This window comes from Rhyacophila brunnea, unplaced genomic scaffold (genome assembly GCF_057557595.1).
Source record: "Rhyacophila brunnea isolate RB1 unplaced genomic scaffold, BYU_Rbru_1.0 scaffold_8, whole genome shotgun sequence".
Lineage (NCBI taxonomy): Eukaryota > Metazoa > Arthropoda > Insecta > Trichoptera > Rhyacophilidae > Rhyacophila > Rhyacophila brunnea.
This window is the reverse complement of record NW_028233350.1, coordinates 6,315,080-6,458,866: the sequence shown is the minus strand read 5'-3', so window position 1 is coordinate 6,458,866 and position 143,787 is coordinate 6,315,080. Positions and strand designations below refer to the sequence as shown.

General features: G+C 35.1%; 7 protein-coding genes across 8 annotated transcripts in view; 4 read left to right on the top strand and 3 right to left on the bottom strand.

Annotated features, from left to right (window-relative positions):
- The first annotated feature begins 28,907 nt into the window (after window positions 1-28,907).
- Window positions 28,908-61,628, top strand: LOC147063865 (uncharacterized). Of its 2 annotated transcripts, XM_085959152.1 has the most exons (9): window positions 28,908-29,247; window positions 30,428-33,998; window positions 35,071-35,243; window positions 43,329-43,428; window positions 43,879-44,036; window positions 44,126-44,263; window positions 50,782-51,028; window positions 58,928-59,379; window positions 59,963-61,628. In XM_085959152.1, exons 2-9 carry the CDS (start codon window positions 30,620-30,622, stop codon window positions 60,053-60,055), a joined length of 4,740 nt encoding a protein of 1,579 aa, XP_085815278.1. In that variant the 5' UTR covers window positions 28,908-29,247; window positions 30,428-30,619; the 3' UTR covers window positions 60,056-61,628. The 2 variants fall into 2 exon arrangements, with proteins under 2 accessions (XP_085815278.1, XP_085815279.1); XM_085959153.1 differs by lacking the exons at window positions 35,071-35,243; window positions 43,329-43,428.
- Window positions 61,629-72,479: 10,851 nt separating this feature from the next.
- On the bottom strand, window positions 72,480-79,141 carry LOC147063864 (uncharacterized). Its single transcript, XM_085958949.1, has 4 exons — window positions 78,930-79,141; window positions 78,311-78,490; window positions 74,686-74,852; window positions 72,480-74,383 (listed from the first exon to the last, which is right to left on the bottom strand). The coding sequence occupies exons 1-4, from the start codon at window positions 79,050-79,052 to the stop codon at window positions 73,030-73,032; spliced, it is 1,824 nt and encodes a 607-aa protein (XP_085815075.1). The 5' UTR covers window positions 79,053-79,141; the 3' UTR covers window positions 72,480-73,029.
- A 314-nt stretch (window positions 79,142-79,455) lies between these two features.
- Window positions 79,456-96,608, top strand: eIF2Bepsilon (eukaryotic translation initiation factor 2B subunit epsilon). The gene is made up of 10 exons (XM_085958840.1): window positions 79,456-79,839; window positions 81,419-81,543; window positions 82,040-82,231; window positions 83,535-83,718; window positions 87,024-87,268; window positions 87,398-87,520; window positions 89,682-89,983; window positions 90,838-91,056; window positions 95,118-95,398; window positions 95,798-96,608. Exons 1-10 carry the CDS (start codon window positions 79,714-79,716, stop codon window positions 96,008-96,010), a joined length of 2,010 nt encoding a protein of 669 aa, XP_085814966.1. The 5' UTR covers window positions 79,456-79,713; the 3' UTR covers window positions 96,011-96,608.
- A 2,429-nt stretch (window positions 96,609-99,037) lies between these two features.
- Window positions 99,038-109,317, bottom strand: LOC147063862 (TBC1 domain family member 19). The gene is made up of 11 exons (XM_085958903.1): window positions 109,216-109,317; window positions 109,001-109,138; window positions 108,012-108,183; window positions 106,686-106,773; window positions 104,177-104,237; window positions 102,838-103,071; window positions 102,577-102,714; window positions 102,060-102,222; window positions 101,337-101,446; window positions 99,913-100,004; window positions 99,038-99,293 (listed from the first exon to the last, which is right to left on the bottom strand). The coding sequence occupies exons 1-11, from the start codon at window positions 109,315-109,317 to the stop codon at window positions 99,038-99,040; spliced, it is 1,554 nt and encodes a 517-aa protein (XP_085815029.1).
- A 617-nt stretch (window positions 109,318-109,934) lies between these two features.
- Window positions 109,935-118,730, top strand: LOC147063861 (protein SPT2 homolog). Its single transcript, XM_085958728.1, has 7 exons — window positions 109,935-110,107; window positions 110,970-111,507; window positions 111,880-112,155; window positions 112,581-113,633; window positions 113,867-113,993; window positions 114,129-114,214; window positions 117,350-118,730. Exons 1-7 carry the CDS (start codon window positions 110,048-110,050, stop codon window positions 117,436-117,438), a joined length of 2,229 nt encoding a protein of 742 aa, XP_085814854.1. The 5' UTR covers window positions 109,935-110,047; the 3' UTR covers window positions 117,439-118,730.
- A 2,830-nt stretch (window positions 118,731-121,560) lies between these two features.
- LOC147063860 (RING finger protein 141-like) lies at window positions 121,561-125,576 on the bottom strand. The gene is made up of 3 exons (XM_085958729.1): window positions 125,363-125,576; window positions 122,879-123,316; window positions 121,561-121,877 (listed from the first exon to the last, which is right to left on the bottom strand). The coding sequence occupies exons 1-3, from the start codon at window positions 125,491-125,493 to the stop codon at window positions 121,712-121,714; spliced, it is 735 nt and encodes a 244-aa protein (XP_085814855.1). The 5' UTR covers window positions 125,494-125,576; the 3' UTR covers window positions 121,561-121,711.
- Window positions 125,577-142,752: 17,176 nt separating this feature from the next.
- The window catches only part of ZnT77C (Zinc transporter 77C), a 42,509-nt gene continuing 41,474 nt past the window's right edge, over window positions 142,753-143,787 (top strand). Inside the window, exon 1 of the mRNA XM_085958739.1 lies at window positions 142,753-142,874. The gene's annotated coding sequence lies outside the window, so the exon portion shown is untranslated. The remainder of the gene's footprint in view (window positions 142,875-143,787) is intronic.

Below are 143,787 nucleotides of genomic sequence, written 5' to 3'. Positions count from 1 at the left end.
GCCAAATGCTGTAACCCTCTCTAAACGTAAGCCACAGGGTACGTACAGAGTGAACCACTCAATTTGCAATAAAATCGTATATATAAAATAATAAATAAATATTATATAAAATAATAAGTAAATCCAATGCCTACAGTTTTTTTCACTTCCTGAACAATTTGATATTTGAGGGTTACGACAATTGGCCTGTACAGTGACGATGTGTTGAAATGACGTATTCAATAAGTTTTTGAAAAATAAATATCTCTGGTCTGAATGTTTCATAAACTTTGAATTAAATTCACATTTCACACAGCATTCATACAGTTTTTTTCACACTTCGACTAGTTGACAAGATTGAGAGGGAGTGTAAGTAATACCTCGTTTACACGTTCATGGATTTACTGCTGACAGTACGCATTATCACGGCCATACCAAGAATATGCACATTTTATCGTACAAGATTGCATGCACGGATCAAAAAAGTTCAGAAGCTTCTGAATTTTCACGCGACAGTTGGAACCTGCCGAAAAAAACCAACTAAACCGTGCAAAACATTTTTGACATTTACCAATTTTCACAACCTGTCAAATAGCGCTGTATTGTCTATGAATACGAGGGCTTAGTGTCAAACAACACTATCTAAAAAAGTGCAACTTTACAGGAGAGCCAAAAATCGTTATTTTAGATTCTTGTAACCCAACAAGGGAAATGTTTATTTAATACCTAATGTTAATATTTTATAATTTATTGTGTATTGTACATTTATCTTGCTTATGATGATTTAAAATTTATAGGGATATTTTTAAAAATATATGAAAACAAGGGAAACTTATGTAGTTAGCGTTAAATTTTACTGACGATTTAATAAGAAATTAGAAAAGATTGACATAACGTTGTTTGACTATCATGTAGCCGTAAATGAAAAATAACGTTATCTCAAAAAAAAACACTTTTTTATAGATAACGTTGTCTGACTTTAAGCACTCGAATAGCACCATACTATGACAGCATCGCGTCTCGCTTACTCTTGAAGAGATCAGCGAGACAGTCAGCACTTTTATGTGTAAACAGTTATTATCACATTTAAAATACACACTTGCTGCAAGTAAATCCATGCACATGTACAGGTACTATAATGCTACTAAGAATATCTATTGACAGATTTACGTACACACCCAACGAGAAGAACATTTGAAAGAAAAATATATGTTTATATATAAAATTTTTATTTTTCATTTCAAGGCTTTCTTATTACATATCATAGCACTAAAAAGCTGAAACACATCACTCTACTAAAAAAAACTCTTTAATTTCTCCATTTACTTATTCATGTTTAGACTGATATTTCTAGATATTATTAAGTTGACAGTATCTACGAGAAAATGAATATACGTGGGGTTACTGCCCAAAGTTGGTATGTTGATAATTTAGGCATTTGAGTTAACACGGATTATGTGTCTATTTTTAAATATATATGCTAGAAAAAAAAATCAAGGTCATCTGATATATAGAACATGCACATAAAGCACAAAGTAATTAGCATTATGTCTAATATTACAGGGCATGTCATTTCATTCGAGACTCACCAAATTTTGGCAGTAACCTCATGGAATTATGTTAAATCATTCCTGTATTGCATTAGACATTCCCTTTGTTTGGTGCAAAATATATTTAAAAAAAAATTAGTTCTGGCATAAGATATACTAGTAGAAAATTATGTACCATTATAATATTATATTATTCTAAATTTATTCTAGAAAATGGCCTACAAAAGATGCGATCCTGATTACATTTTGAAACAGATCCACATTTGATAAGGGGATTATTACCTATTCAATCAGCATGTAATATTGCAACCCATTTTTGTATTTACAACCCAGTTTAAATTTAATTTTTCTATGTAATTTATGAAATAATTTTTATAATACTCATAGGTTTAAAAGTGTCAAGTGTCTGGAACATTGTTTTAATAATAAAATACCTGCGTGTATGATTTTCATGACGAGTTTACAGTGCTATTAGAACTATAATAGGTTTAAAAAAAAAACTGATTTGCTTTGGGACAAAAGTTTACCAACAATTGTACAATTTGTTTGCAAGCGTACGTACGTGTGTCTGTACTAGACTTTAGGATCTGTAATCCTGATTAAGATAACCGATTGTTTGTCAATAATTTTAATATGTAGTATCCAAACTGACCACAGAGAGTACTATTGCAAAAGTCCTTCATCTTCAAATCTGTTACCTTACTAGAGAGACAGTTGAAATATTGTTGTTTATATTGTTTATGATTGCTATCGTTGACCGTGTTTACTAGGGATGTGGATTCGTTAAAAAATAATCTGACTGATTCAATTCAGTGACGTCTCTAGACAAAATGCCGCCCCTAGGCAGCGCCAAAATCCCGCTCCATTTTTTATACAGTATTTTTTATCATCGATATTATGTATTCATAACTTACATACAAAATTTAATTTATAAACATTTTTTCCCCAAAAGTGGGATTTTTTCGGCGTTGGTAATACAGTGGCTTCATACACATTGCGAACCTGACAAAAAAATTAGTCTTGTTAAATGTTTTATATTAATTAATACATTTTGTTTCCAACCAGTGCGCTGATTTATTTAATGGAATTTATTTATCGTTATTACCAAGTTTAGGTAGCTATTTCTATATATATGACATGATTCTCCTCGATTTGCCGCCCTTCGAGTAACTGTCGCCACCAAGCGACGCTCAATCTGCCTACCCCCATGGGACGTCACTGATTTAATCTAATTACATCTCTGACTGAAAATAGTGCTTTCAAAATACCTACACATACATTAAGTACCGATTAATTAAAGAAATACATATGTATGTATACATATTCATAGACATGTTGAAAGTTGATTGACTTCAACTCCACAACTTTAGTGTTTATATCGGCTCATCTCCCACTATTTCCTGTTGTCTGTGCGAATTATCAAAACTTTTTTTCATTGTGGTATAGGTTTAGTAATCGCTCATTAAAAATGTTATTGTAGTGAATTACTTTGTTGTCATAATTTTCGACACGTGAAGTTACGTGTTCTATGAAATTTGATTAACTGCCCCATCACTTTTGAAAATCTATAAACATCAAGCCTGAGAAAAAAAATTTCATGTAACAGAATCTCATTCATTGTTTTACTTTCATAATTTTCTCATTGACAATTGACACATCAAACAAACAAAAAATCATTTCATTATTTTTAGTAAAATTTGGTTACAATTAATTTTTATTGTTCAATGCTTCTTTGGTGTATGTCTAAAAATATATATTTTTGACACTATTCTGTAGCACAAAATAAAATAATATGTCATCACTTTTTTTATTTCTTATAATAGTAAAAAGTAAGAAAGTAGTTTCAAATTAGAAAGATAAAGTTGTAATTATAATAGAATCATAATACATGTATTAATTATTTATATATGCATGCATGTAGACATAATATTTAATACTATATTACAGTCTTTTGAAAAATGGTAGTTTTGACTTTAAACCGATTGACTATAATATTCAATTGTGTTGATGAGACTACAAAATTCATATACCTTTTATGAAACCAAAGATATGTTAGCTAATAATGATAAGTTAGTTGTATTGACGATTGATTGTGAAGATTTATATCAGGGGTAGTCGACCTTTTTATACCTACCGCCCACTTTTGTATCTCTGTTAGTAGTAAAATTTTCGAAAAGCCCACCGGTTCCAAAGTAATGGTGATTTATAAAGTAGGGAAGTAACTTTACTTTATAAAATTTATAAAGCAGGGTTACAGCAAGTTAAAGCAAAAAATAATAATTACTTACCAAATGCTTTATGTCAGACTTTCGCTAAGTTTGACAGTATAAATCTTTTTCGGAAAGCTTACTGTAGTTAAATCTATCTTTTTATTTATACTTTGCATACATAGAAGCATGAAATCTGATGAAAATACATTTAAATTATTTATATTTTATTCATGAGATACGCTGAGGCTGATGCTGCGAAACTAAATACTGGATATCTGGCTCAATTTTTGTGAGGAACAAACGAAGGTCTCCTCTTTCGGAAATATTCACTCGGTTTCTTTCTTTGGTCATAATATGATTAACAGCATTAAAGCCTGATTCTACAAGATATGAGGTAGGGAAAGGTATCAAGAAACTGAATACATATCATTTTCCACATATTTGGATATAAGACATTTTTTTTATTTTGCCATAGGTTTTCATATCCACCACTATCGAATTTATGTTTAATTTCTTCGTCATATCTAATTTCTTACATAATAAAAATGTTTTTAAAGCCCCTACCGCCCACCATGAAAGCTGGAACTCCCACTAGTGGGCGGTCGGGACCAGGTTGACTACCACTGATTTATATTATTTTGCCCACGGAAACTTGCCAATTTTGGAATATAGCAAAGTTACCATTTTTTTCTGTTACCAATAAATTACTAATTGGTCTTGACAGTAAAATCCCTATTTTGTTACCCTATCGGACCAGATATTCATGATTATACATAGGATTTTATATGATATTAAGATACATTATATGGAAAACACCTATAGATATTTAGTTGAAAATGATATTGTCTTGTATAAACGTTAAAAATTTACACTGATTTGTAAATTTGTTTATTTTTTTAGATAGTTTTTTACATTGCTCTCTAATGTGGATTTGAATGATATTTGTTTATAAGTGAAAATTGTGTGATTGACAGTGACACTGTTGGATATTTTTGCCAAATGTATGTTTAAGCTAATCTTACTTTTATCGGTTGTTATCGACGGTATCTTGTGGTATTGTCATTTCTCAAAAGCAGCTTGTATGTATCTAATTTTATTCAACCCGACGAATAATATTATGGGATTTAATGATCGCCGCTATTCCAAAGAATATAGACGATTTATGAAACAAGAACTGATTACAAATTTCTTTATCCTGTTGGCTTATTTTTCTTTTTTATGTGCAGCTACAGTACAACTACAGTTACATCAAATGAATATGTGTATTAATTAAGGCTCTAAGTACCAAAAAGTAGTATTGCCTGTAGTTACAAAATACCGAGTGATTGCAGTAAAATTTCATGAAGCAGACCTTTTGAAAATTGTGGTTTTACAGTGTGAAGCAATCACGGCAGCTTCTATAATTTTAGGTATTAAGAACTTGCAAGTGTCAACACACCATCGTCAGTCATTTTATATTGAATGAGGTTGACCACTGTAGTGCTATTTACACCATTATAAATAAAACAGGCCAACGGACTTACAACGTCGACAGGTTTAAATATTTTGCTGTATTTTTTTGACTTGCTTGAGGCACTTAGACCATAGTTGAAGTTATTGGCGTTAGTATATAGAACACTTTTCTATAAAAATGTCAGTTTTTTTGTTTTTGGTACTTTAGCGCCTTAATTAAAACACGTATTCAAATTATTACAGCAATTACAATTAATATTCAAAACACAGTAAGGGACTTTAGGAAAAAATGTTGAAGAAAGCCAAAAATCATGTTTTTATGAATCCCATTGCTATTATAAAAATAAATAATATAATAGATAAATGTATTATTTAGAATTTCAAATTTCCTGTCGATATATCACATAAAAAAACATTTGCGCTGTTTTGTTACCTTTACTAATTATCAATATGGTATCCAATATACAGTAGGCGCTCGGTAATCCGGCACCCATATTTTTTCACCTATGCCAGATTGTCGGAAATGCCGGATTATTGGATTTCTATAGGAAATAATAAATAATCTGTCAAGGTCGGGCACTGAACTGCCGAGCGAACGGCTCTCCACTCTGTAATCCGGCAGTTTAATGTGAAACCTGCCAGATTGTAGAGCAGGAGACCTGAGTTGCAAAATGCTGGACTATTGGACGTGCCGGATTGGTGAACGCCGGATTACCGAGCGTACACTGTACAAGAATTAATGGATTCCCAAATTGAAATTACAGTATGTACACAAATTCGAAACCTTAACATTATTAAAATTTTAGTGATGTCAAATGAATAATGCATTTATTGGGGAGTAATATTGTTTAATTCAAGCATGAATTTCTAAGAATTGGATAATGTGGAGAATTTAAAAAGCAACAAATATGCCATATTTAATATTTTAGATAATTAATATACTATAAATCCCGTCAGTTTAAGTTGTCTGCTGAGTGAGGGCGCCACATGCTAATATTTTACATATCACTCAATAGTTGTTATATGTACTTTATACTGTGATGGGCTTAGTTCTAAATTCAAACACCTGCCGATTTATTATGGGATATCTACACATCATTTATTGAGCTTGCGAAAACAATATGCTTATAAATATGCTCAACTTATGTTTATCAGTAGTATACGGAATGAAACAAAGTTTACTTCAAATCAATGTGTGGCATAATCCAACAAAAATACCTTAATCTAATATAAAAGACTGCCACATTCCAAAATTATAAGTAACTTGGTTTTGAAATTGTTTTTGTTGGATACCGTGTAATGAATTTGTAAATCAGCAGTAACGTCTCAAAAATCAAGCAATTTTAAATTATTTTAAAAAATACAGGCAGATTGTGTATTTAAAAATACAATGAAACGAATTTTGGAAAAAATGTCCCTCGCTATGTTTTAAATTTGGACAGCCGTATAGCACCACTTCCTTTCACTCGCACCCCTTCGACTATGTCTTGTTTCATGCCAAAACTGTTAAACTTCACGGTATTGTGGTATGTTTATAGTCATTGAATATGGTTCTAGTTGCATGAGTTTTCACACTGACAATGACATTGTGAAAACCTTATCAATACTATATTATTTTAACAACAGATGGTATTAGCAATTTATAAAAATAAACCAGACAAACTGTTTCTATACATCCTCTATATTTCTATGGTTTTATTATATTTATGGTTCTGTGATATGATATTATGTTTGTTGACAAAATTAACAATTTAATAATACAGATCCTTCTTGAATCCTTCAAAAGTGGTAATTTTTTTTATGAAACTATTTTCCAAATTCAGAACTTTTATGGTTAGTGAGAAATATTATGTGCACTGCAATTATTAGTTTAGATGTATATTATGAAGATATTGGTACTGATAATATTGTATGTTGCGATGGAAATCTTTGTTTTAGCCGGCTTGCACGTTTAAACTAGCCTCGTCTGCGACACAGCCATAAATCAAACCTTGCAGGAATGTCGCAATAATATTGCATAGCCGGCCGTGCATATATATGAGTCTGGCGATAGTGACGTTTGTAACCTGTCAAAACGTCAAAGCCGTCAAAGAATGAAATGCGAAACAAAAATGCCATCAGACGCCGAAAAAGCTATTTTTATGTATTGAATGCAGAAATCTTCTGAATTATATTTCTTGGACGAAGTAAATAATGGTGCGCCTGTCTGTCATTTGTAGGAAATACGGGGTCTGGTGACGTTTGGATTAAAATGGCCGTCTCGTAGAGACCGAAAAGTTTAACGTGAGGCTTCGCGGCGGCGCTCGTATTGTTTTCGATTTCAAAGTATTGTGAGAGTATTGCAAGGATTGGAAGATATTATTTCCCACTTCCTTAAATAGGTATATATTTTTGCAAATTTCAAATATAATTTTTCCCAATAACTTTGGATAAATTTTATATGGCAACATTAATATTTCAAGTGTGTTTTGTACCTGTCATGGCGGCAACTCTTTTGATAATGTTGTTGAAGGCCCGAATGAGCTTATTTTGTCGTTTTTCTTCTTTACAGTAGGATGACTTATAATCTTCCTGCTGTCACTTTTCAAAACTTTTGCCATTATTAACTCGTCTAAATGACTTATACCGCGCACTTATAAGAAACGTCAAATGCTTTCAAGGTGAGGGGAATGAACACTCAAATGCGAGGAGGGGATTCTAGTTCTTCAAGCCACCGCACATCAACTTAAATTTTTTTGCACTCTAGCGGTTTGCGCAAGCACAACTACAACACTGACAGTGACTGACGGCAAGACAAGTGACTTGTCGCGTGCGATTTATTACCAGCGACACCAGATGTTTTTTTCAAACTAAAATGTTGCATTCCACAAATGTGCGACGCTCTATTTGGTAACGTGTGTTTTGTGAATAACATTTACGTCACATCGACGTATTCGACATGTCGCAGACGAGGCGAGTTTAGATGTGCGAGCCGGCTTAATCGATGATTATTCAGATTGGAACTTTTTACACATTCCGATATATGTGTTGCTTACATGACAAAGTAATAACTTTCCCATTTTCAGACTGTTCTAACTTACATGGATAAATGTACGCATCATATTTTAGTAGGATTATTGATGAATGAAATGGTGCATACATTTGTCTATATAAATAGTAAATAAGTGAAGTACACTGTTTCAAAAAACTCTCCTTCAAAATATTTCAAATGTGAGTTAGAATAGTTCTGCATTCAGCTGACCTGTTTGCCTACATTATTTATTAGCTTATGATGTCAGATAACAATTACTATCATTTCATGATTCCTGTTTTTTTATTACTAGATGCCACAGAATTTTGTATAATTATTATAGATAAGTAAGTCTATTACATAATTATTATATTGTGTAATACGGGAATCTTTAAATAAAATTATAATCGGTTATTCAATTTCCCATGTCCATTAAGCAGTGAAATGTAGGTATTATTGTGATGAACCCTTGTTGTTGTAATATTATATTATATATATATATATATATATACATACATAATATATGTAGCTAAACTTTTCAGTATAATGTATGCAAGTCTAAAATGTGTATTAATGGTCAATTGATGTCATTAATAAAACAGTGAAAAAAAAATATTTTTTTAAATTTTTAAACCATCATTAAAAAAGTTTTTATTATTCCACAAATGAAAAGGTAATAACTAGAGCGCGTGGCAATCTTACGAATTGGTAAGATGGGTAAGTCTTTTTCAGGGATCTCAGAAATAATGGGAACTGAAATATCCAACAGGTGTGGAGAAGCAGGCAACCGATCTCGAGTGTGGAAGATTACGGGACAAACTTAAACACATGTCAAGAATACATCATACGTCGAATACTGACAACTGCTCTCGGTTTATGCACTGACGATCATGCCCCCCACAAAGGGGGGGGGGGCTAACAGGGCTCTAGCCTGGGGGCCCGGCGTGGTGATTCGGCCAGATAAGTGAGCTAATCACACATCACAATAATTGTGCTCTACTAGTACAGTAAGTCCTTGACTTACGTGATTAATTAATAACTAACTAATAATTAATAATGAAAAGTTGGCTGCGGCGCTATTTTCCTCCAAGAATATTGACATTTTAAAATATGTGATTGTGCCATGAAATTTTTGATTGTGTGTCATTATTTAACAATTCTATAATTCAAGTGGGTGTATTAAATACATAATAAAAAAATCGCTATAACTACACTGATTACCCACCCTTAATTTTACCTGGAACATCATTTGGAAAATTATAGTGTAGAGCGTCATGCTGCCTTTAACATTAGCGATAGGTAGTAATACCGACAGAACTGTCTGCCTTCAGCAAACGGCCCATCTAGGGTACGAAAAGAACGGATCATCACCCTCCAGTATATTAGTCAGCTGGTCTTAAATAAGTAAGTAACCCTCCTCCTAGCTACCATTCAAGTATAATGAAAATATTTACTAAGTAATTATAATAATATTAAATAAGTAGTATTAATTGTCAGTCAACTTTAAAGGGTTAGAGACATGGCGTGATATATACAGGTCGTATTGGATGAGAGACCTCGTACGATGTGTCGGACAGCCTGTCAGCTCTCCAAGGTCGAAATCGACAGGAAGCAAACAGGAGAAATAAAATCAAAAAAAATAGTGGTAGGAGAAATTCATTTCGAGTGAGATGACGTCTAAGGACGCGAGCAAATGTTTAAGTTGGGATTGAAGATAATGTTATAAGATAAAGCTATTATATTTAAATTAAGTTATTGTAATATGTGACTGTAAGAGACTTAGTGAATAATATAACAGTTAACTTACGCTGAGTTATTTATTGTGAACCCTTCCCTACTCCCGGCCGAGTTAAGAAGTAACAAAAAAGAAGTATTAAAAATGTGGTGAAATGTACGGAGGTAGCAGTAGGGAGGGAGATAGGGAGACCCACTAAAGATTGTGGCCTGGGGGCCCGCTTCAGGATGTAGGGGCCATGCTGAAAATCATTTAATATTGGTGCGTTGAAGGTTGCAACACACCATTGCACGTCTATAATGCGTGGTTCATTTTCATAGGACACTCAGACATTCTGAACCCTGCGTCAAAATGTACTGTATTGGGATATAGCCTATCGGAATTCTATTTATTCATCTGCTCTGTGGTCTTGTTCCATACCTCGCTATCACGAGGCGGCAATTTATCAGTGAAGCTTTTTTTTCTCGTGTGTACAAACCAAAAATATTATTCAACAATATTATGGTTTAACACTTTCGCAGACATGTCATCTATAAACGTCGTATTTTGTGAGATGTGATATGATAGGACGTCCATTGACGTCCTGTACTGGAATGGAATACGATATGACGTTTATAGAAGTCGTATTTTGGATTAAAACAATATGTTCCCTGCTACTTGTGTCACGGTGCAAACATATTTCTATTAGATAGTGTCGTTTCTTAAGACTTAACCCATTTCTATATATCTAAATCGAAAATTATTAAAAATAAAAATTGTAATGTGTCATATTACTAACATGTGTCCGCGAATGTGTTAATGGCATAATTTTGGATATTTTATGGATGAACGAATTGTTTGGGCCAATTACGGCAGCGCAATCCAGCCGAATTCCTAAACTACATTCCACGTTCAAGGATACCGTTTAGGCATAGTATAAAATAATTCAGTTACATCAAAACCATTAAAGCAGTCAAACATGCAACCGACGAAGAATTTACTTCCAAACTATCGGTTGCCAGAGCCTCGTAATGCACCATAAGTGCATAGCAACAAACTAAGGAGTGACTCAACATAAACAGTTTCGCGTGAGAGTGATAATATAAGTGCGATTGGGTAATGACCAAGACCACAGAGCCAGCATCACAAAAGATCAGTGCCTAGCATCCTGATATCACCCCCCCTCTGCATCCGAATCACCCCGTCTAATACAGTCCACAAAAAGCGCAGCCATGAATATTTTTGACTATTATCTACTATGGCTTGGATTAGGCAGGTTTACTTGGATTGTAAAAATAATTGGCAAACACTATCTACACATTGTAGTCTTATGAGATCCCCGGGGTTCCAGCGGCTAGCTCAGGTGTCCATCGAACCCCGGATTCACAAAAAAAAAGTACGATATATTTGAGGGTGGAATTAAATAAAACCACGTCTGTCTCGTGTAACTTGGTATTCCTTATATTTTACACTTTCTTTACATGTTTAGGTTTTTACAATTAGTTACGCAGGTCCGTATATGTCGGAAAGGGGACGCTTACTTCTTTATTTATTTTTTTAAACTTCGCGTACCCACGCCATTAGTAAAAGGGACTAGTGATTGGCCAAATCTTGATCGCATGATCTTTGATTCGGCGAATCACGAGCCTGACCCTGGCGCCGGCGCGCGAGGATTTCACGCACAATGCGCGGCAAAATTTATTATATTTGAATACTTATATTTAGTCTTAAAATTATCGCTTTCATCCATCATCATTTATACTTTTTAAATTAAATTAAATTTATCTTAATTACACCTCCGCCCAATATGTGATTTTCACACACCGGACGAAGGCCCTTACTTATAAATAAAAAATACTTACGTGGTTGAGCAAGGAATCAGATTAGATGTTTTATGAAGCCTTTTCTAGAGGTCAGGGTTACGTTTCGACTTGAGCTACTAAATGATTATTTTACACCGGGAGAAGCCCGCCTGTAACAGGGGTGTATCAATTCGCCCCATCTGGATTAAAGTCGAAAGGTACGCCCTGATCTCATCGGCCACCCATCCAATTCCTTGTTCATCCGTTAAGTACATGGCATGATAACAGTTTATAAAAAAATTCAACTACAATCTAACTATTCTAACAAAAAAAAAAAAAACTCTACACAACTAACTTTACGTATTGTTTCTATATTTATTTTAATTACTATTTTCCTGCTCAAAGCAATGCTCCTGAATAAGTCAGAGTTTGATTTATTTTCCTTTCTTATTATCATTTGTCATAATTTATTATTATTTTATTTTTCTCCTGTAATGTCATGCGTTTATTTTGTTTTCGTAATGTTTTTGTTATTCTTCTCGTTCTTTTATACTAGTCAGCGGAGGGGTCGTGGAGCTATAGTCTTCGACTCTTGGGCTGTCCAGTTTTTTTGTATTCCGAGAGGCTACATTTGTAGACGTTTGGCCCTCGTTCGGAATTATAGTTTCGTGTTACGTTTTTCTTCTTCTGGTGCAATAGGAGCGTACCTCGTTTGGCGTCGTCTGCCTTTGCAACCAGGGCGTGGTAGTGGCGTTACTATTGAGCCAGGCTCGTTCCGAGCAGCGGATATCTTTCTGTGGAAAGTTTTCCACTGATCTGCTGGTCTCTGGAGTATCACCTCATAGATGGACAGGTACTGTGTCTCCATCTGTTCCTATTACTGCGGGCAAGGCATCGTATAGCGGTACAACGGCCAGGCTCGTTGACGGCGGCACGGCTTTCTCACAGGTACTAGGATGGATTTTCACAATAAGTATCCTTTTCCCTTTCTTTTTTTATAGATGGTTACACTTCGGAGGTACCTCTTGTTGTTTCACGATATCTTTCAGGCGTCACGTCCCTAGTCTCTCCATGAACCTGCGCGAGAAAGGAGAGTGCGCACTCTCCACACCATCAAGCTTTGGTATCATGAATTTTCGGCTATGCTGCCTTTGGATGCGCTTACTTCGAGAGGTGGCTCCCTTTGTGCTTCCAAATAGTCTTCATCTGTATTTATTCTTTTTCTTTCTTTAGTAATTTATTCGTTCATTAGACTTCCTGTACTTTAAATTTATTCGAATTTACTTTATTAATTACTCCTACCCCATACATTAAATAGCTACTAATTTTATATAAAATCTTCCCATTGTACTTATGGTACTTACTATCACATTTAATATTTTACCCTAATACCCATAATTATTTTGCAACATTGTATTGACTGTATAAATCACATTGATATTAAAAATTGAAATATTCCACCCTCTCATTATATTTATTTCTGAATCAGTACACTTAAAACTGTGTAATTAACTTTATTTTTAGTGAAACCCATTTTATTTTAAAAAAATTGTTGTTTCGTTTTACGCGCCCGACATCCTATTCCAAAGGCGCGCCGCGCCGATTTGCGGTGCCTCTCACGTTTTATTATTATTATTATTATTTTTTTTTTTCATTATTGAAACCCCGTTGAGAAACTTACGGCTTATTGACTCATTTTTTTTTTTATCACAAGCATACAATCTCTACTTTCATCCTCTTATACCTAATTTTAACGTATTATTAAAATTTCACTTATCAACTATAATATACACTTCGTCGAGTGATGCCGTATTATTCCCGTTCCGTTTTCGCTGTGTTAAATTTACGATTGGTAATTTGTAAAGAAATAATAGTGACGGTCGTATACTATTTTCTTCGTTTCTCTTTGGATTCAAATTATTAACACGGCGTAACTTTGAAACAGGTTTCGCGCTACTGTAGAATATCCTCTTTCCCGTTTATAAAATTGTTTGCGATTTTCAATGTTAATGTTTTCGAATTCATTCATATTTACTTTATTTGAACGGAAAGAATTGGCGTCACTTTGCGAAGCGTTATTTTTAAAACTAGAATGTACATTTTTCTTACTAATGAACTTAAGTTTACAAGGCTCAGAAAGTGGGTCCTTAATTAACTTTGTATCCGTAATTAGAAGAATTTCCGGATGTTTTATTCGTATAATCTACACATTTCACTTCCAACAGGAACTCGGCGTTCACCCTTGACTCGAGGGTTGGCGACTGGTCCTGCTTCATCTCCTCGTGGTCGAGCCTGCGCCCGCACAGCTTCGATTCCTCTCAGCTTGCGCGCCTTTTCAGTCCTCTTGTGAGGCTCCCTGGCCTCGCGTTTCCTTTTTCTAACCTCACCGAACATCCCGTGGTCGACTAGGGTACACGACATGTTAGTGATACCCTAGGAAAATTGGCATTTTGCTCGCCGTTTTTCGTCGCGAGTGGGCCGTGGCCTCTACGAGCCCTCCTCGCTGGATACCGTCGATGATGTGTCTGGTCTCCATAGGTGGGATTTGTGCAGCCATTCGTCGTACTGGAGACGCGCTGGTGCTACGGTCTCCAGCAAGACGCTAGGCGCGGTCAGCTCCGTATGTGGACTGTCTTCGAACACCAGAGGGCTCTCCCGGTTTGATGTTGGAGACAGCACTTCTTCTTCGATAAGGGTTACGTCGGAGTCCGCTTTTTAGTTAACTATTTCATGGTTGTTCCGGCTCCTGGATCATAAACTTTTATTTAGCGTTCGCGGGCGTAAATTTTATTTCGCGGGTTCGGAAGAATCCATGCGATTCTTCGAGCTTCACGTTGCCAAGGCGCCATTGAGATCCCCGGGGTTCCAGCGGCTAGCTCAGGTGTCCATCGAACCCCGGATTCACAAAAAAAAAGTACGATTTATTTGAGGGTGGAATTAAATAAAACCACGTCTGTCTCGTGTAACTTGGTATTCCTTATATTTTACACTTTCTTTACATGTTTAGGTTTTTACAATTAGTTACGCAGGTCCGTATATGTCGGAAAGGGGACGCTTACTTCTTTATTTATTTTTTTAAACTTCGCGTACCCACGCCATTAGTAAAAGGGACTAGTGATTGGCCAAATCTTGATCGCATGATCTTTGATTCGGCGAATCACGAGCCTGACCCTGGCGCCGGCGCGCGAGGATTTCACGCACAATGCGCGGCAAAATTTATTATATTTGAATACTTATATTTAGTCTTAAAATTATCGCTTTCATCCATCATCATTTATACTTTTTAAATTAAATTAAATTTATCTTAATTACACCTCCGCCCAATATGTGATTTTCACACACCGGACGAAGGCCCTTACTTATAAATAAAAAATACTTACGTGGTTGAGCAAGGAATCAGATTAGATGTTTTATGAAGCCGTTTCTAGAGGTCAGGGTTACGTTTCGACTTGAGCTACTAAATGATTATTTTACACCGGGAGAAGCCCGCCTGTAACAGGAGTGTATCACTTAGTTCAATGAAAACACATACTAACTATTATAGTTTGGTCTAGGCAAGGTTTAATTAAATTTAAAAAATTAACCAGCACCATCTGCAAATTGTATTCTTAGTTCACTGAAAACAAATAAGTATTACTGACAAAGTTTAGTGTGCACTATTTATGTCAGATCTTAACAGCCTACTTCCACCCCTCGCCACTGCTGGCCACATATAGTATGACCAAAAATAGATAAATAATATGGAAACGTAAGAGTAATTTAAAAAAAATTAAATTTGGTTTTGCCCTTCACTTTTGGACATGTTCTCATCCATTTGTTCCAAGTTTTCTTTCGTTAAGGGCCGGAGTGCTGTGTGAAGGTCGAAAATGAAGAAATTTGGGTATCTGTGCGAGCTTAGCCTAAATAAATTGTAGACTTTATAGGAAAAACGTATATGGCATAATGCAAACATTAAAATTAAACTATATCTATTATAAAAGATGATTTGATAATAGAGTGTGATTTTACATATCTGAAAATATCCAATTGCCGATAGAGTGCTGATGGAAAAACTTTAGATTAGTGAGCCATAACTGTGACTGCTCCAGATACAGTAACTAGTATGGACGCCAAATAATTAGTTCGCAAGCCTAATAAATAATTATTTTGCATTTAGAGTTGGTTACAGTTACAGCTCACTAATGAATACCTGGCTTTATATATCAAGGCAAATACGCATTGCAAGATGAGAAAAGACGGTATATCATAATAACATGTAAGCTATAAAATTGACATGCTTTCGAAATCGAGATTGCTCGCAGAATCAAATTGGCATGGAGTGCATTTGGGGCGCCTGAATTGTAACTTCAAAAATGACCTCAGCATAAAGTGTTCAACCAATGTGCGCTACTGACTCATGTATACAAGTGTAACATGACCTCTTAATGTAAGAGATATCCAAAAATTACGAGTAGCACAACGTGCCATGGAATGGTGCATATTGGGCATAACGCGGAAAGATCACGAAATAAGCCAATGGATAAGGAAATAGACAAAAGTACGCGATGTGATAGAGGTCGCTATGAAGATGAAATGGCAATGGGCTGAACATGTCGCTCGGCGAGTGGACAATCGCTGGACAAATGCTGTCATACAGTGGTACCCCATGAGCACTAAACGTCCATATGGACGCTCAAAAACCAGCTGGATGGATGAACTCATAAAATTCAGTGGATGTACATGGTAGCGAAGAACTAAGGACTGAGAAGAGTGGAGGGAGCTAGAGGAGGCCTTCATGCAGCAGTGGATTGCCGCCGGCTGATGGTGATATTTTTTTTACAAGCTTGTAAGAATCTGATAGAATAATACTCCTTATGTTTATTATATTTTAGGCCACAGTAGGTAAATTAGTAGAGTCACCGTCTATGAAGTCGTAGGTCACAGGTTTAATCCCTCGGCCGGGCAAAAAACTGTGTTTGATCCAGTGCTAGCATCCAACCCCCCAATAGGCCCTTGCACTGTATCCATACACATTGAAAAAACAGCATGCATGACCGGCCCTAAGCTTGAAGCCGAATAATATGGTTTATAGATAAGTAACCATTTTCAAAAAATTTTAAACCAGGACATTGAAAACTCATCATTGAAGATGAACTTTCCTCGTTTTGGCACCATGGGTGTCCAAAAATAATCAATTATTACAAACTTCACGCTTTATTATTGTAACAAAATAAAAGAGTGAACCGGTACGCGCGAGAATAGGGACTAGCACAGGGTGTCTTCATTATCCGAGAGTAATTGGTACCGAAGTGAGTTTGCTTATAACGGAGACCAAAATTACTTAGTAAATGGGGAAAACGGGTTTAATTGGGACACGTTTAGAAAAATGAAACAAATATTTTGTTACGTAGGTTTATTTTTCATTAAAATTAGAATATGTTATAAACCTATGTTTTTGGTAAAACTTAATAAGTGTCGAGAGTTGATTGCTTTTTTTGACATTATTTTTGCATTCAAATTAACTTATAGCAAGATACCACATGCTTAACTTTTCTCTTGACCTTCACAGAACGATCACATATGGGGTCGTTTTTCTCGATGTATATATTGATGACTTGAATCCTGGTGCAGTCATTTCTTTTTTCAAAATGTAGATTTTTGATGGCATTCGCTTCCATCGCAAAGCGGTTTCGTTAACATTAAAGATTTGTTTAGGACTGTATCCACCTTCTTCAACAATGTTTTTAAATTCCACGGGAAATGTTTCAGCAACACTCTTGTATCTGCGCTAGCCGCTTCACCTTGGATTTTTAAATTTTTAAACCCTATATCTATTCTGAAATCGGTGAAACCATCATTTGGAAGCAGCAAAATCTTTGATATTTACATCTTCTATTTTGTCATGAATATCTTCATATAAGCTTAATGCTTTTTCCTGGGTGAATAAAAAACTCACAAGCATGTGTTGTTGATAAAAATCTTCTATCCGTAATTTAGCTTCAGAATGCTGTATCATCATGTTTGCCGTTTTTGCAATATCCAAATCGTTTCTCAATATGGTATGAATGGTAGTTTCAGGCATGTTAAGTGCAATGTGAATGGGAGAACAGAGAGGAGGAGGGATGTGCAGGCACATGAGCAAGACAAAAATAGCGTACGAGTGAAAGATTGAAAGTAACAGTTGACGACTGTATGCTATTGTGCTTGTGTTTTTATATTTTTTCTGCATTTCTCTGCAAATTCGTAACTGCAGGGAATCGGATAATGAGGACCCCCTGTATTACAAACGAGTGGCGTCACACCTGCCACCTCACAAGGCAGGCGCAGCGGGTCGACCAGTTAAGTAAGAACAACACACACCACAAATTTGCTCTATTGGTAAAACAGTTGCCTGCGGCGCTATATTCATTAATCATTAACATTAAAAAATATGTGGCTGTGCAATGCAATTTGATGCGATATGATGATTGATATAATTATTACAAATGATAATATTCACGCGTAGAATTGTATTTTATAGTTACTTTAAGTGTGTTTCCTGATTTACAAAATGGCTATTTATTTAATATGGCGAAGGGTTGCATGATATGATACCTGGTGAGATATCCCGAGTTCTGGGTTAGCTCAGGGTATGTGTCGAACTCAGCGCTTGGCCGTAGTCATGGGGCGTGTACGACGCGGAATAGGTGCGGGGACGGGCACGGGTAGAGTGTCCGTAGTAGCCCGCGCGCGTCCGGTCGTGTTCAGCGTCAAATCAGAGATAGGAAACCATAAACACAGAAAAGTTTTTGCTGGAAAACTTCTATTTGAAATGGCAAAACTTTGCAGCAAGATATGGGGACAATGAAATCAATATGGAAAGCACTTTAACAGAAGAATTTTATAACTTTTACAAGAAACTGCGGGAACAACCAGACAAATTTTTCAAATAAGAGTAACATGAGCAAATATTCGATTAAGTATATTCTAATTGATTTAAGGTTTTTACTATTCTTTTTGAGTCATTTTTTTCGATCTGAGTATCGCCTTTCGGCATCTTCAAACACCACCAATGGTGAATACACACTGTCATCTAATACAGTTAATTCCTGTCTATTTGGTAAATTTATATTTATTAATTTAAATTTTAATTCCATCAAGTACCCTTGGTCGATAATATATTTTGATTATATATTGGATAATATATAAGGAAACTAAGTTTAAAAATGACTTTTCGGTTCATATGGTGTGAATGTAGGTGTAGAGTATACGCTTCATAACTTTGCACCCCGGCTCTAGGATGGAAATGACGTAAGTACCTACTTAATATATTTTATTTTTATTAAGTTTATATTTTTTTAATTAAGGAAAACAAACATTTACATAGATTACAAATATGTATAAATTAGACTAGAAAAAAGATATTGTAACCAGCAAAGTTTCCATATAAATTTTAATATAGTTAAGCCTAATAATATATAAAGCAAGAAGAACATAAAATACAGAGAAATTAGCTGATAAAGAAATAAATGAGAAAGAATATTGAATAATTATATACAAAAAAAACATGTTTTAAGTACCTTTATAAATATAAGTAAGGTAAGTATACAATATTATAAGTATGTGTGTTAAGAATTATTGAAATTTAAACATATTATTTTTACATATAATATTATTTATATAGTAAAAAGTGCAAAATTATAAAACGTATACCTATTTTACATCACTTCGCACTATCTATGCTTTGCGAAGATAATACCACAAATGCACTTGACGCGCGCGGTAAGCTCAAAATGGTTTGAGACACCCGCTGCTCGCTCGTTTCCCGCATTGGCGCCCGTTCATTCAATGCGGACATCTCTATGCGCGCAGTATGGGAAGAGCCCGCCGCTTGTACGACCTTGTCTGCGCCAAGCTACACGCGCCAAAACAACACGCGCGAACACCCGTCCCCGCGCATTGTCTACGGACATGTCGAGACGTGTTCATACGTTTGAGTTGCCCGCACCGCCGCCGCCCCGCGCCCGCCAATCCACCACGTCCGAGCACTCAGGATTCACAAAAAATTAGATCAAATAAATAGTCTTTGTCTTTTTTTTTTGTAAGCACGTGGCTTTATATTTTCAATGATTTTCTTTTTTACACACTTATATTCTAATAATTAACACATTAAATTTATTTTTGGCGCGGGAGTACGCGAATTCGACTCTGCGTCCGTTCGCGACTTGTGTTTCTTCCGACTGCCTCCTTAAAAATTTAAAAATTCTCACGTGATAATTTAGCGAGTAGGTTTAGTTACTACAAAAGAACTTTCATGCTAACTCTCTTCCACGCTTACATCTCTTACATCCATGGGCGGCTGGCTCCTAGGGTCAAATAGTCAATGACCTCCCAAAAATAAATATCTTACAATCTATATACATTATACAATGTCAATTATCTCCTATATATTATTATCCTACGCCTTTTTCCGTTTTGGCGAGCGATCGTAACGTGACGCACGCTAATTTGTATGTACGTGTATCTAACCACCATACACACACACGTATCTCAACTCTCACAAGCGTTTCTCGGTCAATTTCATGAACGCCAAGATTCATATTTCTTAATAATATTTCTTTCTCTCTCATTTCCCATATGCGAGACGGAAAGAAAGCACAAAACACGCCTTTTTTTCATATTGTTTTATCGCTTGCATACACTAAATTTTGGTCATTGCCGAAAACGAGACAGCTATACTATTTTCAATATGTAAAATGAAACAGAATGATATAAATTTTTCCTGAAATGTTTCAAGAGTTTTGTTCTGTGGTTTCAAGGTCTCATTTGTGCGGCAAACCTTTTTATTCTTATTTGTTGTCGCTTATTATTTCAAACTGACCATTGTTCTCTGAAAGTTTCATATTATTATGTTATTAATTTGTAGTTCAGTTTAAATCCAACCTTTGAGTAAAACCCATCGACTGCATTTTCTGTATTAAGCCATTGTGTACAAGTTACCGATTAAAATGTAATCTGCTATAATAATCATAAAGTTACCTTCTAATGAGATCAGTGGAAATATAAAAAGTGTTTATATATAAATGATCCCGCCATTCCATAACACTAGGTATTATAACGGAGTTTTTATTAAATGTGTTTGATTGTTTTAATCTTATGTTCTTAAATAGTATCAAGTACAACAGTTATTAGGTGTATAAATAGACACACAAAGTTTATTTTTTGACCTAATTTACAAAAAATTATAACGTGTTGGGTGCAATTTCGGTTAACGATGAGTTGACAACGTGAAAAATGGAATTTTTTTAAGGGTAAGTAACCTACATATAAAAATTTATAGTACTTCTTCTATAATGTATAAAAAGCTATTTTGCAATACGTCTTTTAAGTATACAACGAAAAGGCAAATTAAAATAATATATTCAAAATTGACCTACCCCGTTGCCAGGCTTAAGGCCGCTATTGCTTACATCCATCTCTTTTAAACTCATAAAACAAAATCTTACATAGATTTACAAACTATTCCTATTACTAAATTAATTACAATTTTAATACTATGAATCCTTAATATAATACTTTAAACTATTAGTTTGAAATTTTATATATAGGTACATATTAGTATTCTAAATCTAACATATTCTTTTTTTTTTTCCAGATAGCCAAGTGATACGTCATAAGTCTTTCATATTCTGTTAATTGACTATGTGACCAAGCTGCACGTTTAGGCCTATAAAACTTTATTCCGGCTCCTCATTGAAGACGGGAAGTCCAGGAGTATGTCACTGGCTACCACAAAAGGATGTCGTGATCAGTGGCTTCATAATATGACGATGATTGCTGATTACTCAATAAATCAACTGGATTTATTTAAAAATCGCTAAGAATATACGAAACCATTTGACGAACACTACTCTCGAAAATCACAATGCCCTTAACTTTGCGATAGGTAGGGGGGCCCGCTTCAGGATGTGGGGCCATGCCCTACCTGTCGCGGTATCGACCACCGTGTCCGGAGGCAGTCTGCACTGCAAAGTTGATATGAGCCGATGTGTAAAATACTGTATAATTTTCTAATTATCCTGGCGTCCAGTCGTCCCATTCCCGAAAAAATAGTACTGTACTGGTAAATTCAGTGTGTATGGTCACATTGTTTATAATATAATGTTCTACGAAAACAGAGAATATTAGATAAAAAGATAGTTAATCAGATAAAAACGAAAACATAAGAAATATTTAGTTACTATCAAGCAAATGCATTTTTTTTGTTAAATGTTAACAAACATGCTATGTACTTTTTTTAAATTTGCTTATATAGATAGGTACGTCATGTAGAATAAATTTGTGTGAGAAGTTGCGAAAATAGGTACAGTGAAACCCCGATTCTACAGTTTTCAAAAAAAACAATAAATGCGGGATATACGAGGGTGAGTCAATAAGTCCTTAGAAAAGCCGACAGGTGGCGCGACTAGTACTGTAAGCGGTTTGTTTTCATGCAGCGGCACTACCGATTCAGTATGCTGCGAAGTTTCAATCAGATTGGTCGGGTTGTTGTGTGTTTCTCGTACATTTAAAAAAAAATTTGCTTGTTTACAAAAATGGAGAAAATTGAGTTTAGAGCTGTTATTAAACATTTTAATATAAAAGGGTTAACAGCAAAGGAAATAAAAAATGAGTTGGATTTAGTTCACGGCATATCTGCTCCTTCACTTGCAACTATTTATAACTGGTTAAATGAATTTAAACGTGGTCGTACATCAACAAAGGATGAACCACGCTCAGGACGTCCTGTAGAGGTGACTACACCAGAAATGATCAATAAAATCCACGATATGGTGTTAAGTGACCGAAGATTAAAGTTGAGTGAGATAATTGAGGTTACAGGGATCTCAAAAGGTAGCGTCATTTCTATTTTACATGACAAATTGGGCATGAAAAAAATTTCTGCAAGATGGGTGCCGCGTTTGCTCACAGTCGACAATAAACGCAATAGGGTGGTGGCCTCTAAAGCCCTGTTGTCGCTCATGCAACGCAATCCGGATGAATTTTTTCGTCGCTTTGTGACTGTAGATGAAACATGGATACACCACTATACTCCCGAGACGAAAGAACAGTCAAAGCAGTGGATTGCGAAAGGCGAACCATGTCCAAAGAAGGCGAAAACCGTAAAATCAGCTGGTAAGGTTATGGCTACTGTATTTTGGGATGCACGTGGAATTATTTTCGTTGACTATTTGGAAAAAGGAAAAACAATAACAGGGGATTATTATGCATCTTTATTGGACCAGCTAAAAAACAAAATTGAAGAAAAACGGCCTCATTTAAACAGGAAAAAAATCCTCTTTCATCAGGACAATGCCCGTGTTCACACATGTTTACGATCAATGGCTAAAATTGAAGAATTGAAGTTCGAATTGGTCGACCACCCACCGTATTCGCCAGATTTAGCCCCCAGTGACTTTTTCCTTTTCCCAAACTTAAAAAAATGGCTAAGTGGACAACGTTTTTTTTTCAAATGAAGAAGTCATCGATCGGACAAATGCTTATTTTGAGGACCTTCCGAAAACTTATTTTTCTGACGGCTTAAAAAAATTGAGAAACGTCTAACCAAGTGTATTGAGCTCCAAGGTGATTATGTTGAGAAATAAAAAAAAATACAAAAATAAAAACTGTTTTAATGCTTTTTTCTAAGGAATTATTGACCCACCCTCATATAATTTATTTTTTAAAAAAAACTCGTTTTTCTCATGGATTTTTTTCGATGTCTTGAATTATTTTCAGTTTCGCAGGTAGAGTTCTAGTTTTCTTCATGGGGGGCATTTTACTTGCGGCTTATAAAAATTCGTGATAAGACATGCGAGGCAAGCCTGAGCGCCGACCGACCCGTGCAAAGACTGAAAGGTCTGTATGTATCATAAGCAATTCTACAAAAGCGAAATGAAAAATATTCGACAAAAACGGTCAATCGGGATAATATTTGTGACGGGACCATAATATTTAGACGATAGATTGAGGATAATGATAAATCAGATAACGGTTAGTGCGGGACTATTTAACATTGTTCTTATGAGAACGGTAGATCGGGGTTTCACTGTATTACTTATTATCTTAATTTACATGACTTAGTCTTAGTTAAGAAAATAAAAAATAATCCTGCCACTTCCCAATTACTCTCGCCATACTCGTTGGGAATCACCGATTTAAGCTATTGACCTGTCCATGAGTCATGCGAATTTTTACTTATAACTACGCTTTCTGAGACTCTATAAATTCTGCCAAGCAAAGGCAACCAGTTTTGTAATTATTTTTTTTTTATAATAATGATGATGATTTATAGCTGACAATTTTATTTGGCAAGATTTGAAACACCTCAGATAGCATAATTATTACTAGGTAGGTAATAATTCGCATAACGCATAGATGGATTGATATCTTACAACAGCAAGTGCGAGACCCCTAGATAAAAATTGCGAATTATAAATGGTTGCTTAAGGGCGGACATGCTCAGCGTAGGTCAAAATTGAGCTTTTATTGTATTTTCAAAGCATGATCCTGGACATTCCTTAAACCTTGTAGATAATCTATTTATATAATTTTGAAGCCTTATTATCCTTTATATTTATTTTAAACATTTGATGACTGCATAAAGTATTTTTATTACATAAAATAGTATTCTTTTAAACCTCTCGCTCTAATGTTTTAGAATATAGTCATATTTCAGTACATGAATGTGCAGTGGTGTTAAGATTTTTTACATTTATTAATTTTTAAATGCATTTATAAAACCATTCGTATAATTTGTGTCGACATTATTATAGTGAAATATTTACGATAAAAAATTATATTGATAATCTCTGTGATCCCACATTTGACAAGAATTAGGCATTTTATTATTCAAAAAATGGGCAAGATTAACACATTTGAAGATAATTCTAAAGATACTGATTATAAGCTATGTCTTTCACCATTCAAATGTGATAAACATTCTACAAATAATGTTTGCTTTATAATAATTATTAACCTAAGAATAAGGTAGTATTTTTTTGAAATACGCCATTTCTTTTGGCATTTCCCAGTAGTTAAGCTACAACATATGGCCGTAGCCATAAATTGACAAACTAAAACTGAAGTAGGGAGTAAGATCATGTTAACGCGCGTGTTTGAACATGTACCGTTTAAAAAAAAAAAAATCGGTTAGGTACATGTTCAAACACGCGCGTTAACATGATCTTACTCCCTACTTCAGTTTTAGTTTGTTAATGTATGGCTACGGCCGTATGTTGTAGTTTAACCACTGGGGAATGCCAAAAGAAATGGCGTATTTCAAAAAAACACTACCTTATTCTTAGGTCAATAATTATTATAAAGCAATCATTATTCGTGGGATGTTTATTACACTTGAATGGTCAAAGACATAGCTTATAATTAATTAGTATCTTTAGAATTATCTTCAAATGTGTTAATCTTGCCCATTTTTTGAATAATAAATACCTAATTCTTGTCAAATTTGGGCTCACAGAGATTATCAATATAATTTTTTATCGTAAATATTTCACTATAATAATGTCGACATAAATTATACGAATGGTTTTATAAATGCATTTAAAAATTAATAAATGTAAAAAATCTGAACACCACTGCACATTCATGTACTGAAATATGACTATATTCTAAAACATTAGAGCGAGAGGTTTAAAAGAATACTATTTTATGTAATAAAAATACTTTATGCAGTCATCAAATGTTTAAAATAAATATAAAGGATAATATGGCTTCAAAATTGTATAAATAGATTATCTACAACGTTTAAGGAATGTCCAGGATCATGATTTGAAAATGCAATAAAAGCTCCATTTTGACCTACGCTGAGCATGTCCCCCCTTAAGAGTTTGAATAGTTTACTTGAAAAAGATAGATAGGTAGGCAGGTACTGATTTTAAAATACTACGAAATTTTTATGTTACTTATAACAATTTTATTTTACTGGACAATTTGATAATATCACAATACTACTCAAACTAATCAATAACCTATTAAATCTGATGTAGCAAGAAAAAATAATACATTATTGATTATAAGGACAACTTGAAAATAATATACCAATTTGAAATTATTTATTATTTTTAATTTAAATTTTATAAAATTTATAACCCCTGTCTGCAAACTTTTGAGATCCGCCTCTAATTTTTACAAACTGAGGAAATAACTAACATTTCACAAGAGGTGAGCACACGACTACACAATGTTTTAAGTAGTGTAAACATGAATATGAACAGTTGATAGAATTTCGGGTAATTTTATTAAATAAAATAAATCAACAATATTCTTAACATGGGCGTATCTCTTTTGAGACTTTTTTTTACCTATGTATCGTGTACCTATTGAAATCCACTTGTATATCAAAATTTTGCCTGTGCTCCGAGATACTTTGAATTTTGAAATGGCCAATTTGTTTTGTATGAAACCCTTGCGTCGATACGTCAATCCACACTTTGTATAATTAGTAGTTTACATAATGATTTTTTTTGAGGACATAGGTATACCCTCACTTTAAAAAAAAAAATACGTAGGTAGGTATTAAATTTTTAATTTGATTTTGAAATAAAAAATATTGTTAAAGTACACTCCCCTATATTAAAATACAGAGTGTAGTAGATGCTATAAACATAATTATTTATATTGACGGATTGATGCACATATTGATCGTGTTTCGGCAATAGTTGCAGTGAAAAGGCTGACATTCCAATGTTCATTGTTGAGGTAGTCAACAATGCGCATGTGTGATTTGGGCACTTGAACATCGCTTGACAATAAATTGTGCGCGTATTTTGTCCTATTCACACAGCAGCTATCTAAAATAACTACCTACACATATGCTGTGTGAGTATTGCATGTACCCGCGGTGGAGTTGTGGTAGAGGGTTCACCTTTCACAAGTTTTGGGTCGCGGGTTCAAATTCCGCGTCTTGTAAATTCACTTGCAATTTAAATACATATTCGTGTTTGATCCAGAGTTAATAATTAATGGGTTGGATCATTAGCTAACCACCGTTATAAGTAAAAAAAACATTGAGATAACATTAACTTTATAGAGATGCATATACGTACCCCACTTAAGGAATAGGAATTTACCATGTGTCGTAATAGGTATAGGTACATTCATGTCGCCCACATCCTGAAACGGGCCCCCAGGCTAGAATATTTGGCGGATCCCCTACCTATCGTTAAGGTTAAAGGCAATGTGACGCAAAATAAGAATTTTCCAAATGGTATTCGAGGTACAGTAATTATTATGGGTATTAATTAAGTGTAATTGTAGTGATTTTTTGTATTTTTGAAAATATCTACTTACTTGAATTATGGAGTTGTCGAGTATCGACATACAATAATCAAAAATTGTTTCGATAACCATATATTTCAAAATGTTAATATTTTTAAGTAGACTTTTTGGTACTGTTCGGTTAAAGCGGATACAGCGGAAAACGCATTTTGAAAATAGCCGATAAACTGGATTATTTGTTAGGTTAACCTAACCAAACCTAACCTAACCCAACCTAAACTAACCCAAACTAACAAATAATCCAGTTTATCGGCTATTTTCAAAATGCGTTTTCCGCTGTATCCGCTTTCACCGAACAGTACCGACTTTTTTTACTATTAGAGCAAATTTTTAATGTGAGTTTATCTCACTTATCTGATCGACCCGCCACGCTGTGCCTCTCCTAAACCCAGGCTCCTAGGCAAGAGCCCTGTAAGCCCATCCTTGTGGGGGCCATGGGTACATTTCGAAATTCGATGTCAAGTTGCAATCGGAAAACATCAAGGAGCCAATGTCTTATGCGGACTACACAGTACACTAGTATATAGGTACACAGATATTGAAGACGTCATTAAAATCATTATTTTATTCTATACTAGTTCAACCTCTTTATATTTATATCATTTATGGCACTAAAACACTTGGTGTGTTTTGGCCTCTTTCAAAAATAGTCCACTATGCTAAAGGAGTCATACTTAATTAAAACTTCTTTAGCATAGTGGACTATGTGCGTGGGCGCGATACCCGAGAGATGCAGGTTCGATCCTGTGGGGTGTCTTACTTTTTTCAAAAAGATTTTTTCTATTGGTTATAATATACTTTCTCAGATGTAAGTGTCTTCAAAATTATGTATATTCATTAATTAGAATGTAAAATTCTTAAATCTTGAATAAATCGTTAAATCGAAAAATATTCGTTGAATAAAAAAAAAGTTATTAATTAATAATATTCTAATCGATCGAATAGACATATTAAGCAAATTGTCGTTAAATTAATCTAAAAACATTGACTATCTTTACAAAAATATATTGAATTTCGATTTTTGAAAATAAATATATAGGTATCTGCATTTAAGTATGCATAACATAACTATTTCTGTTTAACTTTAAAACTATCAGTTGGTAGGTACAAAGCCATGGTGAGATACCTATCAATTTTTGTAATATCTATGTAAGTAATTTTGATTTTAACATAAACATTTTATAAATTTGTGTAGTAATCGCATTCAGACGGTGTTATTTATTTTGGATTACCTTAACGTCAGAGTTATGTTGCCGATTGTATCGGCGTTCACCTCTTGTGAGAAACGCAATATTTTTAAGGGATAAAAATCTAATACCAATTTAATATCCGGCAATATTATTATCGTAGAATAACAATTTAGAGTTTTTATTTTTTACGAATGCAATATAGTATTGTTGTTAACGAAAGAGTGTTATATATTTGAAAGAAAATATTGCTAGAAATTATTTTCATAATAAATTATAGCCGGGGATGTGGAAGGACTTCGAAATAATTGCTTGACAGGTTTTGATTATCGACCGACCAAGATTGAAAAGAACTGGCCAAACCATGTTCATGTACCCCGAGCGTCCCCGAAGTCTCGCGGAACTATCCGAATCAATCCGAATTATGATCCGAATGCACGCAGCAACTCGACTATGGGAGGGGTGATGGTAATTTATTATGGCTTTTATTCAAATTTAGCGAACATTTGGACTGTAAATAGTATTGGAAAATATTCTACGATCAATTTTCTAATTATAAATGCAGGTTTTATTGCAAATAATGCATACGGAACAGGAAAAACAAACGAATTACGTGAGACAATGACACCGTAAAAATAAAGCTTGGCGTTAGTGGTTCCCCGCGAATCGATAGATGGCGCTCGCTCTATTGTTGTACGGTCAACGGTGTGCCTTCGCAACTCGCAACTAACAAAAATGGCGTGCGGTGATGTGAAAGGCGAGACGTTGTTTTAAATTTCTCTGTAAATAACATAAATTGTACGTTTTCAATTCTTATACGCGCGTTAAGTAATGACAAAAGTTTTACGTGAACTTATTACGCTATAGCCGAGTGTGAAGTGCCTGAATTTTTAGTTACCCGACTTGTTTTCGTCGAGCCGTTCCGAAGCGAGGGCAGCCTAGTTTATCGAGCCGAGGCCATATTTACGATGTTATCTGGCATATGAGCGTCATCCTGCCGGAGTTACCGACGTCGCAGATTCAATGTACAGACTGACAAATATATTTATGTAGGTATTCTTTCACTTCGACTGCGATTAACCGCGTATTCATTTTTTAACCCTGCGTTTGTTTGGAGCGGGTCAAGTGCCAAGACTGCCGAAGTGGACGCCAGTCGCAGAGAGCCAGGCGGGGATTAGCATTTTTGATGAAAAAAAAAACTTTTATTTCATTACTTCGTGTAACAATGGAGCGAAAACTTTCGTACATCTAATTTGGCCGATAATTATCGGCGGGTCTATCCGTGAGGTGTCGGTCGATGCATTAATCTGTCACGAAACTTGTTTAGGTATCCTTTTATTTTTCAAGTTTTTTTTTCATTTATACCTGGACCCGATGGGTCTATTAATTTTACCGAAAAGAATCTACGCGCGCCAGGATGAATGTACGCATTTTGTTTCCGGCGATTAAATCATTCGTATATTCATAATATCGCCTAGATTCCTAGATTAATCTATCGGCGGATCGCTTATCCTTATTGCGAAAATAATTCAAGTTTACGGAATCGTAGGCAAGGTTACCAAAAAACAATTTTTACACATGTGCAATGAAAAATAAACATGAATCACGGCTCTTCAGGGAAGGGATATCTATTTTATGTTCCCATTCATATTTTTATAATGATGTACCCGCGCTATGGGATGTTGATTTTCATATACCTACCTATGTCCTATAGTAATTTTCATCTCTATATTGTACGAAGTGCGTACGCGCTAGTATGTGTGAAAATACGTGTATGAAATTAATGTATTCCCCCGTATGTGTATGTGTGCGCATTATATTGTATGCGATGTATACAAATTGTGTATGTGTGTAATCGCGTATTCATGATGAATACAATTCACATTTCGGATCTCGGTAGGTATGTCCTTTAGCTCGCTGTCCATTCTCATTTATTTTCATCAAACCTGTGAACCGATTTCAAGGAAAATTTTACATAAACTTTATATTAATTATGGATATTAATTATCCAGAATATATACGTTTCCGTCGAATGTTAATAATTGATAAACGTCACCCGGAACATCACTGTTTGTTGTTAATAATGTGAACGCACCTTTATGATTGACGTAATTATAGTATGTAGTGGTGCGCCGTGTGGCTTGGTACACGTGCTCTCCTAATCTGTAATCTGTCACAACTGGACGAATGTCACTTTCCGATAAGTAACGTGAGTTTTCTTTTTTGCAGAACCGAATCGAGAGGGCCGGGATTCGGATGCCGTCTTCAATAGCGAAGAGTAACGACAGGTGAAGCGCAGAATATGAGATCGACGCCCGTCATCAAATAGAACGGTGCGACACGCGTCAATTCGATTATGGGATCGCCTAGAATCTAATCCCAGGAATCCGAGTCGAACTCCTCGAAGCGAACCGGGCGGGAATGGATCCGGCGGCGCCCTGGTCGGCGTACGCCTCGTACAACCGGCTGGCGGGCGTCCAGGCGGGAGCCGCCGGCGGTGACTTCCACCACCACCTGGCGGGAGGGGGGACGGGGCTCGCGGGGCACAACCCCGCGGGGAGCGTGCCCACCACCGCCGGGCAGCTGCTGCTCCAGGCCGCGCACACGTCGGCGTCGCTGTCGGGCCAGCTGGGCTCCTCGGCCGCCTCGCCCTTCAACCCCGGCCCCTTCCTGTCGCCGCCGCCCGTGGGGTACGACGCCGTCTTCTCGCCGCTCTTCCATCACGCCAATCCGAAGCCCGCGCATTACAGCTCGGCCATCAACGCGCAGCACCGCCAGGCCATAGCGCAGGTGCAAGCCGCCGCCTCCAAGCAGGCCGCTGAGTCAGAACTGAGCAGCCTCCGCGAGAGCTATCACTCTCACCAGCAGACTCTGCAGGCTGCCGCGCAGAACTCCGCCTTCTTCGACCAGGCCCCTGCGCCCGCGGGCGGCGCTTCGGGCCTAGCCTGGCAGGGGAACAGCCAGCTGCCCAGCCCCTTTGGAATCCTGCCGCACGAGAGCGTGGTGCCGTCGTCGCCCGGGCCCGCCGCCGCCAAGTCCTCGTCGACGGCCGTCTACGACAACTTCAACGCGCACTTTGCCGCCGCCCAGACTCTCAACAACCACCTCAGCTCGCAGCTGGTCGCCAACGCCGGTAAGGCCGCGCGGTCCGCCTCGCCGCAGGTGGCGCCGCCCGTCAAGCCCGTGGCCTCGCAGGCCTCCGCACCCGCGCCCGCCTTCTTCCAGACTCCCGCGACCTTCGGCGGACCCTCCGAAAACGTCTCCAGCTATAGCAACGCCAAATCGGGACAGATATCCACCCAGCAGGACTACGCCGGCGGAAGTAAGTCATTCTCGAGTACGGGAAACGGTTCATCATTGCACCTCGACCAGCGGTCCTGCATCGTATCTGCTCCCTCCTCAGTCCCCGACAAAGACTACCGTTCTCCCTCTGCCCCCCGGAGGCCCCCGGCCACCACTTATGCTCCTCGGGTCCCCGACAAGGGACGTCCTGCTGATTTCGCTCCTCCCCCGTCCAAGGTCGCGCCCGCAGCTCATGTTCAGACCAAGGCTCAGTCCAAGGTCTACCCCGAGCCGGGGCCAGCACCTCCCGAGCAGAGGCGGGCTGCTGACCCTTCTCGTGACAGCGCGCACTCGCAGTCTTCCCCCATTAGCTATTCTATCATGGACGCCCCCGGCAGGCTCCACTACTCAGGTAGTAACAGCTCGTCCAAGGCATCTCCCGGGGGTGCTCCCGCCGCTCAGTACTCTGTCAGTCAGCAGCAGAACTCTTCTTACAGGCATTATCAGCCCGGTAACGGTGTTGAGGCCGATTACATCTCTAGAAGCAAAGGTGTCACGAACGGTGATGCAGGCTACTCGAGTGGCGGCTCTCAGAACGGCCCCGACTGCGGTGTGGTTGTCCCACGCCGCCCGAGCCCCCTCCAGGCCCACTCCCAGGCCTCGCCCCTTGGTCATGCGCCCAGCCCCGCCTATCCCATGTACAACAGCCCCATGAACTCTATAGCGTCTCCCCAGCAACAGCACTCTGAGGTGCCACCCAATCAGGCGTCCTACAAGCCGGCTAACCCCCCGGCGCCACGGTCCCCCCTGGATGCCACCGCGTCAGGCCCATCCTCCCAGACGGGTCAGGTGGCATACCCCTCTGTCATAACGCGGGCCCTGGGCGCCGATAAGGCATACGGTGAAAGCGGGTTTGACCGCCCACAAAGCCAGGGCCGGAGCCGTCCACAGTCCCAAAACTGTTGGGATGGTGACAGGCAGCGTACCCAAGCGGCTGGGAAGTATTCTGCCTCTACCGACGACGGTTATGGTGGTGGTCCTGACGGTGATAATTCTCCGCAGTCGCACGTCACCCCACAGCGAGCGCCCTCCCTCGCTGTTCCCGACAAACAAGGTTATTTTGACTCCGGTCAGGTGGTCTCTCGTGACCTGTCCAGTTGCCGAGGCGATCCCATGAGTATTGTCAAAAATCTGCAATCCCTGCAGCAGCAGAGCTGCCAGATGCAGCCCGATTCGCAAAAGCTTTCAGTTAGAGAGCCTGTTCCTGCCATTTCCGTCCCTGCCTCTGCCAAGAACGCTGTTCGCAGAAAGAGCAGTGACAGGCAAGCCACGGGCCACTCGGCCAATCTCAACGATCTGGCCGGGGCGGCCATGGCAGAATATTTCACGACCAGGATACCACCCCCCGCTCATAGTTCTGCAGCCGGCCAGCAGCAGCAGAACGGGACATACTTCGACTTTGAGAGGTGGAACCTGCCACCGCCTCCTCCCAAAATGTTCCCCGGTGGGCCAGCTTTCGGCTCACAGCCCGCTTTGACAGGAAATTTCGCCAACCAGCACCAGGGGCTGATGGCGGCCCACCCCCATTCGCATGCCGCCCTTTCCTACTTCCCCCCTTTCCACTTGGCCCCCCACCCGGCCGACTTCCAGTCCTCTGTCGAGCTGACCCCGTTGACCTCGTACGGCGATTCGACTCCCGGCGACTCCTCGTCGTCCTTTTCCGCTCCGGAGTCGCGCGATGGTGAACAGCCCAAGGTAGTCGTGCCCAATATAGAAGAAGAACTTGGTTTCCTTGCAGAGCAACGGGCAAACTCCGCCGCACAGCCCCCACCTGCAGCGCCCCCGCAACAGTCTCCGGCCGCGCGTGACGTCTCCAAGATGCCTGACAAAAAGACCGCTGCCGCTCCGGGCGCCGGTTCCGGCTTCATGGCCTCATACCTCAAGTTTCTGCAGGGGGAGCGTGATACCTCCCCGCCCCCGGCCACACGAGGCGGGCGCAAGGCCACCTGGTCACGGTCCGGTGCCGCCGGCGCCAAGCCCTTCAACGCTCCCAACGACCATGGCAAAGGTGATCGCAACTCGCCTGCGCACAACTCTAATGGGGCTACGGGGCTCCCGCCCGGTGCCCCAGGAGTGCCGAGCCCTGCGGGCGTTGTCGACTCGCCGGGGGCCGCGGGGGCCATGATATCCCCCGCGGCCCCCAAGCCCGTCGACCCCCACGACGACCCGAGGTTTTTCCCGGGCGCCAAAGACCGCAAGCGAAAGTCTGACGGGAGCGAGGAGGGCTACGACGGCGCGGACGACGAGGCCAGGCGACTCGGTAAGCCCGTGCTCAACGTGCCTTCAGCGCCCCTCAACGAGAAGGGCAAGAAGGGGCGGGGAGGCGCCAAACCACAGGGGGGAGCGGGGCCGCCCACAGCTGCTCCACCCAAAAAGGCCCGGGGCGGTGCTCAGCTTCCCCCTCCGCCTGCACAGGCGCAACCCCAGCAGCAGTACTATTACCAGCAGCCGGACGAAGGTGCGTTCCACTTCTTAGACTTACACTTTAGAAACCGGCCGCGGTGGTGAAGCGCCAGAGCCCCGCAGCCGCTCGTATGACGGGAGCGAGCCAGTAGGCCGCACGTCTCTTTTCCCACGGTTTCCGTAACGGTCGCGAATCTCTCGACTCTCGTCATACCGGCTCGCGAAGGGGTCAAGGGGTGCTACCGATGACTAATTGCAGTATTCTGAGCCAACGCCGCTCCTTCCGTCGGCCCGCTGGCCCGCGTGGCGGCGGGTCTCCTCTCGGTTAGTGCGTAGGTGCAAATCCAAACTGTTGATATTATTAATCATTATTTTACTGTGTAGCTTTCGAATATATTTTTTTTATTTTAAATCGCATAATGAAACTATCATAAGATACATATTTTTCCGTCGTCGTCCCGAGGAGGCTTCGTCTCGAACGCGAGCGTTACGATTTTACGATTAAACGGATCGATGAATATTTTGGAAATACTGTTATTCTGTTCACGCACGATCCTCGATATTTATGTAAATACTTTTGTAATATAGATGAAATCAGGAAATAAACTCAAAGTATATTACCATAACTGTGTCAGCTGCTTTACTGAAGCCGTGTCCCCGGTAGCACCCCTCACTTCGCCCCGCGTAGGAATATCGATGTGTACATCGGCACGATTCGCCCGCGCGCCGCCTCTCGTTTTCGTCGCTGACCCGTGTCACCTGCGTTTTACTCTCCAAACGGATCGCGTCGAAAGGGCGGGTCGACGCCCGTGGCCAGTTGTGCGGTGTACACATTCAGGGCGGCCACGTGCCGCTCTGGAAATTCCTCTCCTGTCCGCTTCCCCGCCGTCCCGAGAGCCCTCTTTATTTATTTTTTTTACACTTTTACACGCCTCTTCTGTTCGATTTCAAAACACACCCCTCCTCTCGGAGAGAGATGGCCCGCGGCGAGGACGCGGCCGCGGGCCCATGAAAAATATTTTTCCAAAAACACTATGAATTATCAGTAGCGTTACTTTGAATATCGATGTTGGACCGGAGTACAGAGTAGTTTTGAGTCGGTAGTGTGATGTTGTTGCCTTGTAAAGCCTTCGACTCGTCGATGCTGCCTCAGAGGCGAGAGCAGTCCGTTCGGCGCGCCAAACAGACCTTCTACGAGGCCCTGCAGCCGGCTCACCGAGCCGTCCACCCGAATGATCAGGAGGAGCCGCAGGACTTTGTCGATTCTGACTCGGACCCCGCCTGGACACCCCAGGACAAGGTAATAAATACCAACACCCGAAGGAAATGGTTTACTTTTATCGGTCAGTCGGCCGAGCCATTTGTTTTCTCAGAATACATCAATCATAAATGAAACAATGTAATGGAGCACAATGCGCAATGCGCCTCAGCCTTTTTGACATGGATACTTGCCTTATAAGCGCTGCTCTCCTATGGGACAAGGTTATCGTTATTTTTACTATAATCAGTCATCACACCATATTGAGGATACATTTTAATTTTCAACAGAAAGTTATCAGCCCAAATACCTGGCATATAATTATGAATCATGACGCGTATCATAATCTAGTCTCAAGTGGATGCGGCAATTGTTGATTGTGGAATGATAGGATTATTAAATGCAATACTGATGATGCACGGGAGACAATTCAATCTTATACTGCACATACTTTTCTTTCATGCGTCACAAGGCGGTAACTGCAGCAAAATTATAGACGTTATAAAATAAAAAATATATGGTGTAAGATATCTAAAACAAAAATTTTACCACACAATAGCAGGTCAAATTTGGGTTATTTCCACCATCATGAGACAAAATTCTAACATGATCCGAATGTTTGGGGTACAAATTGAATGGCTAACAACCGATCATCTTAGGAGAGTCTGCTTTACATACCTTCAAACTGGGTTCATACGCTTAATCTTGGAGTGAAAATGGTGTTTTAACAAATGGACTCAAAATACTGACTTGCAGTAAATTACAAATAATTATGGGTTTGAATGAATGAGGTTTACTATTCTTCAATCATAAAAAACTACAGGAAAAATATTACATTTTTTTACGATCCAATAATGCCTCAAAATAGACCACCGTTATTATTGTCTTGTTCCTAACTAATGAATTAATGATTCCACGGGAATCCTAAAAACCTTTGCTATCTTCAGTGCACTTCCAGCAGTCCTTTTCTATTGTTTTAACTGCTAGTTAGCTTTTGCTGTCAGCTGCCATGAATCAATACAAAAGTCTCATCGGGTTGGGATAAAATATCACCAAACAATGCGCTGAAATGTCCACTTCTTTAATCAACAATAATTGTAGCACCCATCTTGCTCATAACCTTTTCATAAAGAATATTATATTGTGCACTCGTTCAATTTCCGGCTATCTCACGTAGATGCACTCGATGGTTTTCCATTACATTACAATACCACAATTTTTTTCAAAGATTTTGAACGTTTGAACTTCGCATCTCATTGAAATTCTGACAGAAGTCGTTTGAAGATTAGATTTGCAGTGATGTCACTTTAAGAATTATGGTGCCCTCTCATAGGAATTTCAAACTACCCTACTGTGTATATCTTTATATTTATTTAACAATTTCCGATCCTGCGGGTTGGTCTGCACAGAGTAAAAGTTTTGTATTAACAGATATACGAGACACTTGCTCAACCGATTAGGTCCATACTCCGACCTCAAACACACTGAAAAAACAATATGTTTAGTTGCCAGATTCAGCCATAGTGTGCGTCTAGTATATAATAATATAGCAATCTTTCAACTGGTTTTTTTTTTACCAGCAATCGATTTAAATTAGTTAAAATAATTTAGTCTTAACGAAACAGAAATTGTGAAACTATAAGCAATAAGATTCTTGAAGTGCAAGGTGGGACAATGAAGTAACGAGAAAATCTCTATAAATACTGGCGATTTTTCAGTATCCAACACATGTGTCAAACGTTCATTCACACCACTAACTCAGTCCCCGTTTTGTATCCTAAGTATATTCATTGGCCAATCACAAGGCCAATTATATTCAGGCCGTGACACTGAATTGCGAATGATGAACGACGGTATTGCTAGTTATTGATTATCTTCGAATGCAATACGGTGACCTTTCGTTCAATATGTAACAGTCATTGTTTTCTACAGACAGTTTACCATATTGCATTCAAAGTATGAACAATAACTAGTGCTGCAGTCAAAGTTTATGGTTTCGCATTACGGCCTGATTATATTGGCTTCGGGCCAATCAGCATATTATGGCAGTAGCGAAGGGCGGAGGTAGGCTAAGTTCCGCCATTAATAGTGCATTAAACTTTGTTAAGTCTTAAACTAAATAATTATGTGCACACTTTTTTTATTTGTACTTATTTGTTTTCGTTGGATTAAGAATACATAACACACATATTGTTGATTCATTTTTAAAATTCATTAAATCATTGGACGCTAAAGACGCACCTAGCGCGTAACGATAAGGTGGCTATTTGATATAATTAGCATGCTATGTAAATGTGGTAATTAAAAAGTAATTATCTAGTCAGTAGATAAAATCTAGTTAATAGATAAAGAAATATTCTATCTACAAAATATCTAAAGTTATGTGTGATTTAATTGCATACTTTTGGATATTTTATAGATAGATGAGTATTTTTTACTATTATGGCTTGGTTTTCGCAGGGTTTAATTGAATTTTAAAAACTAACTAACACCATCTGTAAATTGTAGTCTTATTTCAATGACAAAGCTTAGTGTGCAATATTTATGGGGAATATTAATAGTCTACCTCCACCCTTTGCCACTGTATTATGGTGAACCATAATAGAACCTCCACTTTATTTCGGCGTGTTAATATGGCACGATCTTTGGCAATGGATTGTCTGATGATGGAATTAAAGCAACTTTTAACACCGGCTGACACCATGGCTACGAGTTAAAAACTAGTTTTTAGAATAATTTTTATCGAAACGGTAAGTATATAGAAGAACCCTAGTAGGATATAAATATTCACTGCAATCCTTTTAGACAGCAATTTATTTAGGTTTGGATTATCACTATTTATTGACTATAATTTGTTTTGATTAACTAATTCTAGTAATCTAGTTCTATTCTAATAAAAAACCTTGCATCAGTTGAAAAAGTAATTCTGAGTTTAAATGTGTTCGAAGTGGAAGATTTTTCACAGCTGTTACAGTTCCACAGTAATTTCATACCTAAAAATTAAAACAATAATATGCTTGCAAATTGTGTTATGTGTGGTCGTAAAAAGATACTCTGACCCTCTGAAATCATGTTTGGTAATAAATTGTAATCATGAATTTCTTATATGAAATGACTTATTAATTTCATAATACTATAACATCATATTTCATCATGTAGTGCGAACGGTAAAGATACGAATTCAGATATTTGGTGTGAAGCTCAAAACGATTGTATTTTCTTCTACATAAAAAATTCAATCAGTCACAATGATTTAAGGTGTTAAAATAATGCGGGGGACAGTTATAACGCGATAATATTAATGTTCAAAACACATGAATGGTATCGTCTTACTATATATTTTTTTTTATATTGTCATGCGGCTTGCGTTGCCGTAAGTAAATTAACAAATATGGTGTTGGAGATGGCATATGGCCGTCACTGGCCATGAAGAAAGATTGTGAAAAGAAAGATAATTGTAAAAAACTTTATTATAGAATACCAATATTGCAAAAGATTATAAGCATAATTTATTTTGGCAGATCTTGTTACATATTGTATAATTGAACATCAGTTTCATCCACCTTCGCAATATTTATATAATATTTCACAAGCATGGATCCATATGGAAGAATGTGATACAGTCGTCCCTCATTAATTTTCTTTCTCCTCGTCGCATTAGCGTCCTCGAACACCTTATCAGAGACCATTCATTTCTTAAATTTCAATTCACGATTTACCGTTTAATTCCGGTCAAATATGCACTTCATTTTTGAGCTCACAGCTTCAGTAGTCACAGCCTGCAATCGGCTCAATGTAAGTCACGCATATTATTGATTGGGATTGTAGGTCAAACCTCTTTAAAGCTGACATTTTCCATTTATTATTAATTGACATCGAATGTCAAGGGATGCCTCTGTATATCTGATTGATTTTCATTTACTGTCGAACAATAACTTGTCTACGTGTTAAAACTATGAACTAACAATCCCCTCCGGTGCAGATAATCACACTTCCGTTTTCAAATAAGGAACGCCCCCAAATTTATCATTTCAATTTACGCTTCAGTGGTGTATTTGGATTTGTCAATTTACGTAATTTGAAGCTTTTTATAATAAAAATATGTCTAGGAGTGATGTTAGAATTATTTTTAGTAAACTTTTGATTTATTGTGAAGAAAAAGAGTATTATCTAGAAGGAGAGTCAATACATTATTTAAACACGCCTCTACCACGCATTGCTGACATGATGTATGCACATACAGTGACTTCCTGTTATCGCCAATTTCTTGTTGTCGGACAATAATCATTTGAATGCAATGTCTAACGGCTGCCGTCAAATAGTGTTCAAATAAAGCGAGTATAAAAAACACATGATTACCGCTTCTATTTCGAAGCAAACTTTAATTATTACTTATTACTTTAATTTTATTACTATTTATTAGAAATATAGTCTGTCTCTTTCATATGTCTCAAAAATTTTTTGCACTTCAAGTTTCTACATAATACATACAAACAATTATCACTTAAAAATATCTTTTTACTTATACTGTAAGACTGATTATTGCAAATCGATTAAGGAGTAGGTATGCAGTAGTTTTATGGGGCATTAATGAATATATTGACATCTTATGATGGTATCAGGTCTTCAGCAGATCGGCCTCGTGAGAATGTGATAGGGAAAGGCGGTAAGTATCTAAAACTTAAACGGTCAAAAAGTATGTTACATTGGTTCATTGTTGATTGAGTATTCAGTTTTCAAATTTAAGCACAAGAAGTCTTTTTAACTTATATTATTTTTGCAGTTTAGTGGTTTAATTTGATGTAGATTTTGTTGTGGTGAATGGTATAGCAGTGCATAGATAATTTTGTAGATTTTGAAGAATGACTGTTTTCTATACAATGCATCCTTTCATAGAAGCATCTTTTTTATTTTATCTGATGATTTTTTTTTATGTTGTCAATATCGAAGAGCTGCATTGTAATTATTTTGAATTGTAAATTCACTAGTTTAATATAATTTTTAGTATGATTGGAAGTATCCAGTGCTTCTGGAATAATAAATGAAACTAAAAACATTAATTTTATAACACAATTTTACTATGAATGCAATATTATACTTGTGTGTGATTGAAACGTTTTTAATAAAATATTCAGTTGTTAACCGTTAATTTCCGGGAAGAAAGAATATTCTTATCCTTCTAGGTGGGCGCGCTTGCTTACGAGCGACAAGAGTTCAGAAGAGATTGTAATACAGGGCACACGATCCACCGTATTTTATAGTTACTTATATTCCATGTGTGCCCGCTCTTGATCCAGCTAGTAAAAACTAGATTAATTTCATATGAATTTAGCTTTGTCGTTTCTGGGGTAGTTTCTTGTCACTCAATGTGATTGCAACTCTGTACGCTTATCGTAAAATTGAGGGACATCAATTAAATATTGAAAATGAATATTGTTTCTTCTTTCCGGCGTACGAAGGTATCTATAATGACTGCTTTACGATAGCGCCTATTAACACTAGTATGTTATTGCATTTAAAAAATATTTCCTGTATTTGCTTCATAATAATTTCAATAATTCAATGACAACTTTTTAATGCGGTCACGATATTGTGTCAGTGGCGAAGGGTGCAGGTAGGCTGTTAAGATTCGCCATAAATATTGCACATTAAACTTTGTCAGTCTTTGAAAACACTACTGCCACATTGCACGCTACGTGCTTAGTTATAAATTCAGTTGACATTTGGGAGCGCTCAAGTCAACAACGATGTCACTCTCAAAACTAACCAGAAAGCTACTTCTCACAGAGAATTTAAGTTTAAAATTTCGAAAGTCTCAAATTCAAATTTGTTGGTTGCATAATGTCAATTCATCTAGAAGTACTCTTGGAGAGTTTCAACTTCTCTACAAAGAATTTTAGAAATACGATGAAAAGTTTTTTAGTTATTTGAGGATGAACCAGGAAACATTTGACTTATTGTTGGGCATTTTTGTATAATTTGTTGGATGGGTTCCACAAAGGCTCTCTTTTATAAACCGCTCCTATTAAAACTTCCTCCATCTTGCAAAATCACTAGTTGACACAATAAAATTAAGCAACACGTCTGTTTGCTGGGAGACTCACAAGGTGACTATTAATCACGTAGCGAGGAACGAAGCGTGCAGTGTGGCCATTGCGATAGTATAGTGTACGTCCGTTCGCTAGGATATGTCACGTAGCTCGTAGCGTAGCACTAAGCACCGAGCGAGGCACCTACCTGTGTGGCCTTAGCCTGATGGCTTGGTTTTGCAGGACTTAATTAAATTTAAAAAACTAACCATTACCGTCTGTAAATTGTACTCTTATTTCAATGAAAACAAATACGTATGACTGACAATGTTTAGTGTGCACTATTAATGGCGGATCTTAACAGTCTACCTCCATCGTTTGCCACTGTGATATGTCCTATATGTCTTTCAAATTACTTATTTATGTATTACATTTTATTCTATTTTCTTTCATGCTTGCTTTGCATGTAGTAGATAGATTATCTTCGTACCTAGATGTTATTTTTATTATCTGTAAGGTCTGAGTTAACATTATAAATGTCCAAACTTTAAATACTGCATTTTTAAGACAACCGCTTATCGGTACCATAGTTTATTTTGGCTCGACGAGCATTTATAAGGATAATTCACAGATATATTGGCGAGTAGTGTTTGTTTTAAGATCTATTTTGTTTTGTAAACCAAATGGAATGCTTCTGTTTCCGTAGATTTTCTGTAATCTCTGAACATAGTCATAGTCCTTCGCTAATTGTGGTTTGTAGAAAATGTGGAGAAATCTTGAAAATCATGTTCGATCCTAATAAGATTATATGGGCCTCCGCAGAGTGGAGGTTGTATTGATAGATTTTTGTTTTGACGTGAAATGGATGTTGGCCACTCGCTCAGTCTATTAAGTCCATATACGCTGCGTCCAAAAACAACATGTGAATTTTTTGTCAGACACGGGATTTGAACCGGGGACCTGCGACAGTATAAGCCGGCACGTTACCGCTCAGTACAAAATGCAAAAAAAAAATATTTTCACAGAATCAGTTTATTAGGCAGAAATTTATTAATGATTTTATTTCTGTGACACATTAATTTCATTCATTCATTTGAAAGATTATTTTAATTCATAAATTTGAACTAATTTTTGAAGCCATATTTTGGAAGATTAAACATATTTACAATCACTTATTTAACTCTTTCTGACTTCATCAATCAGTGCCGACTTAATTATGGATATGGATATGACAGGGCTGTGATGCTCCATCTGCATTCGAGAATAACATCTCTTACTTCAAATCAAACTGTGACTCTGGGGTAGACTATAATATAAATTTAAAAAGATGCCCAATTATAAATTTATTTTCTATTTCTAAAACCTATGTGGTTGGAAGAAATGTTTGTCAATTTGTGATCGTAAATCACTTCTCTGACTCCACAGCCTGCGGAGAAGGTTCTCCGACAAGTGCATAAACTTTGGACCCGATGGTTTGGGTAAATTGAGAAAGACGATTATTTTAGTCAAGTCGAAAAACTAAATTGTCCCATTTGAACATACATAATTTATTTGAAAACACCTGAGATATATTACACACACAACGGGACTGGAACCTGCTGTGTGTTCGATAAAGAATGTTATACTCTCGAATATCGTGAAGTATTTATTGAGGTTTTGTATAATTTGAAATGAAATATTAAAATATATCACTTAAATAATAACTGAATGGCAAATAATATCAATAAGAGAATTTAATTTTTTGTCTAGGCTGAAAAGGTTGCATACCTTTTTGAAATGTAAGAGGAAGCATATCGAACCGATGAATAGCGAAGGATTATTTTTATTTCAACTCGTTGGTCGCTTAATGAGTATCTATATAGAGATAATTATTTCTGTAATGTCGTGCATGCGAGTAGTTCAGTCCGAGTCCTTTGCAGTGCTCATTTTGTCCATGAAGGATTAGCGGAAGTCTTCCAGGTGCGCAATCTCGTCGGAGGGGTCAGGACGTCACGTTACCTTCGAACGCGACGATTAACGCAGACCTCTAACAGATAGTAAAAATTCACCTAGGATTGCCGTTGGGTCTGCCCCGATATCTATTGAAGTATTAATTTAGGAGAAGGAGGAGTCCGGCGGCGGCAGGAGCAGGAAGTTGAAAGGCGTGCGGGTGCGGCCGGCGCCAGCCCGCAGCCGGACCGCTAGCAACATCCTCTCCGGTACGCCCTTCTTCACACACTTCTCACTCGCTTCCTCGCATCATCCATGATAATCGTGTGATTGGAAAAATATTCAATGTCAACTCATGCCCATTCGACAGTTTGTACTCGTAATATTTTGCCCGGAAGTGACTATCGTTTTACGATATCGATCTTCATTTTGTGTCCCCCCTTTTCAATCTCCGTCGCCCATCTCCTTTCCGCCCTCATAATGTGACGTATCTCATAGTTTACCTCAAAGATTCCTCATTTTTCAATGATAAGCACATTATAATATTTATTCACAAATATTAATTGAAACAGTACATTTGTGCTGTATTTAAAATTTGCCTAATTGTATTTCGCATAGCCGCGGTGAGCGATCATTCGTCTCGCGCTGTCGGCGCGTCGGGTTTCTCATTCGTATTAACTGTGTGTTTTTTTTTACCGATCCGTGATTATGTAAAATAGCTGCCGCTCACGGCGCCGGAATAGATTACGCGGATTACTCATCGGAGGAGGAGACGAATGCCGCCAAAAAGATGGGCCTCCAGAGGACGCTCCAGCACTCGCTGCCCCTCTCACAGCAGACGCTCCCCGCCCGCCCCGCCGAGGAGATGCCCTATCAGGTGCCGTATCCCTCTCGTTGAGTCGTCGTCTGTTCAAGTATCTTTGTCTTGCTCCCTCGCTTTGCTCATCTCGCTCTATATCATTTCAGTCAGGAGAGTTCGTGGCCATCAAATCGGAACTGACGGAAGCTTGGCCCGCCATTTGGAGGGTGGACGGAAAAGCGCTCTTGCAAAAATATGAACCTTTTGATCAGAACGGAAAAGTGTTATATCGAAATATATCCACGGTGAGTGTGTTCATTATCTCTTTGGACAATTTTGTTATGTTTATCGAGAAGCTCAGGCGGCCTTTTATTCTAATTGTGTGGCTTTTCAACCGCTTAAAAAATTGCCGGCGGTCGTCATAGAGCAACCAAATTTGGAGGACATGTTGATTCTGCCTGTTAATGCAATCTATTAGAATTTAAATGTTGCTTCGTTTGGCATTAGCTGTTCAAAACTGTTTTTTTCATTTTCATAAAGCTGTGTTATTTTCCGATTCACTTGTAGTCCAGTCAATCTGTACTTTATGGTTGCAAAAGGTCGGATAGAAGATTAGTTTTTTTTATTTGTATATATGGTAATGAGTGACAAGAAAACGAATTTTGCCAATTCAAATGACTTCGGCACAACTTTTGGCGGGCAAAAAACCGCAAAATTTTGGGTGTTTTTTTGGTTTTTCGCTTATATCTCAAAAACGGTTGGTCGTAGAAAAATATTGTTTTACACAGAATTAAAGCTTATTAAATTTCCTAAAAATATTTATATAACACGTTTTTTTTTATCTTTAACCGTTTATGAGATATTTGCTGTTGAAAACACGCGTTTTAGTAAAAATCAAACTTTAATGAGAAGAATTACTAATCTAAACTTAAGATCTTACAAATAAAGTATATTCATAGTTTTAGTAATGATTGCAAAACAAATGTTAATATGTACAGAATAATAATATTCACCAAACATCTTAATTTTTTAACCATTTCTGCCGCTTTGGTGAGGTGGAGTAGGCAAAGGTTGTACGTCGTCAAAGTCTTGCAATGCAGCTCCCACGTCAGGATCATTATCCTACAAAATTATATATATTCCATTAATTTGAAAAGAATGGAGAGATATTATATATATATATATATATATATATTAATTTCATATCATCCATTACCTGTTCATTACTGGGAAGTTCTGCGTGAGTATAAAAGTCATCTTCTTCAGCGTCCTCTTCCTCCAATCCAGAAATATCTGCTACATTTTCACAATTTACTCCACTGTAGTTCTTGCAAATTGACGAACAGTTCATCCCTGATTTTCGACAGGTACATGCTTTACTGCACCCCTTCTTGCATGCACAAGAAAGTACTTTCAGTATTTTTTCAGGCGCTGGATCTTTAATGATCTCCACGGGTATTAGGCCATTGCTGGTTCGCTGCCACCGCCAATCTTCTGGTTTTTTAACATTGCCAAGCCAAGTTTGTATTTGGTAGTAGGATCTCAGCGAATGGTGTCGCGCTGCGTCTCGAGTTGGTGGTAGTCTTGATAGATTAAATTTAATTTGTTTGGCCGATTTCATGAATAGCCGATAACGCAGTGTCCAGTGTTTCCTCAGGTCTACAGGCATCACTGTACAACCTCATAAGTACCTGTTCTCCTGCTACAGCTATTTCATCAGTGATGGCGTCTGGATTGTTGAATACTGTGACCACTTCCTTCAACTGAATATTCTTCTCCAAAATACCACACAATTTAATCTTTCCATGGCCAAATAGAGAGGATGTTGTATCACACCCACTGAACGCGTGTGTGAAAAGAATGGTACGTTCGTCATATTTAAACGATTTTGACGAGAACAACACATCTGGTTTACTTCCCTTTCCAGGTTTTCGAAAGAATAAGTTGTCCAAGAATTGTCCTCTTGCCGACATCAGTACAAGAAGATCAATATCTTCACCTATTATTACTACGCTTTTAAATTCATTTGCTTTTGAAATGGCAGTAGTTACAATTAAAACATCGTCATCCTCTTCTGCCTGGTTCACTTTTATGCCAACCCGTGAGAAATGTGTTTTAAGTAGTGTTATCAAGCGATTTTTATTACTTCCGTTGCTCAAAAAAAGTTCCTGGTCCACCTGATTGACAGTGTTTCATTGAAATATAATTTCAGGGCATGGTTTTAAATTTATACGGCGTAATCTTTCTATAAACTTTGTCCCACTGGTTGCAGCATTGGATGGATATCCGTCAAATACAATTTCAATTTGTAACTTATAATGTTTTGTCAAATAATCCGAATACATCTTCGCAATGTCATCAAAGCATGAATTTCGGGGCCAAACTACTTTATGAAGGAGATGTCCTCCGTCAACCACAATAAACTGATTGTTAATGTTGGTGCTGTGAGTCTCAATACTGGTGAGAGTAGAAAATAGAATGTGGCCCTTTCTACCACTCCCACTAACCCTCCCCCCACCCCCACGCACCATCTGGAACATTGCGCCCACTGACAATAAAGTCTAGTTTGTAAACCCAAACTAATCTACTAACTAAACTAACCCCAAATATTTTTTTTAATAGGTAACTAATCTTTTATTATTATATAATTAGGTACCCTAATAATTTCAATTCTTAATAATTTTAATATTACTGACCATATTTTGAATCAAAAAGATATTCTTAAACCAATGAAAGGTAATTTTAGGATAATTTTAAATAACAATAACAAAATATTTAATATCAATAGCATATTAACTGAAAAAACCCAGCGAAATTAATGGACTTTATCTAACTAGTCACTCCATTACCTGTGGCCCAAATTCCATGAATGTAATAAACCCACCATTACCTACCCAACCTATTTATTAAATGTAAAAATAAAATAATAATATTGAAATATAAGGTAATAAACTTTGTTTTTCGTCTCCTGAACATTTCACATATTGTCGCTTTGGACAATATAATCCTAGAGCGACGATATACTGTTTTCAACAGCAAGTATCTCATAAACGGTCAGAGATAGAAAAAAACGTTGTATATAAACATTTTAGGAAATCTAATAAGCTGTAATTTTGTATATAACAATATTTTTGCTACGACCAACCGTTTTTGAGATATAACCAAAAAAACACCCAAAATTTTGCGGTTTTTTGCCCGCCAAAAGTTGTGCCGAAGTCATCCGAATTGGCAAAACTCGTTTTCTTGTCACTCATTACCATATATACAAATAGAAAAAAAAATCTTCTACCCGACCTTTTGCAACCATAACGTATTTTTCAGTCTAATTTGACTGGACTATTGATTTAGAATACTAAATTTCAGTTTCTTCTTTTCTCTTATGAAATGTCGATATCTACCAAAAAAGCATTTTTTGCTAAAACACTTGGAGTTGAAAATGTCCCTCTGAGGCGGACGAAACCGGTCCTAATCTATTGATTAAAAGTGGAATAAGTACTAAATCCATCCCCCTTGATATAAAATTAAAGAAAAAATAAATCTTTACAGTCGCATAAACAGATGAATGTCAGTTGTCTTTATATACTCCGTGCTGCTGGCCGTTAGCGAAGGTTAGAGATGCAAGTGTATTATTTAGGAAGACTTGGAATTTTTATTACCTCTAAACAGTTTGAATTATGATGATCTCAATAGTGATATTAATTATAGTTGCTAATAAGTGATATGACTTTGTCCCACGTAAAGTGAGACATGTGGTAGTTGTCTCGTTAATGTTTGAAAGTCAGCGTAAAGTCGGACAACTACAATTCTGCCATTATAAAGAATGTCATAATTCGTAAATAAACTATGAATAGTAGTTATAATACTCACCGAATTTCAGGTGTCTAGTAGAGGTGGGAAAACTGGTCGATTTTGGACTTGGTATCGAAACTTGTTCCAAAATACGTACTAGTATTTGAAATATCGGCTTTAATAGAATCGTTAAAAATACATCGGCTTTTCGAAAAGTCCCATTTTCGAGACAGGTACAGCTGTGGCGCTAGTCACTCCTGTTTCAGTAGAAAATACTGAATCATTAAAAGCACTGGTTTCATTTATTTGTAAAGTATTTTCATGTACAGGTGGAGCTACATTTTGCCTGCGCTTGCACTGTAAATGTTTCTTCAAATTTGACATTGACTTATATGAAATTTTTATTTTACAAATATTACATATGGCATAATTTGTATCTATTTCTTTGAAATGATTCCACACGAAACTTGACCTTTTAGTAGCCATTTTTACACATTGTTTATTATGTATAATATAATTATTATCCATTTATACAATCACGCATAAAATTTGAATTCAGTTTATATTTATAAGTTCCAATTATAACACTAAAAAATCAAGAAACTCGATGTGACAAAACCAGATAAATGCGTAGTCAGTTGCGTTATCAGAACTCGAATACTAGTACCTATTCGGGTACTTGAGACTGACGTCAACTCGATGTAAGTCTCATACTCAACTGAAACTAAAACTAATAACTAAAACTAACTCCATAGTATTACTATAAAACGAACATGTTACCATTTCTGTCCTTCACTATACCAACTTTACAACTGGGGAGAAAGGGAGAGAAATGACAGTTGAGTATATCACGGCTAGACATACGTGTATTATGTTATCTCGCTCGCGCGCATTTAATGTCAATAGCATTGAAAGTCTACCAACAGTACCAACTAGCGAGTCGTGGCGATGATATCATCGAATGCGTTCAAACTCAAACTTCTAATACGTTTCAAGTTTATTGGGCCACACGTACTGAGTAAGTAGTACATGCCAAGACTTGAGTACGCAAACTGGTGACAGTATTTCTAACTCACCTCTAGTGTCTAGTAATAAAAATATAGAAGTTCTAAGATTTTTTAAATATATCAAAACATTATTTTTTGACCTTTGTAAATAATTTTGTGAATTATTCCTGTAACATGTTGAAAGTCTCGGGGTCAATAATTATTATCTGCCAGGTAAAACATAATTATATATAGATATACAGTCGAACTTGATTATTACGATCATGGAAATAGCGAGATCTCGGATGTAATGAGGAAACATTCGTTGACATTTTAGTTTATGATTTTCTCCATACATTTATTCATTTTTATAACGAGCTACTTCTCGGGTATACCGAGCAAAACTGTTAATGTGTCGATCGTTTAAAAACAACATTTTCGACCCTAAGCAATAAAATCCGAACGGGAAGTTAACTAGACCGATGACGCCGGGATTGGATTACATTTATGACACCAGTTAAGAGTCTAAGTACCTAATTGGTGTTTTCGCCGACAACATTGAAAAAATATCCACGCATAATATGTTTGAAATTGCATGTAAAAATTCAAGCTATGTGAAATCGGTAGGAGATATCTTCCAGCCACGGCTAAGTCTAATGGTACGTTTACATCTGACACTTATACCGTTATACTTATTTTATGTGTCTGACATAAAATTTCACTTACTGTTTACACCTGCATGGATCTGACATAAAATTCTGGTATACTTCTCGTTGAAATAAAGTCTCGACACTTTATTCAATGGCAACATTGGAATAAATATATGCGGTGTTTACATATGATATTGTAATTTATTCGGACACTTATTTTGTATACTTCTCAAAAACGTTATGTCAGTTGTCAATATGGGAATGTTAAAAAAGAAAGCAGCGAGTGTTATTATTTTAAGTCTTTTGGCAACAAAAAGGAGGAAAAAATGGTCTAGATGGGTGCGGGAATGGATTCAGCGACGAGAAGAACTAGGTGCCTTCCGTTTAATGTCAGAGTTTAAAATCGAAGATCCAACTCAATTTGTGAACTTTAGTTTGCAAGATTGGACCTTTTGCCAAAAAACAAGACACACAATTTAGAAATGCCATAAGTGTAGAAGAACGATTAACAGTAACATTGCTATATCTAGCACTTGATCGTCATTGCATATTCAATATAATATTATCGTACCTAATACGAGTGCAGGTGTGGGCCAAAATGAATTAGGTAATACCATTTGAAGCGCATTTTTCTTCACAGAGTGCATCAGAATTAATCGTATGTGCCGAGAACAAGCGATATTTTATTTTCGAACAAAATCCATAGAACACGGCACATCCGATTTATTTCTCATTGTCTATGATTTTTGACAGATCGCTACAGTACATTTATTAACGTAAACGTTGGGCATACATGCATGGTGTACCTATGATAATTGATTGTCCATTGTTTTAGAAATATACATATGCAATTCACTAGGTACTTGTCAAACTACGAATAATGTGTCAGGTACTTGACATAAAAGTAGACGGTGGTCCAACTTCGGTGATATATCGCTCCAAGTTCGAACTTGTCGAATACGCGGTGTTTACATTTGCGTATATAAGTAGATTGAATAAGTGGCAGGTGAGAGTCGACACACGCAAAATAAGTGGCAGATACAAATATACTTACTGTTTACACTTAAGTGAATATGGTGTCATACATAAATATGACGATATTAGTGTCAAATGTAAACGTACCATAAGACTTCATTACAATAAACAACTTTTGTAGTTTATGAATGCATGCTTTTTTCGGGGATTTTTAGGATGGTTTTCAGATTTTTTATGTTCTGTGCTTAAATAGAACGTGGCGTGAAAAATGTTATATAATGATATAATGAGTAATGCTTATAACGAGCAAATTCAGTCGGTCCCATCTTCCTCGTAATAACCAAGTTCGACTATATTATATAATATGTTGTGTTCATTATTAAAATTCTATTAGAGCGAGCACTAATATTATGACACTTTTAGTATGCGGCATGGAATCCAGAGAATAAGAAATTATACAGCCAAGTGACGGTGCGGGTGAGGGCGCAGACTCACTTGGAGACCATAGTGGAGCTGATGAGGAACGAGGTCCTCATGGATGACAACGAGTTCATGGAAAAACGCATGCAGGACACCATCCTCTACCAGGACAACTTCGAGGTCTATATTCAGACCCTCATATCTCACGCGCTCGATCCCAACTTCCTTACGGAGATATTTCAAGAACAAGGCGAGTGCTTCTTCAAATTTATACTTTTTGCAAAGATTCAGCGGCTTCAATATATCATTTTTCATCAAGAGCAGTTTCCCATGGAGGATTCATGTATCTGATACCGGTGTGACAGATAACGAGTTTACATTGAAAGCGTCTTTCACACGGCAATACGCACGATACAGAGTCGTGATACATAATCCGAGTATTGCACATTGGCTACCGGGCTGTATCCAGTATCTGGGCGGCTGACCAAACACTGCAGGGAATAACGCTATTCACACTGGAGATACGATAGAGAGAACGTCCAGTATAATTTTATGAATAGTGGGACAAGATTGTACCTGCAGTTAATTTATAAAATAAATTTTTAAAGTACATAGTATAAAAATAAAACTGATTCTTTTGATAAATTAATATCTCAATGTCAACGAATGTCTTGCTTCACAGGTCATGCCCTTCATAATGTTATTGTACTGTGCACATGTTCATTAGTTCTTCAAATATTGTATGCGGTGTTTGAAAATAATTGGTACAACTTATCGCGCTTTTACTTAACGGCCCACATGCTCAGTGTAGGTCAAAATGGAGATTTTATGCTATTTTCAGAACATAACCCTGGACATTCCTTAAACGTTGTAAATAATCTATTTATATAATTTTGAAGCCTTATTATCCTTTATATTAATTTTAAACAGTTGATGACTGCACAAAGTATTTTTATTACATAAAATAGTATTCTTTTAAACCTCTCGCTCTAATGTTTTAGAATATAGTCATATTTCAGTATATCCATGTGCAGTGGTGTTAAGATTTTTTATATTTATTATAAATGCTTTTAAAAATTAATAAACATAAAAAATCTTAACACCACTGCACATGGATGTACTGATATATGACTATATTCTGAAACATTAGATCGAGAGGTTTAAAAGAATACTATTTTATGTAATAAAAATACGGCTCAATTTACCGAGAGTACACCGCAGAGAAACGTCAGATTTTTTTAGTCAATACTTGAAAGCATCTAAGCGACACTTTTTGAGCATAGACAATCATGGAAAAATTGATATTATATGGCTAAATCGCTATTATAAGCGTAAGTACAAATATAAAAATCTTTTACAATGAATAAAATTCAAACATTTTCAATTACCTAATAAAATTCGCCGTTTTCAAAAATCAGTATAGCATATTAGAGTTCGCCAATGCATTTCATAAAATTTAAATAATTATAAAGTAACCTTTGACACAAAGACACTCGTGCTTACCCCTTCATATAAAAACGCTCTAAATAGGTAGGTAGGTATGCGAAAATAAGGAACATATTTCTAAATAACGTTATAGATAACAATATTTTTTATATAAAATTTTGCTGTGTTAACTAAACCATATTGTTATTATTTCAGATAATTCAGACTCAAATTTAATCAATAAAATAAGAAATACGAGTGACAATGGTTTGAATGGCTTTTATTTACTTTTTGATTAGTGATTGTTTTTATAAGATAATAATATATATCCATAGTCAGTATTCCGTATTAATTATATTCATTTAATTAAATGTATAATAAATAAAACAGGCTCCAGTTTATGAGCCCCATGAAAACATTTCGCTTCCACAAACAAATGGCCCGGTCAAATAGCCTCGATAAAATGGCTCACACTTATTGAAATTAAACGTCACTGGTTTTCATTAAAATGCCACTTTTCCTACTTAAAACTTGCCTTTCGGCATAATATACCTATCATAAAAAAATATTCATGAAGCGTGTTATCTTTCATATTATTAAATATACCAAACTAACCTCGTAATTTTTTTTTAATCTTAATTTTCTCGGTTATGCGTTCGACCTAGGGGTAGACTACAACTTCATATATTATAACTACTATCTTATTACTTGTCTTGAAGGTCGACGAAAAAACTTTGGAATATGTAAATAAGTGTCTTATGAAACGTATCTGCATTGCAACCGCGTTTATCGTCGGCTTTCGTGGATGACATTAATTATTACTGTTTCAAAATTAGCCATTTACAAGGTTGACAAAGACGTAGCTTAATTTAAAAAGAAAAAAAAGCCAAAATATAACCAACGCTCGAAAGAAATAGGAACTTGTATATTTCATTACGCTTCGTAATGTAAGGCATAACCGAGAAAATTAAGATTTAAAAAAATTACAGGGTTAGTTTGGTATATTTAATATGAAAGATAACACGCTTCATGAATATTTATGATAGGTATATTATGCCGAAACGTAAATCTTAAGTAGGAAAAGTGGCATTTAAATGAAAATCAGTGACATTTAATTTCAATAAGTGTGAGCCGTTTTATCGAGGTTTTATTGGCCGGGCCATTTGTTTGTGGAAGCGAAATGTTTTCGTGGGACTCATAAACTGGAGCCTGTTTTATTTATTATACGTTTAATTAAATGAATACGGATACGGAATACTGACTATGGATATATATTACAATCTTATAAGAACAATCACTAATCAAAGAGTAAATAAAAGCCATCCTATCCATTTTCACTCGTATTTCTTATTTTATTGATCAAATTTGAGTCGGAATTATCTGAAATTATAACAATGTCGTTTAGTTAACACGGCTCAATTTTATATATAAAATAACGTTATTTTGAAAAATGTTCCTTATTTTCGCATAACTATTTAGAGCGTTTTTATACGAAGGTTTAAGGCTCGCACAAACCAACGCGAATATTCACCAAGTACCCCGTCAAAATATCCCGAAAAAAGCACCCGCCATCGGTACGGAAGGTCCGGTCAAAAGAGTCTCAAAAAAAGCCAACGCCGCTGTAATGCTCCCTACTTACCTGTTGTTAATGAACAAACGTAACATTTATTCACGCAGCAGATCTAAAGATACAATGAAAGCCATCAATTTGTCATATATTCGGCTATTTTTTGAGACTCTTTTGACCGGACCTTCCATATCGATGCGGGTGCTTTTTTCGGGATATTTTGACGGGGTAAATGCGAATGGATGGCAGTGTCGGAGACAAATTGTATCAATGATAATCTCCTATATATTATTATCCTACAGCTTTCCCGGGTTTTGGCGAGCGATTGTATGGCTTATTTGTCATGTCCGATGGGTTCAAAAAAATAATCCGTTCTCGAATCGTTTAAAATCATAATTTCACAGTTGACACCCGCTGGATTAATTTCCAGTCGATTTCGGTGATTTTTGTTTACTTCCCAATACATTTTCGAGCGACATGCGACTTTATTGATCGGGCACTCGATTGGGAAAAAATTCACTTACTTGCAACACTGATTTAATATCATCCCCAATTTTAAATTAAAATACGTTTTTGACAAACTATTCTTAATCGAATCGACAGATACACATATTTTATTTTATTTATTAATGTTCCCGAGAGATTTCATTCGCAAATTTATTCATAAGGTCGTCTCAAAAATTATACCCCTATAACCTAAAAATATCCGTATCGACCAATTATTGTAATTGTAATCATTATTTACGTTAATTACTTAATAATCATTATATTTTTAATGTCTCTATAAACGAGTATGACAAACAATCGTCATTTTTAACACTGTTCTTTAAATCAAAAGGAAATGATATTTCATATTATTAGGTAGGATATAGGTAGATGTCATAATAATAATAATCTATATACACTTTTATCATTCTTGACTTCTCACGATTCCACTGACACTTTGTTAACTTTCGTCACTTAAAAATGTATCCTGTTATAATAACTGAACACATTAAAATCGTTTATTCGTAATAACATTTATACAAATTTCCATTAAAACTGTTCATTTTATAATCCGGTTATCCGCGCGCATTTTCAGCATTTTCAGTATTATGCGATCAACACAGTGTTGCCAAGTCAAAATTTAAAATTTCAGTAGATTTTGACAAAAAATTCAGTAGATTACATAAAATATCAGTAGATTTTGAAAAATGTGTTTATTAGATATGATTTAAAACTAATAAGAATAACAATAACTAATAATATTAATTTATTGTAAACAATGATGATATTAATGGGTAAAATGGCGCTCTTGGGTAGAGTTACAATGCTTTTTATGTCAATTTAGAAGTGTATAACATCAAAAAAGGTCATGCGTAAATCATTTCAAGTTTATTATTAAAAGAATCATCAGTTAATTTACAATTATGGAGAAACACAAATATCAGTAGATTTCTTGAATTTCGAAAAAAAATCAAAAATTCAGTATATTGGCAAAAAATATCAGTTGATCTACTGAAATTTCAGTAGACATGGCAACACTGGATCAACCATAGAATAATATTTCAAAATTTGATAACGTAACATTTTTTTTATGGCTGTTAAATGATAATTTTTTAAACCAATGAAACTTATATACATTCAATTAGCTCATATAACCCAAAAATATTTAAAAGGTATTCAACAATAATTGGTGTTATACATATTATTTAAATCATTATCAACCAGGATCAATCCACTGCTGGATAAAGGCCTCCCTACCCTGATTTTACTCCTTTCTGTCATTTGGATTACTGTATTTATCAAAATCGGTGATATTATATTTATCTACATATTCATATCGTTATCATCATCATCAACCAAGATCATTCCACTGCTGGATGAAGGGTTCCTTAGCCTGATTCTATTCCTTTCTGTCATTTGAATTGCTGTATTTATCAAAATCGGTGATATTATATTTATCTACATATTCATATCGTTATCATCATCAACTAGGATCAATCCACTGCTGGATGAAGGATTCCGCAACCTGATTCTACTTCTAGCGGTTAAACGAATTTGTGATATTATACCTATTTCTATCATCCTTATCAACATTGACCTGAACCAATCCACTGCTGGATAAAGGCCTCCCTAGCCTGGTTCTATTTCTTTCTGTCATTTGAATTGCTATATTTATCAGTGATATTATTATCTACCTATCTATATATAATGCCATTATTATCACGAGCCTCAATAAGTCCACTGCTGGATGAAGGCCTCTCTACGTTGATTGTATTCTTGACAGTATTGAAATTCTATATTTATTAAAAATGCTAATGTTATTTATTTACATATTTATATTGTCATCATAATGATTATCATCTTCAACCAGGGGGTGAAGGGTTCCGCAACCTGATTCTACTACTAGCGGTTAAACGATTTCTATATTTATCAAAATTGTTGATATTATATTTACCTATTCATAATATCGTCATTATCATCATCAACCAAGATCAATCCACTGCTGGATGAAGGTTATCTCAACCTAATTCTACTCTACTTGGTCATATAAATTGCATTATTTTTTAAATTTGTGATTTTATATACCTACCCATTTATATCGTCATCGACCTGTATCAATCCACTGCTGGATGAAGGCCTCTTTAAGCTAATTCCACATCTTTAGGTCTTATAAATTCCTATTCTTATCAGAATTGTTCTATTCCTCTCATATATAATATGTATTGCTTCATTATTTATCAACAGTTGTCTCGATATGAATGTCCCGCACCGGGAAACTATATTGTTTAAGGTTAATTTTTAATTAAAATTTTGATTTTTTAAATATTATTCTATGGCTGTAGGCATTTATTTTTTATAGACAATGAAACAAAATAATGTTTAAATTTATTTTTTACACTACTAATCTTCTTCTATTATCTCAATGGGACCCGAAGGAGATTAATATCACATTATATTGGATCGCTATTTATGATAATCACATAATATATTGCTTTATATTCGAATGATTGAGGCGTATAATTATTTATCATATTTAACTGCACATACCTACACATATAAAAATTAAAATGTCAGTGGTAGCAATCGGCGATTCTGCTAGGCATAGCAGCCTAAGGCGGTGTTAGACGATATTGTGAAGGCCAGACTACTGAATAGACTACGCATATGAGTCCAAATTTATATTGGCAGTGACGATTTGCAAATCGTAAAAATGACAAATCAGCGAAATGTCAAACTGTCTGACGTGAATAAAAAACCCATCCCGAAGGGAAAACTATGGCGCCATCTATGCATATTTCACAATTATATTAAAATCCAACACCGCCAAGCCGTCTGCAAAACCTAGCGCGACAGACTGGCGACCGCCAGCTGGCTCAGCTAGTATAAAATTATTGATATATTATTTGAATGCTCGATACCGAAACGTCAAACAATCGCAGCGCTCCATATTGAACTTTGTAAGATAATAACTTAATTCCCTTCCGAAATCTGTGCGTCGCATGCTCTTTCCCGTAAGTCAATACGAGCTTGATTGGCGAACATTCGCTGTGAATAATTCGCTTTGGTGTGTGGATCGCATTAAGCACGAATGTCTTAGGTTACTTTATAATTATTTAAATTTTACGAAATGCATTGGCGAACTCTATTATGCTATACTGATGTTTGAAAACGGCGAATTTTATTAATTTAAAATGTTTGAATTTTATACATTGTAAATGATTTTTATATTTGTACTTGTCTACGCTTATAATAGCGTTTTTGCCATATAATAGCGGTTTTTTCCATGATTGTCTATGCTCAAAAAATCTCGCTTAGATGCTTTCAAGTATTGACATAAGAAATCTGACGTTTATCCAGGGTGAGCGGTCGTAATATAGAGCCAAAAATACTTTATGCAGTCGTCAAATGTTTAAAATAAATATAAAGGATAATAAGGCTTCAAAATTATATAAATAGATTATCTACAACGTTTAAGGAATGTCCAGGATCACGCTTTGAAAATAGCATAAAATGTCCATTTTGACCTACGCGGCGCACGTCCCCCCTTAAGATGACGTGTATTTCCTACTGATGGGTTTAGAAAAACTATCAAGTTTTATGGACGGTACCAAAATATCCGACCCAAGTATCCCACGACAATTGAGCGGTTACCGGGTTGGAATATAGTGTCGCAGGGCTCAGGTTCGAATCCCGCATCTGGCAAATTCATATGTTGTTTTTCAATGTAGAGAATAGGTTGAGCGAGTGGCTAACACCTATTTCTTGTAAAAGCAAAAGTCACCGAGACACGATCACCCGCCTCTGCCTAACTCAGATAGTGCCGGATTGGTGAGATTCTACTGTAGTTGTATAGCATTGTCTTATTTAATGTAGTTAAATATGGTATGATGTTAGGTCAGTATCTCTCAACCTTTTTTAGTCGATAGTCCCCTCCCACACCTCATAGTTGCTCTAAGGAAAGAAATGAAAAAATGAACAGTAAACATTGCATTGATAGAATTACTGTAGATTCCATGAACTCCTTTGTATAAAATGTAATTATTTTCATCGCAACATATCAAATTTGAATGTTTTGACCTGACTATTACTCCTTTAGCACTAAATAGACATCAAGAAGATATATTATCTTGGCTTCTGAATGTCTTTTTTTTTTTTTGTGATTTTACTGAGGCTTTGACTGCGACTCGCTGTCATATCGCCTCTTCCCTTCTAGAAAGGGATCCGCCGATCAGGTCCTCGCTCCTATTCTGTTAAAGAACTTCCAAGCTCTTCCGTCTTACCCACCGCCAGGGCACCTATCAATTTCAATTCGTCGACATTCTCATAGATATCCGCAATTCGTTTATGAATCAATTCATTTATGAATAAGACATGTCATTTACAGAATATTGAAAACAGTTATATAGAATTAATAATCACATAATATTCGACATTGAAGTCAATTTGGTTGGATTCCTTTAATCCTCAGCTCCTCAATAATTGTCGATCTGCAAATCAATCATATCGTTTCACCTGGCAACTTTTCATTCCACGATATTCAGGGCTCTCAAAATTTTTAGATATCTTATATAATATCAGATACCTATGGGGAGAGTTAGTCTTAGAGACAGTAAGGAAGGTCTTTCTGTTGTTAAGGTGTGGCTTTTAATTTGGGACTGTTCCATTTTGCAGACGAGTACTTCCTGTCGAACGTGAAGACGGTGGACGATATAACAGAGGAGAGGCGGCGGCGGGTGGCGTCGGGGGCAGGCTGGAGCCGGGGGCTGGAGGCAGCGCTGGCGGCGTGGCCCTGCCTAGGTGTAGCAGAGTTAGCATCAGGCGTGCCCTGCTCCGCGTGCCGTGTGCAGCGCGCCAGCCACCGCATCCAGGCGTACGGGCAACCGTACAATGCGGCCACGCTCGAACCCTGCCAGCCCGATCCGCGTGTTGCCTACGATAAAGAGGTGGCGGCATGCCGCTCGTGCGCGCATCGTGTCGAGCTTTTCAACCGCATCTCGCACCAGAAGTACTTGATGTTCCTCGAGTGCAACAAGCGGGTGGCCGACAAGAGGGTTCAGGACCCCCTCAAGGACACCACTCTCATCCTCAACGAGCTTCTTGCCGATGAACCTTGGCTCTCGCAGGTAATTCCCTTTCAGTTATTCTCTTTGAGCTGTCGTCCAGAAAAGAGTGCGCGGGTGTTCTAATCTCATATGGCCAAATGCATAGTTGTGCTGAGTCTTCTGTAACGCTTAACCGTATGCTATGGTTACTTAGCGAGATAGCGACTTAGTTGAAGAAATTAAATCAACAGACTTGCTTATTATTATTACTGGAAAATCTTAGTCGTTGTCTACGTAATATTGACATTTCTGTGATTTGGCTATATTATGTAGTACTGAAAGAAATAACAGACAGAAAAGTATGAGAGGACACTCAAGTTACCTAGTAAAAATCTCATCAACATAGGCAATCGGCGTAATATGGCAAAACTATTTTTTCCTAAAACGATGAGAAGAGAGTCTGGAATGGAATGAATGTATTTTCAATCAATTTTCCTGCTGGAGCTGATATTTTTCAAAGAAAGGCTCGAAAACTCGGCGGGAGTCTCATCATAGTTTACTTACTATCTTATAGATTCCGAAGTGAAGGTAAGACCTAGATGTGACATAGATCAGTACGATAGATAAAACTTTTTTCGCTGACTTTCTTTTTCTTCCGTTCCAGCTATTCAGGGACATCCGTCAGTCATGGGCGGAGGCGGAATCGATGGAGAGGAAATCTCGGCAAGCTCTCTCCATGCCCAGACAGCACATGTAACTGGACACGCGTCCGCCTCGCGCTCAGAGTGCTTTCTAAAACGTTGCAAAAATTAACAATCGTACTCGACGGTGGAAACATAAAACAGCGTGAAGTGACATTTTCGACTGATGATAAATGCGGTACGTTCTTCAGTGTGTGTTGTTTCCGGCGGAAAATTGGAAAATTTGTTCGGGTGGGCCTTAAACGATTCGATGCTCAGGGCCGATTGACAATTATCGTGGTAAAGCCCACTCTGAGTGACAATGGACAGCTGAATAAAGCAGTATTAGAAAATATGATCTATCTGTATCTCTCCGAACAGATATGACATTATTTTTATTTTCAAAAAGACGTTTATTTTTAATTCTCTGACGGGTTGTCGACCTCGCCGTGGACTGAAATTTTTGTGTACGATTATTCAAAAATTTAAACTGTTAATGTGCGATTCAGTTAATACAAATGAAAACATAGCGAAGATAACAATATTTTGAGATGTCACAATGTTTATCTTTCGCTCGTGAGACGTCATTTATTCGATTTCCACCGTAATTTCAGTAATCTCACTCTGTTGACGTATTTTGATGTGATAAATATTTGCCAACTGAATCGGTTAATTACTTTTTCTTTGCTGTTTGCTGACATGGGAGAATAAATTTATTTCATTTCATTTCATTCGGTAACTGGAGTTTTTTTTTTGTGTTTCAGATAATATTAATAGTGGCAGAGTTAAATATTAATGAAATCGATATCTAAGTACATAATACTTTTAATGACAACGTTTTGATGATTAATTTTGTCATTGTAATTACATAATAAATGCATATTACAATAGTTTCTATTTATAATATGTGCATTCTTATTCACACTAGATGCCTTGTTTTGAACGGAATGTTCATACTTTTTCAATAAGTACAAAAATGTAGTAACAAGCATTTTTTTGTAAAAAATCCAATCGCAAGTGAAAAAAGTAATAAAACCCTCCCCCCGGATGTGTTCTCCACGTTATAATGTTGTCCACCTCAAATATTATAATATGTGTATAAATATGAAATAACACAATTTTAAACAATATGTTGCATTTTGATTTTATTACAATAATGTGAAACTGTTCAATAATGTTGAATAATGTGAAATTCATTCTTTCGTTCTAAAGTCTAAACGTCATTTAAATTATTTTAAATCAATGCATAATAATTTTATATACCTACTTTATTATACTGACAGCTGAGATGCGCATGCATAAATCATACATAATCACGTCACGGTCATAATTAAGTACGTGAAGTACGCCTGAACTGTCCAATGAGATTAATTTATTTTTCTATGTGCACCGCAAAGGATGGTGATGTTTTTTTATGGAAGCAGTATAAATCGTTGTGTTGTTTGCAGATCGAAATCAATAACGAGATCACCAACGTTGATAATTCATTCTAAATCACCACTTAATTAAGACCGTGAAATAAGTATTATATTAGCCTCAATCAAGTGCCCACGTCTTTTTATAAGCATATTTTTTCAACCAAATTTCCATAGTTATAAAAACATTGTAATAGGATATGTTTAATTACAAAAATATATGTATCTATCTTAATTGACAGACATTTTTTTTTTATTTTGAACTATGTACATTTATTATTATATCGTTTCCATAAATAATTTTTCATGAGTCTCACGGATAAAAATTAAATACAATTTTTTATATTTAATTGACAGTCGGTTTACAGAATAAATGATTGCCGATTTGCAGTCAATTTATGGAAAATTTAAATAAAATCTATTTTAGAGACTCAAATTTATATAATTTATAATTGAGCTAATTGTGCTTGAATCAATACAATTAAGTGAAAAGGTGAAGAATCAGGAAAGGACGGACGATTTGTCCCTAAATTTAATATTATTTTAAAGCTGCAGCGAGAGTGCCATTGAATAGATACAATAAATAATATTCTGTATACATATAAGCAAAATTATTTTCTACGTAGGATAACGTAACTAAATTCAACCAACAAAAAACAATACAGCAAATCTTAATAAAATTTGCTTCGCCTTAATTGAATTTATTTTATATGGGGAATTTTCGTTTTCGTAAGTATTTAAGTTAAACCACACCAAAGACGCAAGCGGCGACACTTGACATTTCTGTGACTCGACCCGCTCGAATACCATTTTCGATTGTGTCGATTCAATCAATTGGGAAATTGACATTATAGACCCCGCTGAATGATATTAACTGTACAAAGTGAAATGTGAAAGTATTATTACTTTTTTTCACAATTAATACTTGAAGAAAAGACATGGTAATATAAAAAACAAACACTTCAATAATATTATGTATACAGTAAAACCTCGTTAGTAAGAACACTGATAATTCGAAATTCGCTGTAATTCGAAATTTTCGCGAAGAAAAGTCCCTTGAACATTATTTTCATATAAAACCATACCTTTAATTCGATCTTCATAATTCAAAATGATTTCAGAGTCCTGGCATATAAAAATATTCAATAAATTGTAATAAAGTACAATATTTCATGAGCCAGTCTTTGAAAATTGTGACAGACTTTTCTTAAAACATCAAAAATATTTTATTTACTTATTTTATGAAGGTAATAAAAATAATCCTGACATTTTATGACCGATTGACACACACAGCGCTGTCATCAGAGGCATAACTGCACTCCACTCAAAGCAAAAACAATGACTCACATGTCTCAGGGTTGTAGAGTAGCTACTTACTTAGTAACTTCAATTAAAGGATTAATGACGCATGGTATTTGCATAGATTTCAATTTGAAAGAATTGTATCGGAAATTTGGTAGGCACATCTACGATCGGAAACAAAATTAATAAAAATCAAAAAAAAAAAAATTTCCAAATTTTAATATTTACATTTCATATTTCGTAATTCGATTTTTTTTTATTTTCGGTCCCATGGGATTCGTATTAATGAGGTTTTACTGTATATTATATTTTTTGTATAAATTCACAATATTATAATAAATATTGATATCAAACACACACAAAACTCAACAAAGACTAACCAATACATCAAAGGAGACCAATCCCAAGGATATTAAAAAAAAATATATATATAAGTAATTTATTTGGTTTTTATATTACTTACATGTTGTTGGGTTTTGGTTTATTCAAATCGATGGGTTCAAATGACCACATATATGTCAGATATCTTATGTTTATATAACATACCTGTAGTGTGTATATTTTATCGTGGACGTTAAATTAATTGGTCGGTATAATGCACAGGTACACAATTAATTAGTGAGCACCTACATCACTATAATAGGTCTACTGCTATTAAATATATCATCATAAAACGTTTGGTGTTCAAATTTAGAACTAAGCTTATCACAGTATAAATAATATTGAATGATATGTCAAATGTTAGCATATGGTGCCCTCACTCAGCGGACAACTTATACTGGTGGATCTATACATGCTAACATTTTGATACAGCAATGAGCTTCGTTGCAAATTCAAACACCGGATGTTGGTATATCTGTAGTAAGATGTTTAATAAAATTTATCATGCTCATTCTGATTAATTCTATTCTCTTAAATTGTACAATTATAATTCCAAGCCGTCATTAGAGTTTTTACTGTGTTTTCACTATTTCCCTGGAAATAATTAAAAATTCTAATGCCGTTGCAGGTCCCAATTGCCAAGAATTAGCGATGGCATAATGAAGTGTCACTTGTGACTTTGGTGTGAGGATAATTTAACTTTTTCAATAACGAACTCGAGACACATTCTCCATCGTAAATTGTTAAATAAATTGATACATGTTATAAATTTATAATATAGTTTCTTAAACTATTTACAATTAATTGATGTATTAATTTATTACGACTATGTATTTGAAGGACATCAAATTGTAATCATCTGCCATAAAATTAAAAAAAAAAGGACATAATATTTCAATGTAATATTACATAGTCATCATTATAAAAATGTTAGTTTTATGAAAGCGAATTTGTTTTTATGTATCGGTTAAACGTAAAAAAACATTCCAAAGTATTATTTTATCGTATGCGTACCAGTCAAAGTGAAAATATTGATAATAGTTCAGAGATTAGCAACTCACGGCATTGCATGTATCCGGCTCAAATTTTTGACAATCAAGATTGCGCCTGAAAAATAGTTAAACCTCGTCTTAACCAACATATATCTGTCCGTTAACAAATAGACGTTGTATAAAAACATTTGTATCCCGCTGCGGATAGAAAACATGTACTAACAAACATGCAAGTGTGGCCATTTTTTACTGTCATCAGAAGTAATGACGCATGTTCTTGTAGGATGTTTTCTGATTAAATGGTGATAATTTGTACAATATGGACTGTTTAAACTACATTTAATTTAATAGCAATGTTTGAGGGTGTAGAGATGTGTATAGTTTCAAACAAATATCAGCATTTGTGTACAGAAAAAAATTACAAATTATTGTTTGCGTGCATATTATGTATGTCGATCCAGACTAGGCATTACGATCATGCTCTCTTGTGGTGAGGGTTGTTTTTGGTAATCTTCTCATTTGTTATCATTAATTAAGTTAAGGGGTTAACCACAAAAGTAATGGATGTAACTAAAATAAAATATCGCATTTTGATGTTTTTTATTTATTGTGAAAATGCACAGCTATTATATAAAAAGTTTTTTGTTTTAAAGAAATCTATTTAACTCAACTGCCATGCGACTTTTGCCTCAATGACAATATATTCAATGATGTGAAAGAGTTTAGCAATGAAGATACACAAATTTAGATTCATTCTACTTATAGTCGGATGAAAAGAAGTATGTTTGCTGGCCGAATTTATAAGTAAAATAAACATTTTCCATTAAGCCACAAAATATATTGCCTAGCCTTTGCGTTATGCAAAATTTTGGCATGGCGCAATGTGGATAATTTGTATTTTTGGAATATATACAATTAATAATTATTTAATATACGGTGCCAAGTATTTTTAAAGGAAGACAGAAGTTATTAATGGAATTAATTCACCACATAATCTTAAATTACTACAATTATGACAAATATTCAATGCGGTTTACGTTAAATCATTTGAGGGACTGTTACGTAATTATATTGAAATGAAAATTATTCTAATCCCATGAGAGTACGACACGTTGATGGTGGTTGTGTTCGAATTCAGAAATGTCTTTTAGAGGATTTTATTGAGTTATAATAATGTCCGATCCTAATAGGATCATATGGGCCTCCACAAAGTGAAGGTTTGTATTAACAGATTTTTGTTTATACGAGAAATGGATGTCAGCCACTTGCTCAACCTATTTAGGTCCTTACTCCAAACACAAATTGAAAAAAAATATGTATATTTGCTAGACCCAGGATTCGAACCTTGAACCCACGACATTATTAGCCGATGTGTAACAGTTCCAGCTGTTTGTTTTCTTGGATGACATATAAAAAGCAAATTATAAAACTGCATCTATAAGTATTTGTCGTCACAATACTGATTATTTGATAATGGGTTAATTTTTCAGGCGCAATCTTTCAAAAATTTACTTACCTTAACGATTTCATCATGAATCATGTCTCGGGTGCATGAATACCATATGTATAATATCTATAAAAGACGTTCCACAAGAATATTATTGTCTCGATAATTGAAAACCCAATTTGGTGTGGAAATGTTTACCAATATATCGTTGATCTATCTTGTAAAACTCTCAAAAGCCATTTTGGTCGAAAATTAGATTTTTATTTAATGCGCCATAATTATTGAATATTTATCTACTTCTGTAAAAAAATCAATCCACAAAAACCTCATAATGTTTGTCCAGGAATCATTGATTATTTGTAAATGAAAATTAGACTGTTTTTACTGTCTCATGAAAAAGGTTATTTTGAATTTACGAGGTTTACAAGATACTAGACAATATGATACACACAACATTATTTAGTTAATAAAACTATGTATTTTTAACACAATATTATTTCATTAAGTCTAGATTTTTATTGCAGCTGATTTCATTATAATAAATAATTACTATGTTTTGGATATTATTTTTAACAGCTGATCGATTTATATCGTACTATGTATATTTTAGAAAAAAATACAAGACCACTATAAATAAATAATAGCTGTACTATTCAAGCTTCAGGAACTGTTAATTGAATTGTTCTAACTCAATTTTTGTTAAAAACTCCAAATTGATTTTGACACATTGAGTATGTAGTTTTAGTATGTATTTTGTTGTTATCATTTAGGTACCTATCCATGTTTATTGTTTATATCTTTCTGTCCATAAGATTTTTAATTTGTTATCGGTCCGTATATGTAACTGAAACAAAATAACACTATGCGCCAACAACTTACAATGTGTTGGTGCGGTTGATAGTGAAGTAAGCATGTTTGGCTAATATTAGAACAAATTTAATAACGACAGGCACTGTTATCTGAAATTTACTTAGCAAACAAATAAATTAATTTTCATTTCATGTTTTAATTTTGTATGAATATTACTGATTTTGGAATTAATAAAAACAATTTGGAAGGCATATTGTATTTTCAGTTACTTTAGTTCCCCGCTAAGTGTGATATTTTTCACCCGTAACCCTGTTTTTTTGTGTTGAAAATTGACTTGGGACAGTTCAATTTGCAGTTATTGATTTTAAAATCAAAGCTACTATTTTTAGATAGTGAAACTTTCTAGAACCTTGTTGGCTCATCTCGGTTGAATCAATGACTGTTGTTATAGTGGTACCACGGTGAATAAGGTGTGCTGACATTATTTCTTCCCATGTGCAAGAAGTAGGCGGGGCGAATTTATTTGGTCGCATCGATCTGTCCCCGGCACCTCTTTTTTGTTAGCCCACTTGAACTGAGGAAGCTTACATGCAATGTTATACATTTACAAAATAATATTGTTTTACAATATCTTGAAAAACTTGCAAATTTCATTTTGGTAAAAAATTTGAATAAGTATTTTAACAATCAACCCACAAAAATCCAAGAATGGTTGTCATTTTGTAGTGTTTTTCATTTATTTTTATTTAAAACGAAAATTATACAAGCTTTACGATATACTGATTTTTTTTTTTAGATTTGTTGTTTATAAGATGGAATGATGATATGTATATATTTAATTATTAATCAGAGTTATGTAGAGGCTTCTTAAATCATTTTTCATCGAATTCAACAGGAATAATCAACAAATGAAAACAATAATTAGTGTGTGACATGAAATCAAGATTAATATTACAAAACTGAGCACAAAAAGTTGAAGATGGCAGATCATTGACTAAATATTAGTCAGTGCGGTGCATGGTATTTTGTTTATTAATATTATCATATTATTTTGTCTTCAAGCTGAACAAGAATGGGATGTTTGTGTAAAAATGTATAAAACCTCATCCGTAGGACTACAGATGTGTAGATTGTTCATGTTCTATTTTGTTTTGTATATCTATCTTGTTAGAAAGATCTTTTTTCTCTCATGTTAAAAAAGATTTGTAAATTGAAAATTGTTTGTTTCGTGTAAGTAAAATTCGGAGCGGTCGAGCTTTTCATCCCGGCAAAAATGACAAGGCATAATTATTAATGTGAACATTTTCAGAGTGTACATTGAAAGTTAATAGCGAATATTTAGATAATTTCCCTTAAATTTTATATGAATTTAGAATATATATTTTGTAAACATTAATGTCACTCGCTTTTATAAGATTATTTTTCTTAAAATGTATGTATCCACATATCGAGCTGAATAAATTAGATAATAGACCAATGATTTTTTTATTCACCCTATGTCCCTTTACATAATGAAGCATCTATTCCAGAAACTCATCCACATATGATCAAAATCCACCAAAAAATATGTACATAATCTAATTTCATACGACATGGAACGATCCAACAACTTTCATAACCCGCCAAAATCATATGAATTTTTTTAGAAACACTTCCGCATTTACGTGCGCTAGAGTCATGCCTCAAATTTAATATTGCTGATGTATAAAGAAAGACTGATGATTTAGTGCTGTATAATAAAAGAAAAAATATGATATTGGCTTTGCCCAGTCGATATTATAAAAATAGCAATTTACTTCTTTTGGGAAAAATAATAGCATTTCATGTATAGAAATGGGGGCCCCTCGCAAGATTTTTACATAGTAGTACAACATTTCTAAATAAGCATCTTGATTGGAGTAATGCTGTGCGATTCTCAACATTTTTTAATTTGAGGAAGTTTGTATAGTAGTTGTTTAATAACCAACAAGCTAAAAATTAAAAATGCTTCACAGGTACACCCGGTCCTCTTTTTGCACGGTTTAAAAAAGTAGCGATTATTTTTATTTACACTGATTTTTTCACTTTAACACAGTTTAAAAAAACTGAAAAGAATAAAAATAAGTATGCAAGTATTGTACATATTTATCCAAAAATCGTGTTGAAATGGACCGCACGTCACTGGTGTATACATGTTGACACCGAATGCCGCCCAGACATACATGGTGCCACTAGTCAGTCACTTCGGGTTGATACGAGAGACACGGTGCGTGCTTCGGCGTTAGCGTCATTAAATATTTCCAGCGATGAGTGATTTTTCACCAGCGAAAAACAGCAGTAAACGGGCACATTTATTATCAACACCGAATGAATATATTTCTCTATGCTAAATTTAATTTAAATCGAAAACTATGTATTTTTATGTATAAATAATAAATTCGATTTATTTTTGAGTTCAAGAATTTCGTATTTTGATTTGATTAAGTAATAGAACCCATCTACCATTTTTGTATGGGCACCTTATAGTTTTTTACACGGTTTTGTTTTGCACGGTAGTCTTTGGAACGTATCCCCCATTTAAAAAGAGGATCGGGTGTATATATGAATTATAAGAATAGGTTTTAGCTTGTACTTATTTCACATATCTTACGGAACCCTTAGCATGAACTAACTTTGGTTGACAATCATCGCTTTGGTTATAATAGTTATATACCTAGTTAACAAAAAAGTAAAATGAAATCATTGTTTTATGAAACCATTATGTAGGAGTGGTAGATGAAAGACGATCGTGGTTATTTGTGATGATGGAGAAGTGAGAGTTTATTTATGGTTACATACAAGGGTGTAATCGGTACAATATAACAGAGGTAGGTGTTATTTTCCGAGGCACTAAGTTCTCTAGCAAGATACAAGTTTATCAAGTGAATATTACGGAGAGACTGACTTGTTTCCTCCCGACAGCCTTTTATTGAACCTGTCACGATGGAAAATGCTTACCTCAGTATCTCAGCCATTTGGTGAGAAAATATAATAAACGTTTAATGAATATCACTTAGGTAAACAAAGTGCTTACTAAGTAGTAATTCGATTGTGTGAAAAATGTATGCAATGAAATTACATATACTAAACAATAATTAATTTAACTAATTATTAATTAATAAACATTACTTTGAACACGATTCATATGTCATGTATTCTACCGACACTGCTCGGATCTCACAGAACCATTGATAGCCACACATATATCTGATTGAAGTAGAGATGAATCGTTTTAATAATAATTTTTATGGCCTACCGCTATATAGGCTGAAACGGGAGATGTTTACTCTCTTTTTATTCCATTTGGCGACAACTTGAGTATGACCAGATGATTATATTAATTATGACGGCACTCATTAAATCCTTTAGAGCAGCGATACTCAACCTGCGGCCCTTTAAGCTTTTATGTGCGGCCCGAGACACATTTACTATCAGGAATTTCGTATATCTTGAGATTCGTTTCGACTTATCTGGTATAAGAGTGTTGCTATTGCACACTATTAATTTAAAAAACATACATAATTTTTAAAATCTCAAAAATGTTTTGTTAAAAATGGGGGATTTATGATTTTTTTCGTCACACCAGTAGTGATGCGGCCCGCGTTACTTTAAAAATATATGTATTTGGCCCGAAGAAAAAAAAGGTTGAGTATCATTGCTTTAGAGGTACTGCTGTTCCACAATACTTCTTATACGGTATTCGGTACTAGGAGCACTATGCAGAACCGTCCGTCTTAACTAAGACGGTCTTTATTAAAACGCCATGCAGAATCACTAATTTAGCTTGTCTTAGTTATGACCGTGTTGTCTATGGTTAACCGCATCTTAACTAGGTTTGTTAGCTTTTTCTATTGAAAATAATACCATATTTAAAATTTCTCTTATCCTCGGTTTAAGTGAATTGTTCAACGATGATAAAAATATGACAACTGTACTTTAGAAATGCAATTAATATTTAATTACAATAGTTTTAGGTTTCCGTTATCAGTGATTATAGGTGATTTCGCAGGCCCCGTGTTTTTTCATTCAATCTTTCACTACACGTCAAACTGTTTACAATCTAGATATTACAGGTTATGCCATGATGAAAGATGCATTAGAAATAATATCATATATTAATTTTTGGTTTTAATCATTATATATTATAGAATGATTAAAACCATTTTGGTGTGATTGGATTTGTTTGAATAATAAGTTATTTTATAATTATGAGGGTTGTCCAGGAATTGAAGACCTTTATTCATATTCGGCGACGCGGATGTTATTTTTCTAAACATGGCAGCACTGGCGTGTAGCACAGACTTCCCTCTCCAGAACGAGTATTGAGACGGTTCGGTAGTTGCTTCAGTGTGACCTTTGTGTCCGTTTGAGATGGACACTCCGCTGTCGAACCCCACTGCCAGGAGAGAGTCCACCCTATCGAAATCCATCGTCGTCTCACATCCAAATGTAATTGTGATGAACCAGCGGAATGTCAGGAAGTGGTGTACTGAGTTTACGAGTGTTCATGATGAGGGGAGAGGAAGGAGGTCTTAAATTCGTGATGTTTTGTTTTAGAAAATCTATGATAATGTTCGTAGAGATAAAGATCGTTGTCAGACAGTCCGTGAGCTCACAGTAAGTGTATGTAGTAAACATTGATATACTACTACATGAGCAGTTCCCATACAAGTGTCATTTTAAAAGTGTACCACAAAAGATATTATGAATATCGTCTTATAATATTTCCTTGTAGGTATAATGCGTTAAGACCGATAACATGGATTCCCGAATTTCACCCGTATTGCCCTGGCTGTAAAACTAAATTTGCGTTCTTGGAATAGTGAACCTAAGGGTGCTGCAACGCAAAGCAGACAGAGCAAGTCGTCATGCGCTGACTATTAGTTAGAGTAAGATGCAAGCTAGATCGGGCTTACCCAGTAAGTTTTAACAAAGGCCGACTCGCTGAAAATCGGGCGTCGTTTTAAGAAGCATATGATTCATCCAGTAGTATATCAATGGTAGTAAATGACAACATTGAGTCTTACTTACTCTTGAAGAATGAGATTGGAGAGACAGTCAGCACTTTTACTTGTAAACAGTTATTGTCACGATAGTTTAAAATATACACTATTGCTGCAAATAAATCCATGCACGTGTACAGGTGCTATTAAGTTTAGCATGTAAATGTGGTTCTGCATTGCGCTACAAGTATCAATACTTTTTTTTCAGTAGTGGAACCCCGATCTACCGTTCTCGCATAAATCGTTTTCCCGCACGGATTGTTCATTTTTGAAAGTCCCGCCAAATACCCATAAGAACAATGTTAAATAATCCTGCATTAAGCGTTCTCAGATTTATCATTTTCCTCGATCTATCGTCTAAAAATTATGGTCCCGTCACAAATATTATCCCGATTGACCGTTTTTCATTTCGCTTTCGTATAACTGTTTATGATTACAGTCTATAACAGACCTTGCAGTCGCATCGCTTTGTTTGCACAGGTCAGTCGACGTTCAGGCTTGCCTCGCATCTCGTATCACAAAGTTTTATAAGTCACAACTAAAATGTCCCCAATGAAGAAAACTAGAACACTAGCCGAGAAACTGAAAATAATTCAAGACGTCGAAAAGACCCAGTAGAAAAACTAGTTTTTTTTTTATATATCCCGCATTTATCGTTCTTTTTCTAGGGTCTCTTGAAAATCGTAGAATCGGGGTTTCACTGTATATCATTTGGTACGGAATTATTACGATCATTCCGTTTGACAGTGAATCGGATACTAATCATATTATTTACTACTGTTTATCTATGCACTATCAATAAAAACTATAAAATTAACATATGGAAAATGTACAATTATAATATATTACAGTAGAACCTCGTTAATAAGAACACAGATAATTAAATTACTTATTTTAAAGTAATAAAAATCATCCTGACATTTTATGACCCATTAACACACAGGGAACCGGAAATTTAATAGGCACATCTATGATCGTAAACGACATTGATGAAAATCAATTTTTTTTTTAATTGTAATATTTTTCCCCCATACATTTCATAATTCGTAATTAGAATTTTTTTTCGATTTTCAGTCCCGTGGAATTCGTATTAACGAGGTTTTACTGTATGTATGTCTATAAATAAAATAATGTTTCAATTTCATATATTTTTATTTTTAAATTTACACAGCTTCCTGCTCGAAATACTTATTCATCAGTCTAATTTGTAATTATTATACATTGGAAAAATTAAACCGGATGAACGAAAACCTTAAATGCGATGGGTTATTTATTTTTATATTAAAGCAGTACAAAACACTTAAAGTATATCTATTACGAGTCGGTCGATTTTGCTTTTATTGAACAATGTCTCCGGTGAAACGGACGACGAACGGAACACAGGAAGGACGCTCGGAAACAATAACAAAATAAATCTCATATCACTTTTGATTTTCTAAAAATCACCGATTTCTCCGCATCATGACATAGAGGTATCGCATTATCAGATATATTAGGTAGCTAAAATATACAATTAGCATTTAAAATTAGAATTATTTTATATAATAATAATATATAGGGTCGCTCCGCGAGCGTTCCAACTCGACGTCAACGGTCACAATGAGATTGAGGGCAGGCGTCGACTTGCAAAACACAGGGAGACGATAAATGTTTCTAAAACTGGCACGGTCACCGCGGGGAGAGTCAGTCGGCGTACTGCCGGCCCTCGTTTCCGGCTTCGTGGGAATTTCCATCGGCCCGACGAGGATAATGCGAGCGGGGCGGACCCCGGGGAGCGGCCGGTCTAGGAGCCCCGCGTGGTCTCTGCCCGCCGCCTCTGGCACCCGTCCCGCGACCCCGGGATCCTCCGCTCTGGTATCCTCCAGCGGGCGACCCCTCGAATCGGCCGCCATCCGCATGACCCTCATCGCCGCCGTCCCCGTTCTGATAGCCGTCACTCCGGCCGTACGCGCCGTTGCCCCGCCCGTTTTGGTTCTGGAATCCTCCGCGGCCACGATAGTTCCCGGTGGGTGCCCCGCGCCCTCCTCGGCCGCGAGGTCGGAACCGGCCGCGGTCTGTCCGGTTGTCATTATCTGACCCATCTCTGCCCCCTCGGCCATCGGACGGATTCCAGTCATCTATCTCCAATCGCTCAGCGCTGCTGTCTCCCCGTCGTGCGGGTGGGGACGAGCGCGGATCGCCATCGGAGGGTCGCGTTCCCGAGTTACGTTTGCGGCTGGCACCGTGCCGAAAGGAGGGTGAGGGCAGACGGGGGCGCTGGGGTCCACGAGACTGGGACTGGGCATCGGGCGGAGAGCGGCCTAAGGGCAGGGAGCGACGGGCAGGGGGCATTGGAATCGGAGGGGGCGGGTCGGCCACAGGGAAACCGGCAGGGTGGGGGGCCGCCGGTGGGCACGGGGAGGGCTGTTGGGGCACCGGGACTGTGTGCGGTTCGGGGTCAAACGGTCGAGGGGGGGCGGAAAAGCTCTGGTTAGTGAAGGTTTGCGAGGGAATAGGGGCGGGGGAGAGGCGTCCGGGGGACGGTGGCCCAGCAATCTCGGGGCAGTCTATTTCAGACTCCTGGAGAAAAATAAAGCTCTGGGGCCCGAACACCTCAGGTACAGCCTGGCGATGGCCGTACTGCCGGGAAAAGTAGGCTTGCTCGACCTGTTGAAGGGTGACAGGGGCAGGATGGGGGGGCAGTGCTGGGAAGGAAGGGGCGGGGACTGCGCGGGGGGCGGGCGGTGGGGGCGCGGGTCGCTCGAGCGCGGATAGGACCGGGGCGGGCACCTCGGCTTCCTCTACCGGTTCCTCCTCCTCTTCCTCTTCAGGAGCCTCTGGCACTGGTTCCTCGGGTTGGGGCGTTTCTCGCGACCTGTCAAAGTATCCACAGCTGTGTACGGCGCCCACCACAGTCTTGAGGCGGGCGTAGGTGGTACCCGTCACCTCCTTGTCGACACCGTCTACGATGGCCACCAGGTGTCTAGCGGCGCTGGACGACTGCAGCATGAAGGTTTCTCCGTCCTCCGGATCATGTTTAGGAGTGACCTCTGGATAGCTGAAATTCATAATTATTAAAGTACTTAAATATACTGTGAATGAACATTGAAACGAAGACATGTGAACGCCTACTGAACTTATACAGGCACTATAATGCCGTTTCCTCATGACGGTCGGCGTGGATCGTTGGATTTGCGCGTCGGCTGGTTTAATTAAGCTTTTAATGTACGTCCTACTAAAATATGTAGAAACGTTCAGATTTTCATTTGAATTTTGGTCGCTGTTGAAGACTACCTACCAGTGAATTCACAGAAAATAGACCAAGTATACATCTCAAGTAAGTAAGCATGAAGAACTCACATGTCGTCGAGGGCTTGCAAGTCAGCGGCGGTGAGTTGGGTGGCGCCGCAGCTCCCCGTCAAGAAGTCGGATCGGGCACACGGTTCGCTCAGCTGTTCCAGGCAGTCCAGCACCAGCAGAACTTCCTGCACCAGCTCCACATCCTGCGTCTTGCGTAGAGCACTCTCCTAAACACCGCAACCAATAGATCATTATATCACCATCACAATAACTGTCTGCGATAGTACTTCTATGCGCAAAAAATAGAAGGATCTAATCACACTATGTATCGCACCTGTTGCATTCCTTGGTCTCCTGCCCAAACTATCAAATTTTACATCAGTATTGTTTGCTAGCAAATATTAAAATTTTGTAGATCAATGATGCGCATGTGGTGCTCTATGGCCCCTCGAGGTATTTTTCAGTAGCACTCTTCCTGATCTGTGCCGGAAGGTTTTGTATGGCGGCAAGTGAGAGGCCGCGAACTGGTTTATATAGAATTATATTATGGTGCATGTCGCTGACTATCACGTGACGTCACAGTAAGCTGCCGCTACGGGAAAAAATTGTGTAATTTTGTTTTTATTGGTGTTTAAAATGTTATCAGGCTGATGCTCCCATCCTGTAGCACATTTTGAACCTTTAAACTAACATTGTCAGTTGGCAAAATATGCTAAAATCACCAGAACAACAATGAGGTCACCTCACGTTGAACTGCACTGCATCGACACCTGCATAGCTCAATGAACGTTTTTATCATCTTCTACATGCTTACACTTTTCTACTGTCATGTCAAAATTACGTGTTTTTGTTTTTAGCAGTTGGCACTATGTATTTTCTATAAGAACATTGTCTATTATCTATGGTCTGCAGGTTGGGTTCTGTTCAAAATATTATCTATGGATGTCATGTTGCAAGTAATTTTAAAGTACGCACACATAGAAACTGTTAAAATTAATTGAAATTAGCATGAATAATTAATAATTCAAATTAATAATATGTACATTATAGTTAGCACTCCTCATCAGTGTCATTCTTCAGTGAATTTATAGAGATGGTGATCGTTCAAAATATTCTGAAAAATGATGAAACCATAGAATAAATTTGTCACCGCGACATGCACCTCAATTTGATTCACGCTTCAGACTTTTATCATGGTGACAGTTTCGTCGCTGTGTCAAAATACAATGCAGTATAAGGAGGTGCGCGCACGAAGCGACGTGACAGTTGGGTGACTTTTTAGTTCCTCCAGCCGGCGACTTTAGAGTGACGAAACCGTCACCGTGTCTGTACTTCTATATGGGAGCCCGCGCACGGGCGACAAATTGTCGCTCAGCGACGCGTCCGCAGCTCAGTTCAACACACTACGCTGCGAAGGGAGGACATACAAATAGCAACAGTATAGCTGATGAATCGGAGACCAATGCATAATATGATTTGATAATATCCCAACTCCTCCTTTTCCAGTTCCTAGTACCGTAAAATGCTACAACTTTGCCTTTTTAACGTAACATTACCTAAAACAGTCAAATATACTTAGAAAATACCATAATTAATATTAGCAGTAGGTACCTACCTATTAGCTTATTGATTTTTGTTTTAAAATATATTTGTCTGAATCTTTTAGTTATGTCTTGCTCTTCATTTTGAAATACAATTTATTTGTTGGTTGTGTAACTGGCATTTTATTGAAATAGGTGTTTTTAATAATATTATGCAGTAGGCGGTTCTAGTGGTACAGTGTGTAAGGCGCTGGCCTTCTACCCGAAAATTTGGGCTCGAACCCGGTGAGGACACAGTATTTATGTGTTTTTATCAAAGCCTGGGTGTTTGTGATTGTTCAAAATTACTAACAACCACCTTGTACAAAAAGCAAAGACATGGTTATTGATAATTTAAAAAATAAATATTATGCAGTACCTATTTGCTAACAGGATTTTTGTGTTGTATAATAATTTCTTCTAGTTTTTTTTTACCTTGGTTTTGCACTTTATTCCGACATATAAATAATAGTATTATTTGTTTTTTTTTGTAGGTGACTGGTATGTTATTGAATTGTCCATTTGATTCATATTTAAAGCATTAACTTTGTGGTTAAACTTTTTTTTACTTACTTTGTTAAGTACCGTTTATTTATTACAAAGTGAAAATTTGTCATCTATGTACGAACTCAGTGGGTATAGGTAAATCATTCTACAGTGGCACCATAGGGGATTCGCGCGTGCATTGAATTGCTTGCGACAATGCCTGTTTCAATGCTAGCAAACAATACCACTACAACTGCAAGCCGCATTTGCCGTACCCATGGTGCCACTGTAAAACGATTTACCTATACCTACCTACTGTTACAGTTGTTTTTTTATTGCTATTATTATAATTCGCCTTTAAAATACATAAATGAAAAAAAATGATGGTAGGTTTCACCGTTCTTTTATGTTTTGTTTAATAAAAAGACAGGATAGCTTCGGAGGTCCTCGTATAAAGTGTAAAACTTTCCCTTGAGTAGCCTCTCATTACTAATGGGATATACCCAATAACGTCTCTTTCGTGCATTTTTTCTATGTCTGATAATAAGCACAAATCACTGCTGCGTCTTCGAAATCCATTGCTAGAATGAAAGCGTGACGGGTCACAGTTTAGTCACCCGTGCGCGCGCTCGATTGGAAGACAGTGACAGCGACTAAACTGTCACCGTGACAAAAGACACCTGTGCTTAGTCTTTCAATAATTTAAGAACAATCGAAAGAGTATCTTCAAACTTAAACCTATTAGGAGCTACGAATTTTATATCAAAATCAAAGTGACAGGTTTTACTGTTCATAAATTATTATGGTTGATAAAAACAAAAATGTTGTAGGTACTTGAGGCATATTATACAATTAAATAATAGTCTATGGGACTTTGAATGAAGAAATTGAATTGCTACTTGAATTATATTCCTTATGTACTCTATAATCACAGATTACTAGGGGTTTCACATATTATTAAAATATTCCCCTTCAAACAAACATTTTCGGTACAAGTTAACCTGACCAAACCTAAACTAACAAATAATTCAGTATATCGGGTATTTTCAAAATGTGTTTGCGGGTGTATTGCACATAACCGACTTGTACCACATTTTTAAGAGCATACTTCAGTGAAACGGCAAATAATTTTCAACAATTTCGGACTCGTTGCCAATCGGAGAGCGACAGTCGAGCTGTGAACACGTCAATTTGTTTTGTGATGGCGTCGGAGGAATATATTCTTAAATTGTGTAAAGATGACTAAAAAACATTACCCATTTTTTTGAAAAAGAAAACATGACAATGAATATATTATTATTATTACTATTATAACAATAAACATAACATTACATGGACGCATGTTGAATTTTTATGACAAATTATGTTTTGTTCTGCACGCGTCATTTGCACAACCTGCGCGTCGCGTAGTCACGATCTTTTTAGACCATGCCTCAGCTGAGGTATAGCCTTAACCATGTAAAGATAGTATACACTCGAGCAAATAGATTTCAGAGCACAACTGTGAAGTTGGTTTTAGGTTTCAAAAGACAACTAAGTACAAGTATTGTATTTTTACCAAACATCTTTGATAAATGATTGATTCTAATAATTTCAAACAATTGCTAAGAACGACTTACCTTTCGTGCTTGCTTCTTTGCTTCGTTTTCTGAGAGAATGGCTATTCCCATGACTTGCTTGCACAGATCCCAGACAAACTCTATCATTTGGGAAATCTCCTCAGATTTTGCCAGACCCACCACTTTTTGTTCTTCAGTCGACTCCTTCCCTGATTTTACATCTCTACTCGTAAGTTTATTCTAAAAGAAAGAATGTAATCACAATAAATAAAAAAAAATTAAGATACCTGCCATTCGAAATTCAGGTGAGTAACTTGACAAGTCAGCTGCCGATAGTGATACAATCGACAGCCAGATACCAAGAAATCCAGTGAGTTAGACTACACACGACTCTTCGGGACAAACACAACTTATTTATTGAATGACATTTGCGTGGGCTTATCGTATAGCTTGTATACTGCAAAGCACATGTCAAAGATGGCGGCGACTATGACGAATGACAGATGAGAATAATGTAATAAAATGTAATACATAATAAGGAGATGTCACCGATATATCATTAGGCTCACATAATGGATTGTAACAATCGTGACCTTGCGAAAAAGGCGGCGGTGGTTTTCGAACGTCGAATAGGTTCAATGACTGCGCATCGGTTAAAACAAGTCGCAGTATTACTCACTTTTTGTTTCTCCAAGCCAGCAATTTTCATTTGCAAAATTTCTACTACACGACGAACGGGTGAGTTGTCAACGACCTGCTGAGAAGCATGCTTTTCTATATCACCGTTCGCGGCAGAAGGCATTTTTGACTACCGAAATGTTAATTAGGTGATTAACGCCAAGAATCTCCGATACTTCTCACCCGTCAGAAGGTAGAAGACGCTTGTTTGAAGTTTCTGAAACGACTTGGGTTGCAATTACATAAAAATAACAGCCTCGTTATTGTCTATGATCTCGAAATTTATAATAGTTATTGAAACTAAATATTGTACTACCTACAGACCCCCTGTACCACCTATACCTAGAGGTATTAAATAAAACGTTTGAACCTCTATAAAAAAATTAGGCGACAAAGTCACTTGGACTTGTTCATTGCTCATAGGATTAATTATTTATTGTTTTGGTAGGCGTTTAATAAGCTAGGAAAATCATAGACAAACTAAATAAATTATTATTAATGAACTATTTTTTGTCTAGGCAAACTTTAAATAAATTATTTCTAAAATCCTTCGCTGTCAGTTTGGCACATAGATAATATTTGGCACATATTGGTCTTTTAGATCTGATTAGATTCATTAGATTCTTTGAATAAAAATATCATAACGAGTCAGTTGAAATTATTGATGAACTTATTCAAATGCGGCTTAGATTTATCAGTGCCAACAAACTTTATTAAATTGCAACATAACCTGTAAAAACAACAGTACCTAGTACTATATTTTTATTCTGTGTATAAATAACAAAATGATTAAAATGAAGGGTAACTCTTCTCTAATTGAAAACATGGAAAAGGATGATATTGTTCAGGCCGTTGTGATTGCAGATAATTTTAATGACAACTTTGCACCTGTCATTTCAAAGTCACCATTGGTAAGTAATAAATAGATGACTTAGAAAATAGAAAACCAATTTAGTAGACCTGCTGAAACTTCCTTCTATAGATATGGAGCATAAATGTATGAAATTGAAGCAAAAAAAAGACAACTATAAAATTAGCTACAGGTGACTTCTCATTGCAGAGAATTTCATGCTACTGCTGACATTTATTTATCAATTTGCAAGGCATATAAAAAGACAATCCGTCATGATGAGTAGATAAGCAGCCAGTATTAATACACTTGCCAATATTATTTAGTTAGAAAAACGTGGAAAACCGTTAATAACTGCACAAACAAATGAAGATAAGAATTGCTGCCATATTAGTTGAAAAAGAAAATCGAAATGGCAACTGAGCGAGGTTGATATTTGTGGAGTTCATCAACTTAACCATGCTTCACCCAATTGCTAAATAATTTCATATATCATAACTGAAATAACGTATAAATTGCAGTACACTCTCAGTAATCTGTCACCCCAAAAACCAGACAAGTGTCCAATTAGTGAAAACGGCGGATTATAGTGCATACATACAAAATAATATGGTAAAAATTAAAACAGGTACTTATTTCGTAAAAATTGTTTTTATTGAGAAATTTGTACTAGCAACTATGTAATGGTTAAGTATTTATTAAATTATACATATTAAATAAGCTAAGTTTATTCCTACATGTATTAAACCATGGGCGGTCAACCAATATTGTACATTTTAGCAATGTCAGTAAATGAAGCAATGCTACCTATCCTTTGTAAAATTTCCAATTTTTGTTTTAAAGTTAATGTGTCATCTTTACGCTTTCATGAAGACTCCATTTTGTTAACTTATTCAAACAATGAACTGAAAGAAAACGATAATATTATTGACTCGGGTTAAATTTAATGGTTAACGGAACTGGGCTAGACGGCGGACAGCTCATAAAAGTCGTAAGTCATAATATTGGCACGCGGCGGACTACTGAATTTGACATACACATACCGGCGGATTATAGAGCTTGATTTTGTGCTTTCAACTAGTAAAAATAACGGCGGATTATTTTTCGGATAAACGAGCGGCAGATTACTGAGAGTGTACTGTATTTGGATTTATCGAATTAAAAATTTTGATGCTTTTTATTTAAAATGCTCGACTGAACTTTTTCTCCATTGAAAGTACACAAGCGTTACTGGCAAATTAAAAATCATAATTTATAAAATGTTTCATAAAAATAAGTACTTAACCAGAATCAGTCGATTTCGGACACCACCAAAAGCAGAGCCCTCAAAAATGGCTTAAATCGACGATTCAGTGAATGTAATAAAATAAACTTTATTATTCTTATTAGAACGTCGACATCTCTGCATTTCGTTATTAAGATTTAAAATAAAGTATCATTTTCGCTACTAAGCGACACACATGAGCCTCCACAAGGTGGAGATTAAATTTATATTTTATGAGGAATGGTTTTTAGGCAACACTGGATCAAAGACTTATTGAAAAGACAACATTTTTTTGCCAGCCGCGGAATCAACCTTGTGACTTCAGAGACACATAATTTATAAGTATTCCATTCTAATTAAATTTGTATATTTTCAGGCCCTTTTGCCATTGGTTGGTGTTCCTTTGATTAATTACACTTTGGAATCCTTAGCGCAATCTGGTGTTCATGAAACATTTCTGTTTTGTTGTGCGAATGTTGATGCAATAAGGACGCATCTCCAGTAAGTATTCTTGACTACCTACCGAGTACTCTAAGTAAATAGAAGAAATTATTTGGATGTTAAGTTATAAACTGTATGAAAAATCTACTGAAAGTATTATTTATTTTGATTTTTAGAAGTGTGTGTGTGTCACAAGCACATGCGACGGAAGTGTAACTTTTTGTTTTGCTTTCCATCCTCTGATATACCTCGTGGTTATGAGCATACCTTAATTTGGTGGCCAATGTAATCTAATGCATAAGGCACTAGGTTCTCACACCAAGAGTTCCGGGTTCGTTTCCCGGTGAGGTCACAATTATGCGATTTTTTGCAAGCCTGGGTGTTTCTGTAGTTGATACTAATGTGGATTGTATTAATTTTCCACCTTGACCATACCCATTTACGCTGAAATTAGCCAGTGTTCCAAATTATGTACAATAACGAATGCTACATTCTTAAATCTTGTATATTATTCATTGGATAAAATAATTTAAATATTCGCCTGCTTTAATTTTAGAACATGTATCGAAGAAAAGGCATCATGGAGTGTTAGCATGGTTCTGCATATTGTGGTATCGGAGAGCTGTCGATCTCTGGGCGATGCCCTCAGAGATTTGGATGCCAAGGGACACATCCGTGGATATTTTATCTTAACCGGCGTTGACACAATTTCCAATGTTCAACTAATTCCACTGATGGAGAAGCATAAGTAAGTATAACTTTTTTATTTATAGAAAAGGTAAATAACTATTTAGTATCAAACAGGAATGGTTAGCCATTCGCTCAGTCCATTAGGTCAGTGCTCCGCAACCGGTGTGCCGTGAGACGATGCTAGGTGTGCCGCGGTGCAATAGCCAGATTTGCGTACATGGCTGGTAATATATTTGAGCACGTGCATGAACTTAATATAACAATGCAAGGTCAGAATGAAAATATATTGACGTGCTCTGATAAATTAGCAAGATTTAAAAATAAACTCGAACTTTGGCAGAAGGAGTTAAGACAAGGATCTCTACAAATGTTCCAAAGGAACTACTTACCAGACACCATTGAAAACAAGCAAACAATTTTGGATCCGTCCGAAAAACATTTAACTTTTCTACAAAAGAAATTTCATCAGTACTTTCATACAATCAATGCGACTGGATACGAAACCCTTTTGCGACCGATGCCGAAAGTTCTATAGTAGCGCTTTTCCTATAAATTCGAGAGGAATTTGTTGAATCGATAAATGACGGGACGCTAAAACTGAACTTCGCCGATGTTCCATTGGTTATTTTCTGGATTTCGGTTAATAAAAAATATCCTCGGATTTCCGACAAAACTATCGCAGTTCAGCTCCCATTTTCGAGTCAAAATAAGTCGCCTGCAGCGCTTTTTTACTGCGCTAGTATTAATATTTTAAAACATCTTATTGTAGGATATAATTTATTATTATTGTGTCAATACTCGAAAAGTAATTATTCCTAACCCGACAACTAACCATAATTTTATTAATATTATATAAACATACGAAAAATTGCAAAACGTAAAATCAATACCATTAATTTTACCTCGAACACTATTTAAAAAATGCTATTTTAGAGTATCACGCTGTCTTTAACCTTAGCTATAGATAGGGGGGCCCGTCAAAGACCTTGGCCTGGGCTCCCCCTTCAGGATGTGGGGTCCATATTTTGGTGTATAAATTGTTTTACGTGTGGTGTGCCGCGGAATTTTGGGAAGACCTTTGGTGTGCCATGGGTGGGAAAAGGTTGCGGAGCACTGCATTAGGTCTTTGCTCTGAATTAAACATACATTTGAAAAAACAAAATGTGAATTTGAAAGACACCAGATTCAAACCCACGGCTCTATCAATACTCTTTAACACAGGCAGAAATTGTGTTTCACATATTTTTTCATAGTTATATCGCAAATTCCGATACATAGTTAGTTATATACTGACATCTGTTGGTCAATATCTTTATGACTATGTAAGTCACTAACGTTTTATCTTTTCAACCCATCAATAGGGAAATCTGTAAGAAGGATAAGGAAGCCGTGATGAGTCTCATATATAAAGGAGCAGCTCCCGGGCATAGAGCTCAAACTGCCGGTGAAACTGTCCTGCTGGCAGCTAATGCAAAGACAAATAGGGTTCTTTTGCACAAGAAACTACCGCCTTCCGGAAATCCTCAGAAGACTTCCTTCCCTTTAGTGAGTTATTATTTATTTGCCTCTATATCTCTATAGACCATTATTACTTTAATTAATTTATTAATAGTGATTGTTTGAGATATTATTCAATTATAAATCCAAGCAAATGACTATATTATTTAAAACCCTCAATAATTGTTTTTTGTACATTAAGGCTATTTGTTGAGGTATGGTCTAAAAAGATCGTGACTATGCGACAGGTGGATTGTGCAAATGACGTGTGCCGAATAAAACATAATTTGTCATAAAATTTCAACATGCATCCATTTAATGTTATGTTTATTGTTATATTAGTAATAATAATAATATATTCATTGACATGTTTTCTTTTTCGAGTACATGTGTAATGTTTTTTAGTCATCTTTACACGATGTAAGAATATATTCCTCCAATGCCATCACAAAACAAATTGACGTGCTCACACCTCGACTACCGCTCTCCGATTGGCGACGAGTGCAAAATTTCATCCCACCTATTGTTGAAAATTATTTGCTATTTCACTTATGTATGCTCTTAACCCAATGCTTACGGGCCGCACAGAATTGTGTTTTTGCTAATCGCTTTTCAAATGCAAATTAACACGTTAATTACAAAATTAATTAAAAGGGCCCGTAAGCATTGGGTTAATATTAGTAACTTTGATAATAATTATTGAAGTACTGAGGATTAAATGAGTACAAGTTAGGATCTGATTTCACTTCACATATAAGTATGTACCTATTTTTGCATGAAACCTAATTCAAAGTTGCAACAGCAAAGATTAAAGCATTTATTCCCAAAATTCTAATGGAATTAAGTTTTTTACTATACCATTTGAGTCATTTCTTGCGACTCTTGTTTTGCCTTTCGGCATCTTCAGGCACTATGTGGACTCACCGAAAGGAAATACACACTGACAACAAAAACCACTGTTCCCAGTATTGATGATTTTTTACCTCTTGAGTATAGTATTTCTATTGATTATAATTACTAATGATCTATCATTAGGTTTTGATGATTTATACTCTTATCGAGTGTATTATTAGTGATAAGGTAGGGGTTTTTTTTTTACAAACACTTCAACTATTCATAATTTGTTTGTTATATTTTTTATTATGATCCTTAATACGTAGGTGATAAAGTTTTTACCAAACTTTATTGTATTAATTTATTATATAAGTTAGAATTAACCCTTTTACTCCCACGGGGCCGATATTTCGGCCCACCATACCTATGCGAAAACTCCATCTGGGCCGATCCATCGGCCGAAAGTTTGGAACCAAATTTACGATTTATTCCAAATTTTTTCCCGTCATATTTCGTTCATGTAGACGAAGCATTATATTCACTGTGTGTTGGGTGGTGACTAACATTTATTTTAGTGTCGGCATTGTTTATAATTATGCCATACCCTAATAACTCACAAGTCATAATTGCTCTGCTGTCGAACTTTAGACCAAAGAGGGTCATAAAAATAATAAAACATTATTTTTATGACACATTTTAAATTCTGATATTTCTTTTAGTTGTTTTATGATTCATATATCACATTACAAAATGAAATTTGTAATATTTGAACTAACAATGGATGCCACTGTATTTTTGGTAAGATGGTGAAAAAATACATGAATATAAATAATATTATAAATGATTTAGTGCTTTGAGACTTATTTTTTGAAATTACTTCATTCCATATCAGTTAGTCGTCGATACTGTATCGAATTCTCTTGCGATTTCGTGAATTGAATAATATTCTTGAATACCTTGACACTATACGATTTTTTTTGATTACTTTATAAAAATTCTATTTCATAGAGAAATAATAATATGTTTATTTTTTTTTCTGTTACTACATAAGGATAGATTATATTATAAAATTTGATATATCAATTATAAATAAAAAAATGTTGTCACACTTGTTTTGTTGTTCAAACATAGTTTTATCCGTTCATTTCTAAATAAATATTGATACATAATTTTTTTCTTTTGTTTTATTGATGTAAACTATCAATATTATTACTTATTATTGCTTTATACACCATTGAGAACACACAAAAAAAGTTTCAAATTTTTAAAACATGTGTAGAATTAGTTATTTAAAAAAAACTAAATCGACGATTTGTTGTCAAAAAACGCTTGGGAGTTTTCGCATATGCTAGGCTAAATCAGCTGGGAGTAAAAGAGTTAACTATATTCGTTGGTGAGTGCACATAGTGCCTGAAGATGCCAAAAGACGAAACCCGGTCGCAAAAAACGACTCAAATGGGAACAAAACTTAAATCCATTAGAATTAAAATTCAAATTCTATCAAGTACCCTCGGTCGATAGTATTAATATTTATTCCCAAAATTGGAGACCCACAAGGCATGGTGTAAAATCTCTTTATTATTTTCATAACAACTGTTTATAATTTGCTTTGGCTTGATTTCTTCTTCTTCAAATACTAAACTCATTAATAAACATACAGAAATATTATTTTGTTTTATTGGAATGAATCATTTGAGAATAAGACCTCATTGAATGTTGAAAACAGTAATGCAGAATTTAGGATAGCATAATGTTATTTAACTTTGAGACCGATTTGCATACCTCGGTCACTGGTGGGATTATACTCATTCAATCCTCAGGGCCACAATTTATTATTCTTCTCTTGGTACTGTATTCCATCGAAGCTTGGTGACCAAATTACAGTAGATTTTCCTATCCTGGGACAGGCGTATCTCATCGTTCACACTTGGGACATTCAGCCACTTAAAGAAAGTCGCGTAGTCAAGAGAGTTTCTAACTACCTACACCTCTGTTGCCCTCTGCCTTTCGTTACATTATGAGTTAGAGTACATCATATTATCATCAAATGTTGTATCGGAAATATATGGTCGTATATTAAAGACCGTCCAACCTCTTTGGGTCGTATTGTGCTGAGATAAAATTCATGTCTAAATAAAACACGGTTCTTGTCGGTTTACAGGAAGCCAGTGGCAAACAAATTTTGAAAATAGACGATATACTGGATTATTTGTTAGGTTAGGTTAGGTTTTCATTCTTAAATTCATGAATTTTGCCAAAATCGGCTATGAAAATTGAATTAATGTTCGTATTGAATCTAATAAAATTGGAGACTGTATAGTATAATATGGTCATCACTTTTCGATAAGAAAGCTCACGGTGAACTGTAATACGTACAATTTACATGTAACCGTAGATTTTATTCTGTGTGCCCTATCGTGTTTGAAATCTCGTGGAGTAAAAGAGAAAGACAAGGACACGGTGACAGCCCAAAAAGAAAATACAATATTACTGTAGCTATGTAGTGCTTTATTTTTCAGGAAATATTTCTTGAACATTCGGATATAGATATTCATAGTGATTTAATAGACACCCACATTGCTATATGCTCTCCAGCAGTGTTGCCATTATTCGCTGACAATTTTGATTTCCAAAGTCGAGACGACTTTGTGAAAGGAATTCTTATGAATGAGGAGATTCTTGCGAGCACCATCTATTGGCACAAATTGAAAGGTGATCAGTATGCCACAAGAGTCACCAACTGGCAAATGTACCAAACTATCAGGTTAGTGTTTTTAAAAAAAATTTCCCATTTTTTAATATCACGTACATCTGAGAAATTATTAGATCTAAATATTACTGCTTAATCAGTCTCATATTCTAATAAGTTTACATTAAGAATATTTCTTTTCAGTCAAGATATCATCCACCGATGGGCTTTCCCTCTTGTGCCGGATATGGGAATATCAAAACAGCATCAGACTTATATGCTTTTAAGAAATCACGTTTATAGGAATAGAGATGTCACCCTTGCAAAGTATGTATTAGAATTCTTAAGCGTAAAACCTCAGTGGCAGCGTTTTGAGGGTGAGGCGCGCGTGGAATGCGTCTTAGTGCTAAGATATAGTGGTCGAGCGGATGACAGGGCGGCAGTGGCGTGCGCAACTCAAACGTATAACCGTGTGTGAAATGTTCATAGACACTGTCTTTTTTGGGCATTTCACACTTGGTTATACGTTTGGGTTTCACGCGCCGCTGCTGCCCACGCGTTCACTCTGGCCAAGTACTTAAGGTCGGTACTGACTTGAGCAAATTTGCTCATGTTAGTACAAGGTCAAATTTCCGTGCGTGTACACTTTTGCGTATAAAAATTTGAATCCGCACGATAGTTTGTATACGTAAACCATTCATGCGCGCAAATTTGCTCAAGTCAGTACCGACCTTTAAACAAAAAATCCTATAACTGCGGCTTTACGTTAAGAATGATTAATAATAATATTACAGTCGAACTCGGTTATTACTATCACGGATATAGCGAGATCTCAGATGTAACGAGAAAACATTCGTTGACATTTTAGTTTATGATTTTCTCCATATATTTATTCACTTTTATAACGAGCTACTTATCGGGTATACCGAGCTAAAATATCGTCAAAAGTTTTCTTAAAACTGCTAATGTGTCGATAGTTTAAAAACATTTCGACCCTAAGCGATAAAATCCGACCGGACAGGATGCCGCCGGGATCGGATTACGTTTATGACACTAGTTAAGTGTCTAAGTAACTACCTAATTGGTGTTTTCGCCGACAATATTGAAAAAGTATACACGCATATGGTTGAAATTGCATGTAAAAAATCCAAAGTTTGTGAAGTCAGTAGGTACCTACAAGCGTTCATTACAAAAACAACTTCTTTTGTAGTTTATGAATGCCATGCTTGTTTCGGGGAAAAATTCTAATTGTGTATTTTTGTTTGAATTGCGACTTTTTGTGTTATGTGACCGCTCATTTAAAAATACCTATTCTCTGATATAACAAGTAACGCGTATAACGAGCAAATTCAGTCGGTCCCATCTTCCTCGTAATAACCAAGTTCGACTCTAATTGCAGCAACGCATTAATAATGTAACAACATTTTAATAATAATTACTAATAATCTAGTTGCTGCTACTCACGATTTTCCCACTCAATTGTAATTTGGAAATTTCATTCTTTTTGAACTTTTGGCGCGTTTGGCGTGTGACGGAAGTTGCGCGCGCCGATGCAACACATAATTTATTATTATGATTATATTCATTTCGGTCTCAGGGGTACAGCACGTGTTGTAAACATAACCAATATTGTGTTATAATAAATATATAATGTTCATAAACTAATTTCTGGAGACTAACATTCTACACTGTTAATTTATATTCATAAAACTTTATTTATATTGGAGTATATTTTTATTTTTAATTTCAAAGATTGTGTATCAAGATTTGAGGCTATATTTATTATAGTATTATAAGTATTATTTATGATTAAAATTATATATCAATAAATAAATTTTGTTGGTAAATAATTCAAAAAATACATTCACTTCTGAATCGATTATAACCGCTGTATGGCAAAGATGAGTTTTGGTCCAATACAATAATTAAATTACAATTATCATGTGCTATATGAGACACAGATGAATCGCATACGTTTTCATCAACCTAATCCACTGTAATATTAATTGACTCAGGTAACGGCTTATTTTGTTTTGTTACGCCAAAGAAGTATAACTTCTAACGCGCGTACATAAGTACACACACCGATTTTTTTTTATTATCTAGGTACCTATTACATAATATGTTTTGATGTATTTTTATAAACATAATAAATGTTACAAGTTTATAAGAGTTACGAATTGAGAAGACATTTCAACGACTCCTACGTATGTATAAGGCCGGAATTGCAATATGGTACTTTTCAGTAGTATGATTTTAATAAATTTTAATGACACCACAATGTTAATTTTTAATGCTGAAATTGTAATTTTTTAGCTGATTGAATTTTTGTGTTTTTTCAATTATCATTGTTGTTGTATCTTTAAAATTATTTAATAAAATACAATCAAGTCAAAATAGCTAAAAACGCAGTTGCGGCCTTTTAAGTAGGAGTTGTTGATTTATATAAAGGAAGTATAGGCAGTTAAAATTTACTTAATATTTTTAGAGGTTGTGAATTAGAAGAAGACGTTGTTATCGCAAAAGGATGCAAAGTTGATGAAAGCACATTAATAACGAGATCGGTGATAGGAGAAAATGTGCACATAGGCCGCAATTGTAAAATCATCGACAGCTTCATTATGGCCGATAGTGTTATTGGAGAAGACTGTGAAACCGAATTCACTGTACTAGGCGCAGGATGCAAGCTTACGGATGGTGCTAAAATTAAAGGATGCATCTGTGGTCCAGGAGTTCAACTCGATAGAAATAGAAACGGGGAATTAATTCAGCGAAATTCATCTGGGGATTGTGAGTACCTATTATATTTTACAAATTCAATTTGTTTATTGCAAATTATTGATTAATATTAATAAAACGCAAAATTTTTTTGTACTTATTCCACTTTTTTATTTAATAAATTTGGACCGGTTTTGTCCGCCTCAAAGGGACGTTTTCAAGTGAATAATAGTAGTCTCTTCACTTGATGTGCCTTAGGCCCTCGTCCCACGGCGCAACTGAAATCTGGCGGAACTGGTTGGTGATGGTACTCATAAACTGACCAATGTGATGCTTCGCACACGGCGCTACTGAAGCCACTTGAAATAAAAATCACATAACCTCAAACTGTCAAACTGGACCATCAGCTGTTTTGTACAAAAACCGACAACACGCACGCTGCTGCGTTTACTCGAATACAATTAGGTTATTTCAATTTTGCTTATCTTGTACTTTTAACGTCTTGGGTTATTAATGGTTTTTATAGCATGACACTTGTTCGCAATGCTACCAATTTTGGTAAGAAAATATGATTTTTCCCCGAATCTAATGATGTTGGTACCACTGTTTTACGGTGACTGGAAACTTCAGAGACCGCGCGACTAGCATGTCGCGTCTCTTCGCGACCATTTTGAAGCTGAGAGATTTCAGTCTCGCCGTCAGCGAGCCACCATTGAAATACATTGGCTAGATACTGGTTGGAATTTTAGTTTCAGTTCCGTTGGACTTCAGTTGCTCCGTGGGAGGAGGGCCTTAGAGAAGTCAAAAGGTTGGACACTTTTAGTGTAGAAGATCTTTCTTCAAGATTAATTAACGGTGTAAAAAAATTATTGAAGATAATGAGATAATTTGTTCTATGAAATGAGTGCAATGTATTGGCTTTTTAGCTTCACAAAAGATTGGAGAATTTGCATACACACTATCCAAAAAACAGAACACGTGGGACACAGAGTCTGTCGACTCAGACGACTCGGCTTGCAATGTAAATGAAGGCGGACAAGTGGGTTTCTCTGACAGATGGTGGGATCAGAAGTCCGACAGATATTCAGTTTCATCTGACGATAATTCCAGCCACATAATGTCGCCGGTTCCTGAGGATTCCAATTGTAAGTATTTACATTCATGTTTTAAACTGCATAATACGTGGATAGTTTCATAAATTTAATCAAAAACTTTCTTGTTGAAGAAAATTAATAATCCCCATGACAATTGACAATTGTACCCGTGATTAAGGGGGGACATGCTCAGCGTAGGTCAAAATGGAGCTTTTGTTCTATTTTCAAAGCATGATCCTGGACATACCTTAAACGTTGTAGATAATCTATTTATATAATTTTGAAGCCTTATTATCCTTTATATTTGAGGCGCCGAGCGCCAAAGGAGCTCAAGCACCATTTAACAAAAGTGCTACAAAATGGCCGACAAGTTTTCAGTGAATTTATTTTTTAAATTTTAAACTTGTATGTTGAAATGGACAATTATTTTCTAAGCAAAGCAAATTTAAAAAAATCAAAGTATTATTTGCAATAATATTTAATGAAAAATATCTACTGGATTCCAAAAAAAATGGTGTTTGAGCCTCTTTGGCATATAGAAAAATGAAAAAAGGTGGCACTTGATACTTTTTTTTGTTACATAAGCTTCTGTGGCATTGACATTTTCAAACTGAAATAATGGCGTTAATTTAAAAAAATAAATCATTTAAAAAAAATGTTTTAATGTAAGGGTTTGGATAGCAATAAAAAAACATTTTGATATAAACAAATTTTATTATGCCAAATAAACACTGAAAAAATGGTCAAATTTGTTATGATTGTTACATGAGTTTGTTTGGCATAAAATTTGCCTTATAATATTAAATACGTTTTTGCCATTACAGCAATGATTTCAAAACCTTTGGATTGTTTTTGTTGTAATAACCGTCTATATACCCAATATTATTAATAATACTAAATCAAATCGTTACTCCAAACTGGCCAAAATAACAAAATCATTATTCAAATTTAACACCATCATTTTTTCTCAAGGATTTGGGTGATTTTTTAAATACTTTTTTTAGTGTATATCAATCGTAATTGGATGTAAAACAAGATGAAATTAGAAATAAGAGTTATTTTCTTTCTTGGAAGTAAAAGTTTAGTGGACATAATTACTAAAATGACGTTAATAACCATATTTCAAAAGTAATCTAAAATATTTTAAACAACAGCGTATGTGAATGAAAAACGGATAAAACATGTTAAACTTACCGCGATTTTCCTCATTTACAGGTTTAACACACATTGAAACAATTTATCTAATCCTTCTTGAGCTCATTTTTAGTTTTTTTCACTGTTGAGAACGTATATTCAATAAGACAAATCTGACAGCTGTTTTGGTCTCGCGCTCTCCATAGTATAATGGCGGATAAGCTTCTGTGGCGTGCCGACATAACGACCAAAACAATTATGCCACAGAAAATAAATCTTTATTGTAAAATATCTATAATTATTTGAGCGATAAGACTTTGTGGCATGATACATATCGATTTATAGAAAAAACCTACATTCAAATGTCAAAAATCGTAAAGTTGGCGCTTGAGCTCCTTTGGCACTCGGCGCCTCATTTATTTTAAACATTTGATGACTGCATAAAGTATTTTTATTACATAAAATAGTATCCTTTTAAACCTCTCGCTCTAATGTTTTAGAATATAGTCATATTTCAGTACATAACTGTGCAGTGGTGTTCAGTGGCGCACCCAGGATTTAATATTGGGGGGGGGCCCAAGGAGGAGAATGTAAATTAGTCCCATAGGCTCTTTTTCTTCTTCACAGCCTAATTTCTCGTTGTCTATTGCACTCGGTGTACATACACCATGGTCCCCACATCCTGAAACGGGCCCTCAGACTAGGATATTTGTCGGCCCCCCTACCTACCGCTAAGATTAAAGGCAGTGTGAAACACTACATTAACGTCTTTCGAATTGCGTTCTAGTTCAAATTAAGGGTACTTATATAGTGAATTATTGGCGATTTTCAATACATCCACTTTAATAATGGAGCTGTCGAGTATCGACACATAATAATCAAAAAATATATTTCACAATTATATAAGTAATTGAAAATGTTCATGGTCATGAAGTATGATAGCGCCGCCGCAGGCGACTTTTTTTACTATTAAGGCGAAGTCTTCACTGAGCCTTTTTTAAAGAGGCACCTAGCGGAAATATACGAAGCTTGCAATTTGAGACATTTTTTTGATAATTTACAATTTCAACTGTATTAATGAATACATATGTATCTGAAAACATTAAAAATAAAAATATTTTTTATTTTAAGTCAAAGACAAACTTACAATTGTAAAAAATGTAATAAAATGTGAATTTGTTCTATCGGTCCGCTCCCTATTATTACATATATTTTATGGTCATATTTATTATTAAAATTTAGTTTATTAAGTTTTCTAAGCATCACCTAAGCGATTTTTGACAAATTCATAGCTTTAATATTTTTTATATCTATTTTAAAAAACATCTATTTTTATAAAAAATATAAATGTGTATAACTTGAAATTCTTATTATTATAGCCAAAATAGTATTCTTTTAAACCTCTCGCTCTAATGTTTTAGAATATAGTCATATTTCGGTACATGAATGTGCAGTGGTGTTAAGATTTTTTACATTTATTCATTTTTAAACGCATTTATAAAACCATTAGTATAATTTATGACGAGATAATTTTAGTAAAATATTTACCATAAAAAATTATATTGATAATCTCTCTGATCCCAAATTTGACAAGAATTAGGCATTTTATTATTCAAAAAATGGGCAAGATTAACACATTTGAAGATAATTCTAAAGATACTTATTATAAGCTATGTCTTTGACCATTTAAGTGTGATAAAGATCTTATGAATAATGATTGCTTTATAATAATTATTGACCTAAGAATAAGGTAGTGGGGTTTTTTGAAATACGCCATTTCTTTTGTCATCCCCAGTGGTTAAGCCACAACATACGGCCGTAGCCATAAATTGACAAACTAAAATTGAAGTAGGGAGTAAGATGATGTTAACGCGCGTGTTTGAACATGTACCTTATTCTTAGGTCAATAATTATTATAAAGCAATCATTATTCATAGGATGTTTATCACACTTGAATGGTCAAAGACATAGCTTATAATTAGTATCTTTAGAATTATCTTCAAATGTGTTAATCTTGCCCATTTTTTGAATAATAAAATGCCTAATTCTTGTCAAATTTGGGATCACAGACATTATCAATATAATTTTTTATCGTAAATATTTTACTAAAATTATCTCGTCATAAATTATACTAATGGTTTTATAAATGCGTTTAAAAATTAATAAATGTAAAAAATGTTAATACCACTGCACAGTTATGTACCGAAATATGACTATATTCTAAAACATTAGAGCGAGAGGTTTAAAAGAATACTATTTTATGTAATGAAAATACTTTATGCAGTCATCAAATGTTTAAAATAAATATAAAGGATAATAAGGCTTCAAAATTATATAAATAGATTATCTACAACGTTTAAGGTATGTCCAGGATCATGCTTTGAAAATAGAAAAAAAGCTCCATTTTGACCCACGCTGAGCACGTACGCCCTTAAGTTAAATAAATCGGCTTCAAAATTAAATATGTGAAAACTGCTCCTGACAATTTTTATAATTACTTAAGTCACTTTTACTGAAATTCTAATGGATTTAAATTCAAATTCCATCAAGTACCATCGGTCGATAGTATTAATATCACTTGTACTGGTTGCAGCCTCAGCACCTTAATTGTGTATTGTATGCTTTATCTCACCACCAATAACGTTTAATAATTCGAATTAAAGTGTCCCTTTTATAATTTTGATTATATTTCGAATTTACAGCTATATTAGTTATACCGGTGGATCTCACCATAAGAAGCAATCAAAATCTTTCATACAAAATTCCCATAAATTGAGTTGTTGTGAACATGATGTGATTATCTTCTGCTCAGTGTCACATAGCGTGATGTCTATCCATATTGCAGTAATCGCATTAAAAATTGACACAATATGATATAATAATACACTAGTAACCCTATAATATATTATTTTTCATCCCTGTAAGAAAGAAATAATCGTCAAAAATGAAAATGTTATCTGAGTTCATTTCTTTCATAGTGTTCCTTCAGGAAGTTATAGACAGCTTGGCCAGAGGTTACGAAGATAAACTGAACTGTGACTATTTGATTTTGGAAATAAATTCATCTCGTTACGCTTACAACATGGCATTGCAAGAAGTCAATTTCTACGTGGTCCGTGCCTTATTCAATTTACCGCCCATGAAAGCCCCCGCCAACGTTATGTCGACATTCAAAGACTTGATGAATTATTTCATGCCGATTGTGAAGAACTATATCAAAGGAGCGGATGCCATGATGGACTGCTTGAGGGCCGTGGAGGTACGTGTAAAAAATAGTTTAAACTTTTATAGGGATTCCATTACATAAATATTTTTCAGGAATAAAGTTTCATGTTATTAAATTTATAATATCTTTCTTTAAAAAATATGATATTAATCGCTATTATCATATCTGTGAAAATGATCAGGTAGAATGACTAGATTTTTTATCCAAGACGGGAGAGTTTCAACACTTCTCATTCAATATGCTGTTCAAATCTCTATTTATATGTATTCAAAACCTATAAACTTTTATGGATTATGAAGACGTGGATGGCGAGTTAAATTTTTTAGTAAAAAAAACCACGGTGTCTATTGTTAATTGTATTTAAGAATTATTAAATTGAAAACATCTTAAAGATAGAACTGATATAATATATCATTAATATAACAATTCCAGGAGAGCTGCACCCAAGATGTTGTGTCTGAAAATCGAATCGGCCAGGTGATACATCTCCTCTATGACAAAGACATAGTCAGCGAGGACTCCATCTTGAACTGGTACAAGAGCATTGTAGATGAGAAAAGCGCTCTCTGTCAGCAAGCCAGTCTGGTAAAACTCATAGAATGGCTTCAGGAGGCCAGCGAAGAATCCGAAGAAGAAAGCGATTGATCCTTACATTTATAACTTTGTAAATAAATCTGAAACCATTATTTGTGTTTATAAATTTTTATTTTTACAATAAATTTATCATCTTTTATCAAATATGTGGGTACTTAAAGCAGAGTGTATATTTAAGTTAGCATCTTAGTTTGTTTAAGTACCCTAGAACCCATGTTACTTTGTAAGAAAGCTAGTATTAAGTATGTCTTTCAATATCAATTACAAATCATTTGTCAACGGCACAGTCTGTGGTCGTAATGCAAACAGAGTCATTTTTCCACGAATTGTTTACCAGGGCATGAACTCTCCATTGGTCATGCAGTACACAATGACATGCATCTACAAGTCGTTCGCCCCAAGCTAACATAGTATTTCCTTTGTCTCAAATCACTATAAAAACCAAGGGGGCGAGAGATAAAAAAACACAAGTAATAAAGTCATTCTAACATCGCATCTACGATCTAACGATTAGTAATTTTCTCACAACGCATCTCCGTAATTATTAATCGTAAAAATCACTTACTATGTATCATAGTACGTGCCTGTATTAAGAATTGTATCATTTATGGTTAAGGGAAATAAATTGGGTCTTACTTTATCACGCACAATCCTTCTATTCATTGGAATCAACCTACCCCATCTCACATCCCTTACCACAAATACATAAATAGTTTTCTATTACATGTAGCTGTTCTACAAAAATATATTTTTTAAAAGTACATACCTATGTTTATATATGAGGTGTCTAATTCCAAAAAGCGAATAAGTCCACATTTGGTCAAAATCGAGAAAAAAATACGCACGTATTCTTTGTATAATTTTACACAATATGTATTGATCTATAAATTCCAAAACGCGACATAACCCTACGAAAAAAAATATTTTAAGTCTCGATTTATTACAAAAAGCGCCAAGTCCGTGTTTCATATTATTTAAAGCTTGGTTGATTTCGCGCGTGCTTAAGTCACCCAATAAGGGAACGTTCAATATTGAAAAGGGCGTTTCCCATGCTGTAGCATCTGGTAAACTCATGACAGTGCCACGGAAATATGTGCCTTATGCGGAGTAAATTAAAAAGTAAGGTACAAATAGCGCTACGTCCAATTTGATTTTTCCTATATTTATTACATTTAAGAGTTTATCGGCTGAAACAAATTGCCATTTCGACATAGAATACAACGGAAAAAATAATCTCACATTAAAACAAATAATTGAAGCTTGAAACATAAAAACGTTGTTTCCCGAAAATATTGAATTGTGGACTTGTCGCTTTTTGTAATTAGACGCCTCGTATAGTTTTATTCAAATATTTATTACAATTTCTTTTGTGATATAATGGAACCCCGATTTTACATGCCTGAAATTCACGTTTTCCTGTTATTTGTGTATAGTTTCTGCAGTCCCATTTTATTTTAGTGCATTTAACACCTGCAGCTTTCTTCCATTGTACCCACTGCAAATGGAATGTATCACGCTGGAATTATTGAGTTGTTATTACCTCAGTTACTCTAGGCCTTCGCCTTTGGCCATTCTAGGTCCATTCTAGGACATTATCAACTCATGAAGAGGATGAAACCGGTACAAAATTTAATTAATAAAGTACTATAAAATTGTGTTTTATTTAATTAAACAAATACTTAATCAAAGAATTACAGATACACGTGTGCATTTCTAATTATAGACAGGTCTGCAGTGTTTAAAGGCCAGGGTTACACAAGGTGTTATTTTGTCATTCTGTTTGTTTTTTTTTTTGTTTACACCATTCAAATAACGTAAAATATTAAATCAGTATTTTATTGTATCGTTTTCCTCACTTTTACTTGTACATATTATCAATTTTGTGTTTCGTAAATCTCATTATAAATAATCTTATATAGTTTACAACAAAGCATTAAGACATGAGTCGTAGGTATTCAAATATGAAAATAATTAATGATGTGATTTAATAAAATCACCAGTTATCACTATTGTTGAAATGGTCATATTATGGCAAATGAAGGAATTATTGAGGGGCTGGGGATTAAAAGGGTATATCATGTGACATGTGTGTGAAAAGGATTAAAAAGTTATATTTATGTATATTCCACTCCTGCATATAAAATCTTATTATAGAAGAACAATTTAACCTTGTACATACATACATGCGCAGATGGAATTTCTTCTAATTCACAGGAATTAAGAAGGGCTAATGTGACTATCTGACCTCACTGTAATATGGTTTGTTTATATTATATTCATAGCAACGTTTCTAATTTGAATGTTTTTTTTTGACACGTCCCCCTTCAAACACTAATAAACATTAAAACACACCGGGAACGAGATCTCATTTAAGGTGCTTTTAAACGATCAGTTTTGCTATCCAATCAGTCTCCGTTTCCGTCGAGCTGTCCGTTAAACTGACGTGTAAATGCAAAACTACAGCGCTCGACTGAAACCAAAACGGATACGAGACAGGATGAATTTTCTATCAGTTAAATTGACGTGTAAATTACTATGTTGCCATATAATATATATGCCATACTTTTCTAATTTTAATTGAAATATTATAATTTCTTTATATAAAGGTACTGCATTAGACCAAGCAGTATGTTTAGAAAGTAATTATAAAAATAATATTCATTTTTAGTGGATAAAAAATATGTAAATATACACCGCCGATTCTGAACTGACCTGGCAACTGAAACCTCTACTGAACGGACAACTGATCGTCTAAAAACACTACCGTTTCAAAATTGAATGGACTAAAACAGAACTGACGTTTAAAAGGACCTTTACAAAATATTAGAACAATGTGTAGTACAATTTTTAATTTTGAAGTCTATTGTCAGGGAGTTGTTGATGTCTGGACTTAGATCCTTTTAATCTTTAACTCCTCAATTTAAAAACAACACTTATGTTAGCTACATTCTTTTAGCAAAAAAAATTTTATATTATGTACCTATATTATTTTTTATCACAAAAAATATTTCCAAAAGTAAAAAAATGGATTATGTTGAATTACAATTCATTGCCTTAGCGTAAACGAGATATAAAACGTTACTCTTTCATGAGCGACAGCTGGAGAAGGGTCATGACGGAAATGGTGGAGAGGTCGGCCAGGACGGCCTCGATGTTCTGCGCGGTGCGCACTTGGCAGATGCTCTCCCGGCGGAAGGAGACGATGGCTACGGCCAGCAGAGGCAGCGGCTCCAGAGAGTCTCTGGCCAGCACCGTGTCCCACAGCAGCAGCAACTGCTCGGGGGGCAGGTGTCCGCTGAATGCCCGCACCAGCCATTTCACCACCACTCGGATGCTAACAATAAACAGTACATTATACTTGGTAACTTTTGGCCGCAAACTAATTACACAATAAATTGTTTGTAAACTTTTGCCCCTAGCTAAAACAAACATTTGTTTGAAACTGAACACATATTATCTTGGCTTGCAAACATTGCTATCAAGTTAAATCTAGTTTTGACAGTCACATCATAAATAATCATAGTAACACTCCACGAAACCACACGGTTGCACTATTTAAGGTGAAAGAGTAAGTTCATACTTGCTTGTTTATTAGTGCATTTACATGTTTTCTGTCTACAGTGGAATACGAAAAACATGGACATCTGTATAAAACAATTTAAAATGTTTGTAAAAAGTTTTTATGCATTTATTTGTATAATTTGTAGATGTATGTAGGTCTGTAGTATCTTTCCTCAAATAGTCTGTCTCAAATAGGTGAATTTAGACTAATAAACAGGGAGCCTATCAACCTCTTCACGACTTGGAAGGTTTTTAGTATGGTCGAATTGGTAAGTGTAACTCAGTGATTCCTTTATTGGTTGAACCTTTGAAGTCTCTAACCGGCTAGAAAAATGACTAATGTCTGGCTTACTGGTTACAAAAAAAAATGTCTGGTAAAAACATGTACTTACGGCTCTACATTTACACTTCTGAAGTGTGACCAGAGAACAGGCTCATATGCTTGCAGTAATCGTTCATATAATAAACACAACGACACTATGCCCTGTAGAGAAAAAGGAATGTGTATATAATAAAATCGAAAAATGAGGTGCCTATTTCCAAATACCGATATATTCACAATTCAATATTTATGGTAAACGACATTTTTTATTTCAAGCATAAAATATAAGTCTTTTTTTTCTACCATAGTGTATTTTGAAATTAGAATAAAATGCCATTTTTATTAGCCAATCAACTCTTAATAATTGCAATAAGAGGTAATGAGGATTTGAACTTATACAATAGTGCATCGGTGACCAAGGTAGCAAATTGATTATGTATTTTAACCGAACTAAGATTCGACATATTATTATTAGCATATCGTTTGACAAACAGCAATATGTCGTAACCCACCAATTTCGATAAATTTACATTTTTGTTGATTTGAGTGAGGAGTTTTAATAATATACACATCTGTTTTTGATGAATAGTTTTTAAGTTAAAAATACATAAAACCAAAAAATGTCATATGCTTTCAAAGGGGATAATATGTTAAATTTTTACTTGGTCTGCGTCGTATGCTACACAAATATATAGAAGAAACTATTTACAGTTTCATCATACATTGCATTATATACAGTTTTTTGTGCCTCCTGTAACATTTATTTTGTGAATTGTGAGTTACAACATATTGCTGTTTGTCAAAAGATATGTTTGTACCTCTTTAATATTATATCGGTTTAGTTTTTTAAAACATCACGGTTTTAGCGGGTTTTATGATATCGACTGTGTTTAGGAAAAAGGGCGTAACCCTCGATTTTTCGAAAATTGCTTTTATTAGATATTAACAATAATATATACAACTAAATACACGTTCTGTAAAAAGGAAGTAAGCCGCAAATACCAAATTATTATCTAAATTCAGGTTTTAATTGAGCTTTAATTAAGTTTTAGTTTAAAGAAAAAAGCATTTACACTCAGTTTTAATAATGTTAGATCGAAAAAATGTTATACCAAATCATCAATCATCATACACTCAATGTATGTGCCTATTTTTTTAAAAATATTAAACCAAAATCTTTTAAAAAACGTTTTTGCCCCTCCTGTAAAAAATTTTCTGTGAGGGTTACGCCCTTTTTCCTAAACACGGTCGATATAGAATATAAATATTGTGTGAAATTACATACCTACAGATTTTGAATTAACCGGGTTTTTGAAATAGACGCCTCATTTAAAAAATTTTCAACATGTACACTAAACTTATGTAACAACTATGATAACAAATTCAAGTATGCATTTTCATTTTAAATCAACTGAATTGTTTTAACACAGAAGTGTGTATGTATGAATTTTAAATATATATGATAAAAATGTTATAGATAATAAATAATGTCACCTGTGGATGGGTGGATATATTGTGCAGTTGATGCCAGTATCTTATATAAAACGACCTGAAGGTGAAGTACAGCTTTACGGGATCATCGTACAGGTAACAGAAGGGTGTGGCTGGAAACGATCATATTTATTTTAGTCTACATCATTGATATTCACTCACCTTTGATGCCAGATCCACACTCTCGGTGAGACTTTCCCTGATACTATTTCGACCGTGTTTAGGAAAAAAAGGCGTGACCCTCACAGAACAAATTTTGCAGGAGGGGCAAAAAACGTTTTTTGAATGATTTTAGTTTAATATTTTTTAAAAAATAGGCACATACATTGGGTGCATGATGATTGATGATTTGGTGCAATATATTTTAAATCTAATAATAATTAAAGAAGTTATTACAGAAAAATCATTAAAATTGAGGGTAAATGCTTTTTTTCATTAAATTAAAACATAATTAATCTCAATTAAAACCTGAATTTAGATAATAATTCGGCATTTGCGGCTTACTTCCTTTTTATAGAATGTGTATTTAGTTGTATACATTGTTAATATCTGATAAAAGCACTTTTCGAAAAATCGAGGTTATGCCCTTTTTCCTAAACACAGTCGATTTGGTACGAGGGGGGCTGAACGCACCTACTACACTCTTGCTCTTGGCCTTGCTAGGGTAGTCTCGGCGAGAGTGTGGATACGATATGACATGATCGTGAGAAAGTTGCCTGCACCCACCGTACATCGAAAATCCGTGAAAAGGAATAACGCCACTAGGCGGAAAATTTATTAGGCAATCCGCTCCTGACTGTTTTCCTTTTACCGTTGTGGTCATAGGCACACCGAGTATATTTTTTAACGTCGCCTGGACTTCTGTATCACGTGAAAAACACAGCATCACCTGAAACATGGCATATAATCATATAAAGTTGTCATCATAAACTTTTGATTGCTAATTAACAACATTACATGAGAGCAATTTGCAATTAAAAAATTATTGATTATGTCATATGATTTTCACTAACTACTTTATCAAAAGATAATTTTATTGTAACTTCATCACAGGATAATTCTTACTGATGCACTTTTGAAGCATTGCTAACAGTTGGTTATGAAGCGATAGCTAACCATTAATATTTAGATGAACAATCACTCCATATCAGAGGGGGGCATTTTACGTGAGAGGTCCTGGTAATATTATGTACATTATGACAAAATATTAAAACTGGCCGCCATCTTTCAATGCAATTATTACCTGATATAATAGATCTTCAAACACAAAATACTGATCGTCGTTGGACGCGGTCAACTGGACGTCTTTGAAAATCAATTTATCGATCATCAAATCGATTTGAATTACCGATGATTTCAAGGATTTATAGTATTCCACATGCTGTAAAAAATGAAAAATTAATTATACTCCATTTATTAATATTTTATATTGTAATGTATCCAATTTTGGCACGGATCTAAGAATTGATATTCATGGAATTGAGTGTATACGGATTGAATTCACCTGCGGATAGACATCGGTCCCTAAGACTTGCGCCCAGATCTGCGCGCGCAGGCAACGGGGGCAACCCCGTTTAAGGTACTGCTGAGAGATGGGGGCGTATCCCAATGCGACCACTCGAGTACCCAGAGCCACTCGCTCTGCCTCCAGTGTGGGAAATCCTACGATGGCGCTCGCCATGCTGGGGTTTACTCCGAGCATCGGTTCACCGCGAGACATCTCAACGTATTGGGATCTCTATTAACCGATATCGTAAACATTATATAAAATAAAATATATTTATAAACTAATTAGTGTTTAATGATTGATGGCCTGAGACCAGACTAAAATTTTCAAATTCATGATCAATTCAATTTTGAAGTTGAAATAAAAAAGGATGAATTATCTTGTCGAATATTAGATGGTTAGGTGGGGGATGAAAAGGTAATAAACACAACATAACAAGGACCAAGGAATTGGATTTGACTGTTTCAAATTTCTGTGATATTATAATTTTGGAGTCTATAATTATATACACATATGTTTAATAAAATAATTAAAATTCTGGAATATTGTCGGCCTGCTGGAAGATCTTCCAGTGTCTCGCTGGACCGATCGTCCCTGATATTGACTGTCAAAATTAAAACATCTGTAGCTGTCAATGACTTCAGGCCTCGTCAGCATTATTTTGACAGTGTAAGAATTAGCAAGTCATTTAAACTATCGCACAATCGTCGCATCTACAGTCAGCATATTCTACACACGTGACATTCTTCGATGGGATTGAAACGTTCGAAGTGCAATAATGTGGAGGCCAGCAGATTTCTCAATTGCAAACTTCATCAGCATCAACAATTTATCGAATATTCATGCATATAATTAGCAGGTCACAGTTGATGAGTTAGTCAGTCTAAATACCTATTAGTATCAATCTTAATCTCAGTCCGATCAGTAAACTTCGTGTCAGTCGCTCCGCACAGCATTCTGTTTCACCGAGATTCGGGCCTCGGAACAGTATCATAAGTATTCTAACATAACGCTCTTGTAACATAGTACTCTTGTACCGACTGTTTACGCTGCAAATAAAACTCTCTCTCCATCCATCGGAGCAACCACCACCAAATCTCGACTTCTCATCTCTCCTACGACTCTCCATCTACACCTCCTGGTCATCTCCAATCACAGCGGTCTCGTCCCTCAACAACGAGACCCACTAAACATCAATTGCATAGGCAGTGTTATATTTTAACTGGATGTACAGAGTTATATTCTGAAAAATTAATGATGTTGAAGACTATGCATTTCCAATAATGCATCCAAAAATAGTTAATTTTAGAAAAGATCCATATTAAATATCACTTACTAGTTGCTCCAGTGTTTTAACTTTCAGCGGTATATGTGAAAATTCCCATTTAGGCTCTCCTCTGCATTAAAAAAAACAAGTTTTAAGGTAATAAGTGAGATTTTAAATGAGCACTAAAATCTCGAATATTCACACCAAATAAGATGAAGATAATCTGAATAATCGACATTAAAAATAATATTCTATTTAACCATCGTTTGTCAATAATCAAATGTGTCGCTGAGTTTCAAAACCCGCTATAACACTTTTTTGAAATAATTAAAATATATATATCGATGGATTCGTTATTAAAATCTCTACATGAAAATTTTATCGCCTCTTTCAAAATCCGCTACGATTAACCGTCATTTATGAAACAAAATCAATGCATCTATCAATACCCGCTATAACACTACTGAAACATTCAAAAACCTTTTTAGTTCAAAAAGTTTTTATTGTTTTTCTCAACATAATGAAAAAGTGTTATAGCGGGTTTTGAAACTCAGCGACACAAATAAAGTGATGTATGTAGATTAGTGATAATAAAACTTTGTGAAGTACACGCTTAGTTCATGTGCAAGGCCAATCTGGTATGACTTATTATGCTTAATGCAGTAGCGAAGACTTCTTAAAGGCTCAATGACAAAGTGGGCGAGTTAGCTAGTGCGATTGTGAAGATGACACACAAAACTTTCCACACGCCTCAGAAGTCAATAAGCTAGCGAGTTGAAACCGTCATTTTTGGTACTATTTTGACAGGACGTATTTAGTAGTTGGTTTTTTTACTGGGAGGTCGCCACTATCGCTCTACTGCTCTACATATCGGCCCACATGCCAGCGTGCAGCGTGTAAAGTAGCCCTTTTCAACTTTTCTCAGTAAATTGTTTACAATCTGCTTGTTAGCTAGTTCGATCGGTTAGCTAGATGATGACACTGCGCGAGTTTACAAGCAGATTGTAAATTCGCTGGCTTGTAACTTGTAAAGTAGCTCAGTTTCATCGAACCATAAGCAGCATTTAGACCAACCAAGCGAATGTTCGTTCTTCCCCCACTCCAGCAAAATTGTCTTGACGTAAACGATTTTTGTCGAGCGAGCTAGCATTCTTTTGGATCTTGCGGAGATTCGCTACATTTAGCTAGAATGCTCGTTCGTTTGATCTAAGCGCATGCTAGAGCGAGAGCACAGTCGCGTTGAGCATTCTTTTGTGTTCAGTCGCGCTCGCTGATGGAGCGGTTTTGTCAAAGTGTTCTTCGCTCGCTGCCGGACATACCTATACGATTAGTTTTAGTTTAAACTTGTTTTATGGATATCGTTCACTAGGTGTTTACACCAGCCGAGTATGAACACAATGCTTTGGCTCTCGCTCTACGTTCTTGTTCGTTTGGTCTAAATGCACCTTTACTAAGCAGTCTTAAAAAATATTTTATAATTATATACCAATGAGCATGAACATAATAATAATACCTAAGTATATCTTTAACACAGATCACCGCGACAACAGTGTCATCTACATTCTACACAATATTTCATTTAATGGTAATTATATTTAGTGTATCTACTAAATAGCAAAGTAATGTAACTTCCGCGAGTAATTACATTGGCAATATCTTTATTAGAAAACTTGACAGTGCCAAAAACCAAAGCAGTGAACCTTTCCTAAGAAATAATTTCAGTCAATTTCACGGTTTATAAGGGGAAATTAAATAATAATTAAACAACAATTTAAAATAAATATATAGGGGCCGTTATATATGAGGTCACACTCTAGGGGGGGTCAGTGAAAATGTGATATGTCAAGTATAAAAAATATTTATATATAATGGTTTGAAAACATAATATCGGGAATTTAGGGATAAATATTTTTAAAAAAATCTGTTTTTAACGTATAGGGGAGGGGGTATGCCAAAAATGTGACGTAATATAGACAGGTTATGTGACGACGGGGAGGGGGGGGGGGTTAAAAATAGCCAAAATCGTGTGACGTTATATGTGGACGGCCTCTCATCGACGAATTGTCTATTTCAGCTGTGTCGAACCGATAGCTTGCGCGGAAAAGAATCATAGAATCTTAACCGGGTTGACATATTAAAACGAATTTTAAAGGGATCCGACGATACATGCCACATGGATGACTCTCTATGTTAGGTATACACTATTTTCTTCGGATACCCGACTAAGTGGGCTTTGTGCCACTGCTAAATTATTGTTCATGATAAAATGAAATTATTATGATATTAAATGTTTCACAGGGCTCAGAGCACCGTTCCGGTTCATAAAATCCCCAAAATTATCGTTCCGTCTCGTGGAAAATTTATTTGACCGTCTGAGCTACGTAGGCCATAATATAACAAAATATTTAACACATTTTTTTTTAAATACAAATTATTATGAAATTAAATAACTATGTTAATATTTTCGTAAAATTATCAAGCGCTCCGGTTCGTAAAATTTTCCATTTCGAGCGCTGAATAATTGTTTTATTATTATTGTATAATTTGACGTCATTTAAACAATTATGTAAGTTCTTACTCTTGTCTCTCATATCCCGGTCCAGACAACGATAGCAAAACCTCCAAAAAATCTTTGGGGGCATAGACCGGTCTGTATTTAGTCAAATCTGTCAAAAATGTGAAAATGTTTTTATTAATCATTGTGCTGTGGAGTATTGACTGAGTGCTCGTCTGTTAAATTGTAGGTGAAAAATAAAATGTTTCAAAAATCACTTCAATGTGTGTTTGATCCAGACCATGGGGGCAGATGGGTTGGGCCAATCTAATGCCTGACAACCATTCTCCGTTAAAAAATAGTCTCTTCACTCTCTAGTAGTGTAAATATTTTTTATCTATTATGGTTTGGTTAGGCAGGGCTTCATGGGCATGGTTATTTTCAGGGAATGAATTAAAAAAAACTAACCAACACCATCTGCAATAATTTGTACTCTTGATTCAACGAAAACAAACTGTACACTATTTTTATCAAATCTCCACTACGATGGTTTTTATTGAATTTGAAAAATTAACTAACACCATCTGTAATTTTTATTCATAGTTCAATGAAAGCAAATAATTAGTGTGACTGACAAAGCTTAGTGTGAACAATTATTTATAACAGCGTACCTCTACCCTTCGCCACTGGTAAATTTGAAGACTTTCCGACAATATAATATTTAATTCAGATTGATTTTGGGCACCTATTAAAATTAATATTTTCCGGCTTAATAATAGTTACGCAGTGAAAAAATGTTCACACTCAAGGCCTGAACAAAAACGAACCATAAGTGCGAGTGAGAAAGCATTCGGCACACTTATATCACCGCAGTTAGAGTAAGATAGACTTTCTACGGATATTTTTTGTAAACGTGGCCGGTAAATATTGACTTGAATGATAACATTCATTTAAAAACTGCGAGCATGTATCGCTGAAATTTATTGTTTTTGTGTTAAATAAAAAGTCAGAGTATTCAGAGTCCATTTCTCGTAAAAATAAAAATCTGTTAATACAAACCTCCACTCTGTGGAGGCCCATATGATCCTATTAGGATCGGACATGGTCAAAAGAAAAGAAAGAATTATTTTTAGTTAATTTAGTAAAAAATATGTTTAACTATCTTGTGTTTAAATTTGGCTAATAATAATAAAGTTGAGGTTCTACTGTGCGTTATACGCAAGAAACATGGCTTCATTTTGTCGCACAATAGTCACTCTCTTTATATTATTACTCTGAGGTTCACACATATAAAAAACTTAGCATAATTTCATTGTATTATAAAGATGCCGAACTACCAATCACTTTATTATTTTATTATTTTGTATGGTAATAACCAAGTAATAACATTTTTTATGAGTTATAAAATACCTGTGTCATAAGTGCTTAGCTCGTTCCATTTCTCAGTCAGTTCATCTCGATCTGCTGCAATTCGTAATTTAGCCAATGATATCCCTAAATCAGCACACATTGAGTTTAAGGATTTATGTATTCTTTTTTCCCATTGCGTATTTGCTTTACGCATGTAAGAAAACCTATCTACCTGTAATAAACAAGCCATGATTTACCTTCGTTCTAGTACAGTAGTTCTAATGTGCGGCCACCAGAGGATTTTTCTGCGGCCACCAACATCATTTTCAGTTTTTAATTTAATCAATTACAAATTATTTCAATTTAATTCAATTAACTGGGCTAACGTTAAATATGCGTTATTGGAAATGAGTCATGACCAAGTACTTAAAAACTATTTTAATAATGCCGCGGTTGAAAAATTTTGGTCAAAGTTATACGTTGACCAAGAATCAAGTCAATTCAAAGAATTGGCAACAATTGGTTTATTAATATTATCGATTTTTCCTACTACTGTATACTGTGAAAGATCATTCAGTGTAATGCACTTCATAAAAAACAAATATCGAAGCCAGTTGACAGATGTATATTTAGAAGCAGCCATGCGGTTCGCATTGGAAAAAGGGAGTATTGAGGAATTTACTAAAATGTTCAAACGTCTTTTATTAAATGGACATAAATGAATTGATCCATTTTTTTAGTAAATAAAATTTAGCTTTCATTTTTTTAATCACAACAAAATTGAAATTTGGTGCGGCCACCAGACGTTTCCATAGATCAATGTCAATTGTGCGGCCACAGTTAAATTTTACACGAGAACCACTGGTATCTTGTATAAACTAGACTGATAGTCATTTATGAAAGTAATATTATATTACTATATTAAAATAAAGCAAGCTTGAAGGTAAATTTGCACCTGTTTTCTAAACGTTTGATTAATTAATGTTTATTTAAGTATATGTTTAGAATTATTTTCCAAAAAATTGATTGTAAGATTGTTTTATTTATACCTTTTCTGGTCTTTGTTGAGATCTTATCCATTGAAAGACAGTATTTCGTAGATCTGTCTCTAGCCCCTTTTCTTTCATCTCTGTTAATAATGTATCCTTAAAATCGTCTTTTGTTACACTTGATGATGCTGCCAATTTCTACAATGAAAAATAATCGCATTTCAAAATTGACGCGACATAGCCATGCAGAACAAATTATAATTTTTAATACCTACCTGAACATCATTGTAAAAGGGTTTGTACATTGGCATATTTTTAATTTCTTCAGCTAATTTTAGTGCTGTGTGGTGAATGCTTTTCTTTTTAATTTCCTCCATTTTTTAAATTAATATTTTTATATTACTACCGAATCACTGCACCTTTTATTGTCAGATAAGAGATTGTTATTTTCCCACAAGAAAAGGACTGTGTTACTATAGAAACGTCATATTGAATTTTGAAAATAGGCGCCAATTATGTTAAATTAGACTTAAAACATCTTGTCTCTCCCTCCTTCATTATGGGTCTGATTCATTATCTCATCACGTAGGCGTGATCCACGGTAGGTATTTTTTAGTAGATCCCGATGGAACGTGTGATGGAAATTCGAGTAAAATGTTTCGAAAACCACCGCGAATCTTATGAATAAAGCCGCTTACGCAAAGAGTCGAAAATTAACCTAAAAAGTGCTTATACATTGAAAACGATAGATTAATAAATTTGTATTTTGTTTTATTGAAAAAAAAAAACATAGCAATAAACTAGTTGAAAGTGTTGGTAATAATAGGTACCTTAGTTTAGAATTAATAATACCTAGGTATATAAAATCAATTTAGCGATCAAATTCAATTAAAAATATTTTTTGGGAAAAAATATTTATTTCATATTTTCTCGGGAAAAATATTTTTTATAGGGAATAATAATTTTTAAAGTAGGGTAGCACTGTCCATGAATCAGTCACAAATGGATTTCAGGAGAATTTAGTTCATTTTTTTACACGTAATAGATCGTGAAATGTTATTTAGTTGATATTTATCTGTGTGATTGTGAACATTTCATTAACTAACTATGGATTTCGGATCAATTCTTCATGCTGCACAAAAAAATGAGAAGTCTAGTGGAAGTGGGGTAGGCAAATCGCTGTTATGATCTATTTTTAATGAATATTATGATAATTTATTCCCAGCTGTCATGCGAGTCGTTTATATACAAAATTCATACATTTATAAGTAAACTTATTGAAAACACACACTGAATGTGAACAGCCGTATTTATGTTGTCGATAAACAGTATAATTCTCAATATGGAAAGTGTACAAACATATTGGTAATTCGCTACTGTCACATTTAATAATGCAGGGAATGCTATCTATTTGATTTCGTGTCATTTATTATAGGTTTATTAACTTTAGGCAGTTCTTAAAGTAGAACTGAAAGAATATGTTGAAAGAATGCTGTGTTTGCATTATTTGGAAAAATTAAGGTTATGTGTATGTCCTCTGAAAGTAATAATACAATACCTACTAGGATTGTGATTTTCTGGACTTATTATGACTAATTAACCATATTTAGCTTATCTGCTGAATTTTGTCATTTAGACGTTTATTTATTGTAAATACATTATGTACTCAAGCTATTTATGCATATTTTATTAATATATTTAAATACAAATAATAAGTTGTTTCACATATTATTTTAACACCGATAGAATATACATTTTCATAAAAATGTATGTATACTTATGGCGCATATTATATTTTTACCAATCAATTTTGCATTATTGTTTTTTTTAAAGCATTCCCTGAAGATATAAGGTACAATTATTATTTTGTATAAAATGTAGGTCACTGGTTATTGATTCATTACGTAAATATTTAACATTTATTATTCTTCAGGTGTGTGCACGTATTGACCCATGTATGTATCCAAATATAATATACAAGATGTATTGTTAACGTTTACCTAGATATTTATTAATTTCTTGTTTTCAGAGTGCGTTCTACAAGACAAAGTTTGAGCCTCCAAAGAAAGAGAATAAATCCAAAACGCTATCATCTAATATTCAAAAATTCCTTGCGAAGAAAGAAGAGGAAGAAAGATCGAAGGTAGAAGAAGCCAAGAGAAAACGAAATGAACTCCTCGCTATGCGGGACACAAAAGCCACTAATAAAATCAAAAAGATGCTCAAAGTCATAAAGTCGGCCAATAAATCAGTGTTGGAGGACGCCGTCGACAATGTGAACACCGCTGTCACCGTCAACGGGCCCGATCAGCCTGACGAAGACGACTACGGTTACGTATCCCAAGAGGCGTCCGCATTCTATTCCAAAATGATGGACAAATACAAAACTATTCCCGATGAAGATAAAAAATTCGCGAGTAGTAAAAAGGTTGTGAATTTTGATTTGTCTAGTACTAAAGATCGGGTGAAGGCCGCCATACTCCGGCACCAAGAAGAAGAAGCCCTCCCTCACAAGCGAAAGAGAAGAACTCACAATGGATCGAGCGATAGACCTGTTTCACCCGATTGTAAGAGTTTGCATTATATCTGGTAGCATTAGCAAATACATCCTGTCTGTTAGCTGTTACAGAATCCTGTTTTTTTCTTCATGATAGCTGATGGCATACCATATATGCGTACATAATAATTTTATTGGCCATAGATTACAATTTTTTTTAAACTGATGAGCAAAGGCGCGAACAGAATATGTCAAGTCTACTTTATGTGACCAAGTATTACAATATAAAATTAATGGGTAATTTGATACATAATGTTATGTCACAGTCTGTTAGTACATATTGTATTAATTTATTTTATGGCCAGGGACATCTTAAAATACACATGTTTTTTTTATTACCACTATTAATGGGTATATTAACAAAGTAATGGAATAATTACAGATCCTCCCGAAGATTCTCAGGAAAATATTAAAAAAGAAGAAAAGCCCAAACCTAGACGACCTGCTCCACCGCCTCTAGATTTCAATGAACTCCTTAAAATTGCCGAAAAGAAGCAATTCGAACCCGTCATTGAGACTAAAAAGCCAGAGAAGATAGAGGAACCGGAAAGATTAATGACCAAGAAGCAGAAACGAGAGCAAGAAGAATTGAGAGCATTTAGAGAAGCTAAATTGAGACGAGACCAGGAGAAGGAGGCGAAAGAGACGAAAGCTGCAGGTTAATATTTAACATGGCTTAGTTAATTTCGTATTTTATTTGTTACTTTACATGCCATACATTTTATAACGATTACCTAGTATAAAATATCGCAAATAATTCATTATGTATTCGCCTTTCTTACATTGCATATCAACATCATGACGTTTCACTTGATTGCTAGGCATGTATCGAAAACGTTTGATCCACTATGGATGTAGAGTAATAAATAACTAGTTAATTATTTTAAAAGCCGCCATTTTTTCTCAATCCATTTAAGCACATAGAAGTATCTTACTGATTCATTTAATTTCATATACTAATATGTTAAAGTTGTACTGTATAGTCAGTGTCCTGTAAGATGCTATAAAATCTGTAATCCTGTAGACATTTTGGCAACCTGACAATTCAATGAATTAATACATCAAATGCCCGTTTCTTTACAGGGAATTCTTCCAATAGAAAGCAACCGCCGTCGGTGCAGCCGCCCCGGCCGAAACCGACCAACCCTCTTCAAATTAGAATTCCGAAATTATCAGATAAAGTAAACGGCGATGCAAAGAAACCGAATCCTGTTCCTGTGTCAAGTGAAAAAAGCAAGACTTCCTCCAATGATAAAGATAGGAATAGAAGTAGCAGTTCCTCCTCAAAAGACCGACCGTCGAGGGATGATGACACTAGAAGGTCTGAAGCAAAAACTGACATTAATAAAAATCTGAAACCTTCAACTTCAAAATCTAATATTCCATCGAAACATACTGAGAAACCTACTAGCAAACCTTCAAATAGTAAATCAAGCTTAGATGTGAGATCGTCCAGTAGTTCGAGCTCACAAAACAAATCGAAAGATCTTATAAAAAGTGATAGCAGAACTGAAAAGAGAAGTTTACCAGAGAAGGCTACATCTGATAATACCAGACCGAAACTGTCAATTCCTTCCAGTAATAAGTCAAATTTAAATGCTGTCAAGCCCAATCAAACGCCTCACAAAACATCCGGTAATCCTTCAGTCCAGAAAACGTCTTCTCATCCGCAAAGCTCGAAACAAGTTAAACCAGATGCCAGTAAGGATTCGGCTAAGTCGGATCCGAAGAGTCGGCCTGTATCGTCCGGTAAAGTGGAAGAAAGAAAGCCTACAGTTAACGATCAGAAGTGTAAACCGATGGCGCCGTCTGCGAAAGGGAACACGCTCACTCCCAGAGAGCTCATGCAAAGACGTTTAGCTGCCGAGGCGGCGAAAGAGAAAAGTATGGCAGAAGCAAAAAAGAATCTGAAGCCGCCCAATCCTCCCGCTCAAGCGAAGCCCGCCGGCAAACAGGCGGGCGCTAGTGGAAGCAACGCCGTTCGACAGTTTCCTCCTGCTGATGTGAAAGGGGTGCGGCAATTCCCACCGGCAGACGTGAAGAAGGCTCGTCAATTTCCGCCACCCGATGTCAAGGGATCGCGACAGTTTCCCCCAAGGGATATGGATCGGAGAAAAGAAAAGCAACCTTTCAAAAGTAATTTGACTTATTTTTATTAATATATAACCTTTAATTTGAATAATTTATGATATTTATTATTTTTAAATATAGATTTGGTGAAAATTGTCAGATAAATTGTTTTACAACAATTTTGAAATGAAATGGGCTTTACTGTAATGAATAACTATCTATATTCTACGATGCTCTGATGTCAATTATATTTTCATTATGACAAACGATCGTTTACATTAATTATTTGTTTGTAATAGGAAAAATCCTGGACGAAGATGATTCTGAATACGATTCAGAACTGGACGATTTCATCGATGATGGACCTGAAGACAAAAACGATTACTCCAAATACATTAAAGAAATATTTGGTTACGATAAATCCAGGTATGCACTCAATACTATATATTCTAACTAGATTTTATTTGAATATTTATATATTTATGTAGATGAAGACAGTATATTTTTCGAAAAGTTCGGTTTAACTGAAAAATAATATTAACAGTTATTATTTTTGTTTAGGTATAAGGATGTTGATGATGACGATCGCAACATGGAGTCAAACTTCTCTCAAGTTATGAGAGAAGAATACATCAGTAAAAAAATCGGTAAGTTCTCTTTTATTTTTGGCCAAGTGTTTTATCAAAATGTTAATAAAATTATATGCCTGCCTGCGTCTCTACAGCTTTTTTAACTCGAGTATATTCTTGCTGCCTATTGCAGAACAGGGATTTGTACATCCCTATTGATGGGTTTCTGGTTCGAATTCCGCTGGCTGGGTAAAAATGACATGATGTCATTTCAATCAACACGTATTACAGTAAAACCTCGTTAATAAGAACACGGATAATTCGAAATTCGCCGTAAATCGAAATTTTCGTGAAAAAATAGTCCCTCAAACATTATTTTCTTATAAAACCATACCTTTATTTCGAATTTCGTAATACGTAAAGATTTCAGAGTCCTGACATATAAAAATATATAATAAATCGTAATAAAGTACACAATTTCATGAGCCAGACATTGAAAATTGTGACGAGACTTTTTTTAAAACATCATAAATTGCTTATTTTATGAACGTAATAAAAATAATCCTAACATTTTATGACCCATTAACAGATCAGTGGCACAACTGCACTCCACTCAAAGGTAAAACAATAATTCAGTCAGTAATGTTTCAGGGCTGTAGGTATTTAATTGTTTATTCTATAGTCACATAGTTTTACTAGGGAACCAATGCCAAACAATAAATTATGTTGACAAAGTGGAAAAAAAAAAAAACTTTTTTTTAATTCCAGCTCAACACATCGACAGTATTTAGGAAAAAGGGTGTAACCCTCGATTTTTCGAAAAGTGCTTTTATTAGATATTAACAATGTATACAACTAAATACACGTTCTGTAAAAAGGAAGTAAGCCACAAATGCCGATTTATTATCTAAATTCAGGTTTTTATTGAGCTTTAATTAAGATTTAATTTAAGGAAAAAAGCATTTACCCTCAATTTTCATGATTTTTCTGTAATAACTTCTTTAATTATTATTAGATCAAAAAGATACTACACCAAATCATCAATCATCATGCACCCAATGTCTATGCCTATTTTTTATTAATATTGAACCAAAATCATTCAAAAAACGTTTCTTGCCTCTCCTGTAAAATTTGTTCTGTTTGGGTTACGCCCTATTTCCTAAACAGAATCGACATGGTGGTAAATACCTACCTACTGTCTGACAACAAGATCTAGATTGCCTAGATTCTAGGCAATAACAGGAAGTCGCTGTAGATTACGATACACACAACTGTAGAATATAAATATATAAACATAATTCCCAATAGTTGGGGAAATATTTCTAGTATTACAACACTGAATTTTGATATACCTGTCATGGCAGCAACGCATGCTAGGGGCTTGTTTAAATATTGTATAGGCTCGCCTTTTAAATGCGACTCTTTTTCTTCTTCGCAAAGAACCAAAAGTTTACTAATAATAATTCGAATATCACTTTGTATGGTTTTAGACATATTTTTATTATAAACAGCTTCAAATTACGTAAATTGATGGATCCGTACAACAAGAGAGCGTAAAATGAAATGATTAAGAGCATACATCAGTGAGACGGCAAATAATTTTCAACAATAGGTGCGGCGTAATTTCGTACTTGTTGCCAATCGGAGAGCGATAGTCGAGCGTTGAGCACGACAATTTCTTTTGTGATGGCATCGGAGGAATATATTCTTAAATCGTGTAAAGATGACTAAAAAACATTATGCATTTACTCAAAAAAGAAACATGACAATGAATATATTATTATTATTACTAACTAGCTGAAGTACCCGGCTTCGCACAGGGTCGCTTCGTGGTTATATTTATCTTAGATATTTGAAAAATAATAAGTGGTAATTATTTTTTTAATATTAAAATATCTGTGTAATACATTATGGCAATATGAAAATAATTCTAATAGGAGTAAAGGTCAAACATAAGAACACTAAATTAAAATCGAATCCAAAATATGAAAACGTTATTAATGTTATTAATATGTAGTAAAAAAAAAACCAAAATTGGATGGAACAAACAAACAACAAACTTTGTATTTTATATAATAATAATTTAGAAACCTTCGCAGGTGTGCGCACAACAACTGACAAAAGTTTCATCGCAATCGGATGAATGGTATAGGAACGCATACGAATAGTAAAAGAAGATGATTTTCTAAATCAGAAATCTTCGTGGGCATGCGCATGACAACTCACCAAAGTTTCATTGCAATCGGATTAATGGTATAGGAACGCATACGAATAGAAGAAGAAGAAGATGGTTGTTCTAATTCAAAAACCTTTGCGAGCGTGCGCACAACAACTGGTCAAAATTTCATCACAATCGGATGAATGGCATAAGAACGCATACAAATAGAAGAAGAAAAAGATGATTGTACTAATTCAGAAACCTTTGCGGGCAAGGGCACAACACTTGATCAAAATGTCATTGCAATCGGATATAACAATAAACATAACATTGAATGGACGCATGTTGACTTTTTATGACAAATTATGTTTTGTTCGTCACATGTCGTTTGCACAATCTGCGTGTCGCGTAGTCACAATGTTTTTAGACCATGCCTCAGCTGAAGTATAGTCTTAATTTGGGGGCGTTCCTCATTTCAAAACGGAACTTCGATTATCTGTACTGAAGGGGATTGTTAGTTCATAATTTTAACACGTAGACAAGATCTTGTTCGACAGTACATTACTTGGTAACTTCAATTAATGGATTATTGATGCATGGTATTTGCACAGATTTTAATTTGAAAGAATTATATCGGGAATTTGGTAGGCACATCTATGATCGTAAACGAAATTAATGAAAATCAAAAAAAATTTTCTTCAAAATTTTAGTATTTTTTTACTCCGTACATTTCATATTTCGTAATTCAAATTTTTTTTTCAATTTTCGGTCCCGTAGAATTCGTATTACGAGGTTTTACTGTATATGTAATGGGATCCAGGGCACAGGCCTAAAGGTTTGAGCAAATATCTTACAACCAATCCTCACAGAGTTTGCTAAGATCTCCAAATTATGGATGTGTATATATGTATTAGCCAATAAGGCATCCCATTATCAAGGTTCAATTTAAATGAAGATCTCCGTTTCTACTTCTCTCTGGCCCTTGCATGCATTTTCGCAGCCAGTACAGGATGATAGCATTTGCCCAGTGAATAATCTATGTATTGTTTTTCCAGGCATCATGGAGGATTTGGAAGACATGAAAATGGAGGCAATGGAGAAGAAAAAGAAAACACAGACTAAAAGAAGACGCATCGACGATTAATAAGTAAATTATTATTTATAGTGAATTTATATAAGTTCTCTAAATTACTTTGTTGTAAAAGTAAAATTTATATAAAAAAAAACTAGGCTTTTAAAACTTATCAAAGGAATGATAATAAGATATTATACCTATATACGCATGAATTGTTAAATTATTTATATTTTTAGCGGGTTATCTGGAATATTAGTATGTAATATTACTACATAATATTGTTTTTAGGTGCATTCCTGCTTAATTCTTTGTGAAAGTTTTTCATTTACAAATGCAATCTGACACCTCTCGTCAAATATTCTAGTGTTTCCCAAACCTACAGCATACTTATGACTTATATTTTAGCAGTGTACTGCGCTAGAAATATTTTAAACATTTTTTTGTACTATAAATACAAAATATTTTTTTTCGGTGTGCACAGTTGCTAAAATTACCGAAAATAAGTTGAACCATGCATCCCTTCAAAATTTTCACGAACCTCCACGCGGGTACCAGCATCACTTTGATGCACCATTTTTGAATATGCATGTGACTTGCAAAATAGGCATCTTTCATATTATGGTGTTGAAATCTGACTTTGAAATTTCTAATAAAGTTAGAATATTACATCAGATTTGCTATGTTGGTCTTTTGTGCCTTATACCATTTATGTGCTGATCAAATTTCGTTCATACCTACATTCAGTTTTAGTTGAGTGACTAGAAACTATGTCTAGAAACTAGAATTTTCTGCCATCTTATCTAGCATATTTTGGCAATACTGAAAAATGCACGTAACACAGTTTGGGAAACACTGAGATACTCAATTAATTCTGGTTTTGTATACTGTCATTTTATTAATTTTAAATAACCTTTATGTATGTATATTACAACTACCCTATAATACACATCATAACATTCTAATATGTTACATTTCTGCTTTTTATAAATGTATTTTCTTATCTTTTTTATACACATTACGCTGTATTGATCAGAGGCTTGTTTTTTTTCAAATAAATCATCGATTTTTTAAGATTTAAATAAAACTGAATAGATATCTGAAAACAAAATAGTATTGAGACATCCATACATACCTTCATTTTAATTTAAGTTAGGCTATAGTTTGTTACCTACCAGATTGTTGACGGTAAATTATGTATAAGAAATCCTTCAATTGCCACTGACTTACCTAGTTTATTTAGTATACATCTCAGTATGCACAATATGTATGAGTTATCTATTATATTTGTCAAATTTCAAGGTCTCATTTTTAGAAATATGTATATAATTAATTATATGTACATACAGTGATTGTAACGAATCTAAACACTATTTTTATTTTGCTATACACTAATATCTCGCTTTACAGTTGAGACATGCTCTTAGAATGTTGGACATAAAGCGAAATGCCGTACAACGAATGATCTTTCTTCCATACGTCTGACATTGGATCGTTTTACTTCAAAATCACGTTTCCATTACAAAAATAAATGCATTCTTCATCAGGATCAATTCGAAATGGGATCGTTTGAAATGAAAAAGCACTTTTAACAAATCCTTCAAGGTTAACTGAAAAAAAATTGGGGGCTTAAATCAAAATTGGGTCACTTTACCGAAAAGCCATAAAACTAGCGGCGTTTATGATTAGGTATAAGGGTATTTATTGAAAGGGATAAATTTTGTAATTCGTTGATTTATTTATTTGCAATATACTTAACAATATAAAAACGTTTATTTATACATGGGATTTCATGATTTAAAAAAAGGTGGTATATTAAATTCATCTTTTATGTTTACCCTCTGATTTAATAGTCGATAGAACATCCTTTTCAACATTTTCAGGTCACGAGTCTAGATTTTTTTACTGAATTAAATATACGTATTGTACTTTAGATCCAGGGTACAGACCCGATGATGTTGAGCAAAGGGCTAATGATTATTCATTGCATGCACTCTATGGATGCCCACATCCTTTGCATTCGAGCCTTGGATCTTTTACTTTGTCAAATGGTTGAATTAAATTGAATACCCATCTAAATAATTATTGTAATATCATGTTTGTTAATTTTTATCACTTTCCGGCAATATATTTCTTTTCAAGAATTATATCTAAGGCGTAGTATTTAATTTATAAATTACTTGGGTAGGAGTGCTTTATAAAGAGTTTCGAATCGAAAAGAATTTCGGGTAAGTTAAGGATCAAAACCTGAAAATCCGTACACATAGTAGGATAGCTATGTGTGTCATTATAATGTCCTGTCTTTCCTCATTATAGGAATAAAAATATTAATAATTGCGTAACATATTTTTATACTAAAAATAATATTAAATGCCTCCATTCTAAAATTCCTAATTGACCCGATATTCTTTATTTTCAACTTTAATAATATGTAATACACTCTTACCCTTAAATCAAATTAACTAGAGAATCTTTTATCTAAAAATTAGGGGTTACTGCCTAAAGTTGGTAAGTCTCGAAATCGTGTTATGGAGTGATTGCAATTTGAAATTTCACATGCCCTCGAAAATCAGGCATAATATTAATTTCTTTGTGCTTTATGTGCATGTCTATATATCGGATAACCTTAAGTTTTTTTTTCTAGCATACTTATTTATATGTAGACACATAATCCGTTGTTAACTCTATAATATCTGAATTATCGACTTACCGACTTTTGGCAGCATCCCCACGAAATATCATAACGATTCCAATTACACAATCAATAGATTTTGGAATGTAATATCGTAATGGACAGACCAGTAAAATATACATTTATACAGTAGACCCTCAATTAGCCGGATTGGGGATGAAGATAGCCTAGATCAGGGGTTCACAAAGTATGTCCCGCGTGACTTGATGTGTCCTGCGAGATTTATGTTAAATCTTATGTAAAGTTTGGAGATGTGGTTTATTATTCAGCTGTTCTGTGGCTGAGTAGAGGTGTCACATTAAAACACAATTATCTCCTTGAGGTATGTGATATTAATTATTGGTTATGTGACTTGGCATTCTTGGTTAACATTATTGGAATTCTCGCATCTGTTTTGCGTATTCACACCACATAATTTGAACCTAGATTGCCGGGTTTAGTTTCAAACAATTTCATAAATCACATGGTGAAAAAATAAATATTATTTTTTAGTATATTAATAAGAGTAATGTATATTTAGATAAAAATAAAAATCCTTTAAAAAATGACAAGTTTCTGACATATAAGAGAATACTTGTCAATTAATCTTGTATAATTACCAGATAAAAAGAACTTTTTATATACAACGTTTTAAAATTTTCTGTTGAATTATTATGCTTAATATGCTCAAACTTGTACTTGATATGAAGTAAATAAAAAACAAACAAATATAGAATAATGAAATGTCATTTTGATTTCCATAGTAATGCACGTATATATTAGGTAATAATTTAGTTGCTAGGACCACCCTCTTAGCAACCAATAATAGTCTTTTACTTTTTACGGATTTTTCTGAAATAACTTTCCATACAAAACAGAATTAACTGAAAATGAATTTAATTCTGCTTAAAGATGGCTAAAAGTATTAAAAGAATGCATTGGCATCGTGTTCTGATATATTATAAAAATTTCAAATGTCTAGCAAGTCGGAAAGTTAGCTAAAAATCGATTGCAAGATTTGTGCTGGACAAACAACCACCGGACAAACAAGAATATGAGCTAATAAAAATGTTGTAATATAAGTTTACACTATGAAATATTTTTTTGCCTTATGTTTTTTAAAAAGAGAAAATATTTAGAAAAGAAAGGGCGGCGACTTGCCAAATATTTTTGATTTCAAAATTGTCCCTTTGAAAAAAAAGTTTGTGAAACCCTGGTCTAGATACATAATGATAAATTCGGACGATAAAAAACTCTTACAAAATCTTTTTTACTATTTTTTTTAAAAATTCTAGTTTTTCATTACATATTTTTTTATAATTCGAAACTGATCATAATAAATATAAATCCGGATACCTAATGGAAAATTCAGATAATCGAGGTTCTACTGTATTTGTATTCTGCATTATACCATTATATTGTATATTTATATATTGTATATCTATTATTATAATAAAATATGACAGATTATTAACACATACAAAATACTCTTCATAACACATAACATAACGTGATGCCTTCAATAAAAAGTGATCAGTTTGATTCTGAAATAAATTATAATTGTATAATACAATTTTTTATGTGAAATACTGCATAATGATTCTTAATGTATATAACATAAAGCGTATAAATGATTTATATTTAATAAAAAAATGTACAAGAAAAAATACCGCCTTATGATTTCACTTTCCGCGTTGGCGAGATGTGTGAGAGTTCATTGAGCGCTGTGAGGATCTCGTCGGTGATTTCTTGCGGCTCTGGCGCCTCTGATATTATCCACGTATCATCTGTTGTTTCTAACCGCTCTCTGCATATAGGGCAAGTTTTATTGTTGACATTCCTACAAATGATTATAATTCATCTTATGAAAATATTTTGTTGACAATTAGATTTTTTTTAAATATACCTACTTGAGCTAATTATAAAAATATTCAGAAAAAAAAAACATTATAATATATTCTTTTTACAGAGTTTACAGTTTAGCAGAGTGTGTAGAAGTGTTTGGATCGCACGTTTTGTATTAGCTTATTTCGCTAAAGGTTCATTTAGACGAGTCACTGCGGATGATCATCCACAGAGAATTGAATCCAGGCATTCACTACTTGTTTACACGTGTCACCGAAAGTGAAAGCAATACACAATTCATTCCAAAATGGTGTCAAGTGAAATTGCAGTGCAGGTTGGAATTTAAACAATCTGTAATTATTTATATGAATGCAGAAATTTCTTCGAGAGAAAGAGAAATAGGAAAAAGAGGCTTTGGTTAATAAAACCATGGGTAATGCGACGTAATATCATGGGAGCATCAGTAGGGCTGCTAACTGAATGAGCTGCAGAAGATCAAGATATGTACAAAAATCATCTGAGAATATCGGAATAATATGATGACAGTACTCAGGGGTGTAGTGCGCATGCGCATCTCCGTATCATCATCTGTAGTGACCAAAAAGTAGAACCAGTTGAACTTCATTCATTTTTGATTCCTGATGTTCACTTTCAATGATTCATTGATGAATGTGCGTTTACATGGGTGACTGGAAATGATTCCTCTGCGATGATTGTTAAACCTAAGAAAAGTGAATCATGTAAACGGGCTTTAAGCACTTTCAGTTAAACAAATTTTTCAATCATGGAATGATCATGAATCAGTCCGCTGCTCATTACGATATCTATAAACAACCACAAATTGCAAGAGGTAGTAGTCTAGCTGAACATTTTTGGAATGATTCATATATGGAGATATTTCGAAGGGGGGTCCACAGGATCATGGGTCTGACAGTAAGCGCTAATGCTGGCATGCATAAGCCTATAGGGCCGTAGTTATAAAATTAAAGTAATTACCATTGCTCAATGCAAGGCAGACAGTACGAATGAGCACAAGGCAGAAGTACTTCTGGTTTCCGTTCCAGGCAGATACAGCATTCGTTACATTTGTCTAGGTTAGATTTATTGGCGTTCAGCTCATCCACATGCTGGAAAATCATCGAAGCTGACAGGTAATTGTTATCCAACGTTCGAACTGTCTCACCGGACGTACCGGGTGCTACTTCACTGTCCTTTACAGCTTCCTCCATACATTTGAGGTGTCCTTGGAGTGTTTTGAAGACCTGGATGAATTCTGCCAGATGTAGGAGTCTGTAAGACTCAACTTTATGTGTGATGCGATCTATTTTTAGACATCCGATTTTGACAGTTCCCTTCCAAAGAATAGTACAATCAGTTCCTCTTTTTACTGCAAACACGAGCTGTTTCCCTTGCGAGTCCTCGCATCTCTTGGAACTGAAAATATATTTTTAATAGATCGTGAAGTTCAAAATTATTGAACTGTATGGAACCTTTTCACTAAAGAGTAGTAGAATTTGGGAGTTGGTTAGTTGGGATGATTGTTGTCTAAGGCAGCGAACCGGTATGAAATACCCGTTTAGGGGCTCCGACATATTTAAAAATCAAGGTTTGATATTGAATCTTTAAAATGTATCAATCATGTCCTCCACAAGGGGGGGGGGGCTGACAGGGCTCCAGTCGGGGTGCTTGTGGCTAGGGGTGGCTTGGTGTGGCGGGTCGGCCAGCTAGGTGAGATGGAGAAAAGGCAACTTTTGTTGTTAACAGTAAAAAAATGTCACATATTAACATTACATAATATTATGTAGTTGCGCGAATTATATTACGTATTTTTTAATTTTTGATTATTGACTGTCAATCTTTAATCTGGTTGATCTTTTCTGTTGACAAAATACGGTATTTTTGAATTACCATAATTTTTGGTCTAAACGGGAAATTTCAGATCTCTGGGAAATTTTAAAAAATCTTGTCTGATAAAACTGATTTGATGAAATGGTTTGTAAAAGTTTTCTTGTGTGCTTCCTTGTTCATTGGCTTCTTTTATAACCTTTCCTTGTTATACCAGTCTTTAAACCTATGCAATCATCAAAATAATAGTATTCACTTTAATAAAGATGCCTTTATATGCAAATTTTACATGGGTTCGCAAGTTACTTGTCCACTACAAAAGGAGCCAGTGGCGCACCCAGGGGGTGGCAGGGGGCCCTGGCACCCCCCAAAATAAAAATTATCAGAATGTAATTCACCAGCCCCTTTATAGAAAAATTTCTTAGATTTTAATTTCTAACACAAAAATTTCGAAAATGTCCGGTTTTTTTAGAAACCCTTTTAATGGAACTGTCAAAAAATTCTCCGTGTCCACCCGAATTCCGGAGTGGTGTAGGTCATAGCTTGGGAGGGCTGACAGAGCTCTAGCCGGGTTGACCAGATAAGTGAGATAAACATACATCATAAATTAGCTTTAATAGTAAAAAAAGTCGCCTGCGGCACTATTATACTTCATAGCCATGAACATTTTCAATTACTTATATAATTGTGCAATATATTTTTCGATTATTATCTGTCGATACTCGACAGCTCCATTATTAAAGTAGATGTATTAAAAATCGCGAATAATTCACTGTATAAGTACCCTTAATTTGAACTAAAACACAATTTTGAAAACGTTAATTTAGTGTTTCATACTGCCTTTAATCTTAGCGGTAGGTAGGGGGGCCGCCAAATATCCTAGCCAGAGGGCCCGTTTCAGGATGTGGGGACCATGGTGTAGGTACACCGAGTGCAATAGACAAAAGACCGATAAATGAGAAATTAGGCTGTGAAGAAGAAAAAGAGCCTATGGGACTAATTTACATTCTCCTCCTTGGCCCCCCCCCAATATTAAATCCTGGGTGCGCCACTGAAAGGAACTCGCTACATAAAAAAGATTGAGAACCAATGCAGTGTATATAATGCAAAGTGCAAACAACTCAATTATACAAGTAGATATATTTTTAAAAAATCTAAAAATTAAACGAAATGCCTTTAATTTGATCTCTCCAAATCCTGGGGTTCTGTGGAACACCGTTTGGAAAATGCTGCTGTTCACCCTTAACCTTAGTGATAGGTAAGGGGGGCCAGTTCACGATGTGGAGGCCATGCTATCAAGATTACTGTAATTTACTTTTATATATCTGTTTGGATATTGAACTCATTGGTGGAATAAGACCCTTATATGGTCCAGGTTCAAACTGCTTTTGAGAAACCATAATAAAATTTATATTAAGCATTTTCCCATGTGTACCTATGTTTACGGAATCCGAAACAGAAAAATATAGACTCTTGAAATTGTCAGGAGTTCTAAAGGCCCTCTTGTACCAGAGAGTGAGATTTAAAATCTACAGTAGGTAGCTAACTTAATAATAATTGAATTATTCTGTTATAATCTGTTCGACTATTAGTTCTTTAATTCCTTTTGTAGATTTATTGGATGTTTATACATACAGCCGATTTAGTTCGCCCAGTTGGTCAACGAATTGATCGTAAGACAATGCAGCTATTTCTGTTAATATCGCTACATGTCTAAATATATCATCATCAGGCATACAATCTTCATTGCTTATGCTCTGTCCCATTTTCAAATATCAATACAGAAGCAAACTTAGAAAGACTTTTGACAAACGTCTGGTAGTCTGTGATACTGGCTGTCACTTTTGACCATTTTTGACGTTTGTTTATTTTTTTCAATGTTGCCACCTAGTGACCTGATAATAAACAAATATTATTAACGACCAATCCAGACAAGGCTTTTTTAATTTTTGTTTTGAGTACATTTTCATCATCATATTATTATTTATTATATATTTTCTGAGATATTTTTATACAAGACCCAAAAAATAATAAATAATGTCACCCCGTAATAATATCCAACGAAGGCTGGCTGTATGTAAAAGACAATCGGTTTAACCGGATACAAAGTCGTTTTATTTTACCGCCATATATTTTAAACGGCGAATTATTGTATAGTGAAAAGAGTCAAAGTTTGTAAGGTATTTAGTAGAAATTATCAAAAAGTATATATTCACCAATATAAATATAGTTGAAAGTAGAGAGGTGTTTGCTATATGGATACGTATTTATTTTATATTGTTGATTTTAATTCTTAAATAATGTGTGTGTTGGAAATAAAACTCTCATAATGAAAAATGTTAAAAACAAATCAAGTAAATAAAATAATATTTATTTGAATTGTGTTGCCTACCGTGTGTTGTATCTATAATAAAGATAACACACCGATAACTCCGATTGTTTACAAATGATCAGGACTAGAATGACCGATTACGACAATTACCAACGCTACCTGCGCTACCTCGCATAGCTTCGTTCACTAATATTATCTATGGTTCAGTATGCATTGAAGCCGCGCGACGAGCTAATCAGTCTCGTGTGTATTAAATCAATTGCATTTATGTGAGTGAAAAATACTTGAAAATAACTAGTGCCATGAATTAAAACCTTTGTGACAACGTTCCTAACATAATTGGTGAGTTGAATTAATAGATAAATAAGCTTGATCCTGAAATTTGACTATGTATGTACCTATTCTATAATAACAATATAATTTACTTTTCTTTTAAATTTATATTAATTTGAAAACGTTTGAGAACAATAGCTTACGATGGCGTGGATATCTCTATATCAATATAATATGTATATGATATGCCAAATAAAATTATAAAGGTTAGGGTGACTCGTCTTAATGATATGTTATTATTATTTTATGAACGCAATTTTAACTGGACGTCAACGTGCGGATTGAAACATTATTTAACCATGGGCGCTGTAAAACCGTATCCCAGAAATCTCTGTCTATATCTCGAGCTGCCTCTCATAAATTCCATAGATTTATTTAATATAGATAGGAACAACCTACATAATTTGAAAATACTTCAGACATATTGTTTTGATGATTAAAATAAAAATAATAGTTACGGTAGGTGCCAATCTAATCAAAATTGATGACAGTGGCGAAGGGTGGAGGAAGGCTGTTAAGATCCGACATCAATAGTGCACACTAAACTTTGTCAGTTAAACGTATTTGTTTTATATGTAGATAGTGTTTGTTGTTACCATTAAACCATACATAATTTTCTATATTTTTTAGATTAAAGATTTTTTTATCAATTATGGTTCGGTATAGGCAGAGCCTAGGTAGGTACTAACGAAAATAAATAAGTATGTATGATTGAAAAAGTGTACTCTATTTTATGGGATCGCTCATAGCATCTTATGTAAGCTAGTATGGGTTGGTTAGGCAGGGTTTAATTGAATTTAAAAAATAAACCAGTAGGTACCATCTGCAAATTCTAATCTTTGTTCAATGAAAATAAATAATAGTATGGCTGACAAAGTTTAGTGTGTAGGTACTATTTATGTCGAATTTTAACAGCTTACTTCCAACAGTCGCCACTGATTGATGAAATTAGAAGTGTGCATTAAAATTATTAACTGATACATTAATTGAACAGTTTGAGGATAGTAGGTAAGGACTTCATAACATTTGTACATTCGTAAATGCGGCGTTCTGTCTTTACGCTTTTTATCGTAACGGAGGTGAAGAAGGGGATTATTAGGGAAACTAATATAATATAAGTAAATTCTAGAACACAATAAAAATAATTAGAAACAAAACAATAACAAAATTTTGTTTTTCTTAATAATATATTTTACCAATAGAAATATTATTATTTTTGTGAATGCCGTAGTGCAGTGGACGCGAACCTATGGCACGCGTGATGATTTTGCATGGGACACGTTTGAAACGAAAAAATACCTATAATAATAATATTAATAAATGACAAATCACATTGTATAACAATATCAAGTAAATACTCTTCAAGAATAAGCATTACGTTTAATGTAAATATATAATTGCAGAGGTCGGTCTTTAGGATTTATGCGTCATATATAACCTAACCTAACCTCATCAGGCGGCAGGGAATGCTACGGCACGAACCTCTAATTTTGATCGATTTACAATGCTCGAGACCACTATAACGACAGAATGCCTGATCTGATCGGAGCAATTCTGGTGTCAATTTGTGTATAAAGAACCAAACTAATTAATAGATACATAAATAAAAAATGCATTTCTACCCGCAAAAAATGACTGCACCAAATAAGAAACAACAACTTGGTGAAGCTAGTAGTAGTAATTCTGGCAGACAGTTTCAAAATTGGTGGAGCGAAATGTATAGCGTATTTAATTGAAAAAAGTGATAAAGCAATATGTGTGCTATGTTCTGTGAGTGGTATCTAGAATATCATCATTTTTTTAAAATAGGATTTTTAAAAACTATTTTTCCCCATGAAAAACTGCTCGGCACGTCAGACAGTCGAAAAATTAATTTTTGGCACGCGTGCGTAAAAAGGTTTGGCAACCCAGCCGTAGTGGTTTGCGAGTTCTATGATCCGTGATTTCTTGCATCCAAAATAATAATAATTGTCGATAACAAAAGGAAATGTTATTGTTTTTTTGCGGTATTTTTTTTTAGATTCATCAAGATAACAATATTAATAGTGGGTATTTGTATGTTTTCTCTATTATTTTTTCTAAACCTATTAAAAAGAAAAAATACGTCCGATTATACTGTGCACGTACATACATTAATTACCCTTTGATAAAATGTCTGGGTATTGGCCGCAAATATTTGGGAGCTGGGCATACTTCCCATGCATTGAAGTGTATTGGATTAGACCAGGGGTAGTCAACCTGGTCCCTACCGCCTACTAGTGGCTCCAGCTTTCATGGTGGGCGGTAGGGGGTTTAAAAACATTTTCATTATGTTTTCATAAAATTCCCCGTGACAATTTGTTTGTCCTTATCCTATTTTACATCAAAATATGTGGAAAATGATATTCAGTTTATTGATACCTATCCCTATCTCATATCTTGTGGAATCAGGCTTTAGTACTGTTAATCATATTATTATTATGACCGAAGAAAGAAACCGCCTGAATATTTCCGAAAGAGGAGACCTTCGTTTCTTTCTCACAAAAATTGAGCCAGATATCCAGTATTTAGTTACGCGGCATCAGCCTCAGAGATCTCATTAATAATTTATTTAATACTTTGGACGCTGAAGACGCACATGCGCGTAATGACCAGGCGGCCGATCGATGTAATTAACGTGCATTTTAAAGGTGCTAATTAAAAAATCATTATATAGTCAGCAGCGAATGAGTTAATTAACAGTAGTTTCATCAGGCGTCATGCTTCTACGTAGCTATGCAAAGTATTAATAAAAAGATAGATTTAACTACAGTAAGTTGTTTTATAAAGATTTATTTTGCCAAACTTGCGAAAGTCTGACATAAAATATTTGGTAAGTAATTATTATTATATGCTTTAACTTACTGTAACTCTGCTTTATACATTTTATAAAGTAAAGTTACTTCCCTAATTTATAAATCATCATTACTGTGGAACCGGTGGGCGGTTAGAAAATTTTACTACTATGAAAGATACAAAAGTGGGCGGTAGGTATAAAAAGGTTGACTACCCCTTGATTAGGTGATTGCTGTAAAAAAGACTTTTGGTAGTTTCAGAACTGCTGTTAAACCTAGCGTATACAAACGAATCGATTAAAAAAGAATATACACGTATATATATGTTTACGTAACCTTAGTGAAATTATAATATTTACAATAAAAGTTGAATGCTTATTTGCTAACCATTGTACCAGTTACATGTGTTCACAATGCTTCAGCATAAAATAGTCCCAACTTATGAAAATATAAAGTATTTTTTTCATTTGTAGATAATAGTGCAATGTTTCAATGCCAATTAAATTTTTCAACTTCATCAATTAGTTAATATTCGTATTCTTCCTGGCGTTACAACCTTTTGTGGGTCTTGGTCTCCTCCGGCATTTTCCTCAATCGGCACCCCGACAAACCGCCCTGACATTGCTGTCCAGACATTGCCGCCAAACCAAATCCGCCCGCACCGATGCTCGTCAATACCGCCCGGACAAATCCGCCTAGACAAAACCGCCCGCAAAAAATACAAGAATATTATTATAAAACAAGCAAATTTTTGGTTTCTTATTTGCGCATCGATAGAAATTTACATATTTACGATAATCAGTGTAATTTGAGATTTAATCCGTTGCAGCTTTTGCAGTAGAGTAATAACTTAAAATCATCAGCTTTTCACTTAGTACTAAAACAAAAAAAATACAGATAATACGTGTTTAATCTCTGTAATGTGTGTTTGAATCCAGAGCACGCACTTAATATATATGTAGGTCGAGGAAATGGTTTACAATAATTTCTTGTAAAAGAAAATCTGGCGGCTACAATCTACGTCGCGATGTAAAGCCGATTAAAAATGCTATTTTAGGATGATTTGGAAGTATGGTGGTAATCACATAAAAATGGACATACGCCAGTGCGGAAATGACTCGGTGCCCATTACTCCATTCAAGCACTATTCTTGGTATTGTACCCACTGCCCATTATTGTACAATGTACATCAATGATCTCCAAACTTTATGTTACTACGCCCCCCTTTAAAAAAAACTAATTTTGGCGCCCTTTATCTAAAAATAATTACAAGATAAAAAGAACTTTTTATATACAACGTTTTTAAATTTTCTGTTGAATTATTATGCTCAATATGCTCAAACTTGGACAGGATATGCAGTAAATAAAAAACAAACAAAGAATACTGAAATGTCATTTTGACATTTCATATTGATTTCCATAGTAACGCACGTATATATTATTAATAATTTAGATGCTAGGACCACCCGCTTAGCAACCAATAATAGTCTTTTACTTTTTACGGATTTTTCTGAAATAAAATTTTTCCATACAAAACAGAATTAACTGAACATGAATTCAATTCTGCTTGAAGGTGGCTAAAAGTATTAAAAGAATGCATTGGCATCGTGTTCTGATATATTCTAAAAATTTCAAATGTCTAGTTAGTCGGGAAGTTAGTTAAAAATCGATTGCAAGATTTGTACTGGACAAAGAAGAATACGAGCTAATAAAAACGTTGTAAAATTATACAGACCCATTTTTAAATGCTAAAAAATGTATCAATAAAAAAAGGTTTTAAAGTGAATATGTAATACCAACGTTTCATATTTAAATTAATTGGTTTTTAATACGGTGGATGTGTTAGTTTATTAGCACAATGTTTATCACATCTAGATATCATTGAGGAGAGTGCTACTCGTAGCTCTTTATATTCTACTAAACGGGCTTGATATTTGGATTTCATTGCAGCTAATGCAGACAATCCCGTTTCGCATAAACTGATGTTACGAATGGGAGCAGTACTTGCATTGCTTTGCTTGACAAAATATTACATTCTTCACTTCGATTCAACCAAAATTGACCTAGTGAAAAGAGTGAAAATTCTGAAATTTTGTTTCCACAAAATATCACATGATAATTCAATCAATTTTTACTTTTCAACAGTAGTCAATCCAAATTTTCAGCATCCTGTTCGCGCCTCCCTTTGCAATAGTCTGCGGCCTCCAGTTTGGAAATCGCTGATGTACATAATAAGTAGACTTTTCAGGAAGTGAAATATCACCACAGTGCTGGTTTCGCTTTTGATTTTCCGAACGCACTACCATTTACAATATTTTACATAATATAATATATAAAATTAATTTGTGTCCATGAGATACGGAAAATTTTCGAATGACGACAGACGACACTTGAAGTATTGCAGTTAACATGTGGCGGGCATAGGGACTATACTCCCTACTTCAATTATAGTTTGTCAATTTATGGATACGGCCGTATGTTGTAGCTTACCCATGGGGAATGACAAAAGAAATGGCGTATTTCAAAAAAACATTCCCTTATTCTTAGGTCAATAATTATTATAAAGCAATCATTATTCATAAGATGTTTATCACACTTGAATGGTCAAAGACATAGCTTATAATAAGTGTCTTTAGAATCATCTTCAAATGTGTTAATCTTGCCGATTTTTTGAATAATAAAATGCCTAATTCTTGTCAAATTTGGGATCACAGAGATTATCAATATAATTGTTTATCGTGAATATTTTACAAAAATTATCTCGTAATAAATTATACTAATGGTTTTATAAATGCGTTTAAAAATTAATAAATGTAAAAAATCTTAACACCACTGCACGGTTATGTACCGAAATATGACTATATTCTAAAACATTAGAGCGAGAGGTTTAAAAGAATACTATTTTATGTAACAAAAATACTTTATGCAGTCATCAAATGTTTAAAATAACTATAAAGGATAATACGGCTTCAAAATTATACAAATAGATTATCTACAACGTTTAAGGAGTGTCCAGGATCATGGTTTGAAAATACAATAAAAACTCAATTTTGACCTTCGACGAGCACGTGGGCCGTTAAGGGCGACACTTTTCCTAGGGACGTCACTGGTTATAGGCCCTTTTGTGTTAGTTGCAGGGATTTTGTTAATATACTTTGGGTTTATACTCAATATTTTTAAGATTTTTTTATGATTTAACCCCCCCTTTAATTGTTCCGGTGAATCAATTGTACCGCTGTTGTTTGATATAATATACCTATTTTTAATTCCTTCGTTTTTTTTAAATACTGAAAGACAATGTTTTATTACATTGCTAAAACAAAATTTACAATATGTATAGATATGTTTTATAACTTTGTACTTTGTTGCAATTTTAACTACACTGATACCGCCTCTTTGCCTAATTTTTTTCCGATCATGTCCGATCCTAATAGGATCATATGGGCCTCCACAGAGTAGAGGTTTGTATTAACAGATTTTGTTTTTTACGAGAAATTGATGTCAGCCACTTACTCAATTAGGTCCATACCCTGACTAACACACAAATTGAAAAATAATATGTGACTTGCCAGACCCAGGATTCGAACCGACCCACAGCGTAATAGTCCAACGCTTAAGCCGCGCGGCCACCGTGGGTGACTAATTGTCTTGCCTGCCTTGCATGTCTTGCCTAATTAGGTCGCATAAAATTAGATCAAAATAAATGATAGTCACTTGTATCTTGTATTAATATAATATGTACTAATAAATAAATAGATAATATAATTTTTAAAAAACAAATATTTAGAATATATTACGTAATTTTCATCCTAGAACCGCAGTACAAAATTATAAAACGTATACTTCTACATATAGGTATCAGTGGCGAAGGGTGAAGGTAGGCTCTTAAGATCCGACACAAATAATGCACGTTAAACTTTGTCAGTCATTCGTATTTGTTTTTATTGAACTAAGACTATAATTTACAGATAATGTTGGTCAGTTTTTAATAATCAATTAAACCTTGTCTAAACCAACCCATAATAGTTTTGGTATTTTATGGGCGTTTCGACAAAATAGTGTATTTACACATTTGTTTTCGTTGAATTAACAATTATTGCACGTCATGTTGTAGGTTAGTTTTTTTTAAATTCATTAAGCCCTGCCGAATCAAACTATAGTAGATAAAAAATATTATCCTATATATAAAATATCCAACGTTATGTAAGTATCATACTTTTAGATATTTATAGATAGACGATTATTTTTTGACTATTAGCAATTATTATAGCTTGGTTTTCGCAGTGTTTAATTGAATTTTACAAAACTAACCAACACCATCTATCAGTAAATTGTAGACTTAGTTCAATGAAATCAAATAATTATGTTTGCCAAAGCTTACTGTGGACTATTTATATCGGATATGAACAGCCTACCTCCACCCTTCGCCACTGATGGGTATTAGGTACCTACTATAATAGTTGTAAATAATTTCGAAAGACATTTTTATTGAAGACAAGCTTAAATTATTTATTCTAAATTATTCGATCCACAATAAATCATAACGTATATAAACGAGTTATATTGTTGATTTTTTATAGTTTTTGCTAAATCTTTTTTATTATTCTGATGTGTAAATGTGAGCCTTTGTCAAAACAATCATCAATCATCGATTTATATTTTTATTTTTATTTTATTCAAATATGCATCTAAAGTTTTCTGACCCCTGATTTACGCCAATGTCAATGTCATTAACAATGGTCCGTTAATCTCATTATTATAATACCCATCCATTGGAAGCGTTCATTGGAGGGATATTTTTCTACGCAGCAACATTGATAGGTAAATTTAATACAATACAATATTACCCAATATTTAAGGTTTTTTAAAATTTTTAAATAAGTACATAATTATGTAATTTAAATTTTTTTAGAAACATCGAATGGGATCGGGTCCGCGCCCACTGTCTGTACCCCGGCTCTAGGATGAAAATTATGTAATATATTCTAAAAATATTTTTTTCACATCTTAAGTATTATTATCTATCTCTTTATTTATTTATTACTAGATATATTAATCCAAGTGAATATCAGTTGATCTAATTTTATGCGATGTAATCAGGCAAAAAAGAGCAAAAAAGGTATAAAACCAAGTTATAAAACGTATAGGTACTCTAAATCAGTGATTCCCAACGTGGGCCGTACGCCCCACCGGGGGGCAATTTGAATGTTTTGGGGGCAAAAAGATCATCTTGAAAATCATTTGAAGACGAAGCATAGCACAAGGATCACACTAATTTTCGGTACTGTTCGGTTAAAGCGGATACAGCGGAAAACGCATTTTGAAAATAGACGATAAACTGGATTATTTGTTAGGTTAACCTAACCAAACCTAACCTAACCTAACCTAACCCAACCTAACCTAACCTAAACTAACCCAAACTAACAAATAATCCAGTTTATCGGCTATTTTCAAAATGCGTTTTCCGCTGTATCCGCTTTAACCGAACAGTACCTAATTTTCTTATGTAACGTAATATAATAATAATATAAATATACATATTTACTTACGAAAGTTAAATTAAATGATTACAAGATAAAAAGAACGTTTTATATAAGTACCACGTTTTTAAATTTTCTGTTGATCATATAAACATGACAATTCTATGTATTAATGAAAACTTTTTATTGTACTTGATAGAAATACTGAATAAATATTATAGAATATTTCTAGACCTCTCATCTCTGATGCCTGCGCTGTCTGAAGTGTTCAAATTCTGCCTAGGCAAAAGTTGCTAACTTGTAAATGAATTGAATTAAAGTCCTGGGGTCCGCGGTAATGAACTCTCTCATGTCGTTTTTCCGTGTGCGGGGATGTTTATTTTAACAAGGAGGTGGCAACACACAGCTTATTGTTTTGTTTATACGTCTGCACAATCTCTATGTTTTCTTAACAGTGAGTAATAGTAATAGTTTATTTAATTTACCATTATGATAAGCAATATTAGCATAATATTATTGTACGTACCTACATACTCAGTGGTAGAATATAAGCAATGCACGTTTTGTACCGTGTCCGGAAACTTGTACGTATGCATTACGCCGTATCACACTTCACCGTGAAATATTGTATCGGAAATATATCGTCGCTGTTCTGGCCGAAGACACTAATTCGAAAAAATGACATATTGGGTTAGTTATACCAAAATGTTCCTTATTTCAAACTTTACCGTCTGGAAACCTTCTTAATAAATAAAGTCTTTATTTTGAAGTCATCCTTTTTACGATTACTTAATAAACTCACATGATAGATCATTTCTAACATTTTAACAACTTAAAAGTGAAATTACTCAAAACTAGTATTCTCCAGTTAGTGTGTTCTGCCAGAACAGAGACAATATGGCCTTATATTAAAGACCGTCCAACCTCTATGGGTCGTATAGTACTGATATAAAATTCATGTCTAAATAAAATACGTTTCTTGTCGGCTTACACTTTGCAGGAAGCCAGCAGCAAACAAATTTTGAAAATAGCTGATATACTGGGTTATTTGTTAGGTTAGGTTTTCATTCTTGAATTCATGAATTTTGCGAAAATCAGCTATGAAAATTTAATTAATGTTCATATTGAATCTAATAAAATTGGAGACCGTATAGTATACGGTCATCTCTTTCTGATAAGAAAGCTCACGGCGAACTGTGCCACGGTGAAATGTTTTACGTACAATTTACATGTAACCGTTTTGTAAGTACCAACTGAATATTGTTATAATTTTCATCCATTGAGAAACCGTGTTTCATCGCATTCCTAGTTTGATTTTATGACCTTTGCGTATGTAAGCACATCATGCAAGTATTTATTTTCGGTTACATGCAAATTGTATGTGTGCAGTTCGCCGTGTGAGTTGTTGTGTCGGAAATAGATGGCCGTATAAGATCGAGATAAAAAAATTGCCTTGTTCGTGGAGATTTCACAAGAACCTACTTGCTAAACTAGTTTCGAATATACGTATACATATTATATATAAGATTGTAGAGAAATTATTTAATTTTATTATCTACATATTTTTTCTGTCGTTCTCTTGTACATATTTTGTTACAGGGGATTCATTTAGATATGCATTAGATCTCAATGTTATACGGCCACCTGTTTCCGATATCTGCTCACGGTGAACTGTGATATGGGAAGTGCCTAGGTATGTATACTTTTCCGGCCACGTTTATTTTTACCTCATAATGCAGGGAACACTAACATTGGGAAACGGGTAACCTTATATGTGTGCCTGTAGGAAGGTACAATTTTTGATTGTGAATAATTATAGGATAACATTAAACAAGTGTTAAAAATTGTGTTATTTTCAATATTTACGTTTGTATAAAAAAATATACATTAAAGTTTGCCACGTAAACGAAACGCGCCTTCAATATTTGAGGACAATCAGCGGGCTTTATATTTATTGCGTTTTATGACCTGACGTTATTCATCTTGGTCATTCCCTCATGGCTGAGGATTGAGACCACTGGATTTTTTTTCATCTTTCTGACGTAATGTCTGTCGTAAATCAATCCGGGCCCGAACCCCCCCCCCCACGTTTGTGCACGCGCCTGACATATTCCAATGATCATTATCGATAAATGATTATTGATAAAAAAGAACCAATTTAGAAGCTTGAGGATACTATCACCGAGCAATCGATTGATGGTGTTTTTTTTAATTTTATTTAATCTTCTTCTGGGTCGTACACTCATGGCTGAGGATCGTGACCACTTTTTAATTTTGCCATCCTGTGAGCGAGCAAGACTTTCCATCCTTCTCGATCTTCCGCTTTTCTCAGGGCAGAATGAATGGTGCCCCCCAGTCACCTCTTTCACTTGGTCGCTCCAGCGCGCAGACGCTCTTCCTCTGCTTCGCCTTCCCTGGAGGCCACCCAAAAACACCAGTCTCTCCAGGTTGTCTGGTCCACGCCGGACAATATGTCCAAAAAACTACAGAATTCTTCTCAGACATACCTGTACTGTCTATATTCTATCAGTGAAAATTTTATTGAGTAAGTGGGCTTTAAAATTAACAAGTTTTTAAGCATATATTATATTAAATAATAATAACGAAATAATATATGATAAATAATATAATAATAAGGAGATCTATGCCTTCAATGGATCCCATCGCACATGGGTATTGAGTGCAATGAAGGGGCGGATGATCTGGCAAAGGAAGCTGGCCATTAAGGGGTACCATAACAGTGGATACCAGAAAACCTGGACTAGAATGAGGCTATAAAAAAATGGGCCAAAGTATGTGGATAGATTTTCACCATAGGCATCATTAGAAAAGGGGAAATGGAGGAAGTCTATTCTACCATCACCATGAGAGGTGCCCTGGTTTGTAAAGTCTCCTTTGACGAGGAATGAGCTTAAGTTAATACTGAGGCTAATAACAGCGCACACAATGGGCAAACGATTTGACGTCCTCATAAGAAGAAGCGAATCGCAACTCTGCGATGAATGTCATGTTTTTGAGGACATTGTACATATAGCACTACAATGACCTAAATATGAACTTCACAGAGTACAGTTGCGAATTGCAGATATCTATGAGAATGTCGACGAATTGAAAGGTGTCCTGGCGGTGGGTAATACGGAAGAGCTAGGCAAAATTGTAAAGTTATTTAACAGAATATGAGTGAGGACCTGATCGACGGATCCCCTTCTAGAAGAGAAGAGGCGATATGACAGCGAGTCGCAGTCAAAGCCTCGGCAAAATCACAAAAAAAATATATGGAAAACAGTAAGTTAAGTATGTAAAAAAACTTGATTGCTCATACCTACTAATAAATATTTTGTAGTTTGTTGAACTATTGTTATACTAGGTACATATTGAATGCGTCCCACATTTAATCCACGAAACGGTTTCCAAAAATAAAATCTTTTTTTTACATTTCTCGAGAGTAATTTAAATTTAAAAAATAACATAATAGTATGTAGTAACTGGGTCAACGATGTCTATTGAATGTCTGCCAATTATATATGTAGGTACTTAAGTTATAACTTTATATATTAAAAAAACACTGACGATCATCATAACAAATTATCAATATCGTATCCAGTTGTAATGGAACGCGGTATTTTGTCTGTTTGAAAAATCTGCGATAAAAATTGTAGAATAGATTTATTCAGTTTGCGGAATTTAGAAATGGTACATAAATTAACCATTAGCACGACTTAATTTTTGTTGTATGTATTTCAATGTTTATATTATGATCAATAGGGAAAAGTTAAAATATTGAGTTGTTAAATAGAAAAATTATGTTTACTGAAGTTCATAATATAATATATCATTGAGAATGCGATGATTGGACAACAAGAATAAATTTGTAAGTAGATATATTATAAGGGTTGCCACTGTACAAATTCAAAATTACCGCCTCCATTTGTAGTAAGTTTATAGCTTATAGCGCCCAGTGGCGAAGGGTGGAGGTAGGCTGTTAAGATCCGACACAAATAATGCACGTTAAACTTTGTCAGTCATTCGTATTTGTTTTTATTGAACTAAGACTATAATTTACACATAGTGTTGGTCAGTTTATAATACATGTTTACACGTGGATTTTCTTGTTATAGCCGCGATAATACGTAATGTCAGCAGTAAAACCATGCACCTGTAAACGGGGTACTTATTTCATTTACACAAAATATTTTTGTATTTCATTTTTCTTCTTTCACTCTGTCACCACCCAGCATTGGGGTATAGGGCAAGCACGAGTACGCGCCACTTCAATATTCACTTGAATAGTACAAAACTCAAATCAATTAGAATTGACATCTATATAATTTTATTTGAATGTCCATTTATTCCGTATTGGAGAGGAATCGGTAATAAGAAAAAAAACCCTCGGTAGAGTCATGTTATGGCACCTTACAAACACTCGAAAGTAACCGTATACTGAGCTTTGAGAATAGCTGATGCTTGAGGTGGATACTATGTGCACGGTGGAACAATACAGCTTTTAGTCATGTCAAGACATGACATTGAACCTGGCTCGGCCACGTTTGGCTTGCCAGTTCTTCAAACCAACCGGATTCCGGCGTTCTAGAAAGCCGCAAAATACCATCCACGTGGTGTATAATGTAGGTATATGGTGGAGCTGCGGATGCTGGAATAACCTGGGAAGATGCAAGAAAACAGAAGAGTGACAACGCCGTGTGGTATCCATTGCTCTAACTATGAGCAAATTGACCAAGAAGAAGACTAATTTAGTTACGAGATGCTACCTCATTAACTTTTAGATATAAATTTAAAAAATATTTAAAATATGCTATAGGAAAAATCTAAATGTAGTCCTACTTATAGAGAATTTGGGATTAAAATAATTAATTAACGTACCTATCTACTCATTATCAATGTAGATATTAGTATCACTCTAGTCTAGTCACATTATATTGATACTCGAAAACGTTGAATTCCTGGAAAAGAAACTGGCTCTTATCTATTTTGAGTAGGGGTTCAAGGGTTAACGATTGTTTTTAATATTAAGTATAGGTAGGTACCAATACCTTATTCAGATTAAATATTTGAAGACTAAAACTAACAGATTTAATCCAAAGATTTTACATTATTTTAAACTAAAATAGTAGTGCATAACCTCCGGTTCTTGTGTCATTAACTGCACCCTCTCCCCGACTAAATGTAATTTATAATTAAATAATAATTACAAGATAAAAAGAACTTTTTTATATACTTACCACGTTTTTAAATTTTCTGTTGAATCATATAAACTTGACAATTTTATGTATTAATAATTTAGGACAAATAAGGCAACAAATCATTTTTTTGCTATTTTGCAACAATCAGACAAACAAATATAGAATACTGAAATGTCATTTTGATTTCCATAGTAACGCACGTATATATTAATAATTTGGTTGCTAGGACCACCCTCTTAGCAACCAATAATAGTTGATTGGATTACGAATTTCTTCCGAAATAACTTTTCATACAAAACAGAATTAACTGAAAATGAATTCAATTCTACTTAAATATGGCTAAAAGTATTAAAAGAATGCATTGGCATCGTTCTGATATATTATAAAAGTTTCAAATGTCTAGCTAGTCGGGAAGTTAGTTAAAAATCGATTGCAAGATTTGTACTGGATAAACAACCACCGGACAAACAAGAATACGAGCTAGAAAAACGTGGTAAAATGCAAGTTATCTATTAAGGAAACATTACAAAATGTTTCCACCCATTAATTATTATAACTTTGTTTTTTATTAATTATTATTAAAAATAGCCATGTCGTTGCCTTTTTGTACAATGTGTTTGTTAGTAATTTTGAACAATCACAAACACTCAGGCTTTGAGAAAATCACATAAATATATTGTGTCCTCACCGGAAATCGAACTCGGAGCTACCGGATGGAAGGTCAGCGCCTTACGCACTGCACCATGAGCATAGATAACTACTACCACGAGAGCCGCCACGAGTATAGTATAATATGTTTTGTAACTTTACACTTTTTTTTCACTTTTTACTACACTGATACACCTCTTTGTCTGATTACCTCGCATAAAACTAGATCAAATGATATTCACTTATATTAATATATTATGTAATATGTAGCAATAAGTAAATAAATAGATAGTATAATTATGTAAAAATAAAAATCCTAGAGCCGGAGTGGAAAGTTATGAAGCGTATACTCTACAATCTACATAATATACATAAAATACAGTACAGTACAATCTGCAGCTGCATATTTGCTAGAATAGTTGATAACCGTTGCTTCAGTATTGTTTCGATGAGACAGAGTGCCGCATTGAAATCCATTTAGTTTCTTTGTTTCGTTTATCTTATTGACACATCAATAAGTATAAAAATCGATTAGGCGCGTACCTACTGACTGAGCGAGGAAGCTTTGCCATAATATAGGTACGTAAAAGCCTCGCGAGGCAAAATGCGCAGTCAGTCAGTACGCGACTCGTCCGAGGCAAACGCACGCGCCGTCTCGCCCGAGAGTTGCTGCGACCGATCCAATCGTTGTCGGTTTATCGATGCTCAAATGTGCTGCGCGCGGCTGCCTCGCCAAAATAATTTTTGTTGCCTCGTGCAGTGATTTTTGCAAAGAAAATGCTCGAGGCAGCATCACGAGGCTGCTCGCTCAGTCAGTACGCGGCTATTTACTATCTGCTTATAATTTTTGATATATGCATTTTTAAATGAGCGACAATTATTTTCGGACCCTTAGAAAATTTCTGCGGACCGATACCAGTCCACGGACCGGCGATTAAGAAACACTGTTCTAGATTACTAGATTATTTAAAAATATATATATAAATTATTTATATCTTGTCTGGCATAACTAATTTTGTAACAGATTTCATAACAGTCAATAAATAATGACGATTGGCTAAATTTTTGAGCTCGATATTTTCTTATTGTCATGGTAACCTTTGATAAACTCATCACTAATCTGAGTAATCACATAAATTTGCAAAGTAAAAGTCAAAACTGAGGCCAGACTTTCATAATTATGATAAGTTTTAAGTATTAATCTGAGGCCGTGGGTGGCAAGTTTTTGGATTTGAAGAAGAATTATCTAGGTTAGAGAGTATTTAAAAATATAAAGGATTAATAAGAATACTAATAATAATATTATCAATACCGGGTATGATAGAGCAAATTATGATATGCCCCGGTCAGCTTGGTTGATGGCTAATTTATTTGAGGTAATGAATACAATGGGGACATTATCTAATTTCTAATAATATGTAGCTATATAATACATATTCCTTCAGTTCCTAGCAGATTTTACTTATTTTTTTTGGGTGTTTCAAAATTTAGTATCTATAGGCTATATTGTTTTAAAAAAAATTCACTGGCTGTAGGTATTTATTTTAATAAAAAAATCGTCATTTAGTTTCTAACTGACGGATTATTTTACTTGTTTTGTTGTGTCTTCATTATGCATTATCACATTTTATTAATTGGTTAGTCTTTGATATTATTATAACAAAACCAGTCATCGTAATACTGTTCATTCATAATTCATTTTAACAAAGGTACTTACCTAGTTAATATTTATATACCTACAAACAAAATATTATAACGGGTTTAAGTTTTGTACTATTCCATTTAAGTAGTTTTTTACGACCCGGGTTTCGCCTTTCGGCACCTTTAGGCACTATGCGCACTCGCCAATGGTAAATACACACTGACAACGAAAACAGTTAATTTTACCTTATATGTTAAAAAATCGCCCAAAATCTTCACAAATGCTATTCTCTGCATTGCCTTCTAAATACGACATGAATTTTTATAAAGTTATTGTATACATTAGCGTCACATTTAGAAGGTGTATTTTTTAATGATAATTTAATGTGAATTGCACTGCGTGCTATGATATGAAATGTTGTGATTCACTTTCAATTGTTTTGTTTTAAATTCTAACGATGTCACAGAAAAGCTCTATCGGTATTGTTTAGTATGTAGGTTTATAACTCGCAATTAATTACTGTATCACTGCACATACATTCTCGGTACAAAGTATCTGAATCAGTCCGGTTCGGTCAGTCGCGTTATAACTACGGCGCGGGAGTGTACGAATATAATTTGAATCCGCATCAAAACAAATAGTGTCTCGCTGATATTATCATTTAAAAATAAACCGCGGTATAATTTCTAAATTAAATGGTTGGTAAAATTACATCTGTGATTACGGTAGAGTGTTCTGTATAATAATGCACATTTCCCGAGAAAGTATTTCAAAACTTTCTCAAACTAAAGATTACTCGCATCCATAATCAAAGTAATATGTTTCCATTCTGTATCATCTCTGTTAAGTTTAGTGTTGTGTTTAAAATTAAAATAGATAATAATTTAAAGTTATATTGATGTGTGCGAATTACATCTGAAAGTATTAATATTATGTTTGAATAAAATTAGAAATGTTTATTTTTTTTAAACATACGGCATAACAGTGTTTCAAATTCAATCAATACCAAGATGTTTTGGTTTCGTTTTCAAAAATCACAAACCTAATATTATATCTTCTTATAAAATAAATAAGATTTTCCAACCACTTAAATGTCATTCACAATAATTCCGACAAAGATCTACATTATAATATCTTTTTTCTGATTAAGCAATAATTGAATTTAGTACGGTGATATTTTGAGACACAGTGAGCGATAAAAAAATGTACCCTAAAAAAATTCCAATAAAGTAATTCTCTCCCGAATGGTTTAAATATTTTATAAAAAACGACAGAGAATTAAGTATTTACACAGTTAGCGTCATAAATTTTCTCAAATTTTGGTTTCGTATAATAAGTACTGTGGGTACCATCGGCGAAGGGTGGAAGTAGGCTGTTAAGATCCGACATAAATACTGCACACTAAACTTTGTCAGTCACACGTATGTGTTTTCATTGAACTAAGACTACACATGCAGGTAGTTTTTCAAAATAAATTAAGCCCTGCGTAAACCATGCCCTAATTATTGACAATAGTCAAAAAATAGTTGTCTATCTATAAATATCTAAAATGATGCCATTAAATCATACATAATTTTATATATTTTATAGATAGAAGAATATTTTTATATA

Excerpts from the sequence above, each read along its gene's own strand:
- LOC147063865 (XM_085959152.1), top strand. The coding sequence starts at position 30,620 with ATGGATCCGGCGGCGCCCTGGTCGGCGTACGCCTCGTACAACCGGCTG. Across the intron at positions 44,264-50,781 it reads TATATCGAAATATATCCACG|TATGCGGCATGGAATCCAGA; the intron begins GTGAGTGTGTTC and ends TGACACTTTTAG. Across the intron at positions 59,380-59,962 it reads ATGAACCTTGGCTCTCGCAG|CTATTCAGGGACATCCGTCA; the intron begins GTAATTCCCTTT and ends CTTCCGTTCCAG.
- LOC147063864 (XM_085958949.1), bottom strand. The coding sequence starts at position 79,052 with ATGCCTTCTGCCGCGAACGGTGATATAGAAAAGCATGCTTCTCAGCAG. Across the intron at positions 78,491-78,929 it reads CTGGCTTGGAGAAACAAAAA|AATAAACTTACGAGTAGAGA; the intron begins GTGAGTAATACT and ends TCTTTCTTTTAG. Across the intron at positions 74,384-74,685 it reads TTGCAAGCCCTCGACGACAT|CTATCCAGAGGTCACTCCTA; the intron begins GTGAGTTCTTCA and ends TATGAATTTCAG.
- eIF2Bepsilon (XM_085958840.1), top strand. The coding sequence starts at position 79,714 with ATGATTAAAATGAAGGGTAACTCTTCTCTAATTGAAAACATGGAAAAG. Across the intron at positions 79,840-81,418 it reads TCATTTCAAAGTCACCATTG|GCCCTTTTGCCATTGGTTGG; the intron begins GTAAGTAATAAA and ends GTATATTTTCAG. Across the intron at positions 87,521-89,681 it reads AGAGATGTCACCCTTGCAAA|AGGTTGTGAATTAGAAGAAG; the intron begins GTATGTATTAGA and ends TAATATTTTTAG.
- LOC147063862 (XM_085958903.1), bottom strand. The coding sequence starts at position 109,317 with ATGGAGGAAATTAAAAAGAAAAGCATTCACCACACAGCACTAAAATTA. Across the intron at positions 100,005-101,336 it reads ATATATCCACCCATCCACAG|GGCATAGTGTCGTTGTGTTT; the intron begins GTGACATTATTT and ends TTTTCTCTACAG. Across the intron at positions 99,294-99,912 it reads AGAAGTGTAAATGTAGAGCC|CATCCGAGTGGTGGTGAAAT; the intron begins GTAAGTACATGT and ends GTTTATTGTTAG.
- LOC147063861 (XM_085958728.1), top strand. The coding sequence starts at position 110,048 with ATGGATTTCGGATCAATTCTTCATGCTGCACAAAAAAATGAGAAGTCT. Across the intron at positions 111,508-111,879 it reads TAGACCTGTTTCACCCGATT|ATCCTCCCGAAGATTCTCAG; the intron begins GTAAGAGTTTGC and ends GAATAATTACAG. Across the intron at positions 113,634-113,866 it reads AGAAAAGCAACCTTTCAAAA|GAAAAATCCTGGACGAAGAT; the intron begins GTAATTTGACTT and ends TGTTTGTAATAG.
- LOC147063860 (XM_085958729.1), bottom strand. The coding sequence starts at position 125,493 with ATGGGACAGAGCATAAGCAATGAAGATTGTATGCCTGATGATGATATA. Across the intron at positions 123,317-125,362 it reads CTGGGCGAACTAAATCGGCT|TTCCAAGAGATGCGAGGACT; the intron begins GTATGTATAAAC and ends ATATATTTTCAG. Across the intron at positions 121,878-122,878 it reads CTGCCTTGCATTGAGCAATG|GAATGTCAACAATAAAACTT; the intron begins GTAATTACTTTA and ends AATCATTTGTAG.